Source organism: Oncorhynchus mykiss, chromosome 10 (genome assembly GCF_057628025.1).
Source record: "Oncorhynchus mykiss isolate SJ-2025 chromosome 10, ASM5762802v1, whole genome shotgun sequence".
Classification (NCBI taxonomy): Eukaryota; Metazoa; Chordata; class Actinopteri; order Salmoniformes; family Salmonidae; genus Oncorhynchus; species Oncorhynchus mykiss.
Genome location: NC_143031.1, coordinates 19,834,592 through 19,951,595, shown reverse-complemented (window position 1 = coordinate 19,951,595; position 117,004 = coordinate 19,834,592). Strand labels below are relative to the sequence as shown.

The 117,004-nt window shown below is 43.3% G+C and overlaps 3 protein-coding genes and 1 pseudogene across 4 annotated transcripts; 1 reads left to right on the top strand and 3 right to left on the bottom strand.

Annotated features, from left to right (window-relative positions):
* Nucleotides 1-16,668: 16,668 nt before the first annotated feature.
* On the bottom strand, nt 16,669-61,060 carry LOC110533465 (ceramide synthase-like). The gene is made up of 5 exons (XM_021617695.3): nt 60,387-61,060; nt 35,277-35,363; nt 25,953-26,172; nt 24,067-24,162; nt 16,669-21,989 (listed from the first exon to the last, which is right to left on the bottom strand). The coding sequence occupies exons 1-5, from the start codon at nt 60,506-60,508 to the stop codon at nt 21,645-21,647; spliced, it is 870 nt and encodes a 289-aa protein (XP_021473370.1). The 5' UTR covers nt 60,509-61,060; the 3' UTR covers nt 16,669-21,644.
* Nucleotides 61,061-69,436: 8,376 nt separating this feature from the next.
* Nucleotides 69,437-79,361, top strand: LOC110533464 (uncharacterized). 2 transcript variants are annotated; one of them, XM_021617694.3, is made up of 4 exons: nt 69,437-69,507; nt 76,893-76,985; nt 77,329-77,562; nt 78,353-79,361. In XM_021617694.3, the coding sequence occupies exons 2-4, from the start codon at nt 76,940-76,942 to the stop codon at nt 78,400-78,402; spliced, it is 330 nt and encodes a 109-aa protein (XP_021473369.1). In that variant the 5' UTR covers nt 69,437-69,507; nt 76,893-76,939; the 3' UTR covers nt 78,403-79,361. The 2 variants fall into 2 exon arrangements, with proteins under 2 accessions (XP_021473369.1, XP_021473368.1); XM_021617693.3 differs by having other exon boundaries at nt 77,272-77,562.
* A 3,799-nt stretch (nt 79,362-83,160) lies between these two features.
* On the bottom strand, nt 83,161-88,452 carry LOC149979956 (uncharacterized; annotated as a pseudogene).
* Nucleotides 88,453-103,304: 14,852 nt separating this feature from the next.
* Nucleotides 103,305-114,640, bottom strand: LOC110534861 (ubiquitin carboxyl-terminal hydrolase 2). Its single transcript, XM_036989857.2, has 13 exons — nt 114,567-114,640; nt 114,093-114,290; nt 109,663-109,713; nt 109,337-109,460; nt 108,597-108,708; nt 107,647-107,757; nt 107,229-107,293; nt 107,038-107,141; nt 106,867-106,947; nt 106,496-106,574; nt 105,828-105,935; nt 105,128-105,248; nt 103,305-104,379 (listed from the first exon to the last, which is right to left on the bottom strand). Exons 2-13 carry the CDS (start codon nt 114,249-114,251, stop codon nt 104,292-104,294), a joined length of 1,203 nt encoding a protein of 400 aa, XP_036845752.1. The 5' UTR covers nt 114,252-114,290; nt 114,567-114,640; the 3' UTR covers nt 103,305-104,291.
* Nucleotides 114,641-117,004: the final 2,364 nt, after the last annotated feature.

Below are 117,004 nucleotides of genomic sequence, written 5' to 3'. Positions count from 1 at the left end.
TAACTGTATATAACTAGTGACTGTATAGTTAGTAACTGTATATAGCCAGGGACTGTATAGTTAGTAACTGTATAGCTAGGGACTGTATAATTAGCAACTGTATAGTTAGTAACTGTATAGCTAGGGACTGTATAGTTAGTAACTGTATAGTTAGTGACTGTATAGCTAGGGACTGTCTAGTTAGTAACTGTATAGCTAGGGACTGTATAGCTAGGGACTGTATAGTTAGTAACTGTATAGTTAGTAACCTATATTTTACCCAAACAAAGATGTTCTGATTTGGTCCCATCAGGATCGGCCTTGATTTAGCCCAAACATAGACATCTACTGTATGTTTCACAAGTTTGGACAGCATAGGACAGCACAGTACCGTACACAGTACAGTACAGTATAGTACAATAGAGTACAGTACAATACAGTAGAGCACACTAGAATACAGTATAGAAAAGTATAGTGTACTGTCTTGTACCCTACTCTACTGTACTGTACTGAATTAAAACTATACTACTACTACACTGTTCTCTCATCAATCACTCCAGTGTTTAATTGCTATATTGTAATTACTTCGCCACCATGGCCTATTTATTGCTTTACCTCCCTTATCTTACCTCATTTGCACACACAGTATATAGATTTTTTCTACTGTATTATTGACTGTATGTTTGTTTATTCCATGTGTAACTCTGTGTTGTTATATGTGTCGAACTGCTTTGCTTTATATTGGCCAGGTCGCAGTTGTAAATGAGAACTTGTTCTCAACTAGCCTACCTGGTTAAATAAAGGTGTTCTCAACTAGCCTACCTGGTTAAATAAAGGTGTTCTCAACTAGCCTACCTGGTAAATAAAGGTGTTCTCAACTAGCCTACCTGGTTAAATAAAGGTGTTCTCAACTAGCCTACCTGGTTAAATTAAGGTGTTCTCAACTAGCCTACCTGGTAAATAAAGGTGTTCTCAACTAGCCTACCTGGTAAATAAAGGTGTTCTCAACTAGCCTACCTGGTTAAATAAAGGTGTTCTCAACTAGCCTACCTGGTTAAATTAAGGTGTTCTCAACTAGCCTACCTGGTTAAATTAAGGTGTTCTCAACTAGCCTACCTGGTTAAATTAAGGTGTTCTCAACTAGCCTACCTGGTTAAATAAAGGTGTTCTCAACTAGCCTACCTGGTTAAATTAAGGTGTTCTCAACTAGCTTACCTGGTTAAATAAAGGTGTTCTCAACTAGCCTACCTGGTTAAATAAAGGTGTTCTCAACTAGCTTACCTGGTTAAATAAAGGTGTTCTCAACTAGCTTACCTGGTTAAATAAAGGTGTTCTCAACTAGCCTACCTGGTTAAATAAAGGTTAAATAAATAAAGAATAATAATAAAAAGAGTTGAAATTTGGCCATAGAACCAATGACTGAAAAATGACATATTTTAAACTTCCAGAAAATACATATTTGTACCTTTCATTTAGCATCTAAAATGCACTTGATTTCTATGTCCGAAAAATATGTATCTTCCACGTCTGGTAAATACTTCTGGAACGTCTGGAAAATACATCTAACTTTTCATTCTGCACCTGGAAAATACGTCTAAAATCCATATTTTCAACGTCATTTTGGTTACTGGGGTCTAATGTTTCATATAGTCCTGATGTCGACCCACCACACCATGTAAGTTCACATAAGATACAAACAGGCACCTGTATAGACATATCCCATGGGTGCTATAGAGAAAAATATGCACAAACAGTCAGCTAGACACACTGGAGACACCAAAAAACAGCTTCTTTCAATGCGTCGACAAATAACTATAAAAAGTGTCTATCGATGATGGATTGATGTCGGTGTCTGTTCTGTCTCTGCCGTGACATCACGGTTGCTATGAGAGCCGGATTTTAGAACCAAACAAAACATTGTGCCAACATTATGATATCATGGTTCTTTGAAAGGAAACACCTAATCAGTCAGGAAGGGTGGGTAGAGAGGTTGGTAAAAGTGATTTATTATTGGAGGTAATACAAGGTATTGTTCATGTTGCTGGTGGTGTTTCTTCAAGTGTGGAGTGATTTGGCCCTTGGTCCAACAAAAACATTACAGGCTACATTGAAAAGTATGCAAGGACACTCATCTGTTTGCCTTAGGGCCACTAGTAGTATGAAGAAAGATTGGACTTTAGAGTCTTTCAAAGAGCTTCAGCCCTCTCTGAATCTAGCAGGAATCTAAACTGAGCCCTACTGCTTACAGAAACAGGCGTAATGTAGATATCAAATGATTAGACGGTTATTAGCTGTATTACTGCTACCTTACCATATTCGGTGTCCTTATTGCTGTTTTGCTGGCACCATTTAATCTCTCTAGATCTAGAAAGGTTCCTAGTGGGTAGGCAGTAGCGACCATTTTGGAATTGGGACACTATGGGGTTCTCTCATTTGGGCAAAAATCTGTCCTCCGTCCTCTCTCCTCCGTGACCCAGTAACCAATAAGAGGTCAAGGAGTGTGTGAATTCGTTAGTAGGCAAACTAAAGAAAGTCATCCCCTCTTCAATAGCCTCATTTTGGCAAGTGTAACCTACCGGAGGCCTTTGTCCGAATAGTTTTAAAAGCTGCAATGTGTCACTTTTTGAGCGACCTGACCAAATTAATATATACATGTGAGTTATAGATATGTTATTCTCATTGAAAGCAAGTCGAAGAAGCGGTATATATGTTCTATATGCGCTATTTCCATGCTTCCCGTTCTTAAGTTTCATTTTTGCTTCTGGTTTTGTACACCAGCTTCAAACAGCTGAAAATACAATATTTTTGGTTATGGGAAATATATTTCACAGCGGTTTAGATGGTAAATGATTCTCTACACTACAGTTGCTTTTTTTGTCACAAACAGAAGTTAGGTGAACCATTAGAATTTTAGCAACCAGGAAATTGCAGAGCGATTTCTGCATAGTGGACCGACTCTCTTCTCTGTATACATCAATGAGGTCGCTCTTGCTGCTGGTGAGTCTCTGATTCACCTCTACGCAGACGACACCATTCTGTATACTTCTGGCCCTTCTTTGGACACTGTGTTAACAACCCACCAGGCAAGCTTCAATGCCATACAACTCTCCTTCCGTGGCCTCCAATTGCTCTTAAATACAAGTAAAACTAAATGCATGCTCTTCAACCGATCGCTACCTGTACCTACCCGCCTGTCCAACATTACTACTCTGGACGGCTCTGACTTAGAATACGTGGACAACTACAAATACTTAGGTGTCAGGTTAGACTGTAAACTCTCCTTCCAGACCCATATCAAACATCTCCAATCCAAAGTTAAATCTAGAATTGGCTTCCTATTTCGCAACAAAGCATCCTTCACTCATGCTGCCAAACATACCCTTGTAAAACTGACCATCCTACCAATCCTCGACTTTGGCGATGTCATTTACAAAATAGCCTCCAATACCCTACTCAACAAATTGGATGCAGTCTATCACAGTGCAATCCGTTTTGTCACCAAAGCCCCATATACTACCCACCATTGCGACCTGTACGCTCTCGTTGGCTGGCCCTCGCTTCATACTCGTTGCCAAACCCACTGGCTCCATGTCATCTACAAGACCCTGCTAGGTAAAGTCCCCCCTTATCTCAGCTCGCTGGTCACCATTGCATCTCCCACCTGTAGCACACGCTTCAGCAGGTATATCTCTCTAGTCACCCCCAAAACCAATTCTTTCTTTGGCCGCCTCTCCTTCCAGTTCTCTGCTGCCAATGACTGGAACGAACTACAAAAATCTCTGAAACTGGAAACACTTATCTCCCTCACTAGCTTTAAGCACCAACTGTCAGAGCAGCTCACAGATTACTGCACCTGTACATAGCCCACCTATAATTTAGCCCAAACAACTACCTCTTTCCCTACTCTATTTTATTTATTTATTTATTTTGCTCCTTTGCACCCCATTATTTTTATTTCTACTTTGCACATTCTCCCATTGCAAATCTACCATTCCAGTGTTTTACTTGCTATATTGTATTTACTTTGCCACCATGGCCTTTTTGCCTTTACCTCCCTTCTCACCTCATTTGCTCACATCGTATATAGACTTGTTTCTACTGTATTATTGACTGTATGTTTGTTTTACTCCATGTGTAACTCTGTGTCGTTGTATGTGTCGAACTGCTTTGCTTTATCTTGGCCAGGTCGCAATTGTAAATGAGAACTTGTTCTCAACTTGCCTACCTGGTTAAATAAAGGTGAAATAAAATAAATTAAATAAATAAATAAATAGTGCATCTTTAAAACCTGCCAGATCCCCTTTGAATCAGCTACATTTTTCTCCATGGGTGTCACGTTCTGACCATCGTTCGTGTGTGTTTTCCTTGTTTTAGTGTTGGTCAGGACGTGAACTGGGTGGGCATTCTATGTTGGATGTCTTGTTTGTCTATTTCTATGTCTGGCCTGATATGGTTCTCAATCAGAGGCAGGTGTTAGTCATTGTCTCTGATTGGGAACCATATTTAGGTAGCCTGGGTTTCACTGTGTGTTTGTGGGTGATTGTTCCTGTCTATGTGTTTTTCACCAGATAGGCTGTTTTAGGTTTTCGTTACGTTCATCACGTTCTTTATTTTGTAGTGTTTGCATTGATTCGTGTTTTACGTTTCTTCATTAAACATGGATTGCAATAGACACGCCGCATTTTGGTCCGACTCTCCTTCTCATACGGAAAACCGTTACAGAATCACCCACCACAAAGGGACCAAGCAGCGTGTCAACAGGCAGGAACAGCCCAAAGTGGAGTACAGTATGGACTATACTTCTTGGGAGGAGATAGACAGGTGGGCGGTCGACCCAGGGAGAGTGCCGGAGCCCGCCTGGGATTCGATGGAGCAGTGCGCGGAAGGATATAGGAGAATGGAGTTTGCGAAGCAAGCAAGGCGGCGCGGACGGAGGCCCCATAGTCAGCCCCAAAAATTTCTTGGGGGGGGGCTCAGGGAGAGTGTGGCAGAGTCAGGAGCCAGACCTGAGCCAACTCTCCCTGTTTATCGTGAGGAGCCAAGGAGGAGACCAGAACCAGAGCCGGTGTTGGAGGTGAGCGAAACAGAGACTGTGAAGGAGTTAATGGGGAAATTGGAGGAGAGAGAAATGAGGGAGTTGCTGTGTTGGTGTTTTAAACATGGAATTCGCCCGACGGAGCGTGTCGGGGATTTGATGGCACCTGGGTCAGCGCTCCATACTCGTCCTGAGGTGCGTGCTAGTCGGCTGGTGAAGATGGTGCCAGTCTCACGTACCAGGCCTCCTGTGCACCTCCCTAGCCTTGCACGTCCTGTGCCAGCACCGCTCTCAAGATCTCCAGTACGCCTTCACGGTCTAACCCATCCTGTGCCACCTCCACACCCCAGCCCTCCGGTAGCAGCTCCCCGCACCAGGCTTCCTGTGCGTGTCCTCGGCCCAGTACCACCAGTGCCAGCACCACGCATCAGGCCTACAGTGCGCCTCGCCTGTCCAGCGCTGCCAGAGTCTCCCGCCTGTTCAGAACTGCCAGTCTGCAAGGAGCTGCCAGTCTGCAAGGAGCTGCCAGTCTGCAAGGAGCTGCCAGTCTGCAAGGAGCTGCCAGTCTGCAAGGAGCTGCCAGTCTGCAAGGAGCTGCCAGTCTGCAAGGAGCTGCCAGTCTGCAAGGAGCTGCCAGTCTGCAAGGAGCTGCCAGTCTGCATAGAGCTGCCAGTCTGCAAGGAGCTGCCAGTCTGCAAGGAGCCGCCAGAGCTGCCTTTCTGCAGGATGCCGCCAAAGCTGCCAGTCTGCAAGGAGCCGCCAGAGCTGCCAGTCTGCAAGGAGCCGCCAGAGCTGCCAGTCTGCAAGGAGCAGCCAGGGCCGCCAGTCAGCATGGAGCAGCCAGGGCCGCCAGTCAGCATGGAGCAGCCAGGGCCGCCAGTCAGCATGGAGCAGCCAGGGCCGCCAGTCAGCATGGAGCAGCCAGGGCCGCCAGTCAGCATGGAGCAGCCAGTCAGCATGGAGCAGCCAGAGCAGCCAGTCAGCATGGAGCAGCCAGAGCTGCCAGTCAGCATGGAGCAGCCAGTCAGCATGGAGCAGCCAGAGCTGCCAGTCATCATGGAGCAGCCAGTCAGCATGGAGCAGCCAGAGCAGCCAGTCGACCAGACTCTTCCAGATCTGCCAGTCGACCAGACTCTTCCAGATCTGCCAGTCGACCAGACTCTTCCAGATCTGCCAGTCGACCAGACTCTTCCGGATCTGCCAGTCGACCAGACTCTTCCGGATCTGCCAGTCGACCAGACTCTTCCGGATCTGCCAGTCGACCAGACTCTTCCGGATCTGCCAGTCGACCAGACTCTTCCGGATCTGCCAGTCGACCAGACTCTTCCGGATCCGCCAGTCGACCAGACTCTTCCGGATCCGCCAGTCGACCAGACTCTTCCGGATCCGCCAGTCGACCAGAATCTTCCGGATCCGCCAGTCGACCAGAATCTTCCGGATCCGCCAGTCGACCAGAATCTTCCGGATCCGCCAGTCGACCAGAATCTTCCGGATCCGCCAGTCGACCAGACTCTTCCGGATCCGCCAGTCGACCAGACTCTTCCGGATCCGCCAGTCGACCAGACTCTTCCGGATCCGCCAGTCGACCAGACTCTTCCGGATCCGCCAGTCGACCAGACTCTTCCGGATCCGCCAGTCGACCAGACTCTTCCGGATCCGCCAGTCGACCAGACTCTTCCGGATCCGCCAGTCGACCAGACTCTTCCGGATCCGCCAGTCGACCAGACTCTTCCGGATCCGCCAGTCGACCAGACTCTTCCGGATCCGCCAGTCGACCAGACTCTTCCGGATCCGCCAGTCGACCAGACTCTTCCGGATCCGCCAGTCGACCAGACTCTTCCGGATCCGCCAGTCGACCAGACTCTTCCGGATCCGCCAGTCGACCAGACTCTTCCGGATCCGCCAGTCGACCAGACTCTTCCGGATCCGCCAGTCGACCAGACTCTTCCGGATCCGCCAGTCGACCAGACTCTTCCGGATCCGCCAGTCGACCAGACTCTTCCGGATCCGCCAGTCGACCAGACTCTTCCGGATCCGCCAGTCGACCAGACTCTTCCAGAACCGCCAGCCAGCCAGGATCTGCCGGATCCAACCACCTGCCTGAGCTTCCTCTCAGTGCTGAGCTTCCTCTCAGTGCTGAGCTTCCTCTCAGTGCTGAGCTACCCATCAGTCCCGAGCTACCTCTGTCCCGAGCTGCCCCTCTGTCCCGAGCGGTCTTTAAGGAGGGTAACCTATCTAGGGACGCTAAGGAGGTGGACTAAAACTGTTATGGAGTGGGGTCCACGTCCAGCGCCAGAGCCGCCACCGCGGACAGATGCCCACCCACACCCTCCCCCATAGGTTTAAGTTGTGCGTCCGGAGTCCGCACCTTGGAGGGGGGGTACTGTCACGTTCTGACCATCGTTCGTGTGTGTTTTCCTTGTTTTAGTGTTGGTCAGGACGTGAACTGGGTGGGCATTCTATGTTGGATGTCTTGTTTGTCTATTTCTATGTCTGGCCTGATATGGTTCTCAATCAGAGGCAGGTGTTAGTCATTGTCTCTGATTGGGAACCATATTTAGGTAGCCTGGGTTTCACTGTGTGTTTGTGGGTGATTGTTCCTGTCTATGTGTTTTTCACCAGATAGGCTGTTTTAGGTTTTCGTTACGTTCATCACGTTCTTTATTTTGTAGTGTTTGCATTGATTCGTGTTTTACGTTTCTTCATTAAACATGGATTGCAATAGACACGCCGCATTTTGGTCCGACTCTCCTTCTCATACGGAAAACCGTTACAATGGGAAAATAATGGAAACATTTAAAAACGATATGCTACGTATCCTTTTATCAATAAAATGTCTTGCATAACTAGCTAAATTAGTTTGTATCACTTTATACATTTATTTTGGAAATCTACCCTGTAAATATAATTTGCCAAATGAAGCACGATTGTAGAAGGAGAGTCCCAAATCATACAAGTGCTTTTTCCCCCACTTATCCTCAATGACTTTTGAGCTTTTTCAAAAGGAGGCCAGAGAGGATGCAGGAGTTGAGCAAATCAAATTGACCCTGTGACCTGTCCTGTACATGTGTCCCCGCAAGTGCCACCACAGCCTGACCCTACTCTTTTAACTTTAACACACAGCCTGACATGGACCGAGACATAAACATTATATAGTTTAACCTGACTCTGTGAGAAGGAACAGAGCCAGTTCCAAATTGCCCTCCCACCTTCTCCTCCCCGGCCCTGACCCTTTAATGTTTGTTGATCTGTCAGGTGGAAGCAATATGGTGGAAGCTTCAACACTACACTGCTGATATATATCCAGGTCCATCCCACATGCTAAGATCAAGTGGTTAGGGCCAAGGGGGAGGGATAGGGAGCAATTTCGGACTGGCTGATCCGACAGACAGACAGGTCATGAATTCAAAATGAATATCTTTTATAGGACTATGTTTCCTCTGCGTAATGGAAAGCTGCTAAGTGGCATTTTAATGGCTCAACTAGATAAGTATAAACCCAGTAGCCATCAAAATAAAAGCCTTAGACATTTCAGATCAAACTGAGAGAGACAAGTGACATGAGATAACTCTCTACAGTGGTACAGGATAAAAAGAGCTTCGGGACCAAATAGAGCTGCCTTATAATCGCCATCTGCTCCACCAACTGTCCAGGACAGGGAAATGGCCTTTCCCATTGCATCTGCTCTAACAAACTCCAACACCCGCCCCATGCAACCTAGTTTGACTGACGAGCAATGTACAAATCATGTAAATTCCTCCATTGATGGCAACTGGAGACCTGTGAGAAAATTTGAGTTAGGTTTCGAGATCTGAAGGTGCCTTATTGTGTTGCGTGTGATTGCCATCTGCTGGTTTTAGAGAGAACATTTCATTTTCTAAAGGAATGTGGCAGCCTGGTCCCAGATCAGTTTGTGTGCGCAGGGATCATCAACTAGATGTAGCTGCAGGACCATTTTTTCTTGATCTGACGGTCAGGGGGCCGGAACATAATTACAAATCATTTGTAAACTGCAAATTAACCGCAAGAAGCACAAACAGATAAAATATTTGACTAAAATATAATAATTTCAAACCTTACATTTGTATACGATCACATATATCTCTCTATTATGTGTGGGGATACTTTGGCACAGATTTTCAAAATTAAAAATCAGTTGGAGCAGATTTTCTGGTGTTTTTTTTTTTAGGTCCAATAAAAAATGTAAATGACCGGTTGGGGAACCCTGCTCTAGTGGTTATACGACTATAGGAGTTGGCTATACAGCACTAACAGATCTGGGACAAGGCTAGGAACGTGGGAGGAAAGAAACAGAAGGTGCATCTCAATAAGCTGAAGTTGCATCCTCTTCTACCGAAACCAGCTTTCACTTGTCCAGATCTTTCTCATCTGTTACGTCAAAGGACTAGAGTGGAAGACACTGCAGACTTCAGAGATGCACCCAGAGTGAAACAGAGACCAGAGATGCGTTTAGTTCGGTTCAACGTTTTCTACGTTGTGTGGCGGTTTGTACTGAACAACATGTTTCCACAAAAATGTGCACAGCGTTCTTCAACAGCCTTTGAAGTAGTGCTACGCTTGCTCCCGTTTAGTGGGTGTGACAAGTTGTAGCCTGATCAATATGGGAGGGACCATTAGAAATCACAAAACTCATGCAGCCAAACATACACGATCGCCCTCTGGGCCACCATAATCACACCGTTCTTTTACTGGTCGTTCAGTCCAATACCTTTCCCATTAAATCAAACAATGTTCTGTCATTTCGAACACAACCCTGGGTGGTGTTCATTGAGTCCCACCATAGAAAAACGATAAATCTTAATGAGTGTTTCTTCTTGGACAACTTCAGATAGTACCTCCCTGTTTCACTCCGTTTTGGAACATTTTCTCAAATTGTGTAGCTACTAAAGAAACCCTAGAGTTCTCTGTGCAAATTGAGGAAGAGGCATGTACAGCAAATAACAGACTCTGGTTCAAAATAATTCATCAAATCAGTTTTATTTGTCTTTAAGGGGTGTCTGATTTCACAAGTTGCAACTAAATATTTCCTCTCAATCAATGCTTAGTTTATTTAATTAAAGAGCCCATTCTCTTCTCAGATAAGAAAATCCTCAAAAAGGGCACACTACAAACAAACAAAAACATATATGTATATATCAAAGTAGATACATAAATATATATGAAAAAAATCAGATAATGTTATCAAAAAAATAACAGGAGGCAGGGAGTGTTGAAGGTTGTGAATAAGCTGCATATGGTAATTTACACAGCCAAGATGGGACATGAGATGACAGACACTATTGTGTGTGTGTGTGTGTATATATATATATATATATATATATATATATATATATATATAGATATAGATATATATATAAATAAATAAGAGAGAGAGAGCGAGAGAGAATATAATTTGAATTCAAAAACAACGAAGCACAGCAAACTAATTCTGAACTGGAGTATATTAAAAAAAAAGGTACAGACGAAGGAAGAGAGAAACACATTGGAAGACTCCCCGTAGGAGTCGACAAACACCCTTTTGTCTTAAGAAAATTAAGATAAAAGTTTGGGGGATTTTTTAATACGTGTACAGTGGTATTGTACTAAGAGAACGATGGGAGTGCATGCAACGGATAAAACTGCCGCCTCCTCGTTTGATAATGCCCCAAGGGTTTGCTTTCATTTTCGTTTTTTGGAGTTGACACAGAAAGAAAGACAGCCACAACCTGTAAATGATGCCTGCCAACTCTATTATCGCGCCGAGTTTTGTGGGTATCACAAAGGCAAGGGATACCAATTTGGTTCATTATATCCAGAGTTCCAAATCAAATCAAATTTTATTTGTCACATGCGACGAATAAAACGACCATCAAATGCTTACTTACAAGCCTTTAACCAACAATGCAGTTCAAGAAATTGAGTTAAGAATATATTTACTACAAACAAATTATAAAATCAATCTGGACCATACATTTGCCCAAAAGTTCTAATCCATTTTTTCCCCCTTGATAGTTTCAGCCCAGTTCTACTAATATAACTCCCTTCCCTCTTGTTTTTTTACAACCCGATTGATTTAGTCTTAAATTGGAATTGAAATCCACTGGCCAGCCAGTCAGTGGGCCATACCCTCGATAACCCTCCAGGCCCATATGTCCCTTGATAGGAGCGACTGGCCCTGTATGGATGTATGAAATCAAAGCAGCAAAAATACTGGAAATGTAAGTCTGCCACCTCAACACAGCCATTAATCCTGATCACACTGGCCATGCACACCTCACGGTCCACCCCACCGATGTTCCTGCATAGACTGGATGTGGATGGATGGTGACCTGGGATAAGGGTTGTGTTAGTGGGGGAGTGGAGACACTGCCATGCAGTCTGGTTGGTAAGGCATGCACTCCCAGTCCTCATTCCTCCCTGGCCGGGTGGGGGTAGGCGGGTGGTTCAGTCTACAGTAAGCCCAAGAGGGTAAGCCCTCTCTTGAGTATGAATAGTGGAGAGTCCCCCCTGGAGAACCAGGCTGGAGGAAGGAGGATGACAGTGTGAGATGAGATGACACACTGAGGGTGGTGGGGGGTGGGATCTAGATCTGTGCTACAGTGGTTTGGAGATTAATGTTAATGATTATATGATAACATGGTTGACTAAAGTGCCTGACAATCTTTGGTCTACCAACCCTACAGGTTGCGATACCGCAAGCCATGCCAGAACGCATTTGGAAGAAAGCAAAAAAACAACAGAACAAGCAGGAGAAGACAGCACAACATTCCAGGTATTTTCATATTTCAGAATCCATCATTTTCATCGAAACTCTTGTTTCACTCACAGCTTCACAAATGTTAAAATAAATCTAAGCTATACAGATATATGTTAACATTTTCTTCATCAAACCCTGAGCAAAGAGAGGAACCTCCAAGGAGGCCGAACATAAGACTTCATACATTATTGTAAAAATAAAAAATAAAATACATCTGTCCGGAATAAGAATGAATATAAAGAGGATTATCAGGATATGTGTTTTGAATGCTGACCCTTGAACCGCGGGATTCAAAGGCCCTGGATTGCATGTCAGGGAAGGGGGATTGCACTTTAGCGACACATCGAGGTGCCCTAAGTTCCAAAGTGTAGGAGACTACTGGCTCTCTATACTCCGCCTCAAACCTCACAACAACGACATCGAGCTAGCAAGAGACAAAGGGACATTTTAAACGTATACCATAAAAATCCCTAAAGCCATCATTGTCACCCTTACTATATCAGGCCACACCACATATGTCATCGGCTTAAACATCAAATCAATCAATAACAACCCATATGAGAACAACTGAACACTTCAAGATGGGGGCAAATATCTCTGAAATGTCGATTTAAACCATAAAAGGCTCCCCACAGTGGCTGTGCTGCATTGAGAGGACATAAGTGGCGTCGTCTTGTGAGGGCATGTGTATTCTGCTCTGGTATTCTGCTCTGGGTTCTGCTCAAAAGTAGTGCACTATATAGGGAATAGGGTGCCAGTTGGAACAGAACCCATGTGTACAGATGATGAGTCTGTCCTTCAGGCATCTCACTGTGTGCTGTGGACTGACTCAGGAGAGCTGCAGACTGCAGTGAGCAGCACATCCAGAGAGCCTTTTTAAAGCCATAATGGCCTCGTTAAGAAAGGGCCCCGTATCCCAATTAACCCGGTGTTCCCTGGACTCTGAGCTGCTGAGTAGAGACTGGACACCTGAAGCCAGTGGCAGTGCATCTAGACAGGGTACGAGGAGTGAGCGAAAGATGAAGAGACATGAAGGGAGAGAGAAAGTGTAACAGACAAAGAAAGAGGGAGGGCAAGAGAGTGCATGGCAGGGTAGCCTAGTGGTTAGAGCATTGGACTAGTAACCGAAAGGAGAGTCCCCCCTGGAGAACCAGAACTCTGTAAATCTCAGAGCTGACAAGGTACAAATCTGTCGTTCTGCCCCTGAACAGGCAGTTAACCCACTGTTCCTAGGCCGTCATTGAAAATAAGAATTTGTTCTTAACTGACTTGCCTAGTAAAATAAAAAAAAATAAAAAGAAGGCCTGGGATGTTTCTAGAAGGAGTGCCGTGGTCGTCTCAGGCAGACAGACAGAAGACTTGAGTCGAGGCACATTGATAGAGCTAGACTGAGCCTCACCACTCTCTGCCTCGGAGTCCGGGCCAAACAAGCCCGTCATTTTGCAGTAGCAGGATTCAGCTTCCCTCCTTCCCCAGCCTCCTGCCTGCTCTCGCTCCAGTGGTTACAGAACAAGCCGTCTGCCAGCAGGCCCGCAGTGCACTCATCACTTTCACACACGACCGCCCCGGGAAGCAGGGTCCAACATTAACTTTTTTTTCTACTGGACCGAACAAAATTTCTACTGGCCCAAACATGGGGTAGTTTATAAATGTATTAGGGTCATGGCGGGCCTAGGTTGACCTGCTTTCACTCTATTCAGCAAGTAAGAGACAACATTTGGTTATTAGGGTATATATTAAAAATCTGTGTAATATAATTTAGCAATGTAAGACATTCTATTCTTTAAAATGGCATTGTATTAATTGTTTTTTGTTTCTAAAGTAGGAGATTTGTTTTCTCAAAATAGGACGCTGCCACGTTAAGACAACTGCTTTTCAAAAGATATCTGGCTAGCCAAGATGAACGCTAGGTGTCTTTTAGCATTCTTTTTGCAGACTAACAGTAGCTACTAGCCAGTCTATTGCTAGCATTTTTTCACTATTAAAAGGTTTACTTTTGTGATTCACTTTCCCTAAAATAAAAAAACTCAGTGAGTGGATTGATGAGTGCTTGTGTGTGCAGTGTGAAGGCATCAACTAACTTATTGAGTGCTCGAGAAGTTGAGGATCGTGGTTGAATGAATAGCCAATCATATTGCTCAGATACAAATAGCATGACTTCTGTGTGCAGTCTTCAATGGTTTTCTATGGCAGACTGCGATACAGCAGGTAAATGTTCAATTGGAACTCCAAAATGCACTGAGAAGTTACTGACCCGGTCGGGCCAGTGGATCTTGTCAGTCACTGGCCAGACCGGGTCAGTAACTTCTCAGTGCATTTTGGAGTTCCAATTGAACAATTTTTCCAATTTTTACCTGCTGTACATTTTAGTTTTTTTAACAAATGTTTTTTTTTTTCACTGGCCCTGGGCCAGCGGGCCATCGTTAATGTCGGACCCTGCCGGAAGCACAGTGGCCCGGTTTAGTTTGGGTCCGGTTTGGCTCTGGACTGGAGTGTTTTCTGCAGAAAACAGCTGAGTCCCCACAATGCAGTGGTCTACAGAGAACAGCAGTCCCCACAATGCAACTGTCCCCTATAAAGTAAAGCAGTCCCCACAATGCAGCAGTCTCCTACACAGGAGAGCAGAACCCACAAAATACAGTAGTCTCCTACAGAGAGCAAAGTCCCCACAATGCCCGGAAGCACAGTGGCCCGGTTTGGCTCTGGACTGGAGTGTTTTTCTGCAGAAAACGGCTTTGTCCCCACAATGCAGTAGTCTCCTACAGAGAGCAAAGTCCCCACAATGCAAGCTTGAACTTGCAAACAGAATTTCAGGGGACAGGGACACGTTGACATAACTGACGCAAAGGAGCAGAACGAGGGTCTGTACATAAATCACCTTTGTTGGATGTGCCACAAATAATGCATCCTTACAAGGGACCACTACTTATTAAAATAGCCTCCAAGACCTGATAATGTTAATTAAAATCATGACTAACTCAAGCTAAAATGTAGTCGGTGCATGTAGGTTTGAAGCAAAGTTGTTTTTGTTACCACACACAAACTCCCCTCCTTTCTCAAATGTATTCAATTGCCTAGGTCAGCCTTTTTATGTCTGCTCAGCGTTAAAACTAGAATCATGTTTTGAGTTTGAGCAGAAATACAGTGTGTGTGTGTGTACACATGATATAAATGTACCGCTCAAGTGCAGTTTGATGGCTTCAGACTTTAAGTGCTAACAGAATCTACAGAAGCTGCTAATTAAGGTTGTCATCATAAAAAAAATTGTGTTCATTTGGTAATGGTTTCTCTAAAAACACATGTTGTTATTATTATCCTGTATTTACAGCCCTATGATTGGTGCTCCATGCTAGCAGCGCTGATGCCAACACAAACGCCACTTCCTCGTTGCCATTATAAACACATGCCATGGATGGGAACTCTGGTTAAAATCATTAGCACTTAAATTTAGCTGTAAATTTGTAATAATTATCTACACGTTAACATTATTTAATTCATTTATTCAGAATTATTGCCTTCAGATTGGAAGGCTAAGGAGGAATATTTTTAAGAGAATAACATAAAACTCAAGGCTGTATGGGTTTTGTGACCAATATGAGGTGGATCACATTTAAAAATTGTGCATTGTATAAGTATGGGGTCATTTCTGTATATACTGTATAAGTATGGGGTCATTTCCCACCTAGCTGACATTTCCTAAGGACCCAACCAAGTAAGGGACAAACTCTAAATTCATTCCCACAACAGGAAATCATAAGGGAAAGTAGAATGTATGAAATGAGTGTGTCGCCACCACCAAGACTTTCTTCTTCTTCTATTCGACAATCTTTGTGAAAATAAATCATTTTGGAGCAGGGTCGCATGCAGCTGTGTAGTCATCCTGCTCAAGCATCATGCTAGGAACCTTACTGTTTTTCTATCAAACATCGGGTTAATCTATTCTACGTGGGGTTTTACATTGTCCTCGCCGTTTTCAACCTCGTTTTATTGCTCTAATTCAGTGGTTCCCAACTCCAGTCCTCAACAGCACACACTTTTGTTGTAGCCCTGGACAAACATATCTGATTCAACTCATTGAGGGCCTGATAATTAGTTGACAAGTTGAATCAGGTGTGCTTCTCTGGGACTACAATAACAATGTGAACTGTTGGTGGTACTCGAGGACCTGAGTCGGGAACCAGTGCTCTAACTGGCGCCTTGTGAGCGGTCCCCGGTGGGCACCATTTGACGTTAAAGAGGAACTGACAGCGTTTTGGCACCATTAAAGCTCATTCAAATATGGCGCATTTCTTTACATTTTGTGACAAGTGAGCACATAGATATGGTCATTTCACGTTTTTATACATTCATAGAATGTTTGGGAATGACGTCGAGTCGGTATTTGTGAAAATTCTATAGTAATATAAGTGGGAAAGTGGCTGTGTGTCGGAGCAATTAATAGACACAGCATACCGCATTAAATAAAAACTTGTCAGTATTGTCCCGGATCGGAATCTTCACAGAGCAGTACGCAGTACCTAATCAGAGCTACAATCGGCCTATATGCAAATAAGCCATTGCCATATGGGGATAATGCCATTCACTTTGAACTGTGTTTACAGGCAGTTACAACAGCACGACATTAGGTCATAGAAAGCACTCAGCAAAACCCACAAAATACACCTGAATGGTTTTCTTTAAAAGGGGCAGTTCAGTCAAAAATGTGATTTCCAGTTTTTTTTAAATGATATTCCAACACTATAAAGGCTGAAATAACACTCTGAAATTGTGAAAATTATGATAATAACCTTTTAGTAAGAGCTTTGTGGAAGACAAAAAACATATTCTTGGAATTTCAACCTGTTCAGGTGGGATGGCGTTTTTGGCCAACAGCATGACATCACATTCTGATCGAATTATTCTGACCAATGACCATTCAACTTTTATTTGCATATGTTTCCTCCTACTTTGAAGGGGTAAGCAGGGTAGGTTCTAGACCAGGAGTGGGCAAACTATTTGGCTCGAGGGCCACATCAGGATTTCGAAATTCAACGTACATGTTTTGTTTGTCAAAATCTTTTTGCGGGCCAGAAAAAGTGCAGTTATTTGAAAATATATAGGTCCATTATAATTTCTACATATCTTCTATCTAGTTTTAGACATTCAACACAGTGGCCTGGAGTGTTTTCTTTAAAAAAAAAAATTACCCCTTTTTCTCCCCAATTTCGTGGTATCCGATTGTTTTAGGAGCTACTATCTTGTCTCATCGCTACAACTCCTGTACGGGCTCGGGAAAGACAAAGGTTGAAAGTCATGCGTCCTCCGATACACAACCCAACCAACACATGGTGTCAATGGCCATCCAACCCGGAAGCCAGCCGCACCAATGTGTCGGAGGAAACACCGTGCACCTGGCAACCTTGCACTGCGCCCGGCCCGCCACAGGAGTCGCTGGTGCGCGATGAGACAAGGAAACCCTCCCTAACCCGGACGACGCTAGGCCAATTGTGCGTCGCCCCACGGACCTCCCGGTTGCGACCGGTTACGACAGAGCCTGGGCGCGAAACCAGAGTCTCTGGTGGCACAGCTGGTGCTGCAGTACAGCGCCCTTAACCACTGCGCCACCCGGGAGGCTGGAGTGTTTTTTTTTAACCCATAATTCCCCCCCCCCCCCCCCAAAAAAAACTCCCACCGGCCGGATTGAATGGGCTTGCCAGCGGGCCATAGTTTGCCTATCCCTGCTCTAGACTAGAGTCTAGACGATCCTATCCATCAATTAGGGCTGTGTATGTAAATATATTAACATTTTTATCAACACACCCACACAATCAGACTGAGCATTTCAATGGCAAAACGAGGCTCAGGTAAATAAAAAATATTTTTTCATTAAATAAAACAGTGATTTATTAAACATATATCATTGATTTAAAATGAAAAATAATGCATCGGGGCTTTAAATATGTAAATACCAGAAGAGTTAAATCTAGTGAGGGATAAACTCAGTCAAACCTTTTCAGCCTGTAGTTACACTGATACGATGGGGAATAGCTTGCTTGCTCGCCCTGTTGTAGCCTGCCGTCTGTCCCATAACCCACGTTTTTGTAAATTTAACGGGAATTACCAGCTTGCTAGCCTGCACATTTGATTGACAACTAAGATATATGGTAACTGTGGATAACAGTCATTCAGGTTCAGAAGTGAGTCAGATTTCTTGTTAGCTAGCGAACCAAATGACAACTGCAATTTAGCAGTCTGTCAGGGCCTCCCGTGGCGCAGCGGTCTAAGGCACTGCAGTGCTTGACGCATCACTACAGATCCGGTTTGTGTTGCAGCTGGCCGCAACAGGGAGACCCATGAGGCGTCGCACAATTGGCCCAGCGTTGTCCAGGTTAAGGAAGGGTTTGGCCGGTCGGGTGTCCTTGTCCCATCGCGCTCTAGCGACTCCTGTTGCGAGCGGGGCGCATGCATGCTGACACGGTCGGCAGTTGTACGGTGTTTCCGACACATTGGTGCGGCTGGCTTCCAGGTTGAGCGAGCAGTGTGTCAAGAAGCAGTGTGTCTTGGCAGGGTTTTGTTTCGGAGGATGCATGGCTCTCAACCTTCGCCTCTCCTGAGTCCGTAGGGAGTTGCAGCAATGGAACAAGACTAACTACCAATCGGGGAGAAAAAATATCTAAAATAATATAAAGTCTGTCACTTACCCACTCATCCAATCGTTGACATTAAATCCTCCCAGCAGCTAGCTAGGTACAACAAGGTCATGTGTTTTTAGCTTGCCAAAAATACATAAAAAGATCAGATAGCCTATTAGCCACGTTGACTTGTGATCATTGCCCTTGGTAGCTTTGTCGAAAATATTGAGCGAGTGAAACTTACGACAGTTCATCACTCGAATGGCTGCAAGCAGCAAACAATGTCAATCACAGCTCATACAACCTGATAGCAATATTTTTTACACTGCCAAGAACGTATTGGTAAAATATATTAATCATGCATTGACTGCATCCATCTATTCTGCCACCAATACCAGACTATAAGTCATGGAATTTTGAGTAAAATCTAAGTTATATATACAGTACCAGTCAAAAGTTTGGGCACACCTACTAATTCAAGGGTTTTTCTTAATTTTTTACTATTTTCTACTACGTAGAATAATAGTGAAGACATCAAAACTATGAAATAACACATATGGAAAACATACAAAAAAGTGTTAAACAAATCTAAATATATTTTATATTCCTCAAAGCAGCCCTTCTTTGTCTTGATGACAGCTTTGCCCACTCTTGGCATTCTCTCAACCAGCTTCATGAGAATGCTTTTCTTGAAGAAGTTCCCACATATGCTGAGCATTTGTTGGCTGCTTTTCCTTCACTCTGTGGTCCAACTCATCCCAAATCTTAATTAGGTTGAGGTCGGGTAATTTTTGAGGCCAGGTCATCTGATGCAACACTCAATCACTCTCCTTCTTGGTCAAATAGCCCTTCCACAGCCTGGAGTTGTGTTTTGGGTCATTGTCCTGTTGAAAAACAAATGAAAAGTCCCACTAAACGCAAACCATATGGGATGGCGTATCGCTACAGAATGCTGTGGTAGCCATGCTGGTTAAGTGTGCCTTGAATTCTAAATAAATCACAGACTGTCACCAGCAAAGAACCCCCACACCTCCTCCTCCATGCTTCACGGTGGGAACCACACATGTGGAGATCATCCATTCACCTACTCTGCGTATCACAAAGACACGGCGGTTGGAAGGCCTGACACGACCATGAAGGCCTGAATCACACAGTCTCCTCTGAACAGTGGATGTTGAAATGTCTGTTACTTGAACTCTGTGAAACATTTATTTTGGTTACTACATGATTCCATATGTGTTATTTCATAGTTTTGTTGTCTTTACTATTATTCTACAATGTAGAAAATAGTAAAAATAAAGAAAAACCTGGAATGAGTAGGTGTGTCCAAACTTTTGACTGATATATATATTCAAATATATATTAAAATAACCTCTTATAAAGTTGGTTTTGAGGGATAAACTGGGAATTGATTGATATTATGATTGTCTGTTTCATATCTGCAAAGTAGTTAAAACGGTGTCAGTTCCACTTTAAATGGGATGCCCAGTGGTATACAAGCCCCTCCCATGTGGCCCCAGCCCCCTTTGCCAGAGGGCAGCATTGACCTAACAGAAGCACCCCTGACACCTTTTGCCGGAGGGCAAAATGTACCTAACAGAAGCACCGGATCACCCACACCCGGCAAACTTGACCTCGAGTGACCGTAAAGTCTTGTCTCCACCCATTAAAAGCAGCTTCAGTTGTCGCTGTGGCAACCGAGCCGAACCCGGGACTAAACAACCTACCCCATTCCTTCTAATGCCGCTACAGCGCTCCCAGAGAAGTCCAAAGATGGTGGATAAATGAAGATAGTTCACTCTGGCCGTTTACCATATCATTTTTTTTCCAGTTCAGGTGTACTTAAGGGGGTGGCTCTCCCATAGACACCAATGTAATAGCAGCTGGGTCTGGTCTACCTCGTTCGTGGACTTCCATTGAAACAGAAAAAATGAGGGAGTGGGATATCTCGCTTGCTCTTCCGTCTCTGAGAAGTCCTGCGTGTGTAAACATACGGACTAATCTTTTGCTAAGCCTCCCCCTTTAGGCAGGTAGGTCACAGCGCATAATATAGAGGCTCCTCCCCCTCTCTTGGGAGGGGTGGAGCTTGTGATGCCCCACCCCCTGTGTGATACTGAGGGGTGGGGCTTATAGACTTACTGTAAACAGACGCAGCAGGGCAGCACACATAACTCTGTTGGGCCATAAACAACAAAGGAGGAAGACGGGAGTGTTGCAGGCGCACCGATTGGCCAGCGGCAGCAGCCATAGAGACAGGCAAATGAGGAGAAAGGACAATGGGAGGTGTCAAAGTGGATAAAGGAGTGTGGGGTTCCACAATCCAATCACATTAAATGTTTTTTTTGTGTAGCTATGCTGGTGCAAAGAGCTTGGAGCAAACATTTTTACTTCATTGTCTCCTTCAAATGTGGATGCTGACACCCGTACCTAGCTTAGTCTATCCCATCCCACCCCTCCAACCCACCCCTTGTCCCTCCACCCAGCCTTGTCACTATTTCTATCTGCATGCCGAGCCCCCTACCCGCTTCTCCTCCTTTCCCTCCGGTCTTTTAAAGATCAGGACTGGGTGGGTGGACAAACACTTCATAAAATGGGGATCTTCAAAACTTGACACTTAAAAATCATTGACACCAAATAGAACAAATCAATAAATTCTACAGACACATTCATCTACACTGTAACAGACCCTCCAATCAGCAGATCTAGTAATAGAGAGGGGGCGAGGCTGGGGGAGTGACTCAATACTAAACAGGTCACGTAATATGGGGGAAGAAGCAAGACCCCGCCCCCCCCCAATCCCCCCCATCAAAAAAAGCCAGGAGTTCCATTCTCAGTCTTCTTCATATCCTTTTCGGAAACTCCACTGTAGCACTCCAAATATAACCCATGTCCAGTCCCTATAATCCAGAAAGAGGGGGGTGGGGGGGTAGGAACTCCCAAAAATATCTAAGGGGGGGGGGGGGGGGGGGGTCAAAAATCATCATCAGTATCGCTTGGACTGGGCATGGGTGGAAGAGCAGTAGCTAGTGTAATCATAGTAGTAACGATAGTAGTAGAAGTAGTGATAATAGTAGTAGTAGTAGTAGTAGTTGTTTTGGGGAGACTGTGGTAAGTAGCCATAGTGCCTTTGCAGTAGTAGTAGTAGTAAGTAGTAAATAGTAGTCAATGGTGGTTCATTTTTGTGTGACTCGAGCGCAGGTAGAGTAGAGAGAACAAGAAAGATCCGAGAGAGCGCAATGGTGACAGAGTGAGCTCTCCAGCTCTAATGGTCTCCCTTGGGTTGGTTGTCCGTGAGGGAGGGGCTAGGTGGGGGCAGGGGGGAGGAGTCCTGGCTGCCGGCAGCAGCGGTGGCGTGACGCTGGCGCTGGTAGAGCCGCCAGCCCTTGCGGCAAAGCAGCACGAACCAGTAGACCTGCGGCGCCAGGATGCATAAGTTGCCCAGGTTGACCGACAGCGTCAGATGGAACGGCACGCCGTAGATGGGGATGCCGTAGTGGCGGCCGTAGACCCAGTACATGTAGGGAAAAAGGGCAATTCGACACAGGAAGAAGCTGAGCAGCACCATGCCCCCATTGGCCTTGTGGACCCAGCAGTCCTGCAGACCCAGCTATGACAAACAAGAGGAGAGAAGGGAAGGATGTGTTGGGAAAATATTCAAAAGAGACAAAAAGAGAGAAAAGAGGTCAATATATGGTCAAACAGTGTTGAAATTCTAAGTGAGCAAAACTTGGGTTGGAATACCTGGGCCTGTTCAAATACTTTGAAAATGCATTCTTCCTTCCTTCCTCCTTTCCATAATGAAATTACTGATCTGACACGACCGAACTGGTGAACTCTATGATGTGGTACCCATGCATAATGATAGATCATTTGATACACCATTACAGGAAGGGAAGGAGGCATTCTAACAGGGCCCATAAGTGACAGTGGCTCTGCAGTACCCAACCAGTCCACCAGAGGGAGGTGTGAGTAAAGACAGAGAGTGGCCCCAAAGATTTTTATAACTAAACCAAGATAACCCACAGCCTGTCGTTTACAATGGGAACAAATGAGCCATAGTAGGCAAAACAAGCAAGGAGGGGGGCAGAGCCAAGCACAAGCTAGCGAGATCCTATTGGTGCGTTCTAGCATAATCTGCATTATTCCGTTAGGGAACGCCTACTCTGTGAAATGCACCTGTGCAATAACTCAATTTGCCTTTGCACGGCCACTGGGCTTCCCCTTTTCACTACCATATGGTAGTGAGTGGGAACGCCAACCGGATGCTTCACATTTAAACATCCAGTGAAATATCTGTCACATTGTTCTATCTGTGGCGGGCGGCCCTACAGACTGAAGAGACAGATGTCAGCAGAAAGGGAGCTGGAGGCCAAGAGGACTGCCTGCTCACTGCTCTGCTTTTTTTGTGATACACACATACCAAAAGTGTGCATTTAGTGAGTGGCTGTACGAATACAAGTACATTCACTACATGACCAAAAGTATATGGACACATGCTCGTCGAACATCTCATTGGGCATGAATATGGAGTTGGTCCCCCCTTTGCTGCTATAACAGCCTCCACTCTTCTGGGAAGGCTTTCCACTAAATGTTGGAACATTGCTGCGGGGACTTGCTTCCGTTCAGCCACAAGCGCATTAGTGAGATCGGGCATTGATGTTGGGTGATTAGGCCTTGCTAGCAGTCGGTGTTCCAATTCATCCCAACAAAGTTTGATGGGGTTGAAGTCAGGGATCTGTGCAGGCAAGTCAAGTTCTTCCACACCGATCACGACAAACCATTTCTTTATGGATCTCGTTTGGTGCACGGGGCATTGTCCTGCTGAAAAAAACGTTACCACAAAGTTGAAAGCACAGAATTGTCTAGAATGTAATTGTATGCTCTAGCGTTAAGATTTCCCTTCACTGGAACTAAGGGGCCTAGCCCGAACCATGAAAAACAGCCCCAGACCATTATTCCTCCTCCACCAAACTTTACAGTTGGCAGTATGCATTCGGGCAGATAGCGTTCTCTTAGCATCCGCCAAAAACAGATTCGTCCGTCGGACTGCCAGATGGTGAAGCATGATTCATCACTCCAGAGAATGCTTTACCACTGCTCCAGAGACCAATGGCGGCGAGCTTTACACCACTCCAGCCGACGCTTGGCATTGCGCATGGTGATCTTAGGCTTGTGTGCGGCTGCTCGGCCATGGAAACCCATTTCATGAAGCTCCCTACAACAGCTCTTGTGCTGACGTTGCTTCCAGAGGCAGTTTAGAACTTGGTAGTAAGTGTTGCAACCGAGAACAGATGATTTTTACACACTTCAGCACTCGGTAGTCCCGTTCTGTGAGCTTGTGTGGGCTACCACCTTGTGGCTGAGCTGTTGTTGCTCTTAGACATTTCTACTTCACAATAACAACACTTACAGTTGACCGGTGCAGCTCTAGCAAAGCAGAAATTTGACAAACTGACTTGTTGGAAAGGTGGCATCCTATGACGGTGACATGTTGAAAGTCACTGAGATCTTCAGTAAGGCCATTCTACAGCCAATGTTTGTCTATGGAGATTGCATGCCTGTGTGCTTGATTTTATACACTTGTCAGCAACGGGTGTGGCTGAAATAGCCGAATTCACTAATTTGAAGGGTGTCTCATACTTGTGTGTATATAGCGTATCTATACATTGTTAGGTGTGTGTCACCTGGATGAGGATCTTCCCTAGGGAGACGAAGGGCGTGCTGAGCTCTGTGAGAAACAGGCAGCCAATGAAGTAGTCTCCCTGGTCCCTCCTGAAGAACTGAAAAGGCACAGGGAGGGAGATGACACACCGTTACTACAGTCTGATACAAGACCACACACACACACACACACACACACACACACACACACACAACCCCCCCCCCAGTACTTTAGAACAGAAAGGACTTGGAGAATGGATTGTCCCTATGGCTGCACATACAAAAACAGGAGTCAGGACCCGGCTCAATAACACCAACAAGGCCACAAACCAACAGAGAAGAGAAACCAGGCCCAGAAACTCCAATAAGAAACACTCGTATTTCATTGTAAAAGGTTTCTGTTGAGTACACTAATGAATACAAGCCAGACTTATGCCATGAGCCCAGTCAGTACGGGAAGAGAATGGATCACTATGAGTAAACATAAGGAGGAGTGTATTGATGGAAGCTGCAGACAAGGATGCCAAACAGAGAGGGCTCTGTGTGTGTTTTGTGTGTGTGTGTTAGATATGGCTGTGCGTGTGTGTGTGTCTGTGTGTGTGTGTGTGTGTGTGTGTGTGTGTGTGTGTGTGCGTTAGACATGGCTGTGTGTGCGTGTGATGTGATGATGAATAAACCAGTAGCGTGCGGGTGCGAAGGGTAAGACACAAACTCTGCCATCTGCCCAATGGAAGGATGACCTGCAGCACACACTGCTGCTATGTAACACTACACCTACCTACCTACACACACCTACCTACCCACTGTACCTTCCTGCTGGACCAGGCCTCTGTGTGTGTGTGTGTGTGTGTGTGTGTGTGTGTGTGTGTGTGTAATACATATCAGTGTGTGTTACCTGCGTGTGTGGGAGGGGAACAAAGCAGGGAGCGAGGGAAGAGGAGGAAGAGAGGAGGATTACAGTAGCTGGAGCCTGAATAATGGAGGGGGGGTAAGGTGATCTCATATCACCATTGACAGCCACTGCAAACACAGGGGTCAGGTTTCCAATGCACCTGGCCTCCTCGCTACATGAAATGGACGCTAACACAATCTGTGTGTGTGTGTCTGTGTAGGTAGGTTCGCTGTTGATTACTGTATTATGCACTCATCTGTCGTTATGCGGCTATTAGCTAGCATTTGACTGAAAATGCTGTGGAGGGGAAGACTGAAGACGGCAAACTAATAGAAGGAAAATATCAGCTAGTCTCTACCTCTTGTATCATTGTCAAAGCACTTGTCAAATAGGGTTAGTGCCATATCTCTCTTAGCCTCTCCCTCCATCATTCACTCATCCCTTTTCTCTCCCCTCTTTTGACTCTCCCTCTCATCAATGTCAGGAAGCAGAATGGTCAACAGGGTATCCCTGTCTTCCCCCTTCCTTCCCTCCCTCTCTCTATATTCTCTCTCACAAGAGTGATGAGCAGCACAATGGTCAGAAGGCCCATGTCACTTTATCACTCACTTACCCTCCTCTCATCTCCCTCCCCTCCTCCTCTCCCACGTCTCCCCTCCTCCTCTCCCACGTCTCCCCTCCTCCTCTCCCACGTCTCCCCTCCTCCTCTCGTCAGTGGCAGGCAGCAGAATGTTCAGCAGGGCATTAAAATCTCCCTGTTTTTCTGGCCTCAGAGAGAATCTGTGTGTGTGTGTGTTACTGACCAGGGGGATGGGCAGAGACAGGGACAAGAGAGGCATGAGACTGAAGCCAGAGAGAGTCTGTGTGCGTGTGTGTGTGTGTGTGTGTTACTGACCAGGGTGACGGGCAGAGACAGGGACAAGAGAGGCATGAGACTGAGGCCAGAGAGAGTCTGTGTGTGCGTGTGTGTGTGTGTGTGTCTGTCTGAGTGTGTGTGTGTGTGTGTGTGTTACTGACCAGGGTGACGGGAAGCAAGATGGTGAGCAGGGCGATGTGGTGGAGCACCAGTAGGAACTCGCGGCGGACAAACGAGTTGACCGTGGTCAGCGAGTGCTCCTTGTACTCCTCGTGGCCCTTGACCCGGAAGCGGTAGTAGTGGCTTAGGTACATGGCATAGATATCGTATGTCATGTAGGGCACGCCGTACCAGATGACAAAGTAGGTGGCCAGCCAGTACCTGAGAGAGAGGGAAACAAGCGTTTCTTATTGGACACGTTCAGGTTAGTCCCTCCCCGTTCTGGCTGTTTGCTTGTGTTTGGTTCCTAGTGAATACAACCCAAGGTCATGTTCATTAGTGACTTCAGATTGTCCCTCCACATGATGGCCCCTTTGGTTCCGTATGTTCCTAGTGATTAAGACCTAGTGTGGGTGTGTTCAGTGATGTGAAAAGTTCAGAGTATCGTAAAATGGATAGAATAGTATGAATAGTGAATAGTGCTGATCTGGCATACAATATTAATAATAACACGATACATTTCTATCTGAATGTTCTGTAACATTGTATACTCCAAAAAAGGGCCCAGGTAGCTTCGCGGTTAAGAGCTTTGGGCCAGTGACCGAAAGGTGAAACCCCAGCCCGCAAGGTGGAAAAAAATCGGCCGTTCTGCCCTTGAGCAAGGCAGGCTTGGGCGGTATACCGTATACCGGGGTATTTGGAAAAATCTATGGGATGGTTTTTAAATACCGTCAAAACTATTTAAGTTTGTCAAAAGATTTGAATATTTGTAGTTACTTTTTAAGCTAATAACTGCAGTCAACTTGTGCTATATGTTAGGAGATAAAGCATTGCGTTCCTCATTTCACCTGTCACATTACTTTACATTATGAAGCTTACCGTAGTTCCCCAGAACAGTTAAGCCAGTCACGTATGTAAAAAGCACAACGGGAGAAAGTGGGAGCTGGCGTTCTACATATGCAATCCACTACTACATGTTAGCCATCAGCTATCTAATAATGGCTTTCTGACAGAAGTCAAAGAGCTCTGGATGAGTTCTGTACAGTTCTGTACAGTTCTGTTGCTATTTTTTCCCTGTGTTGCTATTAGAATTTTTTTCCTATCCTCCAATCTTCTCCCCTCTGCTCCGTGTACACATACTGCTCTTCCTTCAAAGAAGCATACATGGCCTCCCGGGTGGCGCAGTGGTTAAGGGCGCTGTACTGCAGCGCCAGCTGTGCCATCAGAGTCCTGGGTTTGCGCCCAGGCTCTGTCGTAACCGGGAGGTCCGTGGGGCGACGCACAATTGGCCTAGCGTCGCCCGGGTTAGGGAGGGCTTGGTCGGTAGTCCTTGTCTCATCGCACTCCTGTGGCGGGCTGGGCGCAGTGTACGCTAGCCAAGGTGGCCAGGTGCATCAAAACTTTATTCATTTGTACAATTTATCTCATTCCCTTTTGCTTGTAAAATGTCCACTCACCGAAAATTACATTCGGTAGCTACTTGCTATGCTTATATAACTTTATGAGCTGGATTTGCCTGTCTTTGCAATTAGTTTGTTTGTTTTCGCTTGTTAGCATTTAGCTAACAGCGTCTATGCGATTTTGCTATTAGTTTGTGCAATTTTTTTCAGGATTCTGGTAAAAGAGGCCCAATGGGATTTATTTGCTTCTTTAGCGCCCCCCTGTGTGCTATGCCGGTAATACCATAAATCCCGGGATGAGAGATGGTCAGTATGACGATATGAAAATCTGTATACCACCAAAGCCTATAGTTTACCCCCAACAACAACTGCTCCCGGGTGCCGATGATGTGGACGTCGAATAACGCAGCCCCCTGCACCTCTCCGATTCAGAGGTGCTGGATTAAATGCGGAAGACACATTTTGGTTGAATGCATTCAGTTGTGCACCTGACTAGGTATTGCCTTTCCATTTCCCAGATTCTTTCTGTGTGTATGGGAGTGAGAAGTCTTGAGGAAGTTTCATCCTGTGTTTCTGTTGATACAGCATTACACATTTTCCTGCAAAACTCATATGAGCAAGCAAGCACTCTCAGACACATGAGTGATCATGTAAACAACAACAGGGCTATACAGGCAGCTAAGCTTATGGTGCAACTGTAATAAAGAAATGAAGAGCTTGGGAGTGAGCAGCACAGGAGCAGACTGCCCCTAATAAAAGCAGATTGCTACTGGTTCATATCATGACCGGCCAGAACAGCGTTGGTGACCTTTGACCCCCTCAGTAGATTCAACCTTCACCCTGTATTATAAGGTCACCAGACAGCCATGATGGCTTAACATGCCAGGAAGTGCTTAGGATAAACTGGGTAGTAAAGCTAGTGAGTTTCTCTTGGTCCTGGAGTGGCTCAGTTGGTAAGAGAAGTGTGAGCCAAGTGGGCAAAAAGTTTGTGGGTTCAATTCCCTCAGGGATCACATACATACAGTACCAGTCAAATGTTTGTACATACCTACTCATTCAAGTTTTTTTTCCCTTTGTTAATATTTGCTACATTGTAGTAATGAAGACGTCAAAACTATGAAATAACACATATGGAATCATGTAGTAACCAGAAAAGTGTTAAACAAATCAAAATATATTTTATATTTGAGATTCTTCAAAATAGACAACCTTTGCCTTGATGATAGCTTTGCACACTCTTGGAATTCTCTCAACCAGCTTCATGAGGTAGTCACCTGGAATGCATTTCAATTAACAGGTGTGCTTTGTTAAAAATGTATTTGTGGAATTTCTTTCCTTCTTAATGCGTTAATGCGTTTGAGCCAATCAGTTGTGTTGTGACAAGGTAGGGGTGGTATAAAGAAGATAGCCCTATTTGGTAAAAGTCCAAGTCCATATTATGGCAAGAACAGCTAAAATAAGCAAAGAGAAACAACATTACTTTAAGACATGAAGGTCAGTCAATGTGGAACATTTTAAGAACTTTGAAAGCTCCTTCAAGTGCAGTCGCAAAAACCATCAAGCGCTATAATGAAATTGTCTCTCATGAGGAAAGAAAGACCTACATTCATCTCTGCTGCAAAGGATAAGTTCATTAGAGTTACCAACCTCAGAAATTGCATTCCAAATAAATGCTTCAGAGTTCAAGCAACAGACACATCTCAACATCAACTGTTCAGAGAATACTGTGTGATTAAAGCCCTCATGGTCGATTAACAGCAAAGAAACCACTACTAAAGGACCAATAAGAAGAAGCGATTTGCTTGGGCCAAGGAAAACAAGCAATGGACATTAGATTGGTGGAAATCTGTCCTTTGGTCTGATGAGTCAAAACTTGAGACTTCTGTTTCTAACCACTGTCTTTGTAAGACGCAGAGTAGGTGAACGGATGATCTCCGCATGTGTAGTTCCCACCATGAAGCATGGAGGAGGTGTGGGGGTTCTTTGCTGGTGACACTGTCTGTGATTTATTTAGAATTCAAGGCACACTTGAAGCATGGCTACCACAGCATTCTCCATACCATCTGGTGTGCGCTTAGTGGGACTATCATTTGTTTGTCAACAGGACAATGACCCAACACACCTCCAGACTGTGTAAGGGCTATTTGACCAAGAAGGAGTGCTCCATCAGATGACCTGGCCTCCACAATCACCAAACCTCAACCCAATTGAGATGGTTAATGATGAGTTGGACCGCAGAGTGAAGGATAAGCAGCCAACAAGTGCTCAGCATATGTGGGAACTCCTTCAAGACCGTTGGAAAAGCATTCCAGGTGAAGCTGGTAGAGAGAATGCCAAGAGCATTCAAAGCTGTCTTCAAGGCAAAGGGTGGCTACTTTGAAGTATCTAAAATATGTTTTGATTTGTTTAATAGTTTTTTTTGGTTACTACATGATTCCATATGTGTTATTTCATAGTTTTGATGTCTTCACTATTATTCTACAATGTAGAAAATAATCAAAATAATGAAAAACCCTTGAATGAGTAGGTGTGTCCAAACTTTTGACTGGTACTGTTACAAAATATTTATTCAGTGAATTGAGTGTAAAAGTGTCTGTTTAGTGTTTGTGGCAATTATTTATAACATTAACTCTAGCTATATGTAGGAATGTAGCAATGTATAGACTGAAACACAACACACCGCGTAGAACAATTAGCTCAGTTGATTAGAGCACATTAGTTGTTGTTACTAACCCTCTGCTGGTCCCTCCCATGCCAGCAGTGAGTCTATCGGAAGAAGAGTGTGTGTGTGTGTGTGTGTGTGTGTGTGTGTGTGTGTGTGTGTGTGTGTGCCTGCCTGCCTGCCTGTCTAAGCTAAATGACAAGGATAACACAAACAGTCTATCCTCCTTGCACCGTGGCTGTGTGTGTTGCAATGTTACAGGCGGGCGACTCGCGCGCCTGCTCTGCGCTATGCTGTTGCGGAATTAAGCCCGGGGGGGGGGGGATTAGCAGAGCACTGATGCTGGGTTAGGTCAGGGGGAAGAAAGGACATTGCACTGACTGAGGCTGGGCCATGGTCAGAGGCATCCCGGGCTATGGCAACTGACTGGCTGGATTACACTGACTATTAGCATTAGCAGTGGTGTTAGTATTAGCCAAACAGCCCTGCCCAAGCCAAGATAGAGATACAAGGATAAGGATCCTAAGCTACACTAGCCCACACAGCAACCTGCTACTTGCAGACTGAGCATATGGCCATCTGACCGAGATACACTATTAGCATCAGCTAGGTAGCACTGGCCAGGTCAAGGATACGGATAGTAAGCTAAAGCTATGCTGTTGACTGCCACTGACTGACTGAGCAGGTGGCCATCTGACTCAGGATAGAGGGGTTCTGGGCCTAAATGAACTTTTTGGTCCACCAGCCACTGTGGCAGGTAGATACAAAAATATTCCAGCCACTGTGGCAGGTAGATAAAAAAATATTCCAGCCACTGTGGCAGGTAGATAAAAAAATATTCCAGCCACTGTGGCAGGTAGATAAAAAAATATTCCAGCCACTGTGGCAGGTAGATACAAAAATATTCCAGCCACTGTGGCAGGTAGATAAAAAAATATTCCAGCCACTGTGGCAGGTAGATAAAAAAATATTCCAGCCACTGTGGCAGGTAGAGAAAAATATATTCCAGCCACTGTGGCAGGTAGATAAAAAAATATTCCAGCCACTGTGGCAGGTAGATAAAAAAATATTCCAGCCACTGTGGCAGGTAGATAAAAAAATATTCCAGCCACTGTGGCAGGTAGATAAAAAAATATTCCAGCCACTGTGGCAGGTAGATAAAAAAATATTCCAGCCACTCAGATGTTTTACTAGCCGAAATATTGTTGCTCCATAATTATATCACAAAAACACAAACAGATGACCATGCTTCGTAATGTTTCTAAAACAATACATTTATTAGTAAGAAGTAATGTGATATATTGCTCAATTTCTTTGAAAAATAATTGTGACCGGAGTCTATTAACGAAAATATCAGAGAAAAAATGTTCAGCTGCTCCTTTAAGGGCGGGATGTTATTGTGGTATCGGGCCACTCAGTCCTGTCATGCTTGTCTGGGTGTGTGAGATTTGGAATCTGACTAGGGCGTCTCTTCGCTATCAGTTGAAGCAGCAGACAAACTAACGTTGAAAAACAACCGAGCTTGTGAAAAAAACAATGCAAATGGCCAAGAACCACGAGGACAGTCTCACTTTGTAGACTTTTGAGTAAATTAGACCAACTGTTATGCCTGTGTGCAGCGCCTACAAAAATTAATCTATCAGCACTTCACTCATTGCGCACAGTTCCCCTGCCAGGCAGTGTTTCTGTGTGAGGTGAAATATGGGATTTATATTTATTTTGTGCAATCAGCAGCTATAAAACAAAACAGCAGAAATACTCATGTGCTCATACTTGACTTTTGACAATTTTATTTGAGAATGTAATGCTATCATTAATGTAATGCTATCATTACTGTAATGCTATTACTAGCCTGTTCAATCTCTCTTTCGTATCATCTGAGATTCACAAAAATTGTAAAGCTGTCACGATCATCCCCCTCTTCAAAAGGGGGAGACACTCTAGACCCAAACTGCTACAGACCTATATCTATCCTACCCTGCCTTTCTAAGGTCTTCGAAAGCCAAGTTAACAAACAGATTACCAACCATTTCGAATCCCACCATACCTTCTCTACTATGCAATTTATGCAACATTCTATTCAGGAGACTAAACAGCCTTGGTTTCTCAAATGACTGCCTCGCCTGGTTCACCAACTACTTCGCTGATACACTGAGTTCAGTGTGTCAAATCGAAGGGCCTGTTGTCTGGACCTCTCTATAGGGGTGCCACAGGGTTCAATTCTCGGGCCGACTCTCTTCTCTGTATACATCAATGATGTTGCTCTTGCTGCTGGTGATTCACTGATCCACTTCTACGCAAACGATACCATTCTGTATACTTCTGGCCCTTCTTTGGATACTGTGTTAATTAACCTCCAGGCGAGCTTCAATGCCATACAACACTCCTTCCGTGGACTCCATCTGCTCTTAAATGCAAGTAAACTAAATGCATGCTCTTCAACCGATCGCTGCCCGCACATGCCCACACGTCCAACATCACTACTCTGGACGGTTCTGACTTATGTCATATGTGGACAACTACAAATACCTAGGTGTCTGGTTAGACTGTGAACTCCCCTTCCAGACTCACATTAAGCATCTCCAATCCAAAATTAAATCTAGAATCGGCTTCCTATTTTGCAACAAAGCATCCTTCACTTATGCTGCCAAACTTACCCTCGTAAAACTGACCACCCTACTGATCCTCGACTTTGGCGATGTCATTTACAAAATAGCCTCCAACACTCTACTCAACAAATTGGATGCAGTCTATCACAGTGCCATCCGTTCTGTTACCAAAGCCCCGTATACTACCCACCATTGCGACCTGTACACTCTCGTTGGCTGGCCCTCGCTTCATACTCGTCGCCAAACCCACTGGCTCCAGGTCATCTACAATTCTCTGCTAGGTAAAGCCCCGCCTTATCTCAGCTCGCTGGTCACCATAGCAGCACCCACACGTAGCACACGTTCCAGCAGGTATACAGTGCCTTGCGAAAGTATTCGGCCCCCTTGAACTTTGCGACCTTTTCCCACATTTCAGGCTTCAAACATAAAGATATAAAACTGTATTTTTTTGTGAAGAATCAACAACAAGTGGGACACAGTCATGAAGTGGAACGACATTTATTGGATATTTCAAACTTTTTTAACAAATCAAAAACTGAAAAATTGGGCGTGCAAAATTATTCAGCCCCCTTAAGTTAATACTTTGTAGCGCCACCTTTTGCTGCGATTACAGCTTGGGGTATGTCTCTATCAGTTGTGCACATCGAGAGACTGAAATTTTTTCCCATTCCTCCTTGCAAAACAGCTCGAGCTCAGTGAGGTTGGATGGAGAGCATTTGTGAACAGCAGTTTTCAGTTCTTTCCACAGATTCTCGATTGGATTCAGGTCTGGACTTTGACTTGGCCATTCTAACACCTGGATATGTTTATTTTTGAACCATTCCATTGTAGATTTTGCTTTATGTTTTGGATCATTGTCTTGTTGGAAGACAAATCTCCGTCCCAGTCTCAGGTCTTTTGCAGACTCCATCAGGTTTTCTTCCAGAATGGTCCTGTATTTGGCTCCATCCATCTCCCCATCAATTTTAACCATCTTCCCTGTCCCTGCTGAAGAAAAGCAGGCCCAAACCACGATGCTGCCACCACCATGTTTGACAGTGGGGATGGTGTGTTCAGCTGTGTTGCTTTTATGCCAAACATAACGTTTTGCATTGTTGCCAAAAAGTTCAATTTTGGTTTCATCTGACCAGAGCACCTTCTTCCACATGTTTGGTTTGTCTCCCAGGTGGCTTGTGGCAAACTTTAAAATACACTTTTTATGGATATCTTTAAGAAATGGCTTTCTTCTTGCCACTCTTCCATAAAGGCCAGATTTGTGCAATATACGACTGATTGTTGTCCTATGGACAGAGTCTCCCACCTCAGCTGTAGATCTCTGCAGTTCATCCAGAGTGATCATGGGCCTCTTGGCTGCATCTCTGATCAATCTTCTCCTTGTATGAGCTGAAAGTTTAGAGGGACGGCCAGGTCTTGGTAGATTTGCAGTGGTCTGATACTCCTTCCATTTCAATATTATCGCTTGCACAGTGCTCCTTGGGATGTTTAAAGCTTCGGAAATATTTTTGTATCCAAATCCGGCTTTAAACTTCTTCACAACAGTATCTCGGACCTGCCTGGTGTGTTCCTTGTTCTTCATGATGCTCTCTGCGCTTTTAACGGACCTCTGAGACTATCAAAGTGCAGGTGCATTTATACGGAGACTTGATTACACACAGGTGGATTGTATTTATCATCATTAGTCATTTAGGTCAACATTGGATCATTCAGAGATCCTCACTGAACTTCTGGAGAGAGTTTACTGCACTGAAAGTAAAGGGGCTGAATAATTTTGCACGCCCAATTTTTCAGTTTTTGATTTGTTAAAAAAGTTTGAAATATCCAATAAATGTCGTTCCACTTCATGATTGTGTCCCACTTGTTGTTGATTCTTCACAAAAAAATACAGTTTTATATCTTTATGTTTGAAGCCTGAAATGTGGCAAAAGGTCGCAAAGTTCAAGGGGGCCGAATACTTTCGCAAGGCACTGTATCTCACTAGTCACCCCCAAAGCCAATTCCTACTTTGGCCGCCTTTCCTTCCAGTTCTCTGCTGCCAATGACTGGAACGAACTGCAAAAATCACTGAAGCTGGAGACTCATATCTCCCTCACTAGCTTTAAGCACCAGCTGGCAGAGCAGCTCACAGATCACTGCACCTGTACATAGCCCATCCAACTACCTCATCCGCATACTGTATTTATTTATCTTGCTCCTTTGCACCCCAAAGGTATCTCTACTTGCACATTCATCTTCTGCACATCAATCACTCCAATGTTTAATTGATATGTTGTAATTACTTCGCCACCATGGCCTATTTATTGCCTTACCTCCCTTATCTTACCTCATTTGCACACACTGTAAATATATTTTTTCCTACTGTATTATTGACTGTAAGTTTGTTTATTCCATGTGTAAATCTGTGTTGCTGTATGTGTCAAACTGCTTTGCTTTATTCTTGGCCAGGTCGCAGAACTTGTTCTCAACTAGCCTACCTGGTTAAATAAAGGTGAAATAAATAAATAAAATAAAATCACTGTAGAGCCCTGCAAACTGACCACCTGCCAACGTGGCTGGTGAAATAGACATTCTTACCTGCCAATACCTAAATCTACCCACATTTGGCGGGTGGCGGTTGTTAATTTTGTGCTTGTCCCAGTCTGTGAGTGGCTGTCCTACCTGTCAGTCATGACGTTACCGCTGCACGCCGACACCACGATGACTCCCGCCGTGGTGGCCATGATGGCGTGGATGGAGGACACCAGCCTGAGAAAAAGGGGAGAAATGTTTCAAACACGCAATTAAGACAACTAGAAATGTGAAGTTTCAGGAGAAACCGTCGGTTCACTACTATAATTACCAGCTTGCATTAATAATACCAGTTGCATTAATAATAGCAGTTACCAGAATGTCAATGACCAGAAACAGTATTTACAGGCAATAGTCATATGAAAAGCTGTCAACTTTTTTATCAATGTATGTTAGATTTCAAGAAGAGACAAGAAAATCATAGGGAGAGCAGAACTAGACAGCATCATCATACTCTCCATTTTCTAAAGGAAGTATGTCACTTCACAAGTTGCAAATAGACAGAGTATCATTTTTCTTCAGGCAAATTAAGGATGTAAGCATTTTACCCAGGCTAGGCTACTCCGTATCCTGTCTCACAAGCATTTATTATGGCAGGCTAATAGAAAGTCCATTTTATCAGTTTACTGTTCCATTTGGTCTTGAACTGCAAACTTTTATTAACTACATTATTGATTGGGGTGCAATTCACATGTAGCATAATGGAGTACTCCGTTTCATTGTAGTTTCACTTCTCCCTTTCCTTCTGGACCTGCCTTCATTGAAACTGTTTGCACCCCATGTCTGTAATGTGGGATGTCACGCAAAATGTCAGCAATTGGCTCACATTCACAGGTGTTGCAACAAATAAATAATTAATTTATTTTAAAAAGTTTTCCATTTTAGAATTATAATTCAAAATCACATCCTGAATTGGGTGACCTCAGTTCGAATTGACCCCAACCGTACAAATCTTTTGACCCAATCTTTAGACAAAAGCAAAAACCAGACAATCATTTCTTAGAGGACACCGATTGTACAGGCTACTTTCTAGACCTGGGGGTCCGCAAAGGTACTGCAGGGGGTCCGCGGCTAGATCAGTGCATTCGGAAAGTATTTAGAATCTTGACTTTTTCCAGCCTTGTTCAAAATGGATTCAATTGTTTATTTTCCTCATCAATCTGCACACAACACCCCATAATGATTTTTTTTGTTTGTTTTGCACATTTCTAAAAACATTTTTTTGAAATATCACATGTACATGAGTATTCAGACCCTTGTTGAAGCACCTTTGGCAGCGATTACAGCCTCGCGACTTCTTGGGTATGACGCTACAAGCTTGGCACGCCTGTATTTGGGGTGTTTCTCCAATTCTTCTCTGCAGATCCCCTTAAGCTCTGTCAGGTTGGATGGGGAGCGTCGCTGCACAGCTATTTTCAGGTCTCCCTGGCTGGGCCACTCAAGGACATGAAGTGAATTGTCCCGAAGCGACTCCTGCGTTGTCTTGGCTGTTTGCTTAGGGTCGTTGTCCTGTTGGAAGGTGAACCTTGCCCCAATCTGAGGTCCTGAGCACTCTGGAGCAGGTTTTCATCAAGGATCTCTGTACTTTGCTCCGTTCGTCTTTCCCTCGATCCTGACTAGTCTCCCAGTCCCTGCTGCTGAACAACTTTCCCACAGCATGATGCTGCCAACACCATGCTTCTCCATAGGGATGGTGCCAGGTTTCCTCCAGACGTGACACTTGGCATTCAGGCCAAAGAATGGTTTCATCAGACCAGAGAATCTTGTTTCTCATAGTGTGAGAGACCTTCAGCTGCCTTTTGGCAAACTCCAAGCAGGCTGTCATGTGCCTTTTACTGAGGTGTTGCTTCTGTCTGGCCACTCTACCATAAAGGCCTGATTGGTGGAGTGCTGCAGAGATGGCACCACTATGGGCCCTAGTCAAAAGTAGTACACTATAGGGAATAGCGTGCAATTTCAGACACAGCAATGGAGTTCCCCTTTAAAATGTGGAAAAATGGCTTGTTCAACCAGGCACTTCCACCTCCCAGCTTAGTTTGACAGATCTTGGCACCTCTGGCAATAAGCAGCTCTGAAATATTACGGAAATCTCATTAATTCGCCCTTACCACAGCCACTCGCTATTTACGCCTTTTATGCATTGCACGATTTCCAAATGATTAAAGGGGTGATTCTATTTAGCAGTACAATGGAGTCTCTCAGTCCAGGCTAGGTCAGAGGGAGGAAGGGAGAGAGAAGGCACACACAGAGCTGTTTCGTCCGGAGGCCCGCCACCCTTCTCCTCGGGAACGCAGGCCGTCGTGATGACGACAGTGGTGACCCTACCAGCCCGTAGCTGGATAAGACTACCAACCTCCCCTCCTCCCTTTCACCATCCCCCCCTGCCTTCCTCCACCCCAACTGCCCTCCATACACCCCCCCCCCCCCCCCCTGTTTTTACCTCCACGCCTCACTGCCTCCTTGGGCTGCACACTCGGTCACGAGACCTAGATTTTCAAAACTCACAATTGTGTCCTCCCTTTAAAGGACTTGAGGGGGAAGAGAGGGAGGTGGGTTGCCATGTTTTGTCATGTTTCCCTTTCTTCCCTACCCTTGGCTTCCTTTTCCCAGAACAGAGTCGGTCGGTCTTCCTTTTCTTTCTTTATGGCTACTGTGTGTGGCAGGGCCACGTTTTGAAGACTACCCTCTCGCTCTCTCTCCCTTCCGCCCTCTCTGAGTCAGGAGCAGTGTTTTTCTCCTCCTATGGTTCATGGTGTGTGTAATTTAGAGCAGCACAGTGCACTGGTGCCTGCCCGGGCCGACCGGGAAAAGAGTGCAGAGTGAGAGGAAAAGAGCAAACAGAGCAACACTCATTAACTTCTTGGTGACTAGGGGGCAGTACTGAGTATCTTGGATTAATAAGGTACCCAGAGTAAACTGCCTGCTACTCAGCCATAAAATCTATAATATGCATATAATTAGTATATTTGGATAGAAAACACTGACATTTCCAAAACGGTTTGAATGATGTCTGTGAGTATAACAGAACTCATATGGCAGACGAAAACCTGAGAAAAAATCCAACCAGGAAGTGGGAAATCTGAGGTTGGTCGTTTTTCAACTCATTCCCTATTGAAGATACAGTGGAATATTGGTCATGTTGCACTTCCTAAGGCTTCCACTAGATGTCAACAGTCTTTAGAAACTTGTTTGAGGCTTCTTCTGTAAAGGAGGGGCTCATAAGGGCTCTTTGAGTCAGTGGTCTGGCAGAGTGCCACAAGCTCGTGACGCGCGGTCATGAGAGAGGTAGCTTCCGTTCCATTGCTTTTCTACAGACAAAGGAATTCTCCGGTTGGAACATTATTGAAGATTTATGTTAAAAACATCCTAAAGATTGATTCTATACATCATTTGACATGTTTCTACGGACTGTAACGGAACTTTTTGACATTTCGTCTGCTCCTAGTGAACGCGCTTCCTGACTTTGGATTTGTTTACAAAACGCGCTAACAAAAGTAGCTATTTGGACATAAATGGACATTATCGAACAAATCAAACATTTATTGTGGAACTGGGATTCCTGTGAGTGCATTCTGATGAAGATCAAAGGTAAGTGAATATTTATAATGCTATTTCTGATTAATGTAGAATACACAACATGGCAGATATTTCTTTGGTTGATTTGGACTTTTTCCGTAAAGTTAAAAAAAAATCTGACACAGCGGTTGCATTAAGGAGAAGTATATCTCTAATTCCATGTATAGTTGTATCTTTGATCAATGTTTATTATGAGTATTTCTGTGAATTGACGTGGCTCTCTGCAAAATCACTGTATGTTTTGGAACTACTGAACATAATCCATTTTGGATATAAATATGCACTTTATCGAACAAAGCATACCTGTATTGTGTAACATGAAGTCCTATGAGTGTCATCTGATGAAGATCATTTTTTATTTTATTTTTATTTTACCTTTATTTAACCAGGCAAGTCAGTTAAGAACAAATTCTTATTTTCAATGACGGCCTGGGAACAGTGGGCTGCCTGTTCAGGGGCAGAACGACAGATTTGTACCTTGTCAGCTCGGAGGTTTGAACTCACAACCTTCCGGTTACTAGTCCAACGCTCTAACCACTAGGCTACCCTGCCGCCCCAAACTCATCAAAGGTTAGTGATTCATTTTATCTATATTTCTGCTTTTGTGACTTCTCTCTTTGGCTGGAAAAATTGCTGTTTTTCTGTGACTTGGTGGTGACCTAACATAATCGTTTGTGGTGCTTTCGCTGTAAAGCCTTTTTGAAATCAGACACTGTGGCTGGGTTAACGAGAATTGTATCTTTAAAATGGTGTAAAATACTTGTATGCTTGAGGAATTTTAATTATGAGATTCTTGTTGTTTTGAATTTGGCGCCCTGCACTTTCACTGGCTGTTGGCGGAGTGGGGCCGTCCCGAATATCCCAGAAAGGTTAAAGGCACAGACAGTAGCGAGTCCAGCAGCCCTGCACTCTTTCTGTCCCTCCCCCTTTCTCTCTCGCTCTCTCCTCATACACAGATTAAGCCGAGCCTGTTGTGCTCAATTCATTCATCCCCTAAACTGGACACTATAATAACTGGTTGGAAGCTATTGACAAAACAAACAAGGCTACTGGTTGCCTCTCCTAACACAACCAAAATCATCACAATCCACAATTTCCTGGCTTTAGTAAGATGAGAAGACCCCGAGGCCTGTTCAGAAGGGATGGAGTGATGTGGATTAACCTACATGGTTACTTAGTACTGGCTCATGTTCATGTAGGCTAGGTAGGTACCAAATAGAAGAACATGGACTGAAACCGGGAAGGACTAATTTTAGTCTTCCGTTGCAATGCCCTAGTGAACACTGCCCTGGTGAACAATGATTCATTCAGTGGTGCTTTGGTTCATTATATTGTACTCTATAGTCTATCCACCCATTTTATGTTAACAATGAATAGCCTTTGAAGTTTATAGGCCTATAATTTCTTCCCTAAGGACAAATAAGTATCTAACAGCTATCTATACATCTACAGTATCTAGAAGCATATCTCAAATCAAACTTTATTTGTCACATGTACCGAATACGACAAGTGTAGACCTTCCCGTGAAATGCTTACTTACAAGCCCTTAACCAACAGTGCAGTTCAAGAAGAGCTAAGAAAATATTTAACAAATAAAACTAAAGCAAAAAAAAATGTAAAAAGAAATATATACTAAATAAAAAATATTATAAAAAGTAACACAATAAAATAACAATAACGAGGCTATATACAGGGGGTACCGGTACTGAGTCAGTGTGCGGGGGTACAGGTTAGTTGAGGTAATTTGTACATGTAGGTAGGTGTAGAGTGACTATACATATATAATAAACAGTGAGTAGCAGCAGTGTAAAAACAAATGGGGGGGTCAAAGTAATTTGTTCGGTGGCCATTTGATTAATTGTTCAGCAGTCTTATGGCTTGGGGTCTACAGTTCTACAGCTGTTAAGGAGCCATTTGGTCTGAGTTTCCCTTTGTAGTCCATAATAGTTTGCAAGCCCTGCCACATCCGACGAGCGTCAGAGCCGGTGTAGTAGGATTCAGTCCAATCTTAATCCTGTATTGATGCTTTGCCTGTTTAATGGTTAGTCTGAGGGCATAGCGGTTTTTCGTATAAGCGTCAGGATTAGTGTCCTGCTCCTTGAAAGCGGCAGCTCTAGCCTTTAGCTCAATGCAGATGTTGCCTGTAATCCATGGCTTCTGGTTGGGATATGTATGGTCACTGTGGGGACGACGTCGTTGATGCACTTATTGATGAAGCCGATGACTGAGGTGGTATACTTCTCAATGCCATTGGATGAATCCCAGAACATATCCCAGTCTGTGCTAGCAAAACAGTCCTGTACTGTAGCATCCGCGTCCTCTGACCACTTCCGTATTGAGCGAGTCACTGGTATTTCCAAGTGACTCGGAATCAGGAGGATAGAATTATGGTTAGATTTGCCAAACGGAGGGTGAGGGCAAGCTTTGTATGCATCTCTGTGTGTGGAGTAAAGGTGGTCTAGAGTTTTTTTCCCTTTGGTTGCATGCTGGTTGAAATTAGGTGAAATGGATTAAGTTTGCCTGCATTAAAGCCCCCGGCCACTAGGACCGCCGCTTCTGCATTTTATTTTTTCCTTATGGCCTTATACAGCTCGTTGAGTGCGGTCTTAGTGCCAGCATCGGTCTGTGGTGGTAAATAGACGGCAACAAATAATATAGATGAGAACTCTTTTGTTAGATAGTGTGGTCTACAGCTTATCATAAGGAATTCTACCTCAGGCGAGCAATACTAATATTAAACATTGCGCACCAGCTGTTATCTAGTGTCTATCAATCTATCCATCTAGTTTCTAGGCCAAGCTCTTCAACCCTGTTACTGGAGAACTACCCCCCTGTAGGTTGCTCCAACCCCAATTGTAACTAACCTGATCCAGCTTTTCAACCAGTTAATTATTAGTAATGTGCAAGATTAGGGTTGGAGCGAAAACCTATAGGACGGTAGCTCTCCAGGAACAGGGTTTGCGAGCCCATCTAGTATAGATCTTATCCATCTACAGTGCATTTGGAAAGTATTCAGACCCGTTGACTTTTTCCACATTTTGTTATGTTACAGCCTTACTCTGAAATGGATTAAATATTTTTTTCCCCTCATCTACACACAATACCTCATATTGACAAAGCGAAAACTGATATTTTTGAAAATGTATATATATAAAACACTTATTTACATAAGCCTTCAGATCTCTTGCTATGAGACTCAAAATTAAGCTCAGGTGCATCCTGTTTCAATTGATCATCCTTGACATGTTTCTACAACTTGATTGGACATGATTTGGAAAGGCACACACCTGTCAATATAAGGTCCCACAGTTGACAGTGCACGTCAGAGCAAAAACCAAGCCATGAGGTCAAAGGTATTGTCTGTAGAACGGCGAGACATGATTGCGTCGAGGCACAGACTTGGGGAAGGGTAGCGAAACATTTCTGCAGCATTGAAGGTCCCAAAGAACACAGCGGCTTTCATCATTCTTAAATGCAAGAAGTTTGGAACCACCAAGACTCTTCCTAGAGCTGGCCGCTCAGCCAAACTGAGCAATTGGGAGAGAAGGGGATTGGTCAGGGAGGTGACCAAGAACTCGATGGTCACTCTGACAGAGCTCCTCTGTGAAAATGTCAAGAATAGTTAAAAACTGAGTTTAAATGTATTTGGCTAAGGTGTATGTAAACTTCCGACTTCAACTGTATATAACGTAGGTACAGTTGAAGTCGTAAGTTTACCTTAGCCAAATACATTTAACTCAGTTTTTCACAATTCCTGACATTTAACCAGAGTAAAATTCCCTGTCTTAGATCAGTTAGGATCAGCACTTCATTTTAAGAATGTGAAATGTCGGAATAATAGTAGAGAGAATGATTTCTTTCAGCTTTTATTTCTTTCATCACATTCCCAGTGGGTCAGAAGCTTACATACACTCAATTAGTATTTGGTAGCATTGCCTTTAAATTGTTTAACTTGGGTCAAACGTTTTGGGTAGCCTTCCACAACCTTCCCACAATAAGTTGGGTGAATTTTGGCCCATTCATCCTGACAGACCTGGTGTAACTGAGTCAGGTTTGTAGCCCTCCTTGCTCGCACACGTTTTTTCAGTTCTGCCCACAAATGTTCTATAGGATTGAGGTCGGGGCTTTGTGATGGCCACTCCAATACCTTGACTTTGTTGTCCTTAAGCCATTTTGCCTCAACTTTGGAAGTATGCTTGGGGTCATTGTCCATTTGGAAGACCCATTTGCGACCAAGCTTTACCTTCGTGACTTGACTGATGTCTTGATGTTGCTTCAATATATCCACATAATTTTCCTTCCTCATGAAGCCATCTATTTTGTGAAGTGTACCAGTCCCTCCTGCAGCAAAGCACCCCCACAACATGATGCTGCCACCCACGTGCTTCACAGTTGGGATGGTGTTCCTCGGCTCGCAAATCTCCCCCTTTTTCCTCCAAACATAGCAATGGTCATTACGGCCAAACAGTTCTATTTTTGATTCATCAGGCCAGAGGACATTTCTCCAAAAAGTACGATCTTTGTCCCCATGTGCAGTTGCGAACCGTAGTCTGGATTTTTTATGGCGGTTTTGGAGCAGTGGCTTCTTCCTTGCTGAGCGGTCTTTCAGGTTATGTCGATAAAGAACTCGTTTTAATGTGGATATAGATACTTTTGTACCGGTTTCCTTCAGCATCTTCACAAAGTCTGGGATTGAGTTGTTCTGGGATTGAGTTGCACGTTTTGCACCAAAGTACGTTCATCTCCAGGAGACAGAACTTCTGATCCACTGGAATTGTGATACAGTGAATTATAAGTAAAATAATCTGTAAACAATTGTTGGGAAAATTACTTGTGTCATGCAAAGTAGATGTCCTAACCGACTTGAAAAACCTATAGTTTGTTAACAAGAAATTTGTGGAGACGTTGAAAAATGAGTTTTAATGACTCCAACCTAAGTGTATGTAAACTTCCGACTTCAACTGTACATGATGTAACGACGCCACATAAAATTATGCGCTACACGTGCAACGATGCATTGCTAACCTAGCCCACAATGTGTGCTGTGTGGATTGAGCAGTCAACAAGTTGAGCAGTCATTTGAAAGAGTAAGAACATTTCAGCGAGAACTGAAAGGTGAAATCCATTAACGCCAAGATAATGGGATTCATTGCCCTTGACAAATCAACCGTTCTCTGTCATGGGTGATGTACCAAGTAGAGGTCGACCGATTATGATTTTTCAACGCCGAAACCGAAAAAGCTGATGCCGATTAAATCGGCCGATTTTTATATTATTTATTTGCAATAATGACAATTACAACAATACTGAACAAACACTTATTTTAACTTAATATAATACATAAATAAAATCATTTTAGCCTCAAGTAAATAATGAAACATGTTCAATTTGGTTTAAATAATGCAAAAACAAAGTTTTGGAGAAGAAAGTAAAAGTGCAATATGTGCTATGTAAGAAAGCTAACATTTCAGTTCCTTGCGCAGAACATGAGAACATTTGAAAGCTGGTGGTTCCTTTTAACATGAGTCTTCAATATTCCCAGGTAAGAAGTTTTAGGTTGTAGTTATTATAGGAATTATAGGACTATTTCCCTCTATACCATTTGTATTAGATGTTCTTATATGCACTTTAGTATTGCCAGTGTAACAGTATAGCTTCCGTCCCTCTCCTCGCTCCTCCCTGGGCTCAAACCAGCAACACAACGACAACAGCCACCATCGAAGCAGCGTTACCCATGCAGAGCAAGGGGAACAACTACTAGAAGGCTCAGAGCGAGTGACATTTGAAACGCTATTAGCGCGCGCTAACTAGCTAGCCATTTCACTTCGGTTACACCAGCCTCATCTCGGGAGTTAATAGGCTTGAAGTCATAAACAGCGCAATGCTTGACGCACAACGAAGAGCTGCTGGCAAAACGCACAAAAGTGCTGTTTGAATTAATGTTTACGTGCCTGCTTCTGCCTACCACCGCTCAGTCAGATACTTGTATGCTTGTATGCTCAGTCAGATTATATGCAACGTAGGACATGCTAGATAATATCTAGTAATATCATCAACCATGTGTAGTTAACTAGTGATTATGATTGATTGTTTTTTATAAGATAAGTTTAATGCTAGCTAGCAACTTACCTTGGCTTACTGCATTCACGTAACAGGCAGTCTCCTTGTGGAGTGCAACCAGAGAGAGGCATGTCGTTATTGCGTTGGACTAGTTAACTGTAAGGTTGCATGATTGGATCTCCCGAGCTGACAAGGTGAAAATCTGTCATTCTGCCCCTGAATGAGGCAGTTAACCCACCGTTCCTAGGCCGTCATTGAAAATAAGAATGTGTTCTTAACTGACTTGCCTAGTTAAATAACAACAACCCACACAAGTGGCTCAGGTAGTGCAGCTCATCCAGGATGGCACATCAATGCAAGCTGAGGCAAGAAGGTTTGCTGTGTCTGTCAGCGTAGTGTCCAGAACATGGAGGCGCTACCAGGAGACAGGCCAGTACATCAGGAGACGTGGAGGAGGCCGTAGGAGGGCAACAGCCCAGCAGCAGTACCGCAACCTCCGCCTTTGTGCAAGGAGGAGCAGGAGGAGCACTGCCAGAGCCCTGCAAAATGACCTCCAGCAGGCCACAAATGTGCATGTGTCTGCTCAAACGGTCAGAAACAGACTCCATGAGGGTGGTATGAGGGCCCAACGTCCACAGGTGGGGGATGTGCTTACAGCCCAACACCGTGCAGGACGTTTGGCATTTGCCAGAGAACACCAAGATTGGCAAATTCGTCACTGGCGCCCTGTGCTCTTCACAGATGAAAGCAGGTTCACACTGAGCACGTGACAGACGTGACAGAGTCTGGAGACGCCGTGGAGAACGTTCTGCTGCCTGCAACATCCTCCAGCATGACCAGTTTGGCGGTGGGTCAGTCATGATGTGGGGTGGCATTTCTTTGGGGGGCCGCAGAGCCCTCCATGTGCTCGCCAGAGGTAGCCTGACTGCCATTAGGTACCGAGATGAGATCCTCAGACCCCTTGTGAGACCATATGCTGGTGCGGTTGGCCCTGGGTTCCTCTTAATGCAAGACAATGCTAGACCTCATGTGGCTGGAGTGTGTCAGCAGTTCCTGCAAGAGGAAGGCATTGATGCTATGGACTGGCCCGTCCGTTCCCCAGACCTGAATCCAATTGAACACATCTGGGACATCATGTCTCGCTCCATCCACCAACGCCACGTTGCACCACAGACTGTGCTTTAGTCCAGGTCTGGGAGGAGATCCCTCAGGAGACCATCCGCCACCTCATCAGGAGCATGCTCAGGCGTTGTAGGGAGGTCATACAGGCACGTGGAGGCCACACACACACTACTGAGCCTCATTTTGACTTGTTTTAAGGACATTACATCAAAGTTGGATCAGCCTGTAGTGTGGTTTTCCACTTTAATTTTGAGTGTGACTCCAAATCCAGACCTCCATGGGTTGATAAATTTGATTTCCATTGTTAATTTATGTGTGGTTTTGTTGTCATCACATTCAACTATGTAAAGAAAAAAGTATTTAATAAGAATATTTCATTCATTCAGATCTAGGATGTGTTATTTTAGTGTTCCCTTTATTTTTTTGAGCAGCGTATGTAAACCAAATTCTAAAGATTGATTCAGTACATCGTTTGACATGTTTCTACTGACTGTTACGGAACTTTTGGACATTTCGTCACGTTATAGTGGATGCGCTTTGTGACTTTGGAATTGTTTACCAAATGCGCTAACCAAAGTAGCTAATTGGACATAAATAACAGACATTTTCGAACAAATCAAGCATTTATTGTGGACCTGGGATTCATAGGACTGCATTCTGACGAAGTTCATCAAAGGTAAGGAAACATTTATCATATTATTTTCTGGTTTCTGTTGACTCCAACATGGCGGCTAATTTGGCTTCTGTTCTGAGCACCGTCTCAGATTATTGCATGTGTTGCTTTTTCCGTAAACATTTTTGAAATCTGACACAGCGGTTGCATTAAGGAGAGGTATATCTATAATTCCCTGTGTATAACTTGTATTATCATCTACATTTATGATGAGTATTTCTGTTGAAACAATGTGGCTATGCAAAATCACTTGATGTTTTTGGAACTAGTGAATATAATAAGCCAATGTAAACTCAGATGTTTTTATTTATTTTATTTTAATTTCATTTTAATTTCACCTTTATTTAACCAGGTAGGCTAGTTGAGAACAAGTTCTCATTTGCAACTGCGACCTGGCCAAGATAAAGCATAGCAGTGTGAACAGACAACACAGAGTTACACATGGAGTAAACAATTAACAAGTCAGTAACACAGTAGAAAAAAAAGGGGAGTCTATATACATTGTGTGCAAAAGGCACGAGGAGGTAGGCGAATAATTACAATTTTGCAGATTAACAACACTGGAGTGATAAATGATCAGATGGTCATGTACAGGTCGAGAAATTAGTGTGCAAAAGAGCAGAAAAGTAAATAAATAAAAACAGTATGGGGATGAGGTAGGTAAAAATGGGTGGGCTGTTTACCGATAGACTATGTACAGCTGCAGCGCTCGGTTAGCTGCTCAGATAGCAGATGTTTGAAGTTGGTGAGGGAGATAAAAGTCTCCAACTTCAGCGATTTTTGCAATTTGTTCCAGTCACAGGCAGCAGAGAACTGGAACGAAAGGCGGCCAAATGAGGTGTTGGCTTTAGGGATGATCAGTGAGATACACCTGCTGGAGCGCGTGCTACGGATGGGTGTTGCCATCGTGACCAGTGAACTGAGATAAGGCGGAGCTTTACCTAGCATGGACTTGTAGATGACCTGGAGCCAGTGGGTCTGGCGACGAATATGTAGCGAGGGCCAGCCGACTAGAGCATACAAGTCGCAGTGGTGGGTGGTATAAGGTGCTTTAGTGACAAAACGGATGGCACTGTGATAGACTGCATCCAGTTTGCTGAGTAGAGTGTTGGAAGCCATTTTGTAGATGACATCGCCGAAGTCGAGGATCGGTAGGATAGTCAGTTTTACTAGGGTAAGTTTGGCGGTGTGAGTGAAGGAGGCTTTGTTGTGGAATAGAAAGCAGACTCTTGATTTGATTTGATTGGAGATGTTTGATATGAGTCTGGAAGGAGATGTAAATATATGATATAAATATAAACTTTATCAAACAAAACATGCATGTATTGTGTAACATGAAGTCCTATGAGTGTCATCTGATGATTAAGGTTAGTGATTAATTTAATCTTTATTTCTGCGTTTTGTGAATGCTATATTTAGCTGGAAAATGGCTGTGCTTATTGTGGTTTGGTGGAGACCTAACATAAACGTTTGTAGCGCTTTTGGTGAAAAGCATATTTGAAATTGGACCCTTTGATGGGATTAACAACGAGAATAGCTTTAAAATGGTATGAGACACATGTATGTTTTAGGAATTGTAATTATGAGATTTCTGTGGTTTGAATTTGGCGCCCTCTATTTTCACTGGTAGTTGTCATATCGATCCCGTTAGCGGGATTGCAGCCATAACAAGTTTTAAACAGTTCAACATTCACAAGGCTGCAGGGCCAGACGGATTACCTGGACGTGTACTGCGAGCATGCGTTGACCAACTGGAATGTGTCTTCACTGACATTTTCTCCCTGTCTGAGTCTGTAATAATAACATGTTTTAAGGAGACCACCATAGTCCCTGTGCCCAAGAACACTAAGGTAACCTGGCAAAATGACTACCGGCCCGTAGCACTCATCTCTGTAAACATGAAATGCTTTGAAAGGCTGGTCATGGCTCACATCACCTCCACCTTACCGGCCACCCTAGACCCACTTCAGTTTGCATATCGCTCTAACAGGTCCACCGACGATGCAATCGCTATATCACTCACTGCACACTGCCCTATCCCATCTGGACAAGAGGAGTACCTATGTAAGAATGCTGTTCATTGACTACAGCTCAGCATTCAACACCATAGTAACCTCCAAGCTCATCATCAACCCCGCCCTGTGCAATTGGGTCCTGGACTTTCTGACAGGCAGCCCCAGGTGGTGAAGGAAGGAAACATCTCCACCTCGCTGACCCTCAACACTGGAGCCCCACAAGGGTGTGTGCTCAGCCCCCTCGTGTACTCCCTGTTCACCCATGACTGCGTGGCCATGCACGCCTCCAACTCAATCATCAAGTTTGCAGACGACACAACAGTAGCAGGCTTGATTACTTAAAACTACGAGACAATCTACAGGGAGGAGGTGCGGACAATCGGAGTGTGGTGTCAGAAAAACAACCTCTCACTCAACGTCAACAAAACGAGATGATTGTGGACTTCAGGAAACAGCAGAGGGAGCACCCCCTATCCACATAGAAGGAACAGCAGTGGAGAAAGTGGAAAGTTAAGTTCCTCAGCGTACACATCAACGACCCTAAAAAACCCTGACTAATTTTTACAAATCCACAATCACAGCGTGGTACGGCAACTGCTCCGCCCTCAACCGCAAGGCTCTCCAGAGGGTGGTGAGGTCTGCACAACTCTTCACCGGGGGCAAACTACCTGCCCTGCATGACACCTATAGCACCCGATGTCCCAGGAAGGCAAAAAAGATCATCACAGACAACAACCACCCGAGCCACTGCCTGTTCACACCGCTACCATCCAGAAGGCGAGGTCAGTATCAGTGCATCAAAGCTGGGACCGAGAGACTGAAGAACAGCTTATATCTCAAAGGAAATCAGACTGCTAAACAGCAATCAGTAACTCAGAGGCTGCTGCCTACACGGAGACTCAATAACTGGCCACTTTAACAAATGGATCACTAGTCATTTTAAACAAGAGATATGAGTCTCCAGCTTCAGTGATTTTTGCAGTTCGTTCCAGTCATTGGCAGCAGAGAACTGGAAGGAAAGGCGGCCAAAGTAGGAATTGGCTTTGGGGGTGACTAGTGAGATACAGTGCCTTGCGAAAGTATTCGGCCCCCTTGAACTTTGCGACCTTTTTCCACATTTCAGGCTTCAAACATAAAGATATAAAACTGTATTTTTTTGTGAAGAATCTACAACAAGTGGGACACAATCATGAAGTGGAACAACATTTATTGGATATTTCAAACTTTTTTAACAAATCAAAAACTGAAAAATTGGGCGTGCAAAATTTTTCAGCCCCTTTACTTTTAGTGCAGCAAACTCTCTCCAGAAGTTCAGTGAGGATCTCTGAATGATCCAATGTTGACCTAAATGACTAATGATGATAAATACAATCCACCTGTGTGTAATCAAGTCTCTGTATAAATGCACCTGCACTGTGATAGTCTCAGAGGTCCGTTAAAAGCGCAGAGAGCATCATTAAGAACAAGGAACACACCAGGCAGGTCCGAGATACTGTTGTGAAGAAGTTTAAAGCCGGATTTGGATACAAAAATATTTCCCAAGCTTTAAACATCCCAAGGAGCACAGTGCAAGCGATAATATTGAAATGGAAGGAGTATCAGACCACTGCAAATCTACCAAGACCTGGCCGTCCCTCTAACCTTTCAGCTCATACAAGGAGAAGACTGATCAGAGATGCAGCCAAGAGGCCCATGATCACTCTGGATGAACTGCAGAGATCTACAGCTGAGGTGGGAGACTCTGTCCATAGGACAACAATCAGTCGTATATTGCACAAATCTGGCCTTTATGGAAGAGTGGCAAGAAGAAAACCATTTCTTAAAGATATCCATAAAAAGTGTTGTTTAAAGTTTGCCACAAACCACCTGGGAGACACACCAACCATGTGGAAGAAGGTGCTCTGGTCAGATGAAACCAAAATTGAACTTTTTGGCAACAATGCAAAACGTTATGTTTGGCGTAAAAGCAACACAGCTCATCACCCTGAACACACCATCCCCACTGTCAAACATGGTGGTGGCAGCATCATGGTTTGGGCGTGCTTTTCTTCAGCAGGGACAGGGAAGATGGTTAAAATTGATGGGAAGATGGATGGAGCCAAATACAGGACCATTCTGGAAGAAAACCTGATGGAGTCTGCAAAAGACCTGAGACTGGGATGGAGATTTGTCTTCCAACAAGACAATGATCCAAAACATAAAGCAAAATCTACAATAGAATGGTTCAAAAATAAACATATCCAGGTGTTAGAATGGCCAAGTCAAAGTCCAGACCTGAATCCAATCGAGAATCTGTGGAAAGAACTGAAAACTGCTGTTCACAAATGCTCTCCATCCAACCTCACTGAGCTCGAGCAGTTTTGCAAGGAGGAATGGGAAAAAAATTCAGTCTCTCGATGTGCAAAACTGATAGAGACATACCCCAAGCGACTTACAGCTGTAATCACAGCAAAAGGTGGCGCTACAAAGTATTAACTTAAGGGGGCTGAATAATTTTGCATGCCCAATTTTTCAGTTTTTGATTTGTTAAAAAAGTTTGAAATATCCAATAAATGTCGTTCCACTTCATGATTGTGTCCCACTTGTTGTTGATTCTTCACAAAAAACTACAGTTTTATATCTTTATGTTTGAAGCCTGAATTGTGGCAAAAGGTTGCAAAGTTCAAGGGGGCCGAATACTTTCGCAAGGCACTGTATATATACTGTATTTTATACCCTCCATTGCACCTTGCCTACGCCGCTCGACCATCCATATACTTATATGTACATATTCTCATTCACCCCTTTTAGATATGTGTGTATTACGTAGTTGTTGGGGAATTGTTAGATATTACAGCACTGTCGGGAACCAGAAGCACAAGAATTTCACTACACTCGCATTAACATCTGCTAACCATGAGTATGTGAAAAATACAATTTGATTTGACGACAGCTCAGCGTTCAACACCATAGTGCCCTCAAAGCTCATCAATAAGCTAAGGACCCTGGAACTGAACAACTCCCTCTGCAACTGAATCCTGGACTTTCTGACGGGCCGCCCCCAGGTGGTAACGGTAGGTAACAACATATCAGCCACGCTGATCCTCAACACACAGGCCCCTCAAGGGTGCGTGCTCAGTCCCCTCCTGTACTCCCTGTTCACTCATGACTGCACGGCCAGGCACGACTCCAACACCATCATTAAGTTTGCCGATGACACAACAGTGGTAGGCTTGATCACCGACAACGACGAGACAGTCTATAGGGAGGAGGTCAGAGACCTGGCCGTGTGGTGCCAGGACAACAACCTCTCCCTCAATGTGATCAAGACAAAGGAGATGATTGTGGACTACAGGAAAAGGAGGACCGAGCACATTTTCATTGACCGTGCTGTAGTGGAGCAGGTTGAGAACTTCAAGTTCCTTGGTGTCCACATCACCAACAAACTAACATGGTCCAAGCATACCAAGACAGTCATGAAGAGGGCACGACAAAACCTATTCCCCCTCAAGAGAGTTTCCTCAAAAGGTTCTACAGCTGCACCATCGAGAGCATCCTGACTGGTTGCATCACTACCTGGTATGGCAACTGCTCGGTCTCCGACCACAAGGCACTACAGAGGGTAGTGCATACGGCCCAGTACATCACTGTGGCCAAGCTTCCTGCCACCCAGGCCCTCTATACTAGTCGGTGTCAGAGGAAGGCACTACAATTTGTGAAAGACTCCAGCCACCCTAGTCATAGACTGTTCTCTCTGCTACCACACGGCAAGTAGTACCGGAGCACCAAGTCTAGGTCCAAGAGCCTTCTAAGCAGCTTCTACACCCAAGCCATAAGACTCCTGAAAATCTAATCAAATGGCTACCCAGACCATTTGCAGTGCATTGCCCACCCTCTTTTACACAGCTGCTATTCTGTTATCATCTATACCTAGTCACTTTAATAACTCTACCTACATGTACATATTACCTCAATTACCTCGACTAACTGGTGCTCCTGCACATGGACTCTGTACCGGTACCCCCTGTTTATAGTCTCGCTATTGTTACTTTACTGCTACTCTTTAATTACTTGTTCCTTTTATTTCTTATTTGTATTTTTTAAACTGCATTGTTGGTTAGGGGCTTGTAAGTAAACAACATCTGTTGTATTAAGGCATGTGACTAGGTCTGCACATTTTGGGTAATATTCAGGGGTGGAAACTTTCCGTGGGAATTAATGGCAATATTTGGGAATATGTGCAAATTAATATTAATACCATTTAAATGTAGAAGTTTTTGCATTGGATATATTTACCATTTCATAGGGAGACAGAAACATAAACCTTTTACCTAATCATAAGTAGACATAATTGCAAATTATTAAATCCTTCCAATAGAAATAAAGAAAAACTATTTAGTTACGGACTTGAACTGTAATTAAATTAGTTGACTTCACATGAGATGATTTCACTGAACAACAAAAGTGAATATTGAATGATCTCCAATGATCCATTGCATCTCTCAAAAACGTTTTCAACATATGTGTAAAATTATAGTCTAGAAACTAAAGCTTTGGTTGTCTTCCTCTCAGGCTTCCATGTCTTCTCCCTGGACCTCCTCAATGTCCACCTCTTGATCATCAGACTCTGAGGCCTCATCTTCACTGTCACTTTCCAACCTTGTCGAGGATGGCTCGTTGTCAGGCTCAAAAAGCCTCAAATTTGCCCGGATGACTACCAATTTTTTAACCCTTGTATTGATCAGCCTGTTGCGTGCTTTGGTGTGTGTGTTCCCAAACAAGGACCAGTTGTGCTCTGAGGTGACTGATGTTTGTGGGATTTGGAGAATGATGGAGGCAACAGGGGAAAGAGCCTCAGATCCACAAAGTCGCTTCCACCAGGTGGCTGATTAGATATCTTAGCACGACTGCCATATTGCATCTCAATCCCAAAGCCCTTGCTTGGAACTCTACTTCGCCAGACTACCAAGAACCTTGACCTCATTCAGGCCAAGGTGGCGAGACAGTAGTGATGACACCATAGGCCTTGTTGATCTCTGCACCAGACAGGATGCTCTTGCCAGCATACTTGGGGTCCTACATGTACGCTGCGGCATGTATGGGCTTCAGGCAGAAGTCTTCACACTTTTTGATGCATTTCAGAACTGTAGTTTCCTCTGCTTGGAGCAACAGTGAAGTGGGCAGGACAGTACGGATTTCTCTTACATCTGCAAGCAAAGTCTGAACTAGAGGTCGATCGATTAATCAGCATTTTTGGACACATTATGGCCGATTACATTGCATTCCATGAGGAAACTGCGTGGCAGGCTGACCACCTGTGACGTGAGTGCAGCAAGGAGCCAAGGTAAGTTGCTAGCTAGCATTAAACTCTATGATTTGATAATTGATAGAGTAGTCTGAGCGGTGGTAGGGGGCAGCAGGTTCGTAAGCATTCATTCAAACTATACTGCGTTTGCCAGCAGCTCTTAGCAGTGCTTGATTCACACGCTGTTAATGACTTCAAGCCTATCCACTCCTGAGATTAGGCTGACAATACTAAAGTGCCTATTAGAACATCCAATTGTCAAAAGTATATGAAATACAATGGTATAGAGAGAAATAGTCGACGCGTCATAATTCCTATAATAACTACAACCTAAAACTTAACTGGGAATATTGAAGAACTGGGAATATTCAACCACCAGCTTTCATATGTTCTCATGTTGTTAAGGTTTTCTTCCGTCGAAGGAGAGGAGGACCAAAATGCAGTGTGGTTATTTCGATTGATCTTTAATAAAGATAATGACGACCAATACAAAACCATAAACATATATATATATATATATATTTTTTTTTTAAACAGCCCTATCTGGTGCAAACAAACACAGAGACAGGAACAATCACCCACGAACCACTCAAATAATATGGCTGCCTAAATATGGTTCCCAATCAGAGACAACGATAAACACCTGCCTCTGATTGAGAACCACTCCAGGCAACCATAGACTTTCCTAGACAACCCCACTAACCACAATCCCATAACCTACAAAAAAACCCTAGACAAAACACACACTCAATCCGTGCAATGGCTACTGCTATAGGAGTTTCAGGCTGCTTTCCACTCTCTCCCAAAATACATCATCCAGGAGAATCCTCTTGATGTGGCTGTCCATATCGGCAGACTGTGATATGGCCATTTCTTGGAGAGACTCCTTCCCCTCCAGGAGACTGTCAAACATAATGACAACACCACCCCAACAAGTGTTGCTGGGCAGCTTCAATGTGGTGCACTTATTCTTCTCACTGTGCTTGGTGAGGTAGATTGCTGCTATAACTTGATGACCCTTCACATACCTAACCATTTCCTTGGCTCTCTTGTTTTCAGTGCCATTATGTCATTGAGGAGCAGATTCAATGCATGAGCAGCACAGCCAATGGGTGTGATGGGAGGGTAGGACTCCTCAACTTCAGACCAATCAGCCTTCATGTTCGTAGCATTGTCTGTCACCAGTGCAAATACTTTCTGTGGTCCAAGGACAATGACGACTGCCTTCAGCTCATCTACAATATAGAGACCGGTGTGTCTGTTGTCCCTTGTGTCTGTGCTCTTGTAGAATACTGGTTGAGGGGTGGAGATGATGTAGTTAATTATTCCTTGCCCATGAACGTTCGACCACCCATCAGAGATGAATGCAATACAGTCTGCTTTCTCTATGATTTGCTTGACATTCACTTGAACTCTGTTGGACTCTGCATCCAGCAAATGAGTAGATAAAGCATGTCTGGTTGGAGGGGTGTGTGCTGGGCGAAGAACATTCAGAAATCTTGTCCAATACACATTGCCTGTGAGCATCAGAGGTGAACCAATTGCATATACAGCTCGAGCAAGACATTCATCAGCATTTCTCTGACTATGATCCTCCATTGAGTCAAAAAAACTTCTGATTCTAGGAGAACCATGAGCTGTTGCTATCGATAAAGTGTCTGATTCATAATTTTCACCTCGAATAGAAGTAGAGGGACTTTTGTCAGAGGTTGCTTGTTGTGAGTGCTGAGGGAACTTTATGCACTTGGCCAGATGATTCTGCATCTTTGTTGCATTCTTCACATGTTATTTGGCACAGTATTTGCAAATGTACACAGCTTTTCCTTCTACATTAGCGGCAGTAAATGTCTCCACACATCAGATAGTGCCCGTGGCATTTTCCTGTAAAGATTAGGAGAAAAAAAAGAGTAAAAAAAACAACAAATACAATTCCATGTACAGATAAATAGTTAAGCAGTTAGATTAAACAACTCCTTTGTAAGATACACGTTTAATTTTAAATAAGTATGTAAACAGGTGTATTAACACTCAGTTAGCAGGCTCAAGCAAGCTAAAAATCCACATGATAGCAAAAAATAACTAGCAGAAACTGTTAACAAGTTAGAAATGATTTAAACACACTTTGCCGTAGGCTACTATTTATTAGTTAACAAAATATAATGTATGTCACATAAAATATATTCACCCCACCCAATATTGTAATCAAAACTTACCAGAAAGCATGTAGGCCTTGGCTCAGACAGTGTGGTAGTGTGGGCTCAATAGCATCTCATTAGTGTGTAAGATCTTGAGAATCAGCTGTACATGTGATGGAAGAGCGCACTACACATGTGATGGAAGAATGCACTGTGCATGCAGAGGATTGCAATTCCATTGAATTGGGGATAATGTAACCAAAATATGCCACAAGACCTAGAATTACCTTGTGTATCCCACAAAAAACATTCACTGTTATAAGCTAGCTTTTTTGATGAATTTAAGCAAAATTCCCCAAATTCCCGAGCTTAACTTCCCATGGACAATTTCTGATTTTCTTTTTTAAATTTACCAGAAAGTTTCCTACCCTTTGCAACCCTACATGTGACTAATACAATTTGATTTGACATCTTGTAATGAATAATGTGGATATTGAGCAGGTTGAGGAGACTAAACTTCTTGGAGTAACCCAGGATTGTAAACTGCCATGGTCAAAACATATTGAAACAACAGTAGCTAGGATGGGGAGGAGTCTGTCTATAATAAAGCGATGCTCTGCATTCTTAACAGCACTAACAAGGCAGGTCCTACCGGCCCTAGTTTTGTCGCACCTGGACTACTGTTCAGTCGTGTGGTCAGGTGCCACAAAAAGGACTTAGGAAAATTGCAATCGGCTCAGAACAGGGCAGCACTGCTGGCCCTTGGATGTACACAGAGAGCTAACAATAATATGCATGTCAATCTCTCCTGGCTGAAAGTGGAAGAGAGCTTGACTTCTTCACTACTTGTATTTGTGAGAGGTATTGACATGTTGAATGTACCGAGCTGTATGTGTGAACTACTGGCAGCTCGGACACCCATGCATACCCCACAAGACATGCCACCAGAGGTCTCTTCACAGTCCCCAAATCCAGAACAGACAATGGGGGGTGCACAGTACTACATAGAGCCATGGCTACATGGAACTCTATTCCACATCAAGTAACTCATGCAAGAAGTAAAATTGTATTTAAAAAAACGTACAGAACAGCAGGGACAGTGAAGCCACACAAACAAAGACACATGCATACAAACACACAATAACAAACACACTATACACACACATGTACACATGGATTTTGTGTTACAGATGCTATGTGGTAGTAGAGTAGAGGCCTGAGGGCACACACTTAATATGTTGTGAAATCTGTTATGAATGTATTGTAATGTTTTTAAAATGTATAACTGCCTTCATTTTGCTGGACCCCAGGACCCCATCCATGGAAATGACTGGTACAAGAAAAATATGGTGGAAACTCCCTCTAGCATAGAATCATGCTTTAATTGTAAGTGGAGTACACAAGTCAAGAGCACACTCCAGGAAAATGTGGGATGCAGCCACACATTGAAAACTGACATTCACATAATAGCAGAAATGGGGCAGCTGAAAACCTTCTGGTGCAACGCTGTGACCATGTCTCTCTCCGTCACTGTGGAGGAAACTGTTCTCCATTCCAGATAAACTCAGTGCTTTTTAAACTGGGGCAAGGTCATGTCTTGCCTATAGGTACCCTGATGCTGTTGTATCATTGTGCCAAAAAATATCAAATGTGGAAATGGCCACATACAGCATGATTTTCAGTTGGTTGGAGGAGCATGGGGCTCAAAATAGCTGAGCTGTGGGTTTGATTTAGGTATTGTATTGAATAAATGTCATAACAATATGTTTCTTTGGATTTAATTAGGCCTATATTACTACTGTGTTGGCCAATAGCCATGTACAATGACTATAGTTGGCTATATACACTGAGTGTACAAAACATTAGAAACACATTCCTAATATTGAGTTGCAACCCCTTTTGCGCTCAGAACAGTCTAAATTTGCCAGGGCATGGACTCCACAAGGTGTAGAAAGTGTTCCACAGAGATGCTGGCCATGTTGACTCTAATGCTTCCCACAGTTGTGTCAAGCTGGCTGGATGTCCTTTGGGTGGTAGACCATTCTTGATACACATGGGAAACTGTTAAGCGTGGAAAACCCAGAAGCATTGCAATTCTTGACACAAACCAGTGTGCCCAGCACCTACTACTATACCCCATCCAAAGACACCTAAATATGTTGTCTTGCCCATTCACCCTCTGAATAGCACACATACACAATCCATGTCTCAATTGTCTCAAGGCTTAAAAATCCTTATTTAACCTGTCCCCTCCCCTTCTACACTGATGAAATGGATTTAACAAGTGACATAAAAAAAAAGGGATCATAGCTTTCACCTGGATTCACCTGGTCTGTCATGGAAAGAGCAGGTGTTATTAATGTTTTATATACACACCACCCAGTTCATGACAATGGATCGCACGTGGCATTCGCATGCTATATAAAGCAAGCAGACAGGCATCGAGGCATTGTTACTGTTCGATTGACCTCTAGAATGGGAAAAATTAGTGACTTAAGCGACTTTGAGAGTGGTATGATGGTCGGTGCCAGGAATGCCAGATCCAGTGTCTAGGGTAAACAGAGAATGGTGCAACTAGGGTTGCACATGTTGGGGAATATTCGAAGGTGGAAACTTTCCGTGGGAATTAACGGAAATATATGCAAAATAATATTAAGACCATTTAAATGTAGATGTTTTTTGCTTTGGATATATAGTTGAAGTCAGAAGTTTTTTTTATTTATTTAACCTTTATTTAACCAGGTAAGGTAGTTGAGAACAAGTTCTCATTTACAACTGCGACCTGGCCAACATAAAGCAAAGCAGTGTGACACAAACAACAACACAGAGTTACACATGGAATAAACTAGCTTACAGTCAATAACACAATAGAAAAAAATAAAGTCTATATACAGTGTGTGCAAATGGCGTGAGGAGGTAAGGCAAAAAAAATAGGCCATAGTAGCGAAGTAATTACAATTTAGCAACTTAAAAATCTGCCGTTTCCAGCTACAAAGTCATTTATAACATTAACAATGTCTACACTGTATTTCTGATCAATTTTATGCTATTTTAATGGACTTTTTTTTTGCTTTTCCTTCAAAAACATGGACATTTCTAAGTGACCCCAAACTTTTGAACGGTAGTGTATATATATTGAAATGTATGTTTCATTGGATAAGCGTGTTGACATAATTACCATATTATAATTAATATGAGGCCTAGATTATTACATAAAGCATGGATTCGAACAGTGTGGGTACATGGGAATTAATTACCTGATGTTCTGTCATGGTGGTGGGCCTTGAGCCCACCTGTAGGGGTGGCAGGTAGCCTAGTGGTTAGAGCGTTGGACTTGTGACCGAAAGGTTGCAAGATCTAATCCCTGAGCTGACAAGGTTAAAATCAGTCTGGATTTGAACCAGTTGTCTGTAGTGACGCCTCTAGCACTGAGATGCAGTGTCGGTAAAACACATCACTGGCTAAAATACCGCTAGAGATAGAACAACTCAAGCATCACATCCTGCAGCTTATCCAGACGGTCACTGACCCACTGGCACTTCTAACAGGCAGGTAAAATAAATACAACACATACAGTTGCTGGCCAACAGATCGGAAAACAAAACTTATCCTATAGCCGTTATTGCAGACAGATAACGTAAAAATTATTCTAAAGAAAACAACAATGTAGCAAACTGGAGAGGCATTCAAACGGAGTTTACCGGGCTACTGAGAATGTAGCCCCTGGGGCATCCACACGTGTCAATTTTTTTTTTTTTTTTTTTCCCGTTAGCATTATTACCGAATTGATAAGAGCGTTATTAAAACCAAGCGATCCGCTCAGTATAGTTCAGCACTTAACATTGCATAACTCAGTAGCCAGCGCTGGAGGTTGGCGGGGATTATCAACTGGAGTGACAGGGTTCCCAACTAGAGTGACAGGGTTCAAATGAACATTGAATTGACCCTTGCGCATGTGAGTGCGTAATTTTGACCAAAACGGAGCAATATTCCCAAGGTGTTAGTTATTATGTTGTAATTCACTGGGTTAGCCACCGTTATAATAACGCTACTAACGCTACCTACAATAAGATTTTCGAGTACGACATGTAATGGCCATTAAGACAAATCAAATTTACAAACAAATAATATCTAATCTAATAATATATTTTAGCGCTGTTTGAAAGAGCAAATGTGGCTAATTCGGTTAAAACCTTGTGCCAAGCTCAAGACTCAATTTGTTTTATCAGCTTGCACGACCGTGCTAGCCAGCTAGCTAGCTAGCATAGCCTTAGGGCCAGCTACTGCTTGTCCAGGGTTAAACATATACCATAAAGAAAGGAAATTAATAATTACCTCTCGCTGACCAGTACAACGTCGGCATCGGTCCACTGTTTGAAAATGGAAGGGAGTACTCTCCGAAAGATGAAGAAGAGACCGGGAAAAACTACGACGCCGCAAGCCAGCACTTGCAACATCCTTGCGTTGCACTTGTCCTGCTATCAAGCTAGCGACCTATCTATTATTATAATTTGGTTCGAGGGCTACTAAATGTATTTTACACACCGTGTTTTACACCGGTGACTGGGATTCGCCGTGTTTTCTAGACTGCATTGGTGCTCACGCCACAAGATCCAGTCACCGGTGACCGCTGCGTTTTTCCCTTGCCTCAGCAGCACCACACTGTACCGTTACACAAAAACTAGCGGTGAAGGTACCCGGTGATTGATTGGTCTTCACTCCTGCCCTGGCGCAAAGCCGGTAACGTTAGCCAACACGCTAACTACATGCCGCGGAATACACTTTAATTACGAGGTTTGAGATTATTCAACCAGCAAAAACATGCGCCCGGTAGTCCACGATGAATATCATAAATATGTGAATTAAACCGCGGAAAGGCAAGGTTCGACCTATGCTTCTTCGAGATGGGGTGCTATGCTGCTAACCATCAACGACTCGACAAGCGCTTTTATGCCTGACGGTGCAGACCCTACACACTGTGGACTGCAAGGTGCATTCCGCAAGACAGCGCCATCTAGGCAGCAGCGGACCTGTGCTGCATACCGTTACAGAACCCTGATTATTCTGAATTTAGCTGTTTTAGTAGCCAACTCTTACTAGTCTCCACTAGAACACTGAATTAGACTATGCATTATTATAAAAGCATGCATTTTCTTTAAAAACACTCTATTTATATGTATCACAAAAGAGAAGTAGAAATATAAATATTCACCACATTTTTATGTATTTTCTGTATATGTATTGATGTAATGTGCATGCTATTTCTAATCACCTTAAACGCTGTATAAAACATATAAGTATCAAAAGAGCTCTGTCAATTTTGTATTTGCTCCACATTCTGTATAAGTACAGTACCTTCGTAAAGTATTCAGACCCCTTGACTTTTTCCACATTTTGTTACGTTACAGCCTTATTCTAAAAATGAATAAATTGTTTACATTTGGGGAGTGTCTTCCATTCTTCTCTGCAGATCCTCTCAAGCTCTGTCAGGATGGATTGGGAGCGTCGCTGCAAAGCTATTTTCAGGTCTCTCCAAGAAATATTAGATTGGGTTCAAGTCCGGCCTCTGGCTGGGCCATTCGAGGACATTCAGAGACATGTCCCAAAGCCACTCTTGCATTGTGTGCTTAGGGTTGTTGTTGTGTTGGAAGGTGAACCTTCGCCCCAGTCAGGTCCTGAGCGCTCTGGAGCAGGTTTTCATCAAAGATCTCTGTGTACTTTGCTCCGTTCATCTTTCCCTCGATCCTAACTAGTCTCAAAGAGTTCTATCTTGGTTTCATCAGACAAGGGAATCTTGTTTCTCATGGTCGGAGAGTCTTTAGGTGCCTTTCGGCAAACTCCAAGGGACCTGTTTTGTGCCTTTTACTGAGGAGTGGCTTCTGTCTGGCCACTCTACCATAAAGGCCTGATTGGTGGAGTGCTGCAGAGATGGTTGTCCTTCTGGAAGGTTCTCCCATCACCACAGAGGAACTCTAGAGCTCTGTCAGAGTGACCATCGGGTTCTTGGTCACCTCCCTGACCAAGGCCCTTCTCCCCGATTGCTCAGTTTGTCCGGGTGGCCATCTCTAGGAAGAGTCTTGGTGGTTCCAAACAAATTCCATTTAAGAATGATGGAGGCCACTGTGATCTTAGGGACCTTCAATGCTGCAGAAATGTTTTGGTACCCCTCCCCAGATCTGTGCCAAAACACATTCCTGTCTCGGAGCGCTACGGACAATTCCTTCAACCTCATTGCTTGGTTTTTGCTCTGACATGCACTGTCAACTGTGGGACCTTATTTAGACAGATGTGAGCCTTTCCAGATCATGTCCAATCAATTGAATTTACCACAGGTGGACTCCAATCAAGTTGTATAGTCATCTCAAGGATGATCAATGGAAACAAGATGCACCTGAGCTGAACCTCGAGTCTCATAGCAAATGGTCTGAATACTTAAAACAAATTAAGATAAAATAAACGACCTGTTTTCGCTTTGTCATTATGGGGTATTGTGTGTAGATTGCTGAGGATTTTTATTTAATTAATACATTTTAGAATAAGGCTGTAACATAACAAAATGTGGAAAAAGTCAAGGGGTCTGAATACTTTCCGAAGGCACTGCATATCAATGTATACGATGGGGGACAACAGTAAGTAGTGAGTGAAGGTTTTCATGCTGAGGGGGGTATGGTGGGGTGGGTAAAGGGCAGTGTGGCATTAATGGCGCTCCGGCTGTGGCGCTCACTGAGTGGTGGAGGGCTCATGGTGTGAGGGCTTAGTGACCCACAGGTCACCCAGTGCTGTTGAGTCCACACAGGCTCCCCTTTGTTCTCCAGTCTGCCCGTCACAGCCCCTAATCCTGCCCCTGCCCCATGGGCTCCCAAAGCCAGCACCGCCCACTTACCCCTACTGAGTCCTCACACACACACACACACACACACACACACACACACACACACACACACACACACACACACACACACACACACACACACACACACACACACACACACACAAGGGAGAGAGATATCCTGTTGGTGTTACTGCTCTCTCTCATGCTATCTCCCACTCTCCCAGATTCAGATATACTTTATTAACATGAATGACAAGGCCACTGTTGCTAAATCAAAGTGAGATAATTACATAAACAAGAACAGTAAATGAATAAATAAATAAATAATAGTAATGGTGATTAGAGGAAGAGGAAAAAAATATATAAATAAAAATATATATTATTGCTTGGTACTTTTTTCACTAGTCTGTGGTAAAATGTCACAACTGTTAGTACAAAACTTAAAACACATATTCAACAATGCTGTTTTTTCAAAACTTTATGTGCATTTTCAATTGACTTAGTACAACACACATAATCACACAGTAACTTTTTCACCAAACCTAATCAGTGTTTCATCTAGAAATACCTTAAATGTAAAGTAATTGCAGAATCTTGTTTCTCATGGTCTGAGAGTGTTTAGGTGCATTTTGGCAAACTCCAAGCGACCTGTTATGTGCCTTTTAGTGAGGAGGGGATTCCGTCTGGCCACTCTACCATAAAGGCCTGATTGGTGGAGTGCTGCAGAGATGGTTGTCCTTCTGGAAGGTTCTCCCATCTCCACAGAGGAACTGTGAAGCTCTGTCAGAAGTACCATTGGGTTATTGGTCACCTGTCTGACCAATGCCATTCTCCCCCAATTGAGCAGTTTGTCCGGGTGGCCAGCTCTAGTAAGAGTCTTGGTGGTTCCAAACAAATTCCCTTTAAGAATGATGGAGGCCACTGTGTTCTTGTGGACCTTCAATGCTGCAGAATGTTTTTGGTACCCTTCCCCAGATCTGTGCCTCGACACAATCCTGTCTCGGAACTGAAAGGACAATTCTTTCAACCTCATGGCTTGGTTTTTGCTCTGACATGAACTGTCAACTGTGGACCTTATATAAAGGGGTGTGTGTCTTTCCAAATAATTTCTAATCAATTGAATTTACCACAGGTGGACTCCAATGAAGTTGTAGAAACATCTCAAGAATGATCAATGGAAACAGGATGCACCTGAGCTCAATTTTGAGTCTCATGGCAAAGGGTCTGAATAAGCATAGCAAAGGGTCTGAATTAAATATCTAAAAATCTGTTTTCGCTTTGTCATTATGGGGTATTGTGTGTAGATTGATGAGATGTTATATTTATTCATCCACTTTATAATAAGGCTGTAACGTAATAAAATGTGGAAAAAGTCAAGGGGTCTGAATACTTTCCGAATGCAATGTATGGTACATGACAACCATACATGTTGACTACTCATTATTGCCAATTGATTTAACATAGTGGTAACAACAATTGGTCACAATTTAACGAAAAAGATGTTACAGACAAGATACTTTACAATTTACATACATTTAAAAATATTAACATGTATTTTATGTGTGCATCTATCAGTTCGGAAAGTATTCAGTCCCCTTGACTTGTTCCACATTTTGTTACATTACAGGCTTATTCTAAAATGTATTAAATGACACATTTTACGCATCAATCTACACACAATACCCCATAATGACAAAGCGAAAACTGTTTTTTAGAAATACCTTGTTTACATAAGTATTCAGACTCTTTGCTATATGGCTCGAAATTGAGATCAAGTGCATCCTGTTTCCATGGATCATACTTGAGATATTTCTGCAACTTGATTGGAGTCCACCTGTGGTAAATCCAATTGATTGGACGTGATTTGGAAAGGCACACACCTGACTAACAAAGGTCCCAGTGCATGTCAGAGCAAAAACCAAGCCATGAGGTCGAAGGAATTGTCCGTAGATCTCCAAGACTGGATTCTTTTTTGACACATATCTGGGAGGGGTACCAAACAATTTATGCAGCATTGAAGGTCCCCAAGATCACAGTGGCCTCCATCATTCTTAAATGGAAGAAGTTTGGAACCACCAAGACTTTTCTTAGAGCTGGCCACCTGGCCAAACTGAGCAATTGGGGGAGAAGGGCCTTGGTCAGGGAGGTGACCAAGAACCCGATGGTCACTCTGTCAGAGCTCCACAGTTCCTCTGTGGAGATGGTAGAACCTTCCAGCACCACAAACATCTCTGTAGCACTCCACCAATCAGGCCTTTATGGGAGAGTGGCCAGACAGAAGCCACTCCTCAGTAAAAGGCACATGACAGCCTGCTCTGTGTTTGCTAAAAGGCACCCAAAGACTCTCAGACCATGAGCAATAAGATTCTCTTGTCTGATGAAACCAAGATTGAACTTGAATGCCAAGCATCACGTCTGGAGGAAACCTGGCACCATCCCTACGGTACTAACAGCATCATGGTACTAACAGCATCATGCTGTGGGGATGTTTTTCAGTGGCAGAGACTGGGAGACTAGTACAGAGAGATCCTTGATGAAAACCTGCTTCAGAGAGCTCAGGACCTCATACTGAGGCAAAGGTTCACCTTCCAAGAGGACGACGACCCAAAGCACACAGCCAAGGCAATGCAGGAGTGGATTCCGGACAAGTCTCTGACTGTCCTTGAGTGGCCCAGCCAGAGCATGGACTTGAACCTGATCAAACATCTCTGTAGAGACCTGAAAATGCTGTGCAGCGACGCTCCCCATCCAACCTGACAGAGCTTGAGAGGATCTGCAGAGAAGAATGGGAGAAACTCCCCAAATACAGTTGTGCCAAGCTTGTAGCATCATACCCAAGAAGACTCTAGGCTGTAATCACTGCCAAAGGTGATTCAAGAAAGTACTGAGTAAAGGGTCTGAATACTTATGTAAATGTTATATTTTCTTTATTTTTTGTAAAAAATTCTAAAAACCTTGTTTTGCTTTGTCATTATGGGGAATTGTTGGGCTCCCAAGTGGTGCAGCGGTCTAAGACACTGCAACTCAGCGCTAGAGGTGTCACTACAGACCCTGGCTCATTTCCAGGCTGTATTACAACCGGCCATGATTGGGAGTCTCATAGGGCGGCACACAATTGGCCCAGCGTCGTCCAGGTTTGGCTGGGGTAGGTCATCATTGTAAATAAGAGTTTGTTCTTAACTGACTTGCCTATTTAAATAAAGGTTAAATGAAACATTAAAAATTAAATAAAAGGAAATGTGCATAGATTTATGAAGGGTAAAAAAAACGATTGAATCCATTTTAGAATAAGGCTGTAACGGAACAACATGTGGAGTGGAACAGGTGAACCCAAGAGCAGACTCATAGACTGGGATGAGGTAACCAAGGTATTTATTGAAACACGGGGGGAAGATTGAGTGCAGGCCAGGGGAAGCTCGGGTGGGTTGCTGAAAACCAGGTGCGGTGGCTCAGGCTGGAGCGAGAGGTGTGGGGACAGGGTAAGCAGATCCGGAGGGGAATCCAAGGGAGCGTAGAGTGGGGAATCCAGGACAGAGTAGCAGGACTGACGAGAAGTCGGACTGGAGACAGGGACCAGAATCAGAGCGGGCAGAACTGTAGCGGAGAAGAAAACAGCATCAAGCAAGGAAAACAGGCACAACAGGATCTAAATAGTAGGGAACCGTAGACTGACTGAGCAGAGATCTGGCAGTGTGGAAGTGGCAGTGCTGAGTGTCTGTAAAGGTCTTGATTATGGAACAGATTGCAGCTGGTGGGGATCTGCTCTGACACACCTGTCTCCGCTCATACAATCACACACACACATAGAGAGAGAGAGAGAGAGAGAGAGAGAGAGAGAGAGAGAGAGAGGAAGAGCACACTAGGGGAGTGGCGGCAGATCAAGAGACACCGGATGAGCACTAGAGGGCGTGGCAGGAGCAGATGCGACACACTGTTCGTTGTTGGCATTTCCAGCTTAAGTTTTCCCACTATGCCAATGAAGTAATCATTAAAATTATTGCCAACATCGAATGGTTTTCTGATGGATAAGCCATCTGATTCAATGAAAGATGGAATTGAATTTGTTTTTCTGCCCATCATTTCAATCTTTATATCATTGACCTTGGATTCATAATACTGTTTCCTCTTCTTTTTGTTGAGTTTAGTCACATACTTTCTCAATTTGCAGTAAGTCAGCCAGTCAGATGTGCAGCCAGACTTATTAGCCACTCCTTTTGCCCCATCTCTTTCAAACATACAGTTGTTCAATTCCTCATCAATCCATGGAGCCTTAACAGTTCTAACTGTCAGTTTCTTAACAGGTGCATGTTTATTAATAATTGGAAGACTCAATTTAATTAATTAATCAAGTGCAGCGTCTGGATGCTCCTTATTAATCACATCAGACCAACAAATATTTTTAACAATGAGGACATTCATGTAGATGAGAATTGATGGCCAAATGCTCAAGACATGCTTGATGCAAATGAATGCATACTACACGTTGTTTTATTTTTATTCATTTAAGTTGTTTAATTTAGTTTTTTACATTTAATTACAGACAGTACAACTATGTTGCAATTATACTGAAAAGTGCAATGTTTTTTTGCATGAATGATTGTAGAGGATGTCTTTATTGATCACACCTTTGATTACACGTTGGATAGATCTTATGGAAATTATAGATTTTCTGTCAATTTTGTTGGATAATGTAAGTGTTTTGCCTAATGTGAAAAATGTGTAATCTACTGTAATTTACAGTACTGTAACATATTACTTTCAGTACTTTTAAACACGTATCTTGCATGGTTTGCTATTGGATTAACTGGTAGTTAAAACAACTAAATTGAAAATGTATCATTATGTTGTGTTTTGGTGATTAAACCAATGTTCTCATTACATTTCACGATAAACTTAAGTTTTGAATCCATGGTTGTGTGGTGACAGATGTTTACGATCCAAATTAATGCACAATGACAGGTTTTGAATGAAAGACTGGCTTCGTTACAAGCGTGACCAGTGAGTTTTGTACTAAAAGTTATGAAAATGTACCACATACTTGTGAAAATAATACCAAAGGGATTAAAAATATATAGTTTTTTGTAAAGTAATAAGATTTAAATGATATAAATGAATAAAAATAGTAGAGATAATCTAAAAATAATTTAGCTTTGATAAGTAAAAAAATATAAAAAAAGAAGAACATGTATATCAGTACAATGAAGTCATGCAGTGTATATCTATAAAACATTGAATCAGTACAATGAGACCATCTATGGAATGTAGGTGCGCATGCATGTGTCTGTAGTGTGTGTGCGTGTCCGCACAACCAATTTGTGCACATAGTTTTGCATGGGTGTGTGGATAAGTATATGAGTGTATTTCATGCTATTTTACAGAAATTATTGAAATAATTTAAAAAGGAAACAAAACAAAAAGAGAGCTAAACACAATGACACAAAACAAAAACACAAATAACTGCAAAGTCTATTCTCTCTCTTTCTCTCATTACCATGACGGTCCGGGGGCAAATCTCCTCTTCATACTCATACAAACTCATCTTCAACCATCTCACAGGCTACCAACCTGTAGGCTTAGTCTTGAATCATTCAGTAGAACTCTGTATAATCAACACAATGCTATTCACAGAGCAGTATATATTTTATTAACACATGTTCATTTTACTGGGCCTATTCAAGGGGTGCGTCCCAAATGGTGCCCTATGTAGTGCACTATGTAGGGAATAGGGTGACATTTGGGACACAAGGTGTAGATGAAGAAGCCCATTGTCCATTGACACCAATGGAAAATGTCTGACAGCTTGGCTCCAACCATTCAGGGCCCTACATGAATACACTGCCATAATGACAGACACACTGTATTTCAAGAATTCAAGAGGAAGGAAAAAACCTCTAGTTATCATTCATCACCCCCCGGGCGCACACTTGTTGAGTCAATGTTGTTTCCACGTAATTTCAATGAAACTACGTCAAACCAATGTGGAATAGATGTTGAATTGATGTTTGTGCCCAGTATCTACCATATTCCTTAAATCCTTATATTACATAGTATATGTATTTTATCCAATCACCTTGGCTTTTACCACCTGGATCAGTTAAGGAACTGATTTGGCTGATAATGGCTATTTTTGAGGAAGGGTGTACTTGCAATAATTGTAATGTGTTTATTATTATTTTCTACTTAGTTGAATGCACTGAATGTAAGTTGCTATGTATAAGAATGTGTCCTAAATGACAAAAACTTTAATGAAGGACACCTTGAATATATATATTCTTATAATCATAATCTTTCCCTTTGACAGCCTTAAGATATGGTTTTGTACTGTTTTAATGCATGGTTCCCAGTTAGGTCTATCTCCTGTCTTTCCTCATTGCCCTGAAGTCAGATAAGAGGTTGACAGCAAACTGATAGTGCAATATAATTTTACAGCTCTCCTGGCAATAAATTGCCAACATGAACAGGAGGATGGACATCCGTTTATTAAGTCAAAAAATGAAAATATTTTATGGTGATGTGGATATGATGACGTGACTCAGATACAGTTTGGTATAAAAGCTGATGAAACTGGGTGAAGAGAATAAGAGGAGAAGAGAAAGAGGGACACACCAGTTGCTGTTATTCCAGGTTAGTGTGGCTAACTTGGTGTACTGTGTTATGCTACAAAATGTAACGTCACTCGTTATGCAAACAATATGATGAAAGGGACCTTTGGGTCAACATTTGAATTGTCAGAGTAAGTATGTATATATGAATATATTTATCTTTTGTATTTAAGTATTTTGTTGCGTGAAGCAGTGGTTCCTAACCTTTTTTTTTAACCATGGCACACTTTGATGGGATATAAAATTCTGTGGCACACTTACAATTTCTTATTAATGTATTTAGTGGTAATGCCCTCCATCTCATCTGATCCATACTGAAAATAATCTATTTTCTGTGACAAAGTTTTTTTAATAGATTAAATAGAGTTTATTTGACATATTTTCATAGTTCCTTACTCATGATGGTTAATTGGTGTGTGTACCCCTTTAATTGCCTTTTTTCATCAGATGTGTAGATTCATGTTTGTGTAAAATTGTACTTTTCTCTGATTTTTTATTCATAGATTTTAGATGTGTGGAAATGTTTTTTCTTTTTGCAATACACTATATATATCCATTGTTTAGCTGGAATGGAATGTTTGTATCCTTTATATTTGACTGTGATATGTGGTTGTCTCACCTAGCTATCTTAAGATGAATGCACTTACTGTAAGTTGCTGTAAGGAGTGTGTACTGGCGGCAGAGAAGTCAGGCGCAGGAGAGCAAAGACTGTGTTACAACGGCGCAGTTTTAATAATAAAAATCACCGTGAACAAAAACAATATACACAATGGGACAAAACCCCGTCGCACACCAGACATAACGTGCACAAGCACTTACAATAAACAATTCCGGACAAGGACATGGGGGAAACGGAGGGTTAAATACACAACATGTAATTGTGGAATTGAAACAAGGTGTGTGGGAATACAAGACAAAACAAATGGAAAATGAAAGGTGGATCGGCGATGGCTAGAAGGCCGGCGACGCTGACCATCGAATGCCTCCCGAAGAAGGAGAGGGACCGACTTCGGCGGAAGTCGTGACAGTACCCCTCTCCCCCCCCAGCCGCGCGCCGACACCGGCCTCGGGGACTACTGTAATGGTCGTCGTCTGATGAATGATCGGACCAAAGCGCAGCGTGGTAAGTGTTCATGATTTTTATTAACAACTGAACACTAGAACAAAAATAACAAAGTGCAAAACTAAACCGAAACAGTCCTGTCAGCAGAACACTAAACAGAAAACAACAACCCACAAAACCCAGGTGGGAAAAGGCTACCTAAGTATGGTTCCCAATCAGAGACAACGATAGACAGCTTTCCCTGATTGAGAACCATACCCGGCCAAAACAAAGAAATACAAAACATAGACAAATGAACATAGAATGCTCACCCAAATCACACCCTGACTAAACCAAAATAGAGACATAAAAAGCTCTCTACGGTCATGGCGTGAGGTGCAGGGCGATACGAACGAAGACGGTGGAACTCCTGCAGCATTGAAGGGTCCAACACGTCCTTGACCGGAACCCAGCAGCTTTCCTCTGGACCATACGCCTCCCACTCCACGAGATACTGAAGGCCCCTAGCACGACGCCTCAAATCCAGTATAGAGCGAACGGAGTACGCCAGGGCCCCCTCAATGTCCAGAGGGGGCGGAGGAACGTCCCGGAACCTCAGACTCCTGGAGCAGGCCAGCCACCACGGGCCTGAGGAGAGACACATGGAACGAGGGGTTAATACGGTAATTGGGTTGGAAGCTGTAACCTATAACAAACCTCGTTCATTCTCCTCAGGACTATAAATGGCCCCACAAACCGTGGACCCAGCTTCCGGCAGGGTCCACGGGGCCTTACTGCAGTGGCGATCTGCGTTCTCCTTTTGGCGCAGCATGGCCCGCTGAAGGTGAACACGGACAGCTTCCCATGTCTCCTCCGCACACCTGAACCAGTCGTCCACCGCAGGAACCTCGGTCTGACTCTGATGCAAGGCGCCAGAACCGGCTGGTACCCCAGTACGCACTGGAAGGGAGAGAGGTTAGTGGAGGAGTGGCGAAGCGAGTTCTGTGCTATCTTGTCCCAGGGCACGAACGCCGCCCAATGCCCCGGCCGGTCCTGGCAATAGGACCGCAGAAACCTGCCCACATCCTGGTTTACTCTCTCCACCTGCCCATTACTCTCGGGGTGAAACCCTGAAGTAAGGCTTATCGAGACCCCCAGACGTTCCATGAACGCCTTCCAGACCCTAGACGTGAACTGGGGACCTCGATCAGACACTATATCCTCAGGCACCCCGTTGTGCCGGAAGACATGCGTAAACAAGGCCTCTGCAGTCTGTAGGGCCTTAGGGAGACTGGGCAGAGGGAGGAGATGACAAGACTTAGAGAACCGATCCACAACGACCAGGATCGCGGTGTTGCCCTGTGAGGGGTAGATCGGTAAGACAGGTGCGACCGAGGCCGTAGTGGAACGGGTAAGGGTTGTAGCTTCCCTCTGGGCAGGTGCCTAGGAGCCTTACACTGGGCGCACACCGAGCAGGAGGAAACATAAACCCTCACATCCTTAGTCAAGATAGGTCAACAGTACCTCCCGCTCAAACAGCGCACTGTCCGACCGATCCCAGAGGAGGGTGACGTGTGGGCCCAATAGATCAACCGGTCACGAACAGCAGATGGGACGTACAGATGCCCAGCGGGACACTGGACGGGAGCAGGCTCTGCACGTAACGCCTGCTCAATGTCCGTGTCCAGCTCCCACACTACCGGCGCCACCAGGTAGGAGGCAGGGAGTATGGGAGTGGGATCCATGGGTCGCTCCTCTGTGTCATACAGCCAGAACAATGCATCTGCCTTCACGTTTTGGGAGCCTGGTCTGTAGGAAAGGGTGAACACAAAACGGATGAAAAACATGGCCCACCTTGCCTTGCAAGGGTTCAGTCTCCTCGCTGCCCGGATGTACTCCAGATTGCGGTGGTCAGTCCAGATGAGAAAAGGATGTTTAGCCCCCTCAAGCCAATGTCTCCACACCTTCAAGGCCTTGACAACAGCCAGCAGCTCCCTGTCCCTCACGTCATAGTTTCGCTCCGCCGGGCTGAGCTTCTTCGACAAAAAGGCTTCGGAGGCGTACCCGAGCGCTGAGAGAGCACGGCTCCTATCCCAGCCTCAGACACATCCACCTCCACTGTGAACGCCAAAGAGGGATCCGGATGGGCCAGCACGGGAGCCGAGGTAAACAGAGCCCTCAGGTGACTAAAGCCCTGTCCACCTCAGCTGACCACTGCAAAAGCACCGGGCCCCCCTTCAGCAGTGAGGTAATGGGAGCCACTACCTGACCAAAACCTCGGATAAACCTCTGGTAGTAGTTGGCAAACCCTAAGAACCGTTGCACCTCCTTTACCGTGGTGGGAGTTGGCCAATTACGCACAGCTGAAATGCGGTCACTCTCCATCTCCATGCCTGAGGTGGAAATGTGATACCCTAGGAAGGAGACGGGCTGCTGGAAGAACAGGCATTTCTCAGCCTTGATGTACAGGTCATGTTCCAACAGACGACCAAGCACCCTGCGCACCAGGGACACATGCTCGCCGCCTGTAGCGGAGTATATCAGAACATCATCAATATACACCACTACAACTTGCCTGTGCAGGTCCCTGAAAATCTAATCTACAAAGGCTTGGAAGACTGATGGCGCATTCATCAACCCGTACAGCACGAGGTACTCATACTGCCCTGAGATGGTACTGAAAGCCGTCTTCCACTCGTCTCCCTCCCAGATACGCACCAGGTTGTAAGCGCTCCTGAGATCTAGTTTGGTGAAGAAGCGCACCCCGTGCATTGACTCAATCGCTGTGGCTATGAACGGTAGCGGGTAACTATACCTCACAGTGATCTGGTTCAGACCCCGATAGTCAATACACGGACACAGACCTCCCTCCTTCTTCTTCACAAAAAATAAACTTGAGGAGGCGGGTGAAGTGGAGAACCGAATGTACCCCTGATGCAAGGAGTCTGAGACATATGTTTCCATAGCCTCTGTCTCCGCCTGTGAGAGGGGATACACGTGATTCCTGGGAAGTGCAGCGTCTACCAGGAGATTTATTGCACAATCGCCCCGTCGATGGGGTGGTAATTGAGTCGCCTTCTTTTTGGAGAAGGCGAGAGCCAAATCGGCATATTCAGGGGGAATGCGCACGGTGGAGACCTGGTCTGGACTTTCCACCGTAGTAGCACCAACGGAAACCCCTAAACACTTCCCCGAGCACTCTTGCGACCACTCGTGAGAGCCCTCTGTGGCCAAGAAACAGTGGGGTCATGACAAACTAACCAGGGTAGGCCTAGCACCACGGGAAACGCAGGAGAGTCAATAAGGAAGAGACTAATTCTCTCCTTGTGACTCTCCTGTGTCACCATGCCCAGAGGAGCGGTGGCCTCCCTAATCAACCCTGACCCTAATGGTCGACTATCTGAGGCATGAACGGGGAAGGGCATAGCCACGGGAACAATGGGGATCCCTAAACTATGGGCGAACGATTTATCTATAAAATTCCCAGCCGCGCCTGAATCACCGAGTGCCTTATGCTGGGAATGCGGGGAAAACTCAGGGAAAGTGACATACACAAACATATGTGCAACAGAGGGCTCTCGGTGAGAATGGTGCCGGCTCACCTGGGGTGGTGCCAGAGCGCCCTGCCTGCTGCCTCGATACCCAGAGGAACCAACCCGGCACCGACCGGCAGTGTGACCTCTGCGGCCACAGATGGTGCACGAGCTGGAGTCTCCCTGCGCACCGCCCTCCCAGCTTAATGGGTATCGGAGAGGGGGTGCGGGGGGATGGAACCAACAGACCCCGATCTGAACGTCCGCCGGTAGCCAGCAGGTTATCCAGCCGGATGGACAGGTCCACCAGCTGGTGGAACGTGAGGGTTGTGTCTCTGCAGGCCAACTCCTGACGGGCGTCCTCGCGCAGACTGCACCGGTAATGGTCGATCAGGGCCCTGTCGTTCTATCCCGCGCCGGCAGCCAGGGTCTGAAACTCCAGGGCAAACTCCTGGGTTCTCCTCATCCCCTGTCTCAGATGGAAGAGGCGCTCACCCGCCGCCCTACCCTCAGGCCGGTGGTCGAAGACTGCCCGGAAGTGGCGGGTGAACTGAATATGCCGATCATTCAGAGATCCTCACTGAACTTCTGGAGAGAGTTTGCTGCACTGAAAGTAAAGGGGCTGAATAATTTTGCACGCCCAATTTTTCAGTTTTTGATTTGTTAAAAAAGTTTGAAATATCCAATAAATGTCGTTCCACTTCATGATTGTGTCCCACTTGTTGTTGATTCTTCACAAAAAAATACAGTTTTATATCTTTATGTTTGAAGCCTGAAATGTGGCAAAAGGTCGCAAAGTTCAAGGGGGCCGAATACTTTCGCAAGGCACTGTACATGTACACTACCAGTCAAAAGTTTGGACACACCTACTTTGTAGAATAATAGTAAAGAAATCAAAACTATTAAAGAACACATATGTAATCAAAATATATTTTAGATTTTAGATTCTTCAAAGTAGCCTCTCTTTGCCTTGATAGCTTTGCACACACTTGGCATTCTCTCAATCAGCCTCACCTGGAAAGCTTTTCCAACAGTCTTGAAGGAGTTCCCACATACGTTGAGCACTTGTTGGCTGCTTTTCCTTCATTCTGCAGTCCAACTCATCCCAAACCATCTCAAATGGGTTGGGGTCGGGTGATTGTGGAGGCCAGGTCATCAGATGCAGCACTCCATCACTCTCCTTCTTGGTCAAATAGCCCTTACACAGCCTGGAGGTGTGTTGGGTTATTGTCCTGTTGAAAAACAAATGATAGTCCCACTAAACGCAAACCAGATTAGATGGAGAATGCTGTGGTAGCCATGCTGGTTAAGTGTGCCTTGAATTCTAAATAAATCACAGACAGTGTCACCAGCAAAGCACCCCCACACCATCACACCTCCTCCTCCATGCTTTTACGGTGGGAACTACACATGCGGAGACCATCCGTTCACCTACTCTGCGTCTCACATAGACACGGCGGTTGGAATCAAAAATCTCAAATTTGGACTCCAGACTAAAGGTCAAATTTCCACTGGTCTAATGTCCATTGCTAATTTTTCTTGGCCCAAGCAAGTGTCTTCATATTATTGGTGTCCTTTAGTAGTGGTTTCTTTTCAGCATTAACTTTTAACAAGGCACACCTGTTAATTGAAATGCATTCCAGGTGACTACCTCATGAAGCTGGTTGAGAGAATGCCAAAAGTGTGCAAAGCTGTCATCAAGGCAACGGGTGGCTACTTTGAAAAATCTCTAATATAAAATATATATTGATTTGTTTAACACTTTTTTGTTACTACATGATTCCACATGTGTTATTTCATAGTGTTGATGTCTTCACTATTACTGCAACGTAGAAAATAGTCAAAATAAAGAAAACCCTTGTATGAGAAGGTGTGTCCAAAGTTTTAACTGTGACTGTATGGCATTGAACAACCCAATGCCATGATTAATTAGTGAAAAAACACACACACATCTCGTTCATGTTTTCTTTAAACAATAAAGCTCATTTACCAATATTTCTGAAAATGGATACATAGCGTTTCTGAATTAAACTCTTAAAATGTAACAGCCTGAGCACACTGGACTTGAAACAACGATACAGATGTAACCATTGAATGTATTATCTGACCAGGCACTAGTGCTCCCATATCAAAATTCCATGTGCATTCCACAGGTCACATTTATAAGGGAGTTTTCAAAAAAAATATAAAGATTAGGAAAAGTTTCAAGGCACACCAGTGGGGAACCACTGGAGTAAAGTATCACTGTAAAATATGTCTCATATACAGAAATAAAAGTATTTTAATTATTTCTGTCTGGTTACAGTCAAGACTACATGAGCACTGTGACCTTCTATTGATGATGTACCTACATTTAGTCTTTTAATGAAGATTTTAAAAAATCTGCCACACCTTATTGACTGTGAGGCAAACCTTCAACAATTCACCTCCTTATTCTCCCTCTACTGTAACATCTTGTTTGGGATTTTTATCTTTAAACCCCCGTGGGGAATTGTTCCAGAATATGTCTGTCAATGTCTCCTATCTTTGATAATCTACTATCATGGAAATCAGTTTACATTACATTTATTTCTCCACATTCTGCCTCTCCCTCTCTGTATCTCTCTCTCTCTCTCACGCTCTGTCTCTCTCTCCCTGTCTCTCTCACTCTCTGTCTCTCTCTCTCCCTGTCTCTCTCACTCTTTGTCTCTCTCTCTCCCTGTCTCTCTCACTCTCTGTCTCTCTCTCTCCCTGTCTCTCTCACTCTTTGTCTCTCTCTCTCCCTGTCTCTCTCCCCCTGTGTCTCTCTCACTCTCTGTCTCTCTCTCTCGCTCTCTGTCTCTCTCTCCCTAGACAAACCAAGGCTTCTTCTTTAGCTTGGAGACTTCATACCCAGGGTCATGCCTGTGAACCTATCCACTCTGACTGTTTGCCTGCTAGGCACAGGTAATGGTTTGACACCTAGACATGTGACGTGTTCAGTACAAATGTAGCATTTCTTATTTTACCATTTAGTCAATTTTCTTACATTTGGTGCCTAATGAATACCACCCTGATTAGTTGTAAAAAATCTACACAAATCTATATAAATAAATATGTATTTACACACATATCAAAACAAATGAGCATTGAGTAATGAATTCATTTGAAAAAACTACAATTTTATATGTTTTTGGAGGTGCTTGTGTGAACAATGGTGACTGTTAACTCTTTCCTCTTCTTTTATTGTCAGCCATTCTCTGTGCAGACATTTATCCTGCATCTTCAAACAATACATCTACCCCAACAGCACCATCTGTAAGCCCAGAGGATACTCCTGCCAATGTGTCCACCCTCGCACCTTCCACCACTGGTACTAACACCTCTGCTCCAGGGACTGACCCCACATCTAACCCCACAGAGGCCAAGAGCACCATGGTCTCCACATCCGACCAGGCAAATGAAGAAGCCACAGAGACAATATTGTCAACTGGCGAGATAGCCGGCATTGCTGTCGGCAGCATTGCTGGAGTGGCGGCTATTGGTGAGTGTAATACGCACACCGACACATGCACGCAAACACATTCACCGCAATTACCCTGGGCCTTATCTATTCATTAACAGAACAGAGGAAGGGCAAACCCAATATTGAACCATGAAAGTGATACCACACTGGTATCATCATGGTTTCATGCTGTTCCTGTGTAACCAAATTAATGTAAATGCTTCTATTATGGCAGCCCCAACTACCAAATCAGAGGACAAAGGAAGTAAACAGACTATACTGAGGGCAGGGCCTGGTTTACTAAGGCTAACTCTAGTAGTTGTGGTCACAACAGGATTCAAAAAGAATGCAAGATGACCTACAAACAAAACAGACAAACATGCATATGTCAATGAGAATGCCTGCTCCAGGCTACTCCTGCAACAGCAATTTGTTTGTCAGCGCAATTTAAAAAAAAAAAAAGGATTTGAAAACCAAAATTAACGTTTCTTAATGGAGAAGTCCAAGTAATCATTCATCTGTCTGTTGTCTTCCATTTGGTTCTTCATTAACATGGCCTGGATGTAGGCATATCAGGGTTATAACAGCCTCCCTTCTAAGCCTGAGCCTAACTAAATATTTAACACCTCTATGTGAAGTGAACCCTCAGTTTCATGTAATTTGTACAGTAGTGTGGAAATGTAACATTTGTGATAGCCTTCCTTAATGACATTGACTTACAACTTTCTTCCCAAAAAATAAAACCGAACTTTCTAATATAATGATATAATATCTATCTTTCTCTCTTTCCCTCTCTCTCCCCCTCTCCCCTCTCCCCTCTCCCCTCTAGGTGGAGGGATCTTTGCTGGTCTGAAGTTTAGTGGTAAGCTGGCAGGTTAGTGTTGCTAGACGGGACTGGACAGTGCTGGGTAAAGATAAGCTGAGTGGGTTGGTAATCGGAGATTCGATTGGCCTGAGACCAGTCCAAGACTCTACATACTGCACAACCACTGTGGGAAAAAACAGAGCCCTCTCACCTTCCTCTATCTGAAACCACTGCCAACCAACACATTGAGACCTTAATTTACAACTATACAGGAATGCAGATTGCATTACAATCTGAAATGTTATACTGTGCTCAGTCGAGATAATATACTACTTCTACTGCTATATATATATATATATATATAGCAGTAGAAGTAGTATATTATCTCGACTGAGCACAGTATAAAATTCCAGATTGTAATGCAATCTGCAATCTGCATATATATATATAGGGAAAGCATATGCATATATATATATATATATATATATATATATGTGTGTGTGTGTGTGTGTGTGTGTCTTTGCATTCGATTACACACTGAACTGTATATCACATGTTATGCATGGCCACAATGTAGCATTCAGCTGTTGATGCATATGCTTTCCCTATCTAGTGAGAGCATACAGTATATGGGGAAAAAGGAGAACAGTGTCTGAAAAAGACAAATGATAATATGAAATAACATGATAGCTACAGTATTTATTTAATATATGGTAGCAAATATATTTTAATATTATGGTTCACCGCACATCTTGTGGTGACAGCTTAACCGTGCTTTGAACCTTCTGCTAAGTGTCTTTTTAAACATTTTTAGATGATCAATGATTTTTGTTGATTGATTTAATGATTTAGTTTTTTTGTCATTAAACATTTTAAGATGAGAATGGATGATCACATGGGATTTTGAATGTTATTTCCTCAAAAATGATTATGCACACACTTTATTTCACAACAAAATACCATGATAATTATGGTATTATGGTCACAATGTAAACACCTCATTTTGAAATAAAGACCAAGAGTAGTTGTGTGACTTTGTTGTGTTTTATTTGTGGCGGTGAAGGTGCCAGTTGAGGGATGTGGCCCCTCTCCCCTCCCAGCTCTGATGGTGTGCTCTCTGTCTGCATGCTTTCATTATGTCTCAGCACTTAGTTTGATTAACCCATTGACTGGCAAGACAGTTGTCTTACCTGACCAGCACTGAATGGGTTCAATGATTGAAATGTCATAGTGTGCGTTCCAAATTATACCTGATTCCCTATATAGTGCACTATGTTTGTACCATATGGCACCATATTCCTTATATAGTGCACTACTTTGGGCCAGGGGCCCTGGTAAAGAAAGGGGAACTTTATAGGAAATAGGATGCCATTTTAGATGCAACCAAAGTGAAATCTAACAAACACTGCAGGCCTGATAGACTGCAGACAGGAATGACTCCCCACTGACCTGTTTTCACACAGACAAGCCAGCAAATAGAATACATTATTACATGTCTGCAAAGAGATAAACTTTTGTTATTGACCAAATACTTATTTCCACCATAATTTGCAAATAAATTAATAAAAAATGCTACAATGTGATTTTCTGGATTTTTTTTCTAATTTTGTCTGTCATAGTTGAAGTGTACCTATGATGAAAATGACAGGCCTCTCTCATCTTTTTAAATCAAATCAAATCAAATCAAATTTTATTTGTCACATACACATGGTTAGCAGATGTTAATGCGAGTGTAGCGAAATGCTTGTGCTTCTAGTTCCGACAATGCAGTAATAACAAGTAATCTAACTAACAATTCCAAAACTACTGTCTTGTACACAGTGTAAGGGGATAAAGAATATGTACATAAGGATATATGAATGAGTGATGGTACAGAGCAGCATAGGCAAGATACAGTAGATGGTATCGGGTACAGTATGTACAATGAGATGAGTATGTAAACAAAGTGGCATAGTATAGTATAAAGTGGCTAGTGATACATGTATTACATAAGGATACCGTCGATGATATAGAGTACAGTATATACGTATGCGTATGAGATGAATAATGTAGGGTAAGTAACATTTATATAAGGTAGCATTGTTTAAAGTGGCTAGTGATATATTTACATCATTTCCCATCAATTCCCATTATTAAAGTGGCTGGAGTTGAGTCAGTGTCAGTGTGTTGGCAGCAGCCACTCAGTGTTAGTGGTGGCTGTTTAACAGTCTGATGGCCTTGAGATAGAAGCTGTTTTTCAGTCTCTCGGTCCCAGCTTTGATGCACCTGTACTGACCTCGCCTTCTGGATGATAGCGGGGTGAACAGGCAGTGGCTCGGGTGGTTGATGTCCTTGATGATCTTTATGGCCTTCCTGTGACATCGGGTGGTGTAGGTGTCCTGGAGGGCAGGTAGTTTGCCCCCGGTGATGCGTTGTGCAGACCTCACTACCCTCTGGAGAGCCTTACGGTTGAGGGCGGTGCAGTTGCCATACCAGGCGGTGATACAGCCCGCCAGGATGCTCTCGATTGTGCATCTGTAGAAGTTTGTGAGTGCTTTTGGTGACAAGCCGAATTTCTTCAGCCTCCTGAGGTTGAAGAGGCGCTGCTGCGCCTTCTTCACGATGCTGTCTGTGTGAGTGGACCAATTCAGTTTGTCTGTGATGTGTATGCCGAGGAACTTAAAACTTGCTACCCTCTCCACTACTGTTCCATCGATGTGGATAGGGGGGTGTTCCCTCTGCTGTTTCCTGAAGTCCACAATCATCTCCTTAGTTTTGTTGACGTTGAGTGTGAGGTTGTTTTCCTGACACCACACTCCGAGGGCCCTCACCTCCTCCCTGTAGGCCGTCTCATCGTTGTTGGTAATCAAGCCTACCACTGTTGTGTCGTCCGCAAACTTGATGATTGAGTTGGAGGCGTGCGTGGCCACGCAGTCGTGGGTGAACAGGGAGTACAGGAGAGGGCTCAGAACGCAACCTTGTGGGGCCCCAGTGTTGAGGATCAGCGGGGAGGAGATGTTGTTGCCTACCCTCACCACCTGGGGGCGGCCCGTCAGGAAGTCCAGTACCCAGTTGCACAGGGCGGGGTCGAGACCCAGGGTCTCGAGCTTGATGACGAGCTTGGAGGGTACTATGGTGTTGAATGCCGAGCTGTAGTCGATGAACAGCATTCTCACATAGGTATTCCTCTTGTCCAGATGGGTTAGGGCAGTGTGCAGTGTGGTTGAGATTGCATCGTCTGTGGACCTATTTGGGCGGTAAGCAAATTGGAGTGGGTCTAGGGTGTCAGGTAGGGTGGAGGTGATATGGTCCTTGACTAGTCTCTCAAAGCACTTCATGATGACGGATGTGAGTGCTACGGGGCGGTAGTCATTTAGCTCAGTTACCTTAGCTTTCTTGGGAACAGGAACAATGGTGGGAGAACTTGCACAATTGGTGGCTGACTAAATACTTTTTTGCCCCACTGTACATACAGTGCCTTGCAAAAGTATTCACTCCCATTGGCATTTTTCCTACTTTGTTGCATTACAACCTGGAATTTAAATAGATTTTTATTTGGATTTCATGTAACGGACATACACAAATAGTCCAAATTGGTGAAGTGAAATGAAAAAAATAACTTGTTTCAAAAAATTCAAAAGAATAAAAACGTAAAAGTGGTGCGTGCATATGTTTTCACCCCCTTTGCTATGAAGCCCCTAAATAAGATCTGGTGCAACCAATTACCTTCAGAAGCCACATAATTAGTTCAATAAAGTCCACCTGTGTGCAATCTAAGTGTCACATGATCTGTCACATGATCTCAGTATAAATACACATCTGTTCTGAAAGGCCCCAGAGTATGCAACACCACTAAGCAAGGGGCACCACCAAGCAAGCGGCACCATGAAGACCAAGGAGCTCTCCAAACAGGTCAGGGACAAAGTTGTGTAGAAGTACAGATTAGGGTTGGATTATAAAAAAATATCCGAAACTTTGAACATCCCACGGAGCACCATTAAATCCATTATTAAAAAATGGAAAGAAAATGGCACCACAACAAACCTGCCAAGAGAGGGCCGCCCACCAAAACTTACGGACCAGGCAAGGAGGGCATTAATCAGAGAGACAACAAAGAGACCAAAGATAACCCTGAAGGAGGTGCAAAGCTCCACAGCGGAGATTGGAGTATTAGTCCATAGGGCCACTTTAAGCCGTACACTCCACAGAGCTGGGCTTTACTAAAGAGTGGACAGAAAAAAACAATTGCTTAAAGACAAAAATAATCAAACACGTTTGGGGTTCGCGAAAAGGCATGTGGCAGACTCCCCAAACATATGGAAGAAAGGTACTCTGGTCACATGAGACAAAAATGTAGATTTTTGTCCATCAAGGAAAATGCTATGTCTGGCGCAAACCCAACAACTCTCATCGCCCCGAGTGCACCATCACCATGCTGTGGGGATGTTTTTCATCGGCAGGGACTGGGAAACTGGTCAGAATTGAAGGAATGATGCATGGTGCTAAATACAGGGACATTATTGAGGGGAAACCTGTTTGTCTTCAAGAGATTTGAGACTGGGACGGAGGTTCACCTTCCAGGTTCACCTTCCAGCAGGGGGAGGGTGAATAGTTATGCACGCTTAAGTTCTGTTTTTTTGTATTATTTCCTGTTTGGTTCACAAGAGAAAATATTTTGCATCTTCAAAGTGGTAGGCATGTTGTGTAAATCAAATGATACAAACCCCCCCAAAAAATCTATTTTAATTCCAGGTTGTAAGGCAACAAAATAGGAAAACTGCAATGGGGGGAATACTTTCGCAAGCCACTGTAGGCTGAAAACAGAGAACATAAAAACAACACATACAAAAACATTAGAACAGCACGTCATTGTCACTACACACACTGGTCTGTACAGTGTCTCTTGGGGATGATGTTTCTATGACCCCAAGCTGGTGCTGGTTCTCTATCTTCATGCCAAAGTTTTCATGCGTTTTGCAAGCACATGTTTCTCTGTCTGTGACTCTTCGCTGGCCCATCCATAATGGCTTAAGTTTAAATAATTGAGGCTTGGAAAGGTTGTACCTTATCAGACAGAAATCTTCTATGAAGATAGTGTCCATTAAGGCTCTCTTACGGATTATCGGGCCCTTTTTCTGAATTTCTCAGGATTCACCATTTATTACAGTGGAAACTTCATCTTGATAGCGGCTACCAAGTTTGCGCATTACTCTTCTCTGGCTGTTATTCGGTAATGTTCTCTGATTATTTATTTTTGTAGTTTTCTTCTGGACCTCTCTGCCTTCCATGTTGACAATTACGTGCTTCCTCTTGGCCATCATCTCAAGTCATCTTTTCAGTCTTTTCTTTAGGATTATCATCTCTTTGGTCCTCTCCTGCAGCTTCTCTTCTTTTTAACGCAACTTTGACCTCAATTTTGATAGTGTTTTCTTTTTTCTGTTCCTCTTTTTGTGTGATTCCTTTGGGGTAGATGTCTTCATTGGTCCTGGTGTCTGTAGAGATGTCTCTCTTCTTTTATGAGTTGAGTTGATGGCAGGGACATTTACCTGCTGAGGTGAGAATGGCTGTTCTCTTGGGGAGGCTGTGTCTTCTTGAAGATTTTGAATAAATTCTTCATTTGCTCCTTGAACATGTTGAAGCGTATCATCTTCCTGTCTTGATGGTGTTATGTCGAATGCTGCTTTTAGCTGTTTCTTTCTTCTGCAATAACTTTTTGAGTTTTCCTGCCACAGTTTTTTCTTCTTTTCATGTTGCTTCTTTGTCAGATCTTGAGTTTTCTTGATTTTACAATTTTGAGTTCGTTTTTGATATCTGGAACTGGGAAGGAAGCATGACATGAAATGAGCATGTCTCAAAACATGGGGAAAATCTGACTGTTATGGACACGTAATCCTATAGTAGAGACTGAATGGCTTACAGACTGTGTGTGTGTGTGTGTGTGTGCGTATGCATCCAAGAGTAGGGACTGAATGGCTGTGTGTCTGTGTGTGTCTGTGTGTACACATCCTATAGTAGGGACTGAAAAGGTTACACACTGTGTGTGGACATCCTATAGTACAAACTAAATGGCTTACTGATTGTGTGTGTGTGCGTGTTTGTGGTGGATGTGTGACTTCCTATGGACAATGTGTGACTTCCTATAGACACTGTGTGACTTCCTATAGACAATGTGTGACTTCCAATAGACAATGTGTGACTTCCTATAGACACTGTGTGACTTCCTATAGACACTGTGTGACTTCCTATAGACACTGTGTGACTTCCTATAGACACTGTGTGACTTCCTATAGACAATGTGTGACTTCCTATAGACACTGTGTGACTTCCTATAGACACTGTGTGACTTCCTATAGACACTGTGTGACTTCCTATAGACACTGTGTGACTTCCTATAGACACTGTGCGACTTCCTATAGACACTGTGTGACTTCCTATAGACACTGTGTGACTTCCTATAGACACTGTGTGACTTCCTATAGACCCTGACAAAATTCAGAAAAAAAGTTCACACCAACCCAGAACTGCTGGAAGATTACAGAAGGAAGGAGAGAGAGAGGTTAGGGGTTGGAGAGATTACAGCAAGGTTAATTAACATAGGCTACCTATAGACTATATACAGTGCCTTGCGAAAGTATTCGGCCCCCTTGAACTTTGCGACCTTTTGCCACATTTCAGGCTTCAAAGATAAAGATATAAAACTGTATTTTTTTGTGAAGAATCAACAACAAGTGGGACACAATCATGAAGTGGAACGACATTTATTGGATATTTCAAACTTTTTTAACAAATCAAAAACTGAAAAATTGGGCGTGCAAAATTATTCAGCCCCTTTACTTTCAGTGCAGCAAACTCTCTCCAGAAGTTCAGTGAGGATCTCTGAATGATCCAATGTTGACCTAAATGACTAATGATGATAAATACAATCCACCTGTGTGTAATCAAGTCTCCGTATAAATGCACCTGCACTGTGATAGTCTCAGAGGTCCGTTAAAAGCGCAGAGAGCATCATGAAGAACAAGGAACACACCAGGCAGGGCCAAGATACTGTTGTGAAGAAGTTTAAAGCCGGATTTGGATACAAAAAGATTTCCCAAGCTTTAAACATCCCAAGGAGCACTGTGCAAGCGATAATATTGAAATGGAAGGAGTATCAGACCACTGCAAATCTACCAAGACCTGGCCGTCCCTCTAAACTTTCAGCTCATACAAGGAGAAGACTGATCAGAGATGCAGCCAAGAGGCCCATGATCACTCTGGATGAACTGCAGAGATCTACAGCTGAGGTGGGAGACTCTGTCCATAGGACAACAATCAGTCGTATATTGCAAACATAAATATATAAAACTGTATTTTTTTGTGAAGAATCAACAACAAGTGGGACACAATCATGAAGTGGAACGACATTTATTGGATATTTCAAACTTTTTTAACAAATCAAAAACTGAAAAATTGGGCGTGCAAAATTATTCAGCCCCCTTAAGTTAATACTTTGTAGCGCCACCTTTTGCTGCGATTACAGCTGTAAGTCGCTTGGGGTATGTCTCTATCAGTTTTGCACATTGAGAGACTGAAATGTTTTCCCATTCCTCCTTGCAAAACAGCTCGAGCTCAGAGAGGTTGGATGGAGAGCATTTGTGAACAGCAGTTTTCAGTTCTTTCCACAGATTCTCGATTGGATTCAGGTCTGGACTTTGACTTGGCCATTCTAACACCTGGATATGTTTATTTTTGAACCATTCCATTGCAGATTTTGCTTTATGTTTTGGATCATTGTCTTGTTGGAAGACAAATCTCCGTCCCAGTCTCAGGTCTTTTGCAGACTCCATCAGGTTTTCTTCCAGAATGGTCCTGTATTTGGCTCCATCCATCTTCCCATCAATTTTAACCATCTTCCATGTCCCTGCTGAAGAAAATCAGGCCCAAACCATGATGCTGCCACCACCATGTTTGACAGTGGGGATGGTGTGTTCAAGGTGATGAGCTGTGTTGCTTTTACGCCAAACATAACGTTTTGCATTGTTGCCAAAAAGTTACATTTTGGTTTCATCTGACCAGAGCACCTTCTTCCACATGGTTGGTGTGTCTCCCAGGTGGCTTGTGGCAAACTTTAAACAACACTTTTTATGGATATCTTTAAGAAATGGCTTTCTTCTTGCCACTCTTCCATAAAGGTCAGATTTGTGCAATATACGACTGATTGTTGTCCTATGGACAGAGTCTCCCACCTCAGCTGTAGATCTCTGCAGTTCATCCAGAGTGATCATGGGCCTCTTGGCTGCATCTCTGATCAGTCTTCTCCTTGTATGAGCTGAAAGTTTAGAGGGACGGCCAGGTCTTGGTAGATTTGCAGTGGTCTGATACTCCTTCCATTTCAATATTATCGCTTGCACAGTGCTCCTTGGGATGTTTAAAGCTTGGGAAATATTTTGTATCCAAATCCGTCTTTAAACTTCTTCACTACAGTATCTCGGACCTGCCTGGTGTGTTCCTTGTTCTTCATGATGCTCTCTGCGCTTTTAACGGACCTCTGAGACTATCACAGTGCAGGTGCATTTATACGGAGACTTGATTACACACAGGTGGATTGTATTTATCATCATTAGTCATTTAGGTCAACATTGGATCATTCAGAGATCCTCACTGAACTTCTGGAGAGAGTTTGCTGCACTGAAAGTAAAGGGGCTGAATAATTTTGCACGCCCAATTTTTCAGTTTTTGATTTGTCAAAAAAGTTTGATATATCCAATAAATGTCGTTCCACTTCATGATTGTGTCCCACTTGTTGTTGATTCTTCACAAAAAAATACAGTTTTATATCTTTATGTTTGAAGCCTGAAATGTGGCAAAAGGTCGCAAAGTTCAAGGGGGCCGAATACTTTCGCAAGGCACTGTATATGCTAATTAATCTTGCTGTAATCTCTCTTACCCCTAACCTCTCTCTCTCCTTCCTTCTGTACTCTTCCAGCAGTTCTGGGTTGGTGAACTTTTTTTCTGAATTTTGTCAGCCTAGCCTTTGCTAAAGCTTTCTTTTTGTCCCTTGCTGACTGTCTGCAATTAAACAGGACATAAAGCACAATATGAACAATTAGTAAATCATATTTAAATTAATAGTTAATTATATATATTTTAAAATATAGTCTGTATGATTAAATTCTCATTACTGAAACAGAAGTTCTCTACTGCAATTGGCCTTAAATTGCAGCAGTAAGTGAGAATGGTGATGCAGAGGATGAGGAACCTTAGCATGTTTTGCTAACAATAGAGAAGACATGATGACTAAGCACATTTTTTCTCAATGTACATAATTAGACATTAATGAAGGATATTTTCATAGAAAATGTCAAATCTAAAAAAAATCTAAATGTGGAAACGTACCTATATCGGTAATGATAATTAATACTGTTGTGTACGCCGTCTGACAAGAGAATGTTTAACTTTTAACTGGAGAAATATAAATAGATCTGCTTACCTGGTAGCCATCTTGAAGGTACTGGCAGATGTGTTTCTTCATTCAAAATCAAACTTTATTTAAAATTCTGTGTGTGTGTGTGTAAACAGTCCTTCAAAAATGTTGCGGAGGATGAGAACATCAGTCATGGACACTTATTTTTTCCACTATTTGTTCATTATTATTACACATGAATATTCAGTTAATATTTTTTCTGTCATTTGAAAACATCTAGTAGAACATCCATTTATTTTTTTCAGAATATTTTCATTTTACTCTGCTTAAATTACAACATAACATACATTCAGACAGAGCTGGACACATTGCGGTAATGAGAATTTCAGCAGGGAATGCAATAAAATACAAAACTTGTCACGTTCTGACCTTAGTTCCTTTTATATGTCTTTGTGTTAGGTTGGTCAGGGCGTGAGTTGGGGTGGGTAGTCTATGTTCTTTTTTCAATGTTATATTTCTGTGTTTGGCCTAGTATGGTTCTCAATCAGAGGCAGGTGTCGTTGGTTATCTCTGATTGAGAATCATACTTAGGCAGCCTGTTTTCCCCATGTTGGTTGTGGGTGTTTCATTTCTGTTTAGTGTCTGTTCACCTGGCAGAACTGTTTCATTTTCTCTTCGTTATTATTTTGTGTAGTGTTCAGTTTGTTCTATTAAATCATGACGAACACTTACCGCGCTGCATTTTGGTCCTCCTCTCCTTCCACCAACGAAAACCATTACAAAACTAATTAATTCCTAATTAATTCCTAACTAATTTCACATCGGCTACACAAGGTAGAGAACATTTATTTTTATTATGATATTTCGTTATATTACTAAATTACATGTTTTGTATTTAATATCATTACTGCCATGGTATTTTAATGGTTTCATGAGAATGACCCGGATGATCTCCGCATGTATATTTCCCACCATAAAGCATGGCGAAGGAGGTGTTATTGTGTGGGGTTATTTGCTGGTGACACTGTCTGTGATTTATTTAGAATTCAAGGCACACTTAACCAACATGGCTACAACAGCATTCTGCAGCGATACGCCATCCCATCTGGTTTGCGCTTAGTGGGACTATCATTTGTTTTTCAACAGGACAATGACCCAACACACCTCCAGGCTGTGTAACGACTATTTAACCAAGAAGGAGAGTGATGGAGTGCTGCATCAGATGACCTGGCCTCCACAATCCCCCAACTTCAACCAAACTGAGTTGGTTTGGGATGAGTCGGACCACAGAGTGAAGGAAAAGCAGCCAACAAGTGCTCAGCATATGTGGAAACTCCTTCAGGACTGTTGGAAAAGTATTCCAGGTGAAGCTGGTTGAGAGAATGCCAAGAGTGTGCCAAGCTGTCATCAAGGCAAAGGGTGGTTATTTGTAGAATAATGATTTGATTTCTTTAACACTTTTTTGGTTACTACATGATTCCATGTTATTTTATTGTTTTGATTTCTTCACTATTATTCTACAAAGTAGAAAATAGTAAAAGTAAAGAAAAACCCTTGAATGAGTAGGTGTTCTAAAACCTTTGACCGGTAGTGTATGTCTTTCAATGTGGCAATTTTTCTACAGACTCAAAATCATTATGAGATGCTACAAAGACATCATAGTCTTATATTGCATCATAAATAAAATAAAATACAATTTTATTTGTCACATGCTTCATAAATAACAGGTGTAGACTAACAGTGAAATGCTTACTTACGGACCCTTCCCAACAACGCAAAGAGTAAAAGAATAGAAATAAAAATTTAAAATAATAATGAAAGGAATAAATACACAATAACTTGGCTATATAAAAGGGGTCTCAGTACAGAGTCAGTAACCAGACCATAATGCATTATACTCCAACCATGTTGAGAGAGAGCGAGAGAGAAAGAGAGTGACAGAGAGAGAGAGAGAACAAAAGAAAAATAAAGATAGAAAGAGTGAAATAAATAAAGAGAGGTTTTAGAAGTCTATCATACATCTCTGTTAGTCCAAGGCTGTGTCACTGCATAAGCAGCGTGGACTTTAGCCCTGATCAGCCCAGAGAGGGTTTACGACATGGTCATTAGTTATGAAAGTGTCAACAGACCCTGTTTAGCCAGAGTGGGAGGGTACACAGTGAAACAGCACAGATGTACGTTACCACTAATATCCCAGAGGTGTGTGTTGCCGTGCTGGAGCCATATGGAGTATGTGTGTGTGGGGTGAAGGGGTTGCTTGTGTGTGTGTGTGTGAGTGTGTGTGTGTGTGTGTGTGTGTGATCATATATATGTGAGAAACGGCATGTAATGTGTTTACGCATCCGAGCAGTGAGAAAGTGATATGCATCTTTTTCCAAGTGTGTGTATAGAATATATACTGTGTAGAGTAATGTATAGTGTGTGTGTGTGTGTGTGTGTGTGTGTGTGTGCGCATGCATCCTTCAAGGTCTATATAGATTTGAGGGGGCTCTTTGTGAGATCAAATGCGGAGCCTTATAGGTCAAGTAGCGTCTAATGCACAGACAGAGAGGCAGCAGCGAAAGGAGCAACATCTCTCTCCCGCTCCCTCCTTCTCTCCCTCTGCCCCTAACTGAGCAGACCATAAAAAATTCATCCCACACTGAACAGCTGCTTTCTAAACAGGATCCAATTTAATCCAGCACAGCACCCTGTTCAACTAAACCTTCTAAGCTGCACTCGCCAGCCTTAAGGGGGGGGGGGGGGGGGGGAGGAGACACCAAGGGTAAGAAAAGGGAGAATGAGATTGGGCTGGAAAGAGGGAGAGAGTGCACTGACAGAGTAAGAGGGTGGAGATAGAAAAGGATAGAGAGCACCATGAGAGGCAGGAAAGAGGGAGAGAGAGGGAGAATAAAAGAGGAAGGGAGGAGGATGAGAGAGACAGATAGAACCAGGAAAGAGGGAAATAGAGGGAAATAAAACCAAGAGTGAAATAAAACCAAGAGTAAAAGAGTGGAGAAAGAAGAAGAGAGGAGGAGAGAGAGAAGAAGAGAGAGGGACAGAAAGGGTAGGACATAAGGCGAGAGAGCACTGAAAGAGATAAAGAAGGGAGCCAGAGGAGAGAGACTGAAAAGGGTAGGACATAAGGCGAGAGAGCACTGAAAGAGATAAAGAAGGGAGCCAGAGGAGAGAGACTGAAAAGGGTAGTAGAAAGGGACAGAGAGCACTGAAAGAGATAAAGAAGGGAGCCAGAGGAGAGAGACTGAAAGGGGTAGTAGAAAGGGACAGAGAGCACTGAAAGAGATAAAGAAGGGAGCCAGAGGAGAGAGACTGAAAGGGGTAGTAGAAAGGGACAGAGAGCACTGAAAGAGATAAAGAAGGGAGCCAGAGGAGAGAGACTGAAAAGGGTAGTAGAAAGGGACAGAGAGCACCAAGAGATCTAAAGAGGGAAGAGAAAGGATGTGAACTTAAAACAGGTTGTTAGCTACTACCACTCATGGAAATATGTTGACCACCACTGGAAACCTACTGTAGCAGGACTTCCACAGAAAATGCCCTGTTAGGTTAGGATGGGACAGGATAAACTTTCATCTTTTGAAGGAACTTAAGGAAGGCTTGTATAAATTATGCGGAGGCTTGTTCAGAGAGGGATGGCAGGGCACAGTAACGGCACTATGTTGCCACCATGTCAATGATGGAAGGAGGTGTGTTGTGGCCTCTGGGTTCGGGCAGAGGCTTACGGGGTAGTGTTACCCCTGACACACCAGCCAGGACCAGGCTAGATAATTCTATCCTTCTTCTCCTCACAAATTGGGTTCCTCGCAAACAGATAATCTGTTTTAGCCTGGGAACCTAATCTGCCCTGTCACTGAGAACATACACACACCTACAAATGAGACAAACACCCAACTGAAACCCTGTACGCGGAATTATGTAAGAGCATCCTCAGAGTACAGAGAACAACTCCAAACTCCAAACAACAATCGCCTCTTCTGATTAATATCCAAAAAAGAACAAGTGAGCACCACTCCTACCAAAGCCCTCAAATGCCAAAAGTTGACCATAGAAAAGAGTCCCCTCTGCCAGCTGGTTTTGAGGCTCAGTTCACTAACCCATACCCATATAACAAAGCCTCATGAAAGCACTCAGAAAATCTGGCCCAACCAAATCATCACAAAGCAAAAATAAAAATATAACACCTATTGAAAAGACACCACAAAAAAATCTAAGTAAACACCAATGCTATTTGGCTCTAAACAGACAGTACATGGTGTCAGACTATGTCACCACAGTGACTGATAGAAAACTGAGAAAAACACGGACTATGTACAGACTCAGTGAACACAATCTGGCCATAGAAACTGGCTATCACAGACAGATCTGGCTACCCAGAGAGGACAGGTTATACTCCCTCTGCCCTCAGAGAGAGGTCGAGACAGAGCTGCAATTTCTCCTACATTGCCAAAACTATACAGACTTACGGGCAGTTTTCTTTCCTAAAATTGAAAACAAATAAAAATTTAGCTTCTTGCCACACCCGTAGGGACAGCCAGTGGAATGACCAACCAGAGCAATAATGTCACTTTTTGTGCCTTTCTCACTATTTAATTATTGTCTTCATTTCTTACTGTAGTGTCCTGTTAATTGTTACTACTCATTGATTATTATTATTTGTCCAATTATTATCTATCTGTGTCGTCATTGAGGTTACCTTTAAATAATCCCCAAACAAAACTGTCCACTGTGTTTGGGCCAAACTACTGCTACTGAGGACTTAGACTTGAATAACCTTGAAGGATACACACCCACACACAGTTAATATCCCATGAGACAATATTAGTGGAGACAACACCCTCCAGTGGCTAAAGAATTAACCAGCATCACTTCTCATGTTGACCTCATGGCCCGTATTCACAAATCGTCTCAGAGTAGGAGTTCTGATATAGGATCAGTTTTGGCTTAATTGTGTCATTATGAATGAGATTGCATTATTTTGCTGTTAATACAATCTGACTAGACATCCACAGCTCCATCTCTGAATGTTCCAACCCCATCCCGTAGCTCTAAGTGCTGGGCTGACGCTTTGTTGCTTTTTGAATTAGGGATCATGCCTTAAATACTCTGAATTGTTTATAGTAATGGTTAACTGGGCAACAAAATCCATTTATAAAGATAATTTGGAGTGTCACGTCTACTCCCACTCTCTTTCTCCAACGCTCGACGTCGGCAGTCTACTAACCACCTGCCCTGGCAACAATCATTACTCACACCTGCGCCCCATCATTACGTACACCTGGTCATCATTATCTCCTTGATTAATCTCCCTTTGTTTAGCCCTCAGTCGACAGCAGTCACAAGGTAGTATTGTTTCTCTCACGTTCTGTACGATTGTCATGTTCTGTTCATCTGCATTGTTTCTTTATTAAACTCACCTTCTGCACCTGCTTCCTGACTCCCGGTGTATTTCGTTACAGAGGCTAGTTGGACAAAACAAAAGTGTGGATTGTAAGTCCCTCCTTATCCATAAACTGCTTTCAAGATAAAGAAACATGTAATTTTTCCGAACAGTCCCATTAAGAGTGCATAGTTGGCACAGGTGAAGAAGACTGCTCTTTTAATCAAAGCCATTTACTGTAGATACTGTACAGGTGTTAGTGATGGAGGAAAAAATCGATACAGTGACATATTGGAATATTATTTTTGATCATATTGAGTATTATGTTTGCGCTAGTTGGCTGTACCTGCGCCAAAACTGAAAGAATGACGCTGGAGTGTATGGCTGCCGTTTTACGTGCTCTTAACCAACTGTGCTATTTTGTTATTTTTTTTGTGTTGTTTGAAACTTATTTTTTGACTTATTTTATTACATAATGTTGCTGCTACCATCTCTTATGACTGAAAATAACTTCTGGACATCAGAACAGCGATTACTCACCTCGACCTGGAGTCTGACGCTAAGGATACTGTTTTCTCGGGAACGGGCCCAAATACTAGTCATTTGCGTGAAGAAAAGACAGAGAAAAAGGGTGCAAAGGACAGACTGCCCTCTGAGAATTTTGTAGGTGAGTGAGTAAACCCCCACTGCCATTCGTTCTATTCACCAATGTGCAATCATTGGAAAATAAAATGTATGATCTACGATCAAGATTATCCTACCATTAAAAACTGTAAAATCTTATGTTTCACGAGTCGTGGCTGAACGACGACACGGATAATGTAGAGCTGGAGGGATTTTTGATGCATCGACAGGACAGAGAAGCTACGTCTCTTAAGATGAGTGGCGGGGATGTGTGTCTATTTGTCAATAACTGCTGGTGTGCAATGTCTAATATTAAATATGTCTCGAGGTATTGCTTGCCTGAGGTACTACCTTATGATAAGATATAGACCACACTATCTACCAAAAGAGCTCTCATCTATATTATTCGTAGTCGTCTATTTACCACCTCAAATGAATGCTGACACTAAAACCGCACTCAACCAGTTGTATAATGCCATAAGCAAACAAGAAAATGCTCATCCAGAAGCGGCGCTCCTAGTGGCCGGGGACTTTAACGCAGGCAAACTTAATCCGTTTCACCTAATTTCAACCAGAAGGAAAAATACTCTAGACCACCTTTACTCCACACACAGAGATGCATACAAAGCTCTCCCCCATCCTCCATTTGGCAAATCTGACCATAATTCTATCCTCCTGATTCCTGCTTACAAGCAAAAACTAAAGCAGGAAGTACCAGTGACTAGCTCAATACGGAAGTGGTCAGATAACGCGAATGCTACTCTACAGGACTGTTTTGCTAGCACAGACTGGATTATGTTCCGGGATTCATCCAATGGCATCGAGAAGTATACCACCTCAGTCACCGGCTTCATCAATAAGTGCATCGACGAAATTGTCCCCACAGTGACTGTACGTACAGTGCCTTGCGAAAGTATTCGGCCCCCTTGAACTTTGCGACCTTTTGCCACATTTCAGGCTTCAAACATAAATATATAAAACTGTATTTTTTTGTGAAGAATCAACAACAAGTGGGACACAATCATGAAGTGGAACGACATTTATTGGATATTTCAAACTTTTTTAACAAATCAAAAACTGAAAAATTGGGCGTGCAAAATTATTCAGCCCCCTTAAATTAATACTTTGTAGCGCCACCTTTTGCTGCGATTACAGCTGTAAGTCGCTTGGGGTATGTCTCTATCAGTTTTGCACATCGAGAGACTGACATTTTTTCACATTCCTCCTTGCAAAACAGCTCGAGCTCAGTGAGGTTGGATGGAGAGCATTTGTGAACAGCAGTTTTCAGTTCTTTCCACAGATTCTCGATTGGATTCAGGTCTGGACTTTGACTTGGCCATTCTAACACCTGGATATGTTTATTTTTGAACCATTCCATTGTAGATTTTGCTTTATGTTTTGGATCATTGTCTTATTGGAAGACAAATCTCCGTCCCAGTCTCAGGTCTTTTGCAGACTCCATCAGGTTTTCTTCCAGAATGGTCCTGTATTTGGCTCCATCCATCTTCCCATCAATTTTAACCATCTTCCCTGTCCCTGCTGAAGAAAAGCAGGCCCAAACCATGATGCTGCCACCACCATGTTTGACAGTGGGGATGGTGTGTTCAGATGTGTTGCTTTTACGCCAAACACAACGTTTTGCATTGTTGCCAAAATGTTCAATTTTGGTTTCATCTGACCAGAGCACCTTCTTCCACATGTTTGGTGTGTCTCCCAGGTGGCTTGTGGCAAACTTTAAACGACACTTTTTATGGATATCTTTAAGAAATGGCTTTCTTCTTGCCACTCTTCCATAAAGGCCAGATTTGTGCAATATACGACTGATTGTTGTCCTATGGACAGAGTCTCCCACCTCAGCTGTAGATCTCTGCAGTTCATCCAGAGTGATCATGGGCCTCTTGGCTGCATCTCTGATCAGTCTTCTCCTTGTATGAGCTGAAAGTTTAGAGGGACGGCCAGGTCTTGGTAGATTTGCAGTGGTCTGATACTCCTTCCATTTCAATATTATCGCTTGCACAGTGCTCCTTGGGATGTTTAAAGCTTGGGAAATCTTTTTGTATCCAAATCCGGCTTTAAACTTCTTCACAACAGTATCTTGGCCCTGCCTGGTGTGTTCCTTGTTCTTCATGATGCTCTCTGCGCTTTTAACGGACCTCTGAGACTATCACAGTGCAGGTGCATTTATACGGAGACTTGATTACACACAGGTGGATTGTATTTATCATCATTAGTCATTTAGGTCAACATTGGATCATTCAGAGATCCTCACTGAACTTCTGGAGAGAGTTTGCTGCACTGAAAGTAAAGGGGCTGAATAATTTTGCACGCCCAATTTTTCAGTTTTTGATTTGTTAAAAAAGTTTGAAATATCCAATAAATGTCGTTCCACTTCATGATTGTGTCCCACTTGTTGTTGATTCTTCACAAAAAAATACAGTTTTATATCTTTATCTTTGAAGCCTGAAATGTGGCAAAAGGTCGCAAAGTTCAAGGGGGCCGAATACTTTCGCAAGGCACTGTACATACCCGAACCAGAAGCCATGGATTACAGGCAACATCTGCATTGAGCTAACCGCCAGAGCTGCTGCTTTCAAGGAGGCAACCCATCAAACAGACAAAGCATCAATACAGGATTAAGCTAGAATCCTACAACACCGGCTATGACTCTCGTCAGATGTGGCAGGGCTTGAGAACTTTTACAGACTACAAAGGGAAACCTAGCCGTGAGCTGCCCAGTGACGCGAGCCTACCAGACTAGCTAAATGCCTTTTATGCTCGTTTGGAGGCAAGCAACACTAAGGCATGCATGAGAGCATCAGCTGTTCCAGACGATTGTGTGATAATGCTCTTGGTAGCAGATGTGAGCAAGACCTTTAAACAGGTCAACATTCACAAAGCCGCAGGGCCAGATGGATTACCAGGACGTGTACTGTGTGGACCAACTGGCAAGTGTTTTGACTGACATGTTCAACCTCTCCCTGACCGAGTCTGTAATACCTACATGTTTCAAACAGACCACTATAGTCCCTATGCCCAAGGAAGCGAAGGTAACCTGCCTAAATGATTACCGCCTCATAGCACTCACGTCAGGAGCCATGAAGTGCTTTGAAAGGCTGGTCATGGCTCACATCAACAGCATCATCCCACTCCAATTTGCATACCACCCCAACAGATCCACAGATGACGGAATCTCAATCACACTTCACACTGCCCTTTCACACCTGGACAAAAGGAACACCTATGTGAGAATGCTGTTAATTGACTACAGCTCAGTGTTCAACACCATGGTGCCCATAAAGCTCATCACTAAGCTAAGGACCCTGGGACTAAACACCTCCCTCTGCAACTGGGTAGGCAAGGGTAGGGTAAGGGTAGGCAACAACATGTCTGCCACGCTTATCCTCAACACTGAGGCCCCTCAGTTTGCTGACGACGCAACAGTGGTAGGCCTAATCACCGACAACGATGAGACTATAGGGAGGAGGTCAAAAGTTCTACAGCTGCGCCAATGAGAGCATCCTTACAGGTTGCATCACCGCCTGGTATGGCAACTGTTCAGCATCTGACAATAATGCGCTACAGACTGGGCCAAGTTTCCTGCCATCTAGGACCTACAGTTGAAGTTTACATACACTTAGGTTGGAGTTTTTCAACCACTCAACAAATTTCTTGTTAACAAACTATAGTTTTGGCAAGTCCGTTAGGACATCTACGTTCTGCATGACACAAGTAATTTTTCCAACAATTGTTTACAGATTATTTCACTTATAATTCACTGTATCACAATTCCAGTGGGTCAGAAGTTGACTAACACTAAGTTGACTGTGTCTTTAAACAGCTTGGCAAATTCCAGAAAATTAGGTCATGGCTTTAGAAGCTTCTTATAGGCTAATTTATATCATTTGAGTCAATTGGATGTGTACCTGTGGATGTATTTCAAGGCCTACCTTCAAACTCAGTGCCTCTTTGCTTGACATCATGGGAAAATCAAAAGAAATCAGCCAAGACCTCAGAAAAAACATTGTAGTCCTCAAGTCTGGTTCATCCTTGGTAGCAATTTCCAAATGCCTGAATGCACCACATTCATCTGTACAAACAATAATACGCAAGTATAAACACCATGGGACCCCGCAGCCGTCACACCGCTCAGGAAGGAGACGCATTCTGTCTCCTAGAGATGAACGTACTTCGGTGCGAAAAGTGCAAATCAATCCCAGAACAACAGCAAAGGACCTTGTGAAGATGCTGGAGGAAACAGGTTCAAAAAACAAGTCCTTTATCTACATAACCTGAAAGGCCGCTCAGCAAGAAAGAAGCCACTGCTCCAAAACTGCCATAAAAATGCCAGACTACGGTTTGCAACTGCACATGGGGACAAAGATCATACTTTTTGGAGAGATGTCCTCTGGTCTGATGAAACAAAAATAAAACTGTTTGGCCATAATGACCATTGTTATGTTTGCAAGAAAAAGGGGGAGGCTTGCAAGCCGAAGAACTTCATCCCAACAGTGATGCACAGGGGTGGCAGCATCATGTTGTGGGGGTGCTTTGCTGCAGGAGGGACTGGTACACTTCACATAATAGATGGCATCATGAGCGTGGAAAATTGTGGATATATTGACGCAACATCTCAAGACATCAGTCAGGAAGTTAAAGCTTGGTCGCAAATGGATCTTCCAAATGGACAATGACCCCAAGCATACTTCCAAAGTTGTGGCAAAATGGCTTAAGGACAACAAAGACAAGGTATTGGAGTGGCCATAACAAAAGCGTGCGCGAGCAAGGAGGCCTGCAAACCGGACTCAGTTACACCAGATCTGTCAGGAAGAATGGGTCAAAATTCACCCAATTTATTGTGGGAAGCTTGTGGAAGGCTACCCAAAACGTTTGACCGAAGTTAAACAATCTAAAGGCAATGCTACCAAATACTTATTGAGTGTACGTAAACTTCTGACCCACTGGGAATGTGATGAAAGAAATAAAAGCTGAAATAATTCTCTCTACTATTATTCTGACATTTCACATTCTTAAAATAAAGTGGTGATCCTAACTGACCTAAGACAGGTAATTTTTACTAGGATTAAATGTGAGGAATTGTGAAAAACTGAGTTTAAATGTATTTGGCTAAAGTGTATGTGAACTTCCGACTTCAACTGTAAATTCTAGGCGGTGTCAGAGGAAAGCCCCAAAAATTGTCAAAAGACTCCAATCACCACGTCATAGACGGTTTTCTCTGCTACCTCACCGTAAGCGGTACCAGAGCGCCATGTCTAGGACCCAAAGGCTCTTTAACAGCTTCTACCCCCAAGCCATAAAACTGCTGAACAATTTTTCAAACGCAAACCGGACTGTTGACATTGACGCCCCCCCCCCCCCATTTGTTTTTTTACGCTGCTGCTACTCGCTGTTTATTGTCTATGCAGTCACTTCACCACTACCTACATGTAGAAATTATCTCGACTAACCTGTACTTCCACACATTGACTGGGTACCGGTGTTGTGCCGAAAATATCCCCCATGACAGAATTCTCCCCCCCCCTTTCGCGTTCTTCATTTCTGCAACTTGCTTGCTAGTTGAAATTTCTGCTCTGCACTCCGTTGTCAGTTTAGCCTACATTTCACTGATCTTGGTAGCAGCATAAAGTATTTGTGTCTGCAGTTTTCGGTTAAGTGTTCAAGCTATTTGTTTTAACCGACATCTTCAGCACCGGCAAGGTGCCGCAAAGGGCGGCTGCCCATGTCGCTCGTACCCAAATCCGCTGATTTGTATTAATCTATAAATAAATCTCTTTGCCAAAATTCGTCATCTCCCCCATGTTTTATTCAACTAGTATTTTTGAAAGTGTAAGGATAATAATTCAGCCATAGTTGTTCTGAAATGTTTATTGCTTGCCAACATTGTATTCCCTCCTTTATGTTTAATATAACACACACGTTCATTATTCATTTTGGTTCCTCCTCTATGTTTAATATAACACACCTACATTCATTATTCATTTCGGTTGAAGTTTGTTCTATAGAAAGTATTTGACTTTCGCCACAAAATTAAGGAAATTAGAAGGGGTGGGGAGAATTCTGGCACAACACCGGTACCCCCTGTATATAGCCTCGTTATGTTATTTTGTGTTACTTTTTATTATTTTGTACTTTCGTTTATTTGGTAAATATTTTCTTAACTCTTTCTTCAACTGCACTGTTGGTTAATTAAGGGCTTGTAAGTAAGCATTTCACAGAAAGGTCTGACAAATACAGTTTGGTTTGATTTGAACTCTGGTATCTTTTTAAATGATGAGCCAACAGCTTTCTTGTACTTTTATTCCCATGACTCCCTTTCTCATGGCTCTCTCGTCTCCCTCTGCAGCAGACAGACAATATATTTGGAACATTGAATCGCAATAAAATCGCAGTATCCAATCACAATGCATTTAGATCATTGAGAATAACAATAAATATCCGTCGACACCTAAGTATCATGATAATATCATATTGTGAGGTCCCTGGCAATTCCCAGTCCTAACGGGTGTGTTTGCATATTAGATAGACAATGGCACAATTGTGAGCCCTAGTTTTGAACAGACCACGATCGTATTCACTAGACACCAAACGGACGAATACGCACCAAAACAATTTAGGGACTAACTGAACATGTCCAATAACAAACTCTAGTTTTCGTTGCAAAACGTCTTCATTGTAAACATGTTTCCAGTTTACTACGGTTAACACTAAATAAGACCCTGTGTTCAAAAACTACACTGCTCAAAAAAATAAAGGGAACACTAAAATAACACATCCTAGATCTGAATGAATTAAATATTTGTATTAAATACTTTTTTCTTTACATAGTTGAATGTGCTGACAACAAAATCACACACAAATTATCAATGGAGATCAAATTTATCAACCCATGGTCTGGATTTGGAGTCACACTCAAAATTAAAGTGGAAAACCACACTACAGGCTGATCCAACTTTGATGTAATGTCCTTAAAACAAGTCAAAATGAGGCTCAGTAGTGTGTGTGGCCTCCACGTGCCTGTATGACCTCCCTACAACGCCTGGGCATGCTCCTGATGAGGTGGCGGATGGTCTCCTGAGGGATCTCCTCCCAGACCTGGACTAAAGCACAGTCTGTGGTGCAACGTGGCATTGGTGGATGGAGCGAGACATGATGTCCCAGATGTGTTCAATTGGATTCAGGTCTGGGGAACGGACGGGCCAGTCCATAGCATCAATGCCTTCCTCTTGCAGGAACTGCTGACACACTCCAGCCACATGAGGTCTAGCATTGTCTTGCATTAGGAGGAACCCAGGGCCAACCGCACCAGCATATGGTCTCACAAGGGGTCTGAGGATCTCATCTCGGTACCTAATGGCAGTCAGGCTACCTCTGGCGAGCACATGGAGGGCTGTGCGGCCCACCAAAGAAATGCCACCCCACACCATGACTGACCCATCGTCAAACCGGTCATGCTGGAGGATGTTGCAGGCAGCAGAACGTTCTCCACGTCTGTCACATGTGCTCAGTGTGAACCTGCTTTCATCTGTGAAGAGCACAGGGCGCCAGTGGCGAATTTGCCAATCTTGGTGTTCTCTGGCAAATGCCAAACGTCCTGCACGGTGTTGGGCTGTAAGCACAACCCCCACCTGTGGACGTCGGGCCCTCATAACACCCTCATGGAGTCTGTTTCTGACCGTTTGAGCAGACACATGCACATTTGTGGCCTGCTGGAGGTCATTTTGCAGGGCTCTGGCAGTGCTCCTCCTGCTCCTCCTTGCACAAAGGCTGAGGTAGCAGTCCTGCTGCTGGGTTGTTGCCCTCCTACGGCTTCCTCCACGTCTCCTGATGTACTGGCCTATCTCCTGGTAGCGCCTCCATGCTCTGGACACTACGCTGACAGACACAGCAAACCTTCTTGCCACAGCTCGCATTGATGTGCCATCCTGGATGAGCTGCACTACCTGAGCCAATTGTGTGGGTTGTAGACTCCGTCTCATGCTACCACTAGAGTGAAAGCACCGCCAGCATTCAAAAGTGACCAAAACATCAGCCAGGAAGCATAGGAACTGAGAAGTGGTCTGTAGTCACCACCTGCAGAACCACTCCTTTATTGGGGTGTCTTGCCTAGACTTTCCACCTGTTGTCTATTCCATTTCCACAACAGCATGTGAAATTTATTGTCAATCAGTCTTGCTTCCTAAGTGGACAGTTTGATTTCACAGAAGTGTGATTGACTTGGAGTTACATTGTGTTGTTTAAGTGTTCCCTTTATTTTTTTTGAGCAGTGTATTTTAAATCATTACAAATACTTCAGCTGTGCTTGATTGATTGAGCTTGCCCCAAACGTGCACTGCACACCCTGCCAACACCTGACACAGGCTTAAAGGTTAAGGTCAGGTTAAAGACTATTTGAATGAATTATTCTTGTCGTTTTTAAGCCTTTTACAAACAAATATTGAAAAACACTGAGCACTTTTTGTTTTAATATTTAATAATTTACAGACATTTAATACACTTTAACAAAAATCTATGTGATTCAATCTGCATTTTGTTACTTTAAAAAGTAATTATGTTTCAAATTAGTGAATGTGTTGAAATACAATTTTGGATATACACCGAGTGCACTAAACATTAAGAACTCCTGATCCTACCATGGCAGACTGACCAGGTGAAAGCCATGATCCCTTATTGATGTCACTTGTTAAATCCACTTCAATCAGTGTAGATGAAGGGGAGGAGACAGGTTAAATTATTTTTAAGCCTTGAGAAAATGACATGGATTGTGTATGTGTGCCATTCAGCATGAATGAGCAAGACAATACATTTAAGTGCCTTTGAACAGGGTATGGTAGTAAGTGCAACACTGCTGGGTTTATCATTGTCAACATTTTCCTGTGTGTATTAAGAATGGTCAACCACCCAAAGGACATCCAGCCAACTTGACACAACTGTTGAGTCAACATGGGCCAGAATCCCTGTGGAACGCTTTCGACACCTTGAAGAGTCCATGCCCTGATGAATTGAGGCTGTTCTGAATGCAAATATAATATTAGGAAGGTGTTCTTAATTTTTTGTACACTCAGTGTTTACCAAAATACCACACAGACTATGCATTGACCCTTTTATTTTTTCACTGACTCAATGCACACTCACAGGATTACACACACACACACACACACACACACACACACACACACACACACACACACACACACACACACACACACACACACACACACACACACACACACACACACACACACACACACACACACACACACACTCACGAACACACACACACACACATGCACATGCAATCATCATTTACACTGCTGCCACTGTTCATCATATATCCTGATTCCTAGTTACCTTACTCTTATGCATGTCTACCCCTATTAGTCCATTATCCCTGCACATTGTAAAAATGTCACTGACCTGAGAACTGACCCTGTATGCAACTTACTTATTTTCTGGTGTTCATCTTGTTTCTATTTCTCATGTCTTTTTGTTCTACTTTATTTTATAATACTATTGTGGGGAAAGAGCTTACAAGAATGGCATTTCACAATACTTGTGCACATGACAATAATACTTGAAACTTGAAAAATAGTGATATTTTAATGATTAGAACAACAGTACAGTTACATTCACCATGCTGTTTTATAAATACAAAAATACGCGTTTAGTCATACAAAACATAGCTAGAGATGTAGTTTCTCTCAATCTCGTTTTGCAATGGCATGATATCTCCACGACTAGTTTGAAGTTGGAGAGGGACCGCTCTCTCTGTCTCTCTCTTTCACACATGCACACAGCAGTCACACACACACAGTCCTATTGAAACGGGAGGAAGATGAGGTTGTGCAAAACCTACAACCACAGCACACCAACAGATGGTGCTAGAGAGTCATCCCATCTCCAAAGTCACAGATATGATGACGTCTAATTTAAATAGAATCATTTACAGAACGGAAGGTCGGAGTGATAAAGTCTTTCATGTCTCAGTGGTGACCTTGAAACGAATGACAACTCCGGCGTGGGGTCATACAGTCCTCGTTGTAGTGCATAGAGAGGCATCTTCACCGTCTGCATGGTGACCACACACACACACACACACACACACACACACACACACACACACACACACACACACACACACACACACACACACACACACACACACACACACACACACACACACACACACACACACACACACACACACACACACACACACACACACACACACACGTCACCGGGACTTTCAATGATATTCAAAGGACATGTTTTTAGCTGGAAAGGGCCTTCCCATTGTCCCAATGCTCTTCCCAATGTCCCCGGAAGATGGTTGAACCACAACTCAATCTCTGTATCCTGGCAGTACAGTGCAGCCTATGTGCTGAAGCTAAATCCATAGTGCCAAGGGCTCCTGTATAAAGATATAGCATACTGTATACAGTCCACAGAGCAAGGCTCAAACATCAACCATCAGACCCAGACACAGGCCTAATAGGCTCATTGCATATGTCATCCATATGACCAGACTGCCAGGCTTTATGTAGCCCATATGTCCATGACATGTAGCTTCAGAGGCGTGAATGAGAGGAGGCCAGCTCATAGAAGAGCACGTAGGCATCACTGCTGCGGACCTGGCTGGATGACATGGAGCTCACCCTGTAAGGACACAGAGAACAGGTGTGTGTTAATCAGAGCATTGTTATAGAAATACAGACAAACCCACATATATAGAAATAATCACTGAGTGTACAAAACATTAGGAACACCTGCTCTTTCCATGACATAGACTGACCAGGTGAATCCAGGTGAAAGCTATGATCCCTTATTGAATACACCTGTTAAATCCACTTAAAATCAGCATAGATAAAGGGGAGGAGACAAGTTAAACAAGGATTGTTAAGCCTGGAGACAATTGAGACATGGATTGTGTATTTGTGCTATTCAGAGGGGGAATGGGCAAGACAAAAATATTTAAGTGCCTTTGAACAGGGTATGGTAGTAGGTGCCAGGCACACTGGTTTGTGTGTCAAGAACTGCAATGCTGCTGGGTATTTCATGCTCAACAGTTTCCCCTTGTGTTTCAAGATTGGTCCATCACCCAAAGGACACCCAGCCAACTTGACACAACTGTGGGAAGCAGTGGAGTCAACATGGGCCAGCATCCCTGTGGAACGCTTTTGACACCTTGCGTATAGAGGCTGTTCTGAGGGCAAAAGGGGGTCCAACTCAATATCAGGAAAGTGTTTGTAATGTTTTGTATACTCAGCTTAGTGATATACACACATAGAGACAAGCAAACAGATAACAAACAAACAGAAAACAGAGCCATTAACTCTGATATAGTAGCAAACTACTCCTAGTGGTATTATGAGGATGTATATTACATCATGGTATCATTACATACCTAGAGTCATTGTAGCTGTACCACTCTCCAAGGGCTGGGTTCCTGCAGTAGGCTGTGTAGTGGCCACCCAGCGTATTCCCAGAGTGGTTGGACACGGCATAGAGATTATACACTGTATTCACTACACAGAGAGAGAAAGAGAGAGAGAGATAGAGAGACAAAGATGAGTGTTATGTCATTGCATCACAATGCACAATGCATCACCAATGCATTCAGTTTCAACAGTCCCCTAACATCATTGAAAAACAATGTATGTTTTAAGCCTCATTTATAAAGAGTTATCTAGACTGTACACAAAGCAAGGCTGGGCTCCTGTATAAAGATATAGTATACTGTATGCAGTCCACAGAGCAAGGCTCAAACATCAACCATCAGACCCAGACACAGGCCTAATAGGCTCATTGCATATGTCATCCATATGACCAGACTGCCAGGCTTTATGTAGCCCATATGTCCATGACATGTAGCAGGAGCCCACAAAGCAAGTCAGTTCAACTGGGCGGTAGTGTGTGTGTGCGTCCTGAGTTCAATGAAGCCAGATGATCCAGTCAGTACTTATATCAGGCCAGTCAATAAACGTCATATCTGTACAAGACTCTTCAGAAATGGCCCTGAAAGCACTTCTAAAAAGAAAACCAATACAATATCAAAGTAGCAGGAGACAGAGTGCGTGTTTGTTGAGTGTGTGTGTACTACTTACTGCTGTTCTCAGAGCAAAATTCTCTCATGTCCAGCTCTTTGAGGGGGAAGTTGACGTAGGTGGAGAGCTTACTAGTTCGAACACGGTTCTCTGAGAAGCGCTTGAGGTCTGGGACAGGGGCTCGGTCAAGGACAAGCACATGGACAGCTGAAGCATAGAGCTATTGAATGCATAGTGGCATAAATGGCTATTGATAGAATAATAGTATAGCTATTGATAGCATTGATATTGGTAGCATAGTAGCATAGCTATTGATAGCATAGTACCATATCTAGATATTGATATATATTGATAGCGTTGTAGCATTGCTATAATGCAATTCTCTACCTGGCTTTCATAGGGCAGCGGACTACATAGGTTAACCCCAGAAGCCAGAACCATAAACTTTTAATACACTTTTTGAAATATATAACATTTCAACGACTTTGGCTCCAAAGTTCCTTGAAAATGACAGTTCATTCTAGCTATGTATCTGGTTATAGTGTTATTGCTACTCTTCTACTACTATAAGGTTATACAACATCAACTATTACTAAAACTATTACCACAACAACTATTACTATTAGTAAAACTATTACTACTACACTTATTACTACTAGATTGGAAGTAACTTAATTGTTGGGAGAACCAATGATGGGGACACTAATATGAAGTAATGGAAAGGATACGAAGCACAAGGATTTGAGGGAACTTCTGGATGGTGAACTTCTTAGTGCATTTCCGCCTGGTTTTACACCTGTAGCATGTCTGGAGGAGGATGTATTTGGAAATTAACTTGGAAAGAATTTGAAACATTAAAATACACTGACTCAAATACACACCCATGAGTTTAAACCAGTTATTTGAAAATAGTATTTGAAAAGTCTCTTAAATACAATTTGGTCGACTATTTGGTTTTTAAAAATAAGCATTCAAATACTCAAATAAAATGACTTGTTGGGCTGTGCATTTGAAAATACTCAAATACACAGGAAAATTATTTTTAATACCAAAAACTCAAATAACAGACAGACACAGACACACACCAATAGCACCTTACCGGTTTCTCATCTCCATCCAGTACGTCTTCTTTAGTGAAGAGTCGCATGCAGTCTGTCAGACTCACCTCCCCTGAACCTTTCTGTGGACGCAAACACCCTCAGTTAGGCACAGCTTTTTCACTGTGTGTGTGTGCCTGCATGTGAGTGTGCATGTGAGTGTGTACACTGACCTTAGCGATGGGTAGTGACAAGTCCCAGAATGGATCGAACACAGTGGAGCAGTAACCACACTCACTGCAGGTCAGAGAGCTCTTCAGCTGGCCCACAAACAGATCTATACAGAGAAACAGATACACTATTACACACAATGAAAATCACACTTGTAATATACACACTTGTTCTCAGTCACTCAGACACTTACCAACCACTTTGCTGTCCTCTCTCTCTAGATATTTGTTCCACATTCTCTTCCCTTTCTCATTGTCACTGTGGAGGAGACAAACACAGATCCCACATATGTTTACATTCAAACAAGCTCCTCTAGAACAGACACACTCCTCTCCAATACAGATCCCAGGGGACTTTAATCTGAGGTACCAAGGTCTTGTTAAAAAAACAACAACTATAAAACATGACTCATTACAAAGGCAGTTAACAGCCTGAATATCATGAGGCATGTCTAGGCATGTCTAATCCTAGGAGAACATGTCAAGGTCGTGTTCATGAGGCACCAAGCAGAAGAAAACAGACTAAGAAATGCTAATTGTCGTTTTCTGTTTCAAAACGATTCAAACTAATTAACATGCTCCTGGGTTGGTGCTACGGGAGGTGAGACTTACGGCAAGTGGTCAATGTCCTCGGACGGGAGCCTGGGCCGCACTGTGACCCTGTTGACCTCGTTGTGGAGGCCGTCCAATAGGAAATGCAAGAACTCCTGAGCATCCTGCTGACTGGAGTAGAGAGAGAGAGAGAGAGAGATGGGGGAGAGAGAGAGAAAGAGAGATGTTTACTTTCAAAAGCTTATTATTTCAACCACAGCCACAAAATGAGAAATGAGTATAAAAGATGTGTCTACATTAATGCCTTATGGAGAGAGAGAGAGCTAGAGAGAGGGGTGAGAAAGTACGATGACATTTTTAATAGTTTTAATGCCTTATGGAGAGAGAGCTAGAGAGAGGGGTGAGAAAGTACGATGACATTTTTAATAGTTTTAATGCCTTATGGAGAGAGAGAGCTAGAGAGAGGGGTGAGAAAGTACGATGACATTTTTAATAGTTTTAATGCCTTATGGAGAGAGAGAGAGCTAGAGAGAGGGGTGAGAAAGTACGATGACATTTTTAATAGTTTTAATGCCTTATGGAGAGAGAGAGAGCTAGAGAGAGGGGTGAGAAAGTACGATGACATTTTTAATAGTTTTAATGCCTTATGGAGAGAGAGAGCTAGAGAGAGGGGTGAGAAAGTACGATGACATTTTTAATAGTTTTAATGCCTTATGGAGAGAGAGAGAGCTAGAGAGAGGGGTGAGAAAGTACGATGACATTTTTAATAGTTTTAATGCCTTATGGAGAGAGAGAGCTAGAGAGAGGGGTGAGAAAGTACGATGACATTTTTAATAGTTTTAATGCCTTATGGAGAGAGAGAGAGCTAGAGAGAGGGGTGAGAAAGTACGATGACATTTTTAATAGTTAAGAAAGTTCACATTAAATGAACTCGCTTTCTCCCAGCACATTTATGGCCATAGAAATAGAATTACTAGATCAGACCACAGCCCTTTTCTGAATAGACGTACTTGTATCCCACAAATTTGGGCGCATATCTCTGGATCTGGGTCTTGAAGTCTGAGGGACTGATTGCCTCGCTGCTGACTGACGTCCATAGGGTCTGAGTGAGTTTGGCAAACTCTGTTAGAGAAAGACAGAGGGATAGAGAGGGAGAGAGAGAGAGAGAGAGAGAGAGAGAGAGAGAGAGAGAGAGACAGAGAGAGAGACAGAGAGAGAGAGAGACAGAGCGTGGCAGAGACAGACAGAGAGAGGAAAGAAAATGAGACCACTTTTAGTCATTGTACTGTTAAGCAGAGGTCACATTGCAGGGGAGAGGAGCCATGTGAAGAATATCAATCAGGTAGTAGACAGAACTACTGTTACTGTTCACCATCTCCAAACCCTGTCTGGGGATCAGTGCGTATGTGTTTGTGTGTGTACATGCACAGAATAGCTCCTATATGTTTCAAATCAACTTAAGACACAATTTGTGTACGTTTTAAGCATACAGGTTGTTACGAATTAGAGGTCAGTATTATAGTGACCCTTAGGTGGTTCTGTAAATATTCTTAGGATGATTATTATGTTGCATAAACATGATTAGTGCTTTTTTTTACACCATTTTGTCCTTTTCTTTTTTTCAGCACTGGTCCACTGTCAAATTTTCCAGAATTGGTCAGCTGGTAACATCCTTCTAATGTCATTCTAATAATGCATTATACCTGCAGGCTTAAGTAAAGTGCAACCAGTTGGAGCAGTAGTGTCTTACCCTCCATGAGAGCAGCCTTGGCTCTGCAGTTGTTGTTGAGTTCGGTGCGGTGTGTGTTCCTCAGACAGTAGTCCCTCAGGTCAGGAGTGTTGCTCAGACACTGCAGGATCGAGTTCATGAAACACTACACCAGAAAATAGTAGGTGAGAGAAGGGGGAGACAGAGAGAGAGAAAAAGGAGAGAATATTTATTAAGACTAGAAGTGCACACTTTTCAGTGACAGGGATAGATATTCCAAAGAGTGGACATCAGATCTGCTACAAACCAGACATAAGCACAGTGTAAAAACAGACTTGTGTTAGTGGCGGATGTAATGGTTTACTCACTGTGTTGCCGAGGTTTCTCAGTCCCACTAGGCCTTGAGGACTCTTGGAGTTCTGTTGAGACAAAGACAGGGAGACACAGGTTAGAGCAAGGCAGAAATCCCTCTTCACTCAGTCCCTGATACATGTCAACTTAAAGGGACACAGGACCAAACACATACCATTGTATTGCCTGCGCTACAGATGGCTATTTCGGTCCACTAATACAGGACTGGTAAAGGACCAGTGCACTACTTTAGTGAAAAATAAAATGTTCAACAACAAACCAAAAAATTGCCATGCTACAGACTGCAATTTTTTAATTTTTTTTTAAATAAATGTTTTTATTAATATATATATTTTTTTATTCCCCCTTTTTCAGGGGGTGCTGCAGCACCCTCAGCACCCCTACTTCCCGTGGCTCTGGTTGGATGTTCACTGGAGTGGTGTGACCTTGTCTGAAAGGTTTTTGATGGTCAGAGTGTATCGTTGCCTTAAGGTCAGAGTACACACGTGGTAGCTACGTCATGAGTGGTGTGCTTTGTGTCGTTGCAAGACGTTGGGTGAGGGACACTGCTTTCCATGACCAAAACACAAATAACCACCATCTGTGGCTCAACAACTGAAAGAACAAAACCTGACCTATCAGGCCTGCATTAGAACCAGGGCAAAGATCAATTATATCCTGATCTCTTCCATATTGCTATTGTTGTTCAGGACAGATACTAATAGCAATACTATGGTAATACTATGGTATTGTTTGTCATATTTTATCATCTCAACCAATGCCATTTAGTAAAATCATGTGGTTTTCATTATCGGACTCCCATATTTTTTCCAACACACATTCAAGGAAGGGAATGTGAGCAAAACCGAACCTCATTTACCACCATTTGTTGGTGACCTCTAAAACATAATTTTGACACACAAATGTATCATATTTTCTTAATATTTTATATCAGTCCTTATATAACTAAGCCTATCTTCCATTATAAGTAAATTAAGCAATCATGACATAAATTAATGTATCATTTTTTTTTTTATTATTTAAAAAGTCTATGCAAATTCCAATACAAAATTTGTTTACTCTAATTAGGCAACTCAACAGGCTGGTTAAGATATTTCCGATGCATTATATATCAAAGTTTAAGTCACGCGAACATAAATTATTCATTTATGGCCTACACTGAGGACAAATACATATATTCTGCAACAAAAAATTCAGCTATTTTTTTCTTGGTGTTAAAGGGATAATGTGTTCATTTAGTATTGAATACTGGTTTAAACCAGTGCAGGGTTAAGCAGGTTTAATGGATAATACTGCTTTTCCAAGCTTACTGCTACATGTAACCTACTCTATACAGTGTCCCTGTAATACACGTTGCTGTACAGGGACATTTCTGGGGAACGGAAAGTCTTGGAAGTTACATATTAATATTACACATGCATCTAGTGTTCTATGTAGGCTAGTCCAGATTAGGGTGGGGGGGTTGGTGACAGTGTAACATGTGGGGAGGGAAGCCACGCATCATCAGTACTGTACATCTGCTGACGAATGAAACACCTAAACTGGTAGCACCTATCTGACGCCACACACACACAGAGAGATAGTCAAGCAAGCACAAACAGTCAGGCACATACAGGCCTAAAAGCAGGTACACACACACACACACACACACACACACACACACACACACACACACACACACACACACACACACACACACACACACACACACACACACACACACACAGGAGAGATAGTCAAGCAAGCACAAACAGTCAGGCACATACAGGCCTAAAACAAACGTCCACACATGCCATAGACATGCACACTGTGAATTAAGTCTGAAACATGAGTCAGTGACTATTCCGTCCCAGACCAAACCCCTCCACATACTGTACAGTACATAGCACCACAATGCCACTTCTCACAACCAGACAGGTACCAAATGCCTCATACTTCTCATAGTTCACTTTCCATTGTCAGTGCAGTATAGGCCTTGTCTCTAGAGGTCAAACTCTCATTGAGCGGTAGTGTGAGTACTGAGTAGAGACTGCGCCGCTGCACATGGCCAATCAGAGGGTGTGTCTGGGTCCACACTGCATTGTTAGCTCTGAAACAGAGCATATGGCTTGAGCAGCATGCACAGGCCAGTTCCTCACAACCTGGGTACAAATAGCACCGGAGCCAGGACACTGGGACACTAGTACAGTGATTACTAAGGAGAGGCCTGTGGAGAATGGGCTCTGTCGGCATGTGGCTCACTCGGGACATGGAGGTAGGTCCAACAATAAGGGCCCTGATTGGCTGACGGCCAATGGAGGAAGTAATTCCATTGGGGAGGAAGTCATTCCATTGGTTGGCACAGATTGAAAGTATGAGAGTGGGGAGAACATTGTGTTCCAGCCTTACTGTGCAGGACTGGTCACAGGCAAACAACTTGTGACTGGGACACACATGCACACATACAAACACACCTCGCTTTATACCGTAGCACCACCCAGCAGACACACTGTAGGCTGACTGTACAGCTCATACCAGTGAGACCAAAACTGTGGTGGATAAAGCAGTGATAATGTATTACAACCATTGATGTTGTTGAAGCGGTGATAATGTTGTGTTACCGTTATTCAATGGTTATCGGTGACAGTCCTGACTGAGGAACATTCTGCTCTCCCCGTAAAGGACATCCATATATTTAGGCCCTCGGCCCATTCTGAGAATCCATGTGCCCTATCACCCACAGCGTACTGTACATCAGATATGGTGAGACTTTCCTGCCGATAAAAGCTGATATTCCTTATCTTGGTGTTCGCTCAAACCTCATTACACAATGTCACGCCCTAATTGTTAGTGTGACACAGGGCAAATAGTGCTAACAGTGTTCTTAATGTGTGTTGTGGTTATGCAACCATCGACAAATCAGGCTATCTTCGCCCACAAGTGCTGACAGGGCTTTCCTCTATCAACCAGGGAACATTGTGATGTAAAACACTGCTCTTTATCAAGTGTATACTTTCAAGGACAAGCCGTCACCGAGGGCAATAATTATGAATGGTGTTTCATTGTGAGGTTTTGTGTTGAGAACTTGCCTGATAGAAGGAATGCTAAACAAGCACTGTGAGCCTTTGGCTTGTCCACTAGGGGCCATCCTGTCATTTACTCAGGGTTCATGTAAGGATTCCTGGGCCCATATTCTCAAAACGTCTCACAGTTGATCCAGGATCAGGTTCATGTAATCTAATTCATTATGATCTTAAAGTCTAAACTGATCCTAAATCAGCAATTACACTCTCAGACACTTGATAAATACAATCGCTGATGTTGATCTCCTGCCTGCTTATGTCATGGCATATTATACAGGCCTTACATTTTATAATACATTTACATTTAGGCCTAGATATATTTAAACATATATATTTTTCAAGAACGATTTCAGTGTTGTTTAAATAGGCAGTGCTACATCAGATGATGTTTTTTCTTTAGGCCTAATTATTCTCTCTACAATAGACTATAGTCTGAATGTCACATTGGAGGTAAAGGCACATATGAATCAGTATCCTCACAAATTTCCTGTACTGTAAAGCGTAGCCTACATTCAGGGCCAGAAAAGAACAGCTGGAGGTACGCCTAAATTATATACATTATGGCCAGCAGTGCACACACTCCTCCGGGTAGAGAAAGCTCATAGCAAAACTGCTGAAAGCCGGATTACGTAACCAAATCAACTGTGCGAGGTTACAGTACGAGTAACGTGACAAGCAGGCAGCTGGCTTGAGCGCTGCGCGGTTTTCAAATGCCGGATTCCTTGAACACAATGTGAAAACTTTTCCTATTGGATTGAAACGATTCCTATACCGTCATACCCTATTTAGATCCACCTTAGTACACAAAGCAACAACATAAATTACCTGAGCCTAAATTGGCCTGAGTATGGTGACATCATTCCACCACACATATTGTAATTATATTATATTATCAAAAATCATGTCGAAATCATTTGTAGGCCTGCCTATTCAACCTACAGGTGCATCACTTAAAATTACTTGACTTTAGCTTTGGAAAATCAATAACTATTAACGCCACGGAATCGACAAGATTCCAAGTTCCAACATGGAAGGAACAGTTTAAAAATCCTCAATCTCTAAAAGCAATTTCATAACACATTTAATCTGTTGCTCACAGATTATAAATGGTATTATTATGTAAGTGCGTTTAGCTGCCAACATTATCCTTTACTGGGTTTATTTTTGGGTGGGAATGTCTCCTGTAACTAAAACAAATCTATCCAAGTTTTTGTCAATATCAAATCGGCCCATAATTGGCTAAATCGACTGACAGTGTGGTCGATTTGGCGTGCCCATACAATTTACGGCATGGGCACTCCACATCTGTAGTGCATGGACTACCTGAATATCCCTTTGCTTGCAGACCGAATAGGCGCACTCACCTTGGCTTGATTGATAAGCAGACCCACAAATGTGGACATCAATAATGACCGCGACATTGGTGGACTCTTCCTGCGCAGGTCCGTCTTTAGGAAGGGGAAAGCGGATGCCGGTGACTCCTCTGGCACCGTCACGGTGTAAGACTGTCGCAGACTAGGCATGATGGCGGTGTAGCGGCGGTGTAATAGCAGACTACAGACCTACAATCAATTTGCGGTGGCGATGGTTAAAAGTTGTTTACTGTGACTGAAACAGTAGTCCTGCGTAACGTTGTTGATCTCCCCCCTATTTTTTTATATATTTTTTCTGATTGAGATGACACGGTTTTCAATTCGAATCCCTTGAAACACATAATTAGACATAAAACAGGCTCTGGTGATAAATAGTTGCGATGTGCAGTAAAAACAACAACAATATAGCAGACACCTTGTTCACTAGAATAACAGACCCGCAACTCAATCTGGAATATCACTCACTGCCTGCTGACTGAGACCGATTCGGTTTTATGTGATTCCACCTCTCCAAGTGTGGGTTGAAGAATAATCGAGTCGGTGTGCACTTTCGTTTTACTACAATGTGCACACGCCCCCTCAGACTCTCTAGACGTCACGAAGTGTCTCATGCTTGTTGAGAGCAGTGGTTGAGAGAGACGTCAAACTGCAGAGGACAAGACCTTCTCAACATTCACAGAGGACGATGATGAAATGGGAGAGGGGGTGGGGGGAAGAAGGAGGAGGCCCGAGAGGAGGGTAGGGGACAGGGTGGTGGAAAATAAGGTCCATATATGGAAAAGCACGATCTGTCTGTGTCTGTCTGTTTCTGTAGGCTATAGAACAATCTACCCATCCATCCATTTTAATACTTTGCCATACAGCGTTGGTTTCTTCCATCTTGACAGGTGAATTTAGCTTTACCACATAATGCCTAATAACAGTGTAATGACCGAATAAGTAAAACCGATATTACATAGTATGACAACATTATGTCATGCTTATGGCATTAAGTAAATCAAAAGTCAATAACATCCGACATGTTGTTGCTTGCAAATTTAGCAAGCTAAAGCAACAATTGGTCTAGCCTCAAGCATTGCCATGTGATTCTCTAGAATATTGTGAATGAATGACAAAACTGTGTCACATCCAATAGGAAGCAAATAGCCCGAAACAGACTTACCTAAATCAGACCAATAAGAAAGCTTGTTTTCATTTTTCGTTGCCAAATGTTTTGGTATGGTGAGGCACTATTAAACACTATCCTGGCATATAGTAAGAGCAATGCAACACATTACCCAATCAAACCCTTTCCCTGGATTAATCTTCCTTCAAGTGACAGACAATTTTATTATGCCAGCAGATTTAGATGTAGGATCTTAATTTGATCCAGTTTGCTACAGCAGGAAAATAATCCTGCAGCAACAGGAAATGTGAATGATTAAATGGACATTTTTGTAGGGGTTGATACATTTTTCGGAATGGAAAATCAAGTCTGACATTTCTAAATGGAAATTACAAACTTCTGAAGCCTTTTTAAACAACAAAAGTAATACATCCACTCTCAAAACACAACAGCCAAAAAACAGAGCACTCTGCCCACCAATCTTAAGCAAAGTTTATATTTTCTTCATGTCATTACATAAGCAGCACAGAACTGTGAATAAGTGCATTCCTCTTGTGAAATGTTATTATATAAGAACTAGGAGAAACTGTGTTTACTAGCAGGCAAGAGGGCAGACGATTACCTATATACTCAGTGTTCCAAAGAGGTTCATAGGAGAACCCTCTGTGGAAAGGGTTCTACATGGAACCAAAAACAGTTCTACCTGGAACCAAAAGGGGTTCTTCAAAGGGTTCTCCTATGGGGACAGCCAAATAACCCTTTTTTGGTTTTAGATGGCACCTTTTTTTCTAAATGTGATCTTAGCACCTCTACATAGTTCAGGCCTATGCCATAAACTCCCTCCCTATCAGTGAGGTCTCTGTGTACATCAGAGATGTGTAACACAGAAGTTCCAAATGGCATCATATTCCATATATAGTGCACTACTTTTAACCAGGTCCCATAGGGATTAGGGTGCCATTTGGGACGCAACGACGCAGTCATGCATGCCTAATATTCCTTCACTGCCGCGACTGTTCAACCTGTTTGAAGCTTCAAGAAGCTTCAAGAAAGGGAAAAATGCAACAAGGATGGGCTAGATAGGGGGAAGGGGATGGATGGCAGAGCTATTACCAGCAACATTCCTGGCCCCCTGCCAGAAGTGGAAGATCACAACTTTACCAACCAGCTGAGGAAAACATATAGGGTGCGACCGAAATGGTACCTAATTCCCTATAAAGGCCTAGTGCACTACTTTTGACCAGAGTCTATGCGGCTAGCTAGGGGTACCTATCGAGCCAGAAGATTTCAAAATTTGTCTGGACCTCTGCAGGGGTGATCAGTCCTAGGAATGTAAAATTGATATTGAGAAAGAAGGTTCAGAACGGCGGCCTAATTCCCTTCACTGATATTTATTGCTGATGCGTTTCGGAGCAAGCTCTTTCTTCAAAGCACTATCAATGATCAATGATCACGAAAACAGAGAAACATTCTACAAGCTATAGCAAAGTACTCATACCCTACATTGGGCGCAGATACATTTTGTTTAGAGTGCTGACAGTCTCCCTTGACATATCTCCAGAAAATATGCTGCATATTATCTCAGAGAGAAAGAGAGAGAGAGAGAAAGATAGAAAAAGAGAGCGCAAGAGAGAGAGAGAGAGAGAGAGAAAGGGAGGGAAGGAAACAGAGAGATAACATGGCTTCACCTCTCTGTGTCCAGTGTAATGTCTCCATACTAACAGAATCAGGAGGATAAGCCCTAGACAGTAGACAAACAGTGACGTCACCGCGACCACTGCAGTGACTCAGACTGCTC

What these genes read in the sequence shown, in the direction of transcription:
- LOC110533465 (XM_021617695.3), bottom strand. Translation starts at nt 60,508, where the DNA reads ATGTTGCAAGTGCTGGCTTGCGGCGTCGTAGTTTTTCCCGGTCTCTTC. An exon ending in GTTGTACTGGTCAGCGAGAG is followed by an intron (nt 35,364 to 60,386) that starts GTAATTATTAAT and finishes CCTTTTTCTCAG; the next exon opens with GCTGGTGTCCTCCATCCACG. An exon ending in TAGGGAAGATCCTCATCCAG is followed by an intron (nt 21,990 to 24,066) that starts GTGACACACACC and finishes TGTTTGTCATAG; the next exon opens with CTGGGTCTGCAGGACTGCTG.
- LOC110533464 (XM_021617693.3), top strand. Translation starts at nt 76,940, where the DNA reads ATGCCTGTGAACCTATCCACTCTGACTGTTTGCCTGCTAGGCACAG. An exon ending in TGTTTGCCTGCTAGGCACAG is followed by an intron (nt 76,986 to 77,271) that starts GTAATGGTTTGA and finishes TTTTATTGTCAG; the next exon opens with CCATTCTCTGTGCAGACATT. An exon ending in TGCTGGAGTGGCGGCTATTG is followed by an intron (nt 77,563 to 78,352) that starts GTGAGTGTAATA and finishes TCTCCCCTCTAG; the next exon opens with GTGGAGGGATCTTTGCTGGT.
- LOC110534861 (XM_036989857.2), bottom strand. Translation starts at nt 114,251, where the DNA reads ATGCCTAGTCTGCGACAGTCTTACACCGTGACGGTGCCAGAGGAGTCA. An exon ending in TGAGAAACCTCGGCAACACA is followed by an intron (nt 109,461 to 109,662) that starts GTGAGTAAACCA and finishes TTTCTGGTGTAG; the next exon opens with TGTTTCATGAACTCGATCCT. An exon ending in CCCTCAAATCCTTGTGCTTC is followed by an intron (nt 105,936 to 106,495) that starts GTATCCTTTCCA and finishes CCCCTGTCCCAG; the next exon opens with ACCTCAAGCGCTTCTCAGAG.